Source organism: Microtus pennsylvanicus, chromosome 11 (assembly GCF_037038515.1).
Source record: "Microtus pennsylvanicus isolate mMicPen1 chromosome 11, mMicPen1.hap1, whole genome shotgun sequence".
NCBI lineage: Eukaryota > Metazoa > Chordata > Mammalia > Rodentia > Cricetidae > Microtus > Microtus pennsylvanicus.
Genome location: NC_134589.1, coordinates 10,417,818 through 10,556,083, shown reverse-complemented (window position 1 = coordinate 10,556,083; position 138,266 = coordinate 10,417,818). Strand labels below are relative to the sequence as shown.

General features: G+C 52.0%; 5 protein-coding genes and 1 long non-coding RNA gene across 18 annotated transcripts in view; 4 read left to right on the top strand and 2 right to left on the bottom strand.

Annotated features, from left to right (window-relative positions):
- Cygb (cytoglobin) overlaps nt 1-2,412 on the top strand; it is a 9,871-nt gene extending 7,459 nt beyond the window's left edge. Inside the window, exon 4 of the mRNA XM_075990178.1 lies at nt 1,032-2,412. Within this exon, the coding sequence (XP_075846293.1) occupies nt 1,032-1,065 (34 nt within the window). The 3' untranslated portion in view covers nt 1,066-2,412. The remainder of the gene's footprint in view (nt 1-1,031) is intronic.
- Nucleotides 2,413-22,832: 20,420 nt separating this feature from the next.
- Rhbdf2 (rhomboid 5 homolog 2) lies at nt 22,833-50,309 on the top strand. Of its 3 annotated transcripts, XM_075990176.1 has the most exons (20): nt 22,862-22,934; nt 27,113-27,175; nt 37,567-37,708; nt 41,568-41,723; nt 42,651-42,775; nt 43,275-43,470; nt 43,550-43,753; nt 44,291-44,419; nt 44,763-44,881; nt 44,991-45,188; nt 46,423-46,534; nt 46,676-46,750; nt 46,897-47,058; nt 47,254-47,360; nt 47,461-47,524; nt 47,617-47,711; nt 47,898-47,973; nt 48,102-48,202; nt 48,372-48,525; nt 49,031-50,309. In XM_075990176.1, the coding sequence occupies exons 4-20, from the start codon at nt 41,580-41,582 to the stop codon at nt 49,448-49,450; spliced, it is 2,481 nt and encodes an 826-aa protein (XP_075846291.1). In that variant the 5' UTR covers nt 22,862-22,934; nt 27,113-27,175; nt 37,567-37,708; nt 41,568-41,579; the 3' UTR covers nt 49,451-50,309. The 3 variants fall into 3 exon arrangements, with proteins under 3 accessions (XP_075846290.1, XP_075846291.1, XP_075846292.1); XM_075990175.1 differs by lacking the exon at nt 27,113-27,175 and having other exon boundaries at nt 22,833-22,934; XM_075990177.1 differs by lacking the exons at nt 22,862-22,934; nt 27,113-27,175; nt 37,567-37,708; ... (1 more) ...; nt 42,651-42,775; nt 43,275-43,470 and having other exon boundaries at nt 43,638-43,753; nt 44,291-44,414; nt 49,031-49,588.
- Nucleotides 50,310-50,699: 390 nt separating this feature from the next.
- Aanat (aralkylamine N-acetyltransferase) lies at nt 50,700-54,657 on the bottom strand. Its single transcript, XM_075942148.1, has 4 exons — nt 54,534-54,657; nt 52,736-52,953; nt 52,372-52,526; nt 50,700-51,886 (listed from the first exon to the last, which is right to left on the bottom strand). The coding sequence occupies exons 2-4, from the start codon at nt 52,896-52,898 to the stop codon at nt 51,581-51,583; spliced, it is 624 nt and encodes a 207-aa protein (XP_075798263.1). The 5' UTR covers nt 52,899-52,953; nt 54,534-54,657; the 3' UTR covers nt 50,700-51,580.
- A 13,399-nt stretch (nt 54,658-68,056) lies between these two features.
- Ube2o (ubiquitin conjugating enzyme E2 O) lies at nt 68,057-110,522 on the top strand. Of its 2 annotated transcripts, none has more exons than XM_075990161.1 (18): nt 68,057-68,538; nt 98,119-98,178; nt 98,310-98,420; nt 100,642-100,739; nt 101,071-101,134; nt 102,061-102,204; nt 102,496-102,605; nt 102,737-102,812; nt 103,115-103,587; nt 103,895-104,049; nt 104,234-104,346; nt 104,440-104,568; nt 105,102-105,191; nt 105,880-106,576; nt 106,797-106,933; nt 108,152-108,355; nt 108,441-108,498; nt 108,584-110,522. In XM_075990161.1, the coding sequence occupies exons 1-18, from the start codon at nt 68,128-68,130 to the stop codon at nt 109,249-109,251; spliced, it is 3,798 nt and encodes a 1,265-aa protein (XP_075846276.1). In that variant the 5' UTR covers nt 68,057-68,127; the 3' UTR covers nt 109,252-110,522. The 2 variants fall into 2 exon arrangements, with proteins under 2 accessions (XP_075846276.1, XP_075846275.1); XM_075990160.1 differs by having other exon boundaries at nt 102,737-102,887.
- Nucleotides 110,523-111,627: 1,105 nt separating this feature from the next.
- On the bottom strand, nt 111,628-116,812 carry Sphk1 (sphingosine kinase 1). Of its 10 annotated transcripts, XM_075990163.1 has the most exons (7): nt 116,706-116,812; nt 116,367-116,517; nt 114,346-114,549; nt 113,265-113,417; nt 113,092-113,186; nt 112,902-113,017; nt 111,628-112,690 (listed from the first exon to the last, which is right to left on the bottom strand). In XM_075990163.1, the coding sequence occupies exons 2-7, from the start codon at nt 116,491-116,493 to the stop codon at nt 111,910-111,912; spliced, it is 1,476 nt and encodes a 491-aa protein (XP_075846278.1). In that variant the 5' UTR covers nt 116,494-116,517; nt 116,706-116,812; the 3' UTR covers nt 111,628-111,909. The 10 variants fall into 10 exon arrangements, with proteins under 10 accessions (XP_075846278.1, XP_075846277.1, XP_075846280.1 ...); XM_075990162.1 differs by lacking the exon at nt 116,706-116,812 and having other exon boundaries at nt 116,367-116,625; XM_075990165.1 differs by lacking the exon at nt 116,706-116,812 and having other exon boundaries at nt 114,346-116,066; nt 116,480-116,583.
- A 799-nt stretch (nt 116,813-117,611) lies between these two features.
- Nucleotides 117,612-124,335, top strand: LOC142859794 (uncharacterized). Its single transcript, XR_012912246.1, has 3 exons — nt 117,612-118,044; nt 118,349-118,440; nt 123,385-124,335. It is a non-coding gene; the product is annotated as an uncharacterized LOC142859794 (long non-coding RNA).
- Nucleotides 124,336-138,266: the final 13,931 nt, after the last annotated feature.

Genomic DNA, 138,266 nt, shown 5'->3' with positions numbered 1-138,266 from the left:
GGGGTTTGCTCTCCCCCCCAACTCTCCTCCCCAGGCAGGCTCTGCCGCCCATGATGAGTTTGTTTACAGCCATGACACAAGACTTCCTGCTTTTGGAGAAAAGAGCTTTTTACAGGGCCTAGAGGGACGGTAGGGAGAACTGGCCAGCGGGCCCCAGTGAATCAGAAACACATGGCTTGAGTCTTCCTGCTCCTGCCCCAGATGGACCCCAGGGACTCAGCACTGGCCAAACCTCAAACATCATCTCGCCCCTCTTTGGTCCTAGTGGGCTGTGTGGTAGTGGGTGATGCAGGGGCCAGACGGCCCACAGGCTAGCTACCTCACCTTGGCCTGAGCACCCATACAGGGCTTCCCCAGCTGTCACAATGTGGAATTGCCCCCTCGTGTCCCTTGACAGCCTCTGTCCCCATCTCTGGTCTCCTGGGGTCTTAGGCATGGGCCAGGGCCTGCAGGTCCCAACCCATTCCAGGACCTCCCCTTGCCTCACAGGGTGGAGTGGAGTTTTAGGGCTGACTTGTAGAAGTCCAGCTTCTCTTATCAGGGAAACACACTGAGTCAGACACCACTGTTTATTGAACTGTCTCTGCCTCCGGGTGTGTAGCTCTGTGTGGGTGGAGGGGCGCTGGGGCAGGGGGATGTGAGGGCCAGGGAGCTAAAAGGAGTTTCACGGGCAGAGACACTACGCGGAAGCCAGGGAGCCTCTGCTAAGACAAGCAGCACACATCTTATTTCCAAAGGAAGAGAAACAAGTTCCCATCTGCGTGGTGTTTGGTAATCAACAGGTCAGACGCTGGCCACACCCCCTGCACCCCCTGACAGGTCCAGGTCTCTCCTCTCCTGGGCTACCAGACTAGCTTGAGGTGGCACCATAGGATGGAGATAATGGGGGATTGTGCAACCGTGTTGGGTCTCTCAGCCAAAAGTGTCCCATCTCATGATTCCCGGTCCCCCCTTCTAGTGCCCCAGGTGTCCCCTTTGGCCTTTCCCCACTGACCCCTATAACCTGTCCCCTTCATCTGTCTCATCCACAGCCCACCGACCACGCTGCCCTCTTCGGGGCCATAGGACCCCTCCCAGCCCCCCTCTCCCTGGCAGCACTTTGGGCAGAAGGCTGAATTCTGAAGACACTCCTTGACCTTCCATTTCTGGGCGCAAAGGAAGCTGGAGGAATCCCGACTCAACTTCCCGAAAGGAGGCCTTCCTCATGGCCCTGGTCCCCTCAGGCTGCTGGGAGGTGGGGCTAGCTACCTTGATGCTGAACCTAGCAGCGGGGGACCCTCTTGCCTCCCCAGCAGGGGGTGCACCGTCTTAGCTTTTCTACTTCCTGTTAGAGAGGGACCTAGCAAGCAGCCGGTGGGAAGCCAGGACAAGCCCGTGAGTCACTTCAGAAAGGCACTAGCCCCACTGCGTTCTGCCCACCAGCATGTAGGCTCACCTCAGCATCTAGAGTATCACGCACACATGTCTACCACATATACAGATATATTCTATATACGATCTCTATATAAATATATATAAATACATATCTATCATGTGTAGCTGCAGGCCCAGAAGCCTCAGTCTTGCCCAGCTATGGGAGGCCAGGGGGGATCCCCAGCATGTGCCTGGGTAACGCTCCAGGGAGCATGGAGAAACAGCGCAAGAGGGTGGGGCCAGGAAGTGGAGTTGGGGTGCCTCAGCTTGCCCCCATAGCTCAGTGTTCTACATTCCTGCCCATCTACAAAAAAAGAAAGAAAGAAAAGATCTAGTTTGCCCAGTGTAGTGGCACACACCTGTAACCCCAGCAGGAGCCTGGGAGGCCAAGAGCATCGTTGCAATTGCAAGTTCGAGGTCAGGTGGTCTCTACCCGGTCTCCATGGTGATGAGCAGGCTAGCCAGGGCTACACAAGCAGACCCTGTCTCAAACAAAATAAAAAAATAAGATCTGGCTCCCCTCACCTTCCCAAGGGTTTGGCTGACTGGCTTGCCCTAGGAAGGGCAGGGAACAGTGCGCACCAAGAGCTCAGAAGATCCCACTGGGGCGGCAGCCAGTATTTGTATCCTGTGTACGTGTGTGTGGAGGGGTAAGGGACAGCCTCAGTAAGGAGCCTCACCTGCTCACTTCAGACAGCAACCAGGCCACAGGACCAGGGACTCCGTCCTCAGTGGAGACCCAGGGCCTTTCCTGCCCTCCTCCAGGCCACCAGGCCATCCTGTCCACCTAGTTTCCTTAACGTTGCTGGGGACCCCGTGTGTACTCCCTGGTCCATGTGTTCTGTCCTGGAGGATGTCTTGCTGCTGTGGTTGCCGTGCCTGCATCCCCTCCTGTCCCATCCTCACGCAGCCTCCCTGTAACCGCCTGTCTTTTTGTAGTTTCTGATGTTTGTAACCAGCTGTGCCATTAAACAGGCCCGTTCTTCCGTTCTTCCTGAATCTGGCCTCTGTTTTTTCCCACCCCGGAGACCTGCCTTCACCTCGCTCTTCCCCGTCAGCGTTTCTAGATAAGAACATTTTCATCGGAAACAGCGCCCCTGTGCTGGCCTAGCTGCTCCGGGGGCGCTCTGGGTTTCGGGACTGCAGATCACTAAGCAGGAAGTCAGAAAATGAAGGAGGAGATGGGTCTGTCTTATTAAAAAAGTCAGAGAAGCTGGACCTACCTGGTGGTTTACAGCTGTTCCGCCGCAGCTGCTCAGAAGGTTGAAGCACAGGGGTGGGGATCACAAGTTTAAAGCCAGCATAGGTAACTAACTCCTTACTAAGACCTTGTCTCAAAATAAAAAATAAAGAAGGCTAGGGACACGCAGTTCAGTGAAAGAGAACAGCCTGGCATTCATCCACCAGGCTCTAGGCTTAATCTCCAGCACCTCCACTGGGGGATAAAAAAGTCGGTGCCTTTTGGGTTTTGTCCTGGAAATCTAGCAAGGGCAGGGTCAGTGTGGAATGAAGGGTACAATTTCAGAGGTGGGCTTGGTGACACACTCCGGTCACCTCCGGCACTCAGCAGGCTTACATGGGATGATGACAAATTGGAGGACAGCCTGGGGACGAGGGGGAGGGGAGAGGATGGGGGATCGTGTCTAGATGTCCATGCAGAAGAGCCTTATCTGTATGCACAGGTCAGTCACATCACCAAAGATTAAACCTTGACCTTCTTCTAGGCCTACACACAGGACATTCCATACTCGATACTGAATGCCGGTCCTGAGGCTCCGGGGGTCAGGGGTCAGCCCTTGGGTACCACCAAAAGGGAGCCTGCTGGAATCCGCCTTGAGCTCTCAGCCTAGAGTCTCTTTCCAAGCGCTGCTGGGCCAGGCCTGTCCATCCCCCCATGGCCATGGTCACCACAGCAGCATCAAGTCCCTGAGGAGGGATCAAGGAGGTCACAGCATGGAGGGGAACAGGAGAACAGGAAACAGCTTCTGCCCCTTGGGAAGGCTTCTTGCTGTCTGGAAGGACTCAGCTGACAGGGGCAAAAGTCTTGTCTCACAGCCCATGCACTTGAATGTGAGCCGTGCCTCCCTTTATCTTCTGGGCCCTGGCACAGCAGAAAACATGCTGGAAATCCAAAGAATAAATAAATAGCAGTCTTAGAAAGCAGGACAAGCACACGGGCCAAGAGTAAACTGTGAACTGCAGGAAGATGCTGGGTGCCGGGAGGGCAGCGCCGGCCAGACCTTTCCAGGGAAGGAGTGTGCCAGACTGGTGGCCTTCCGGCTCACATTCGGTCTTGGCGCTGCTGTGTGAGACTGGGCAAGACGCTGAGAGCCTCGATTTTAAAACAGGAGGCCTGGTGTGGGGGTGCTCCCAGCTCTCGGGAGGTTAAGGAAGGATGATGGAGAGTTCGAGACCAGCCTGGACTAAGCAGCAAGACACCATCTCAAAAATAGAAATAGTAACTTCGTTAAGCAAAAATCTGACTTGCAAGGCAGAGAGGAGGCGCAGGCCGGAAAACAAGAGGGGCGTTGAGAACAGCGCCGGCTGGCTGGACGCTGAGAACCAGGACACGGGAGGAATGCTGAGCCGCTGAGCAGAATCCTGCAAGAGAAGTTGCAATGAGAGGGCTGATCCCTGGGGAACCGGACCCAGCCAGAACCAGTTGGTGGGGTATGGGAGCGTCAGCCCTCAGAAGACCTCTGCACAGTGGTCTTGAGAATGTTAGAGAGGGGAAACTGGAGCCATCCTGGAACAGGCCATTGCGAAGGACCCTCTCCGTTTCCTACCTTCGAGAGAGGACGCGGACCATCACCCCCCACCCGCTGGGGATGAGGGTGGAACGGGGCAGGATTCTGACGACTGGGTTTTAAGCCTGAGGCAGAGGCACTGTCTGGGCTTTGAACGTCTGGAGCACAGAACAAACAGTGCTCCGCAGGCAGCCAGCCTTCTTATTGAAAAGCCGAGCAACTGGGTCAGCTCCCCTGGTGAGCTCAAGCTGAGAGCCACCGGGACGTGGGCAACGAAGGGGAGGGGAGGCGTTGCGAGGAGACGGCGGCCTCTTCTCGAACAAAGATACCAGCAGTACAGACTCACAGTGGCCCCTGCTGGCTGCAGCGGGAACTTCACCCAAGAAAGCAACCATCTCTGGCTCGCCAGCTTCCGGGCTCGGGGGTTGGGGGGGTGGGCATAGGGTCGGGGGTGGGGAGCAGAGCATTGGCTCCACCTTACTCCAAAAGGGATGCAACCTTACTGAAACCTGAGACAAAAACAGAAGTGTACACGCCTAAACTACAGGAAATAAATATCTTCCTGCAGTTGCCAAGTGGAAAAAGTTAATAAATGAAGGCATTGGTACCAGATAACAAGTGTGTATAATCCCAGCATTTGGTGAACTAAGAAAGGAGGATCCTACGTTCGAAGCCAACCTTGGCCACTACGTTGTGAGTTCCAGGCCAGCCAGAGTTATACGGGGGCACCCTTCTCTAAATAAACAAATGGGGGGAGACTGCTCAGCCACTTAGTGCTTGCCTGGCACAAGACTCAATCCGATACCAAGGACACAGGTAAAAAGATGGGTGTGGTGCCACGTGCTTAGCATCCCAGGAGGATGCTGGGGTTTGCTGGTCAGCCTCCCCTAATTGGTTAACTCCAGGTCCCAGGAGAAGACCCTGTCTCAAAACACAAGTGAATCTCTCCTGAGACATAAATCCCAGCACTCAGGAGGCTGAGAAGGGAGAACAGCTTTAAATGCTAAGAGGCTGCAGGGTGAGACCCTGTTCAGAGAACGGGAGGGGGGGTAGTTAGTTTCTGTTCTGTTTTTGTCAACTCGACACAAGCTAGGGTCATCTGGGAAGCAGGAACCTCAGGTGCCTCCACAAGGCTCCTGTGGCAAGCCTGAAAGGGCATTTTCTTCCTTCCCTCCTTCCTTCCTTCCTTCCTTCCTTCCTTCCTTCCTTCCTTCCTTCCTTTCCATCTTCTGGGGGCGATGTTTCCAAACAGGGTTTCTCTGTATAACAGCTGTCCTGGAACTCTCTCTGTAGACCAGGCTGGCCTCAAACTCATAGATATCTGCCTGCCTCTGCCTCTGCCTCCCAAGTGCTGGGATCAGAAGTACGTCACCACCACCCAGCTGGCATTTTCTTGATTAATGATTGATGTGGGCGGGCCCAGTCCTCTGTGAGCAGTGCCACCTCTGGGCACTGAGTTCTGTAAGAAAGAAGCAGGCTGAGTGAGCAAGCCATGAAGCCTCTGCAGCAGCTCCTGCCTCCAGGTCCTATCTAGTCTCAGCCCTGACTTACAATTTTTTATTGCTTTATTGTTTTTAGCCCTAGTTGTCCTGGAACTCACTTTGTAGACCAGGCTGGCCTCGAACTCACAGAGATTCCCCTGCCCCTGCCTCCTGAGTGCTGGGGTTAAAGGCATGCGCCACCACGGTCCAGCCTGGCTTCCCTTTATGATTAATTAAAATAAACCCTCTCCTCCCCAGGCTGCTTTTGGTCCTGGTGTTCATCACGGGACAGACAATGAACCAGAGAAGATGCCCTCCCCTTAGGAGATGGCCAACCCACCGCCATTTGTGCTCCATTGGTGCTTTCCCTGGGTCTGCTGTGTCCCGAGCTTGCCCCTGAGAATGACAGGCCCAGGGTGGGGAGAGCGAGGGTTCTCCTGCTGTGGCCTTGACTAAGGGGCCCAGTTTGACACAAACAAGTTGGATGGGCAATGGCAAGCTCCAGACCTACCCACCCGGCTTCGGCCTCACACCCTTCAAGCCGGCTGTGAAGGAGCCCTGGGCCTGTTTTCTCAACACCTTCGAGCAGGGCCGGAAGTGAAGCCTGTGGTTAAGCAGGTGCTGATCAGGCAACACCATAGCCAACACTCTCAGACTTGCCAAGAATGGAGGGTAGTGTCCAACAACCTTGGCCCACACTGGCCTCTGCCAGGGTTTCCGTATAGCTCCCCGTCAGAGCCCATGTTTGTCTGTCTATCCTCAGAGAAAGACCAGTTCAACACCCCACTCCCCCTCCATACCCCAGCCTCAGAGCATCTACGCTGTCCCATGTCTAGATACATCAGTACAATACAATAAATGCATTTCAGAAAGAGTAGAGGGGAAAAAAAGAGGGAGAATGCCTGGCCTAAGTGCTCGCTCTCCCAGTGGGAAGGCAACAGCCATGCAAAGTCACCAATACCAATAACAAAACACCCCGCTCTGTTGTCCAGTCCCCATTGTCCCATGTGCCCAAGGAGTTCAAAAGAGGGCATCAGGTCTCCTGGAAACGGAGCTACAGACCCTTGTGAGCTACTGTGTGGGTGCTGGGAACCAAATCTTGGTTCTTTGTAAGAATAGCAAGAACTCTTAGCTACTGAACCATTTCTCCAGTCCCAAGCCAGGGGCTTCTGTAGACTGGAAGCCAGGCCCACAGTCTCCTCAGTCATGGGGACCCCTACCTGAACAGTACCCGGAGTCACCATCCATCACAGCTGGACTGTCTCCAGCCTCGGCTCTCTCTCCACCACGGGGCAACAATCCCTGACCTCTCCAATGGAAATGGTGCTGTTTCTCTCAGGCTGCTCTGGTCTCCTTTCCTGAAGCTCCCTTGACAGCCTTTCCATGAAAGGTACCTTCTTTGGGTGCTGCCAGATCAAGCCCAAGTGAATATTGTGGTAGCCATACCTTGGGAAGTTTGAGAGAAGAAGCCCATCTCTCAAGACAGGGGTGCAGCTGTGGAGATGGCAGAGACAGAGACAGCACATCCAAGAGTGATTTTTTTTCTGTCTTTGTTGTTGTTGTTGTTGGCCGTTTCTCACTGTGTAGCCCAGGCTGGCCTTGAATTTACGACCCCGAAATGACAGCATCACACAAACCCACCGTGACACTCAGCTTTGAGATTGCAGTTTGAAGCCGATTCAACGATTGCCTGATGAGATGTGTGTGTGCGTGTGCGTGTGCGTGTGCGTGTGTGTGTGTGTGTGTGTGTGGCAGGGTGGAGGCGGGGTGACAGAGGGCAGCAGAGGTGACTCCAGGATCACCCTTTCCCAAGAGGAATAGACAATAAGATCAGTCTGCACACGAGTTCTGTTGCATGCACGGAGGTGGTGGGGAGCAGAAGGAGGAGGACCAGGGACAGGGCAGAAGCCATGAAGCTGCAGGAAGCGGCCAGCTGTGTCAGAGTTCCAGTCCATGGCTTTGAGGACAGATGGCAAGGCGGGGCCTGGGGATCTGAGCGGCTGCTCTGGAGGAGAAGGAAGCCTGCTTGGGAGGGTTTGGAGAGTGAGGGCAAACAGAGGAGAGCCCTAGAACACATAGACCGGCTGCAGCAACAAGAAAGGATCCAGACAGGAGCAGAGGAATCAGTGCGGCAGATGGCGAAGGGGAGGTCCACAAATAAACAACAGAGGGTACCCTGCCCATCTGGGCATGAGTACATTTTACCAAGTACTGGAACTGGTAAGCCACAAGAGACTGGGAAGATCGGAGCCCACCTTGGGGGGTTCAGTGAGGGCACACATTCCAGTTCACAGATGTTTCTTCCCTGTGTGATCCTGGGATGGAAGTGAGAGGGGTCTGACTGGATCTTTTTCGTTTGGTTTCTTTCTTTCTTTCTTTCTTTCTTTCTTTCTTTCTTTCTTTCTTTCTTCCTTCCTTCCTTCCTTCCTTCCTTTCTTTCTTTTTGCTTTTGGAATTTTTTTTGTTTGTTTGTTTGCTGTTTTGTTTTTGGGAGGGAGGCATTGAGACAGGATTTCTCCGTAGCTTTGGAGCCTGTCCTGGAACTCGCTCTGTAGACCAGGCTGGCCTCAAACTTACAGGGATACGCCAGCCTCTGCCTCCCGAGTGCCCGGTGTTTGCTTGGTTTTTGAGGCAAAATTCTGGGCTAGCTTTGACCTCTTTATGTAGCCTAGGATGGACTTGAACTCCTGATTCTCCTGATTCCACTTCCAAAGTTCTTAGATTGCAGGTATGCACCACCTTGCCTGCTTCATGGTCTCTTTTATAGGGCCCCAATCTACCCAGCATGATGGTTCACGCCCATAATCTCTAACCATGGGAGGCTTGGCTGAGAGGACTGCCACAGGTTCAAGGCCAGCCTGGGCTACATATTGAGTACCAGGCCAGCCCGAGCTATATAGCAATAACCTTATCTTTTAAAAAAATGTTAAATGCGCATGACTGTTTTGTTTGCATGTGTTTGTGTGCTGTGTGTGTTCCTGGTACCCTCGGAGATCAGAAGGAAGTGTCGGACTTGAGTGCTGGGAACCGGACCCAGGTCCTCTATGAGAGCAGCCAGTGCTCCTAACTGCTGAGCCATCTCTCCAGCCCCATAATCTTTTACAGTTTTATGTGCAGCTTTAGCAGGCTTTTCAGACTTTTCAAAGGTGTGATAAGATTGTTACGGGAAGTCCAGGGAAAAAGAAACCACACAAGGATCCTGTCCAAGAAGCAGGCAAACAGCAGCCTGAAGGTCTGGAATTGTCAAGACCTGGACAACAGAAGTCATGCATGAAACTCTGCCCTGGAGGTGACAGGTGTCTGATCCCTCCCTCTTTTCCCTGGCCCTCTGCACGTTCCCAGAATTACACTATACGGACACATTGCACCTACTGGCTTTACTAAGGCTCTCGAGGGAAGACATCTCCCAGGGTTGCGCAGTGAAGAGGTTTACAGCATCAATAATATAATATAGATAAGATGATAACAGCATCGAGGGGCTGGGGAAATGCTTCCGTCGGGAGCCACACAAGCATGAGGGCCTGAGTTTGAGCGCAGCAGCAGCACACACCTGTAATCCCAGGATTGGAGCAGCAGGGACAGAAATGTCAGTGAGGCTTGCTGGCTAGCCAGTCTAGTGGAATTGGCAAGCTCCAAGTTCAGTGAGAGCCCTTGTCTCAAAATAAGATAGACAGTGTCTTAGGGTTTCTATTGCTATGAAGAGACACCATGACCACAGCAACTCTTACAAAGGGAAACATTTAATGGGGGCTGGCTTACAGTTTCAGAGATTTAGTTCAGTGTCATCATGGCGGGAAGCATGGTGGCACGCATACAGATGTGGTGTTGAAGTGTTGAAGAAGGAGCTGAGAGTTCTACATCTTGATCCAAAGGCAACAGGAAGTGAACTGAGACACTGGGCGTAGCCTGAGCATATTTAAGACCTCAAAGCCCACCCCAACAGTGACACACTTTCTCCAACAAGGCCACACCTCAAAATAGTGCCACTCGCTATAGACCAAGCATTCACAGACAAGAGTTCATGGGATCCATACCCATTCAGACCACCACAGACAGTGATCAGGAAGATATCGGATATTGAGCTCCAGCTCCAACATGTGCTCCTTCTCAGGCGGTTTGAGTAAGAAAGTCCCCATAAGTTCATACACTGGAACATCCGGTCCCCAGTTGGTGGTGCTGTTTGGGGAGATTCAGGAGCTGCAGCCTTGTTGGAGGAAGTGTCATCGGAGGCGGGTTTTGGGAGTCAAAAGACTCCACCGTTCATCATCTCAGGACTCTCTCTGCTCCGTGTTTCCCAGAAGTCCTGAGTTTGATCCCCAGCAACCACATGGTGGCTCACAACCATCTGTAGTGGGTCCTGATACCCTCTTCTGTCATAAAACCAAACATGAAGAGAGAGCACTCATATACATAAAATGAGTGAAATGTTTAAGAAAATACAGATCTATACATACAGGCATACACAAGAAACCCACAAAGCAAACACAGTGTGACTCCGTAGCAGCACAGAGGTGGTGGCGGGGTTACCAAAACTGGCCTGGGCTGAAACAAATTCCAGGCCAGCCAGGGATTTGAAGTGAGATCCTACTTAAAGAAGGAAAGGTAGCCATGGTGATGCACACCTTTAACCCCAGCACTCGGGAGGGCAGAGACAGACAGATCTCTATGAGTTCAAGGTCAGCCTGGTTTACAGAGTGAGTGCCAGGTCTGTGCAGAGAGACCCTGTCTTTAAAGAGAGGGAGAAGCTTTTCTTCCTGTCCATGTAGCAGCTCATGCGGGTCTCAAACTCACTGTGTAGTAAGGGTCAGCATGAATTTCTAAGCCTCCATTTGGTATCTCCTGAACGCTGGAACTGCTTGCATGGGCCGCAGTTACTCCTCACACAGTGGAGATGGAAGAATTGAACCCAATTTCATACGTACTAGGCAGGCATTCCACCAGCTGAGCCATAAACCTGGACCCTAATTTAGATTAAAAATAAAAAACAAAACGTAGGCTGGCGAGATGGCTCAGTGAGTACAGGGGCTTGCCACTACGCGCAGTGGCTTATGGTCCATCTCAGGAACCTACGCGGTAGGAGAGTTGGCCCCTGAAAGCTGTCTCTGGTCTCCTTGACGTCCATGTGTTCACCATGGCCCCTGCCAAGTAAATAAGTAAATAAAAATTAAAAAATAGAAAAATATGCAATCAATAGTGTAAAACACAATGTTCGTCTTTATTTCTTTCCATAATTTTAGTTTTGTTTTTTTCAGACAACTGTGTAGCCCTGGCTGTCCTGGATCTCACTCTGCAGACCAGGTTGACCTTTAACTCACAGAGATCCACCTGCCTCTGCCTCCCAAGTGCTAGGATTAAAGGTGTGTGCCACCACTGCCCGGCTTTGAAAGAATTTTTTTGACGAAGGTTGGAGGACAGTTTCCAGGAGCTGGTGCTTTTTCCAGCCTGTAGTCCCAGGGTCCTGATGCTCGGGTCATCCGGCTTAGTTGCAAGCAACAGGGTGCGGGCAAACGGGAGAGCTCCTATGGGAATTATTGCAGTTACACAGCGTGTACTTGGACCTCGGCCTGTACTGTTCTCACCAGAGCAGCCAAAACCTGCAGAAAACCAGCTCAACCGGTTTATTCAGCACCCCAGGAAAGCCAGTGGCTGCCCTGAACCTCTATAGGACAGTCTATTAAATACGGCTAGCCCGCTGTGGTGGTTTGAATGAGAAATGTCCCCATCATCTCAGTATCTGAATACTTGGTCCTTCTTACTTGGTGGCGCTGTTTTGATAGATTTAAGAGGGTGGCCTTACTGAAGGAGATATGTCACTTGGTGTACTTTGAGATTTGAAAGCCTGGTACAGTTCCAGGCTAGCTCTCTCTGCTTCCAAATTGTGGTTTAAGATATGAGCTCTTTTTTTCCCCCAAGGAAAGGAATGTCTTTACTAAGCCAGAAAACTTTGGCAAATCAATACAGTACCCATTAATACAATAAAATACCGTCTACTGGAGTCGTATATTACCTTAGCGCTAATTTTCACTCCAAAAATGCCATTTAAGTACCATAGCCAAACACTGGTTTCCAGCAGGACAGGCTGTTTTATACAAATTAATGTCATTTCAAATTATAGGACTTCTCTTTTTAAAAGTGAGTTCCTCACGCAGGCGGTTCTGTGTTCTCACACAGCAGTGGGCGACTGTGTGATGTGAAGGCCACTGGACTGTGTTCTGGCCGGTCCACAGCCAGGTAGGGTTCCCACACCTGAAGAGCGCTAAGACTCTACCTAAGGGGACGAGATCAACATCAGTGTCTTCTAAGTACTTAAATAACAACAAACAAACCCGTTAACTGTTCCCCTGAACACAGGCCTCCAGTCAGTTCTGAGCCCTTCCACCTCAGACGATTGCTTATTTTAGAAGTTTTCCTGATGAAACCAGAGGTTTCTCTCCTGCCCACCAGCTCCTGAATAACCCCTCGGAGGCTGAATATTACTAACAAACTGTTGGGCCTGTAGCTCAGGCTTATTAACTAGCTCTTGCAACTTCAATTAACCCGTTTCTATTATTCTATGTTTTACCACGAGGCTCATGGCTTGCTACCTCACATGGCTTGTCTGCAGCTTCTCCTGTCTCTCCTGACTCCACCTTCTTCCTTCCTCTATCCTCTGCTTGGATTTTCCACCTAGCTATATTCTGCCCTGTCGTAGACCAAAGCAGCTTCTTTATTAACCAATGGTAATGAAACATATTCACAGCATACAGAGGGGCATCCCACAACACTCTCCGTCTTCTGACTGTCAAAAGTAACATTCTTACCCCAGCTCATTAAAAATAAATAAATAAATAAAATCTACCTAAAATGGTTGTACCTTTTAAATAACAAATAAATATGATGTCCTGGTGTCCCTGTAGCTGAACACCGATTTCCGTTGTCATTTTTCCACCAACACAGTTGCAGGCACCACTGGTGTCCTTGGGCTTCGTCGGTCCGTGTTCAGTTTCTGTATCACCCATCTACCACTCCTCAGCCTGTGTTAGCACTGGAAGATGTGGTCTTGCCATGAGATCTTTGAGGTAGCTGCTGAGACGACTCTGCTCACTGTGATGATGGTTTCCTGGGTCAGGAGTTTTCCCCGGTCCTGGAGGCGTGGCTTGTACGTGAGCCTCTGAGATCTTATTTGTGAATGAGATGTTAGCGGACTTGAGCTCCAGTGTCTTTACCGGGTCAACTACAGAACGCTCTTGCTTGTATGTTTTTGTTCTCGCTGCACCAGTAAGGGACTTCACAGTGGAAGGCAGTACCCGCTCTGCGCTCAGGAGTCTGCGTCTGCGCAGCTTTCCAGAGGGACTGGCGTGTCTGCGCAGCACATCAACGTCAACCACACTTGGGTTCATGGGGTTTGGGTATTTCTGCATTGCAGCCGTGGTAACCATTTCCCAAGTCCAGATCTTCACAGTGCCAGCAGGGACCATGAGGCACAGAAGTTTACCGCACTGCCCCATCCGAGCAGGCTGGCCTCATGGCGCTTGAACTGGGCGCTGTGGTGCACGCCTTTAATCCCAGCACTCAGGAGGCAGAGGCAGGCGGATCTCTGAGTTTGAGGCCAGCTTGGTCTACAGAGTGAGTTCCAGGACAGCCAAGGCTGTTACATAGAGAAACTCTGTCTTTAAAAAACAACAACCAAAAAAGAGATTCAGTATTCTATGAAGCTCCCTGTATTAGTCAGGAGACTCTGGAGTCACAGAACTTATACAAGGAACCTCCCCACTCCTCCTTCGTGTGTGTGTGTGTGTGTGTGTGTGTGTGTGTGTGTGTGCATGTATGTATGTGTGTATATATGCGTGTGTTTGTATATATATGTGTGTGTATGTGTGTATATATGTATATATATGTGTGTGTGTTTGTATATATGTGTGTGTGATATATGTATGTGTATATATATATGGGAATTTATTGGAATTATTGGATTGGTTTACAGACTGCTGTCTGACAATGGCTAGCCATGAATGGAAAATCCAAGAATCCAGATTTGCTCAGTCCCATGAGGTTGGGTGTCCCAGCTGGTCTTCTGTATATGCTGAAATCCCAAAGGAGTGGGCTCCAATGCCAATGAAGGAACAAACCCTTCCTTCTTCCGTTGGCCTTATAATCCAGCAGAAGTAAAGGTGGCCCAGATTAAAGGTGTGCCTTCCCACCTCAAAGTCTGAATTAAAGGTGTGTGTCATCCCGCCTCAAGATCCGGATCACAAGGATCTTGTGATCTCTGGATTGTGATTTATTCCTGATATCGTCAAGTTGACAACCAAGTATAGCCATCCCATCCCCCACCTCAGGAAATGCTCGTATACATGCCTGTGTGCCCAACCCTGTGCCAGGCACTCCTAACACGCAACTCTATCACACCCTTCCATTCACGCAGATCATATGAGTTAGCCGGACATCGGATTGTGAGGCTAAGCTCCTTCCAGGGTGGTGACGCAGCCACCACTGTGTTGATTAGGCTGGAGCGTTAGGAGTTTAAGGCCAGTCTGGGCTACACACAAGGGACCTGAGGCCAACCTTAGCCACATAAAGCCTTGTCCATGAATGAATGAAAGTGTTTCAGCAGTTAAGAGCACTTGCATCTCTTCTAGAGTCCAGTGTCCAGTTCTCTGCACCCAAAGCAGGCTGCTTATAATAATCAACCTCCTCTAAGTCCAGATCAGGGGGTCTGGCGACCTCTTCTGGCCCCTGCATTCGTAGGCCCATACCAACACACAAATGCATAGCAAAAAATAAAAGATATATATATATATGTTGCTGGACAGATGGCTTAGTGGTTAAGAGCATGTACTGCTCTTGCAAATGACTGGGATTGCCTTCCCAGCTCCCTCAAGTGGCTCAGTACCACTGGGGCAGCAGGGAGATCTGATGCCCTCTCATGTCCTCTATGGGTACTGCACACACACACACATACACACACACACACACACACACAATTAGAATTAAATAAAACAGTTTAAAACATTTTAGTGGGAAAGCCGGGATGTAGCTCAGTGGCAGAGTGCTTGCCCAGAATGTGAGAGGCATACCGCCAGGATCAGCAAATTTAAAACGTCTCAGGCTATAAGGATGATCTAGGGCAGTGGTTCTCAGTCTTCCTAATGCTGTGACCCTTTAATACAGTTCCTCATGCTGTGGTGACCCTAACCATAAAATTAATTTTGTTGCTACTTTATAACTGTAATTTTTAATGATTTATTTATTCATTGTGTATAGCGTTCTCCTTTCATATATGCCTGCATGCCAGAAGAGGGGGCCAGGACTCATTACAGAGGGTTGTGAGCCACCATGTGGTTGCTGGGAACTGAACTCAGGACCTCTGCAGAGCAGCCAGAGCTCTTTAACCTCTGCGCCATCTCTCCAGCCCTATGACTGTAATTTTGCTACTGCTATGAGCTGTAATGTAATCGTGCTCATAATATAACGTCTCGACCCACAGGTTGAGAACCATTGCTCTAGAGGGTAAGCATAATTGCTTCCAAGTCTGAAGACCTAAGTTCAATTCCTGGGGCCCTCACAGTGGAAGAAAAGAAAGAATGTTCATAAATTTTCCTTTGACCACCACGTGTGTGCTGTGGGACACACACACATAATAAGTACAATTTAAAAGAATATTTTTTAAGTCTCAGAATATCTGTTTCTCTCTCAGTTGAGTTTCTTGGGCGTGCGTACATGGCATTCTATGACTGTAATGTATCTTAGTCAGCTGTGGTCATTTTTCTCCTATAGACAAGAATCTCATCTGGCCGTCATCTCTTCAGGGAGCCCCGGTTCCTCCTGCAGCACCCACTATTCCCACAAACACAGACACTGTGGTCCCCATTGTTCTGAATTTCATTTTTCTAATGACCAGTGAGGCTGAGCATCTTCTTAGATAACCAAACAGTCACTGTGACAATTAACGTTGTCAACTTGACCGATTCTAGCGTACCAGGTAGACAAGCCTCTGGGCACTCCTGTGAGCAGACCGAGACTCACTTCTGGGGTTGGGAAGATCCACCCTGAATGGCGGCGACATCCCACTAGCTGGGGCCCCCACCGCAGGAAAACGGAAAGCCAGCTGAGCTCCAGCGTTTGTCTCTGCTTCCTGACTGAGGATGCCTTGTGACCAGCCTGCCTCCCTTTCCTGCTGCCTTCCCTGTCATGATGCCCCAAACTGAGAGCCCAAACAAGCCTTGACGTTGCTTCTTGGTGGGGGTTTTTGTCACGATCACAAACAAAGGAACCAATGCCGCCACCAGCCACTTTCATTCTCCCTTCAATTGTCTGTCCTCCTCCCCAGCTTCCTACCCCAGCACTTGATAGTTTTTTTTTTTTTTTTTTTTTTTTTTTTTTTTTTTTTTTGGTTTTTCGAGACAGGGTTTCTCTGTGGTTTTGGAGCCTGTCCTGGAACTAGCTCTTGTAGACCAGGCTGGTCTCGAACTCACAGAGATCCGCCTGCCTCTGCCTCCCGAGTGCTGGGATTAAAGGCGTGCGCCACCACCGCCCGGCACTTGATAGTTTTTTTAAGAGGCTTGTGGGACCCTTGTTTAGCTTTGGATGTTGATCCTTTATTAGTTACATTCATTGGAAATAATTTCTCCTTACGGGCCTTTTATTTCGTTCGCAGTGCTCGTGTGGAATACATGTTTTTGTTTATTTTTGAGACGGTGTCCCTGTGTAGACCATCCGTCTGCTTCTGCCTCCTGAGCGCTGGAATTGTAGGGATGTCTCTCAACTCTTGTATGCTGTTGAGTCTGAAGGGCCTTTAGCTGACGGCTTCTAGGTAAAGTGTCTTTTTAGGGAGGCTCAGCACCCCAAGGCCAGGTCATTTGCCTAACAGCACAAACTAGCAGTGGAGAGATGGGTATACCTGAGCCTTTGTGTTCCCAAAACTGTCCTCCAGGCCAGGATGGGGACTGCTGCATCCCAGGAGGTGGGAGGAGGGGCTCTAAGGAGTGTGTTGTCTGGGAGACTCTGACAACGACAACGTAAGCCTGGAAATTGTAGGTGAGAAGCCCGTTCATTCCCAAAGGCCATCTAGACTGACAGCATCTTGGCTCAGAGGCCGCTGGCTCTGATAAGAGGCGGGACGACCTTGGCAAGGAGCAGGCTTCTGGGAGGGAAGCAAGGACAGGACCCAAAGTCACCCTCACGAAGGGAGGCACCAAGAAGACAGAAATGAATGCTCAGAATCCCAAGACTCTGGCTACGTCAGCTTTCTGCCTCCTTCCCCGCAGTGCTGGTGCCCTAGTGACAATGCAGGTCTGGACATGGACGCTGGTGCCCTTCCCAGGCACAGTGTTCTTTAAAGAAAACTTTCAGAGATTTGCCTACGGTCTGACATCCCACTAAACTCTGATGAGCTTCTCAGGAGTTAGCTTGTGCCCTCTTTACACCTTTAACCTTGAGGTGGTATTGTGACGTTTTCAGTCGAGGGGGACGTGAGGATTCCTCCATGCAGTACTGGATATGAACACTAGATGGAGACTATGCGCCATTAATATAAGCTACTGTTGCTGCCCAATGATCTTGGTCCCTTCCTTCCTCTGGAATTTAACTTTCCCTGAGGCCCCTACTCCCGGATTTCGCTCCTTGTGTGAGGGAAGGTCGACCCAGAGTATACTCAGGGCCCGTGTCAGTAATTCTCTGAGGAGAAGGGACATCGCTATCATCTTTCCTGTATCCTCCTGTCCTGGGGTCCTTTCTTACTCCCTCTTCTCCCAGACTCTGGTCCTCCGTGGTTCTTCACCTTCACAGAAACCAGCTTGTCCCTAGCACTGCCGGCATGACCTTCTGAAGCAGAAAAATTGTTCACGGCGATGACTGGAAAGAACACGGCCCCCAGTCCAGTTCTTCATTCGCTTCAGCCCTGGACCCAGCCCCCTGAATCTCTTCAAACCTGAACAGGGAACCACATTTATAAATGAGTGAATGAATGAATGAACGAACGAACGAACGAACAAACAAACAAACAAATAAATAAATAATAAAGTAAGTCAGGCTGTGGTGGTACACATCTTTAATTCCAGTACTCGGGAGGGGAGGCAGAGGCAGTAGATCTCTGTGAATTCAAGGACACCTGAGCTACAGATTGAGTTCCAGGACAGTCAGGGGCTACACAGAGAAACCTGTCTTAAAAACAAAACAAAACGGGCTGGAGAGATGGCTCAGAGGTTAAGAGCACTGGCTGCTCTTCCAGAGGTCCTGAGTTCAATTCCCAGCAACCACATGGTGGCTCACAACCATCTTTAATGAGATTTGGTGCCCTCTTCCTGACTGTAGGCATCCAAGCAGACAGAATACTTTATACATAATAAATAAATCTTTAAAAAAACAACAACAAAACAAAACAAACAAAAATTTAAAAAGCCGGTCATGGTGCTATGCCTTTGTAACCCCAGCAGTGGGAAATGAAGACAGGCGAGTCTCTGTGCTCGCTCGTCAGCTAGCCTAGCCTAAACTGGCGAGTTTCAGCTAGTGAGAGATGCTGTCTCAAAGTAAGGCATACAAAGCCTGAGAAACAACACCCGAGATTGTCCTCCAGCTCACACACACAGGCATACACCTATGCACACAGCTCTGCACGCACGCACACACGCACGCACACCTATGCACACACATACACACAAAATCTCAGCTTACAGAAATGAGAGTATAAAAGTTAATGGTCACTGCCAAATTGATTTCAAGATCCTCTTAACCAAATATTTTCAGAGTTGTAAGGCAAGTCTTGAGGGCGACCTCAAGGTGTGCAGGGCTCAGGTCCCTAGCTGGGAGCATGCACCTGCCTTGATTACAGAGGGCCAGAGATCTTATTTTAAAACTGAGAACACTTGGTTTGTGGTGCATGCCTATAATCTTAGCACTCAAGACATGGAGGCAGGGAAATTGCTAAATTTGGAGCCAGCCTGGGATGCAAAGGACCAGCCTGGACCCTGTCTAAAAACACCAAACAAAGCAGATCCCAACAATAAACAAAAGTTAGCCAGATCTACATAGGAAGGAGAAAAAGACAAGATCTCCTGGAGAGACGGCTCAGCAGGTAAAAATACTGGCTGTTCTTGCAGAAGACCTGGGTTCGGTTCCCAGCACCTACATGACAGTGGGCAATTCTCTGTAGCTCCAATTTCATGGGATCCAGTGTCCTCTTCTAGACTCTGCAGGCACCAGGCATGCAAGCAGTGCATGGACTTACATGTGGGTAAAAAAAAATCCATAAATATAAAACAAAAATAACAAATTAAAAAAAGAAACAAAAAGAAATTGGAGGCCAGCGGGGCATGATATGATGACTCTTACTTTAGTCCCAGCTCACAGGAAGCAGAGGCAGCAGAATCTCTGTAAGTTTGAGGCTAACCTGGACTACATAGCAAGTTCCAAGCCAGCCAGGAATGTATAATAAAACTTTGTTTCAAGACAAAATACGGAAAAAAACCAAAATTCAAAGCTATTCTGCTCTACAGAACAAGGTGTTGTCTCCAAAAGTTTGTTTTGTTTTATTTTTTGAAACAGAATTTCTCTGTGTAACCCTGGCTGTCCTGGAACTTGCTCTGTAGACCAGGCTGGCCTCGAACTCACAGAGATTCATCTGCCTCTGCCTCCTAAATGCTGAGATTAAAGGTGTGTGACACCATGTCCAGTGCAGTTTTTGTTGTTGTGTTTTAGAATTTCTTATTTATTTATGTCTTTTAAATATGAGTGCTCAATTTGCATGTTTGCCTGCAGGCCAGAAGAGGGCATCAGACTCCATTTTAGATGGCTGTGAGCTGTGAGTGGTGGTGGTGAGGGGGATTAAATTCACGACCTCTGGAAGAACAGCCAGTTCTCTTAACAGCTGAGCCGGTCCAAGTTGGTTTTTTGGTTTTGTTTTGCTTACGTTATAAAACGTAATGTATGCATCTTGCTCTTTGTTTCCCCCCTCAGTATTTCTTGGAGATGATTCTGTATCAACACGGAGTTGCCTCATTGCCTTTAACAGCTGCGATATGACATTGCCACATTTTACACCCAACCCGTTTCTCACTCTCCCATGCCCGTCAGGACAGGGCTGGGGCCGCACGGCACAATTCTCTGATGCCGCGGAAGCATCACTATGCATATTCTTGTCCTTGGCCATCCAGGGGTGAGGACTCTGCCCAGATGCTAACGCAGCACCTGTAAGACGGAGGGTCAGATTGTGCCTGGATGCAGTCCCGGTCGCCCCACCAGCGGTCCCTCTGCCTGAATGGTACTCACATCATGGAACTCACATGCATTCCCGGCAAGCTCAGCCACCGACCTGTGCCCCTACCCCAAGGGGTGGCTCTTTTGCTGCCATCTGCATGGATACACAGGATGTGTTGAGAGCCCATAAAGGCCTCCTGCATTTGCTTTGATGAAACCCCCAGGTTTGGGGTTCTTATCTGCCTTTACTCCAGCCGTGGCTTTCCATGGCAGGGGACTGGGAGGAGAGACTTGTCACCCCAGATAACACGAACTAACTCAGCCTCCAAGGGCTCTTGCACCCTCCTCCAAGCATGTAGTACGCATAAACTCAAATGAGCGTGCACACATACGTGCACATTTTATTTTATTATTTTTAAATGTATTTATTTGAACGTGTATGACTGTTTTGCCTGCAGGTACGCATGCATCACGTGCATGTTTGTGGAGGTGAGATGGAAATGTTAGATCTCCCAGCATGAGAGTTACAGTGTCTGCAAGCCCCCATGTGGATGCTGGAGACTGGGCCTGGATCTCTGCAAGAGGAGCGAGTGCTTCCAACCACTGAACCATTTCTCCTGCCCCAAATTTTAAAAACTGAGTAAATGGATTAAAAACAAGATGGGCTGTCCCGAGTGGTCTGGTCACAGGAGAGGGCACAACTGCCTTCCCTCCTGCTTCTTAAACTCTCCAGGTGAGAGAGGACCCAGCCAGGAGGAAACTGGGGAAGTGAGACCGGCCATGAATGACATCCGGGGACCTGGGCTGCTCCCAAAGCAGCTTGGAGTAAATCTGGGCACAGGGCACTATGTGCCATGTGGGTCAGGACCATCAGGACAGCACAGAGCAACCAAAGATAGCGGTCAGTGGAGCTCAAGGAAATATCCCCCCTCCCTCCCTCCCTTCCTTTTTTTCTTTCTTTCCTTTCTTCACCCCCCCCCCATAACAGGGTTTCTCTGTGTAACCCTAATTGCCCTGGAATTCGCTCTGTAGACCAGGCTGGTCTCAAACTCAGAAATCCATCTCTGCCTCCCGAGTGTTCCACCACCACAGAGAGAAAATGCTTTTCTTTTCTTTTCTTTTCTTTTCTTTTCTTTCCTTCTTCCTTTTTTGTTCTTTTTTTCATTTTGGTTTTGGTTGGTTTTTATTTTAGGGGGCTTTTGTTTTGTTCTTGTCTGGTTGTTTGGTTTCTTTGTATTTTAGTTTGACGGGTTTTGAGACCAGGTCTCTTTGTGTAGACTAGGCTGGCCTTGAACTCCCAGAGAACGGTCTGCCTTTCCCTCCCTAGTGCTGGGATTAGAGGTGTGCACTGCTGCCACCATGATTTCCTCTCTGTTTCTTCACTCGCTACCCAACCTAAGTTTGTGGCAAAGGCCAGGGTGGTAGACCGGGAGGCAGGGGTTGTCAGGAACACTGTAAGGAGCCAGAGTTTTGACTCAGCTCTGAGACCAGCACAGCACAGACCTCCCTGGCGGGAGTCTCCCCAAAGACTGAGGCCATCGGCACTGGGGCTGAGGATGGGGACTCCAGACCTGGGGGTGCAGGTGAAGGTTCTTCCCTGTGCCATTCCCTTCCTGCCGCAAGTTTCCACTACCAAGTGGGAGGCTAAGCCAGGCCCTTGGAACCTAAAGAAGGGACACCCCCTGCACTTCAACTTCCTGCAGCTGGCCTGGACCAATCCTGTGTGAGCTGCTAGGCGGGAGCATAGAAGGGTTGGACAGGGTGTCATAAATTTTGTCCTCAGCCCAGGTCCAGGGCCATGAAAATGAAAAGTGGTACCCTACCTGGGAGTGGGTAAGATGGCCACAAGGGGCCACCTCTCATGATGCAGAAGAGCTAAGGGAGGGCTTCTGGATCCAGGAGGGAGATAAGGAAGAGCAGCTCGCTCCTCTGGACCCGTTGTGGCTAGAGATGGAGGCTGTGGGTGAACTGAGGGAGGTCCTGCCCTCAGTACTGCTAATAATAGCAACCACAACAGCAGCTGCTAGCTGGAGTCACAGGCCTACAGGGGCTTCCTGCTGCTACCCCTCTCACTCAGAGAGAGGGATGCTGAGGCCCAGGAGGCTTGGGGAGCTCTTCGAGGCCTCAGAGGTAGTCAGTGACAGGTCAGGATTTGAACCCCCCAGCTCCTGAGGATAGCCTGTCAGCTTGGATTATTTATAGTTATTTCTTGTTACAGCCAATAAAGGAAGCCAGAAGGCCTAGCAGGTGCTGCTTCTTGCTCAGTTAAGACTAGGGTAGAGTGCCAAAGGCCTGGACCTGGGCCGCCCACTGTCCAGGAGGCTGGCCACTACTCCAAGATGTGGTGGCCTTCCTCTGTCTGCCACAGGCTCCCAGGTGAACCAACTTTCAACCTCAGCAGGAAGCCTTTGTCCTTCGCTGCAAACAGCGACTTTGCCCTAAGGAAGATTCCTGAGAACTAACTGCCAGTCTGGGGCACCAAGACCAAGGTTCTGCACACCTCAGTTCCCTTCCAACTGCTCTGTGTTTAGTGCTGGGGTGGTTAAAGGGACAAGACCCAACTTCCAGCAAGACTTGGTCTGGCCTAGAAGGCACAAGAAGAGGTCATTCTAGTGGAGAGAGGAGCACCAGCAGGTAGAGAAGACCAAAGGCTCCCTGGAGGAGGGAGTTGCAGCGATTGGGGCAGCTGGAAAGGATGCAAGCAGAGACTCCTGGCGTCAAGGGAGCCAGAAGGAGAAAGGGAGACAGGGTGTTTTTGTTTGTTTGGGTTTTTTTTTTTTGCGGGGTTGCGTGCGTGCGTGAGTGTTGCTGAAAATCGAACCGAAAATCTGTATGCTAGGCAAAAGCTTATTTGTGGTCTTCAGTGGAGCAGAGACCAACATAGCCCAGGTGGCCCTCCAAGGCAGAAGCCGCGGGCCGACCACGCCCCTCTGAAACACCGCCCACACACCAAGAAGCCCCGCCCCAACCAGATCCCGCCCACTCCCAGGCCCCGCCCCTGCGCCCCCGCGCAGGTAGGGAAGAGGCGGAGCGCCAGCGCCCAGCCTTGGTAGAGTCACCGCCTCGCCGTGCTGCCCGCTCAGCTTGCTGCAGCTTCCCGGGTCGTGGGGACTCTTGAGAGGTGAGCGCGGGGCAATGGGCGCTGCGGAGCTCGGGTCCACTAGGTCGCGGGTGTCTGGGGAGTCCCGGGACTGCCCGGCACGGCCGCGGGGAGGGTCGGGGGCTGCGCTCCCTGCGGAGCGCCCCAGAGGCCGAGGCTGGACTCACTGTGCCCGCTGGGCCGCTGGATTCCACCCGCAGATCCTTGGCCTCACCGGAACCAGGACCCTATGGGGTTTCCCGGGGCACGGTCACCAGATGTCCCGGCGCGTGGTTTGCGCACAAGTTTAAAAGCCCAGGGAGGAAGAGGGCACTGCCTAGTGTTGGAACGTGCGGCCCCGCCTTCCACCCAGAAATCCCTGTTAGACCCTCTTAAGACTATTCCCCTTTCTCCCGCGTGAACTCCCAGAGCCCGCGGGTGAAGTTTGTGCGTGGAGCCTAGCTGAGGTGGAAACAGGTGCGGGGGTGGGGCGAGGCTCACACCGTCAGAGTTGTAGTCAGGAATAGCCTGGTTTATGGACCAAAGCATTTGGGGAGTTGGGCCCCCAACTGATGTGTCTGCATTGGGTTAAAGGTTGGGGAGCTGTAGGATCTGTAGAACCCAGGCCTCTACCTCCACCCCAGGGCAGAGAGGGAGCCCAGGTCCATGCTTTGACCCAGCTCCAGGAAATACTGAGCGGGGCGTCTGTAGGGTTGGCACTCACAGCGCGAAGGTGATGTGTATCTGGGGAACTGCCCCACAAGTGGAGTGGCAGCTGTTCCTCAACCAGCTAGGTCGGGGTTCCAGTGTGTGTGTCATCTGCTGAGGGAATGGAGCCCCCCGCTATTGTGACTCTTTAGGTGGGGGCGGGGGAAGAAAACGAAACTTGGTGTTGAGCACTGGTTCTCATAGGGCGCTTTTGTCCGCTGAGGACATTTGGCAATGTCTGGAGACATGTTGGCTGTCACTGTTCAGGAAGGAAGCATGTATTGTTGCTAGCGTGTTGTGGGTGTGATCAGGGGTTCCCCCCACAATGCACAGGTCAGACCCACAGCAAAGAGCTGGGCCCTCCAAAAGCCAATATTGAGAAACCGTTGGTCACCAGGCCCATCACGGTACCGCTTGTAAATTCCTCTTCCTGCCTCAGTTTCTCCAGGGACTGTGGGATGAATTTAAGTGAGATGAGAGAGAGAGTAAGGAGGTGTGAGGGCGATTTTTGCCCTGGCAAGTGTCCTGCCATGGTGCTACAAGGCTGTCTTTTGCCTGCTGGCTCCTGGCCCTGTGGAGGAGGAGCTGGGAACAGGGGCCTTCTGGCAGCACAGGCCTGGAGTGCTTCACCCAGGATAAGCCCATGGTGAGCCTAGTAACCCTTGAGCTCACATATTCCTGGAGATGGAGGAAGGGCAGGACCAAGTTCTGTTCCCATAGAGTTTCCCAAAGCTGGACAAGCAGAGGCCTCATGGATGGGGGATGCCATGTGACCCACTGGAATTTTCCTTCTGAACACAGAACTAACTCCTCTGGATATTTACACCAGGAAAATAACACCCAGGGAATAACGGATCTACTAATTCCCCGCGGCTCCCCGCTCTGTTCTTCTAACAGGGTCGGTTGCCTCTGTGGTGGTGTATTGGGTGGGCTCAGGCCCCAGGGATTAAAAGCTGTTAAAGCCACCCTACAGAGCCCCCAAGGGGTGTTGGGCTCCTGCGCTCCTAGCTTTCTGGGAACGGAGGTGGAGGGTGTTACAGGTTAGGTAGGGGAGGGCCAGAAGAGGCGGTCAGATTCTGTCTCCCCAGAAACTAACATCTCCCTCTCCCCTTGAGCTGTGTGTTTTTAGAATTCTTGCTTGGGAGCCCTGGTGGGTGAGAAAGGAGGTGAGGGGGTCTTGATTGATTGGTTGATTTTTGGTGTTTTTACCCTAAAAGCCTGATGTGCCGCCAGATCTGGTGATGGGCTCTGAAATCCTAGCATTGGCAGGAGAAGCAGGAGCTTGTCATTCTTAGCCACAGAGTGAGTTTGAGGCCATTCTGGGCTGTATCAAAAAAATTAGCCAAAGACCTTTTCATCTGGGTATAACTGTAGGAGTTACCCCACTGTTTGTGCCTCTGAAGGTATAAAGCTAAACACTCAGACTTCCTCAAAGCCACCTACCCCAAACCTGTGACTCACTTGCTCATTCTGGTCAGTGACCCCCCCCACCTCCTCCCACACCTTGTATACACGCCACTGCCTGGGGAGGCAGCTTCTGAAAGAGCAGGGACAAATCATAGCAGGCAAGCTCTGGCGGGCCACTGGGGTCTCAATCCTGCTCTGGGCTCACTGATAGTTTTCTTGCTGCCTGAACTATAGACAGTGCCTCTGTGTGTGTGTGTGTGTGTGTGTGTGTGTGTGTGTGTGTGTGTTGCCTGCATGCAGGACTTCGCACATGTGTGTGCTTGATGCTTGCTGAAGCCAAAAGAAGGTATTGGATCCCCTGTAACTGGAGTTACAGATGGCTGTGAGCTGCCCTGTAGGTGCTAGGAACTGAATCCAGGACCTCTGGAAGAGCTGCCAGTGCTCTTAACTGCTGAGCCATCTCCCCAGCTCCATTTCTTGTATAAACTGTGTCCTAGACAGGCACCAGATGACAGCAGGAAGAAGCCAAAGGGCACAAGTGTGCAGGCTCTTCAAGCAACCCCCCCCCCCAACTCAGCACAGCCCTTGGGACTCGTGGGATCCTGCCTAGGTATTGCCCCATTGCCTGAGGGGATTTCCAAAGTGACCTCACCATCTGCCTCGTTGGGAGCAGCTCCTAGTTTCCTATCCAGATCGGAAGGGCTGGGGGGAGGAGCGATCAGACTCAGCACTCTTGAGTGCTGGCTGACCTCAGCGGCCACATGGCCCTGAGGCAGGGCCACTGCCAGGGCGGGCAGCTCTTGGCACACAGGCAGCCTCACAAGAGGAGCCAGTCTCGCCTGGCCTGCTGTTGGGAAGAATGAGGGTTTTTCCAGGACTGCCCCCAAGTATCCTTGGCTTCCCTGGGCTGCAGACCCGCCTAAGGGAAACCCTTTTTCTCATCTTCAGGGAGAATTGCTGGGTGTCACCTCCCTTGACCAGATTTCGTCAGGGGCCCAGATACAAGCATTTGGGGTTCAGAAGCTGCTGGAAGGCAGTTTCTGTATGTCCAGGTCTGTCGTGTACTCCCCCTCCCCTACATAGTGGTTTGAGCCAAGCGAGTGCTGGCAGGGCATGGGATAGACACTGTGGTTATCCAGAAGGGCAGGTGATCCTAAGCTCAAAGACCAGGAGGTAAGATACTGGGGCCAGCAGACTCCGGTGTGTGTGAGTGCTCCGTAGGACGGGAGTCTCTTAGGTAGTCTCTGCCTCGGTTTCTCCAGATGTACAGTACAGGATTATGAGGTGACCTGTGAACCTCTTCAGCCTGGTTATGGCTGTGGTGGGGACACTGTGAAGTGAAGTGAGCCAGCACCACATTCCTGAGATGTGCTTGGGGATAGGTTGTGGTGCACGGCACAGATTTGATTATTGGAGAGACCCTGTTTTGTAGGCTACTGGGGTGTCAGATGAGAAAGCACGTCCATATCATCTGAACCCTAAAAGGAGCAGTGTCTGGGGCAGAGAACCCCTTGGGCCTGGGGGTGTGTTGGGAAGCCCAGCTCCTCTGTCTCAATTGGTGGCCACTAAACCCGTGTCCACAGTATCACAGCTGGTGTGGGGAGCTGTTGCTCCTCATTCCTGGCACAGGGTGCGTTTTCCCTCTCCAGGTGTGTCTCGGAAGGGTGGGATTCCGGGTAGAAGCAGAACTGAAAACTGAGGGCTCAGCGGAGCCCTAAGGGACTTTATCAGTCAGGCTGCATGGTGACAGCTGCCTCCGCCCAGTCTTAGTGAATGAGATAATGTTTGTGAAAGCTCCTTGATAAGCCGAGAAGTGCTTCTCAAGCAGTTGGTGTTCCCACTCACGGGCACCTCTCCTGGCTGGTGGAGGAGGGAGGGGTTCATGAGCCAAAGGTCTTTGCGCCCGATCTACTTAGACTGAGCCGCCACTCCAGACAAGTCCTTCCACCGCTTGGCTTTTCATGATGCCGAGAGAACCGGCAGGGTGAAGGACCGGCGGAGAGGCGGCTCAGCGGTTAAAAGAGTCTGCTGTTCTCACAGAAGGCTTGGATTCAACTCCCAGCATCCACATGCTGGTTTGCCACCGTCTGTAATTCTATTTTCAGGGAACCCGAACCCAACACCCTCCACAGGCAACGTGGGTATGTGCTGAACAGACATCTATGCAGGTAAAACATCCATAAACACCCAGAAAAATATAATAAAAGTAAATCTTTTTTTTTCCTTGTTTTGTTTCTCGAGACAGGGTTTCTCTGTGTATCTCTGGCTGTATCTCTGGCTGTCCTGGAACTCTGTAGACCAGGCTAGCCTTGAACTCACAGAGATCCACCTACCTCTGCCTCCCTGGTGCTGGGATTAAAGGCGTGTGCCTCCATCGCCTGGCCCATAAAAGTAAATCTTTAAAAAAACAAAATAAAACTTGCCAGGTGGTAGCGGTACCTTTAATCCTGGCAGAGGCAGGTAGATCTCTCCGAGTTTGAGACCAGCCTGGCCTAGAGAGTGAATTCCAGGACAGTCAGGACTACACAGAAAAACCCTTCTTGACTATGGGATCTGGATCAGTGATTTAATGTTGCTGACCCTTGATTCCCCCCCACACACACACAAACACACACAACCTGTCAAGTAGAATCCTGACATGTGGCTCTTGGCTCGTACATAGGCCACATGGGTCATGATGGTGAAGCTCGGCTAAGGGGGACAGAAGGCCATCAGTTAGCTCCTGGTTGTGCGTCAGGCCTTACATGTACAGGATCTACCATCCACATAGGGAAGGTCACCCCGTGTCATAGCACAGGAAACTGACAGGGTAGCCAGGCCTCATTCTTCCCCATGAACGTCCTACACCACCCCAGAGTGAGATGGAGAGTGGTGGGCAGGTGAAGGTTCACCTGCTGTGGGCACAGCTTCCATGGTCCCATGTCTAAGTGCCCTAAATCCCTAGTACCCATTGTGTCTGGGGCTAGCGTCTTCCTGGGGAAGTAGGGTGCCCCAGGGCAGAGTTCTGGGAAATCAAGTTTATTAGCCTATTAATGAGAACGTACAAGCTGAAAAGCGTCTGGCTGGCATATTCCCTTGGGGGGGGGGGGGAGCTCCTAGCCTGCAGAAGCAAATCTTGGCAGGATGCCCAGCAGGGTGTCTTGAGAATACTGAGGATAAACAACATGGGGCGGCTGGCAATCCTTCCTGGCTTTCGGGTGCTCACACCTGGCCTGGTCACCTTCTGACTCCTACCGAATATAGGAGGACGCTGTAGGGTAGGGTGAGACTTTGTCTCTCAGTGGAGCATGCTGCATGATAGGTGAGCCCTGGTTACTGGTGACAGAGACACCAGGTCTCAGACTTCACTGGGCTACATGAACAACAGATTCAGCTCAGAGATGTTAAGTGACATATTCAAGATCACAAGAGCTGGGCCCATGACGAGGCATGATGCGACGTGGCATGCATGCATGATGTGATGCTGCCTCCCCAGTCAGGCAGTTGCTTTATCTGCAGCTGCACTCCCAAGATGGCAGGTGGAAATTGGGTGGGTGATTGGTTTGCAAGTATCAGACAAAAGCCCAGCTGTGTGCATGCATGTGGTGGTCACACCTTGGTGTCAAGGCACCCTAGAGAAGTAAAGTGCACCATTTTACTCAACCCTTCCTCCCAGGCTCCACCGCATCCTGCCCCAACCACTGGGTATGTCTCTTATGGCTTTGAAGACCAATGAAAACCCAATTCCCAGCAGCCAAGGTTGCTTTGACAGGCAGATCATCCATACCGAAGAAAGCTCACGTTGATGTGGTATCCAGTTGAGTGCTGTCTCTGCAGGGGGTGTTCTGACATCTGGGACTTCTGCCGCCCCTCCCAGGGGGAAATTACAATCTTAGGAGACCAGACAGCTAGACAAACATCCTGGACCCCAGCCACCCATTTGCTGTCTTTGAACTGTCCCCTGTCCCTTAAGGCTGTGGCCAGCATCCTAGCCTGTGACCTGCTGCCACTTGCCTGGGTGGGATAGGGCTCTGTCCTAGGTTCTGCCCAAGACACCTGCATCTTTACTCTGTTGCTAGAGGGGGCCTGCCTCCCCCAGCAGCTTCTATAGTCACAATTTCCAGAGAAGCTTTGAGCTGGGACTTCTGGCTACATACCCATTTCCAGTATGTTAGTGTGTGTGTTAGCAGCATGTGTGTTAGTGTGTATGTGTGTTAGCAGGATGTGTGTGTATTAGCAATGTGTACATTAGCATGTGTGTATGTTGCTGTGGTGTGTTAACAGTATGTGTGTTAGCAGCGTGTGTATGTGTTGGTTAGCTCTGTGTGTGTGTTAGCAGTGTGTGTGTGTTGGTTAGCTCTGTGTGTGTGTGTTAGTTAGCTCTGTGTGTGTGTTAGCAGTATGTGTGTTAGCAGTGTGTGTGTGTGTTGGTTAGCTCTGTGTGTGTGTGTGTTAGCAGTGTGTGTATGTTGGTTAGCTCTGTGTGTGTGTTAGCAGTATGTGTGTTAGCAGTGTGTGTGTGTGTTAGTTAGCTCTGTGTGTGTGTGTTAGCGGTGTGCGTATGTTGGTTAGCTCTGTGTATGTGTGTTAGTTAGCTCTGTGTGTGTGTTAGCAGTGTGTGTGTGTTGGTTAGCTCTGCGTATGTGTGTTAGTTAGCTCTGTGTGTGTGTTAGCAGTATGTGTGTTAGCAGTGTGTGTGTGTGTTAGTTAGCTCTGTGTGTGTGTGTTAGCGGTGTGCGTATGTTGGTTAGCTCTGTGTATGTGTGTTAGTTAGCTCTGTGTGTGTGTTAGCAGTGTGTGTGTGTTGGTTAGCTCTGTGTATGTGTGTTAGTTAGCTCTGTGTGTGTGTTAGCAGTATGTGTGTTAGCAGTGTGTGTGTGTGTTAGTTAGCTCTGTGTGTGTGTGTTAGCGGTGTGCATATGTTGGTTAGCTCTGTGTATGTGTGTTAGTTAGCTCTGTGTGTGTGTTAGCAGTGTGTATGTGTGTTGGTTAGCTCTGTGTGTGTGTTAGCAGTGTGCGTATGTTGGTTAGCTCTGTGTGTGTGTGTTAGTTAGCTCTGTGTGTGTGTTAGCAGTGTGTGTGTGTTGCTGTGATGGAATTCAGGGCCTTGTGTATGCCAGGCAAACTGTCCCGCTGAGCTACACTCATGCCCAGGTGCTGCTGCGTCCTGAGCCTTAGGGATACAGAACTTAACCCCTCCTCCACCTGAGCCTGCTGCTAGACTAGAGTCCCCAGCAGAGGAGGGAGGCAGTCACATTTCTGCCTGGCTGGCTTGCGGTCCAGAGAAAGCCCGGATAGATGGAGGCAGAGGGGAAGATAAGAGGAGGGCACCACACCTACACACAGGCATCCTCACACTTACTTTTGCCGTTGGCAGCTCCCTGGAGCCTAGTAGCCTCTTCCCGTGTCTGTGGTGGGCTGTGACGCCCAGGTTGCTCTAATTGGGTCAGAGGGAGCCCAGAGCTTAGGGTCTAATGGGGAAAAGCTCAAAGAAGTCAGCAGGTTGCCAAGTCCTTGGACCTGCTCCTGCAGGTCTGGTCTTGTGAAATGAGGTTGGCACAAGCCCTGGGAAGTGAAGGAGAGAAAGAAGTGGGGGCTCTGTCAGCGGGGGAGGGCCTGGGGGGCCTGCTGATTGTGAGATCTGTTCAGGGCGTAAACCCACAAACCATTTTTTTTTGTGGGTGGCCACCAGGCGCAGGCCAGTGGGGTGTGCTGGCTTTGTGTTACCACCTGCTGCTCCATATCTGGGGTTGGGAGGGCACTGGGAAAGGAAGGAGTCCTTTCCCCTCCTTCTCTGTGGTCCTGGCAGCCTCCTGCCAGACCATAGATCCTGCTGCCCCCCGCCCAAGTCTTATGACCTTATGACTCTTCCAAGGTCCTGTCCCGGGACCTCATGTCAGCTTTTCACGTTGCTGCCTTGGCTCCATCAATCCCAGCCTCTTACCAGGGCCAGGAGCCGCTCAGCAGTGAGTCACTGGCTGTGTGGGACCGATTTGGGGACTTCTTAGATGACAGCTCTGTTTTACATGGGCTGTCCTCCTCCAGGACCATCAGGGATGGAGAGCTTGGAGAGGTCAGCAATGGTAGCTTTTTTTTCTTCTTTTTTTATAACGGGGTTGCAGCAGTTGAGTGTTCCACTTCCTCTTTGTCAAGCTTTCTAAAAACTCAGAGGTTCCCAGCAGGGCCCTGGGAGGGAAGGTGCAGTTTTGGTTTTTGTGGCAGGGAAGCCGGGGAGAGAAGTTGCTTCCTTGCCCCCAGCCCATGCCGTCATCACCCTGTGACTCAGCAGGGACCTGACAGTAGTCTGTCTGCCACCGCCCCCTTCTCTGCCCACTCTCTGCATGCTCCAGGACTTGCCTACAGCCCAGAGCTGGCTGTGGCTTCTGGGCCAGGTGTGGTTTGCTTAAGTCCCCTGTTTAGGTGACTTGTAACCCTCTCCTTTAGTCATATTCCGTGGTGAATAATGGTCTTTCTTCCCCTTTCCCTAGAGGGGAGAGGGCCAGCCTTGGCCATCAGCCCTCCCCTCTGCCGCCATTTCTGGCCATATGTGGCCTTGGGTCTTACATCAGGCTCCCACTCCTTTGGGGAATATAGCTGTCAAGCCACCTTGATGCCCTGACTGCCCGAGTCTACAGAGCTTAAGGGAGTAGGAACTTATTAATAAAAATTAATAAGAACTTATTAATAAGAATGCTGGGGCTCCAGAATCCCGCTGGGGAGCGCGCATTGATGGCGAGCAGGTACAGATTAGGGAAAGGGACTCAGGTCAGACCTGTGTACAGGTGGATCCTCTCCTGCAGCAGATTAGGAGGGCAGTGGCACTAATGTCACCTGCCTGGTAAGGGAGGGGCACCCTGCCTGGTGTGGTTGGGGGAGCACTCCCCAGGGGTGACCTTGCCTACCATGCCTGGGTTGGACCTGCCTTGTTTGGGAGTGGCTGGGCCCCACCCTTTGTGGGGAAACCGGATTCTCTGGGCATTCAGGGCAGTTTCTGAGTCTATGTGTCTGTGTGCCCAATCGAGGCCACTGCTGGCTGGCTGCATGGTGCTATCTAAAGGGAGAGCGTGCTGACCCTAGTACAGGCCGCGGAAGCCATCTGTCAAGGGCACATGTGACATTTCAGTGTTGCTGTGCTGTCCTCTCTGTCTGCCCTGCCCCCATCCCTGCTGGATACCACACTCTAAGGGGAAGAGGAAACACCGACCCACCCTCCGCCCTGGTATTTAATCCAAGACCATCTCTGGGGCTCTGACTAGAGACTCTTGTGGGGAAGGCTTCTCCTTAGAAGTTAGACCAGAATCCCACTTGGGCAGGTGGCAGAGGCCATAACCCTTGCCTTGGCCCCTTCCACCCCCACCCATGGGCAGCAGCAAGCCTGGGGTCTTGGAGACCTCAGCGGATATGACTGTGGGCAAGAGGAAGCCTGCTCCCAGGATGTCACAATTTCCTCTGTAGTGAGCAAGCACTTCTGGGGGCGGGAGATAAGTGGCTGCTAGGGCGGCTCCTGCAATTGTCCCTGTAGCCTGCCCTGGACGTCGGGAACCTAGAGTGAATCTGCTCAGCCCCACTCCTGTGCCAGGCAGCTGCCAGCACACGCGGGATCACCTCTACACAAGCTGGGGCAGAGGGGTCAGGAGAAGATCTGGGAGAGAGTGGTGGAGAAAACCTTCATTATCTGGGCTGTCTGTGGTTGGATACGAGCTGTTGCCTTGCTTAACTGGCAGTGGACAGAAAGGGAAGCTGAGGCACAGGGACTCAGCTACTTATAGATTCACGGCTTTGGTGCAGGTGATGGCGAGACCTTCCTGGGCGTGGGACTCACCAGCAGCCCTATCCCTGCTATCAGACTTTCTCTGCGACCTAAGATTGTCCCAGAGGTTGTGAACTTCCCCTGTCCTGTGGTCATAGTCTTGTCTGCCTTTTTCATCTGGAGATTGGCCCTGATAGCAGCACAGGGGGATAGGGAAGGGAGGGCTCCTGCATGTATGGGGGGGGGGTAATCTCCAGCTTGAGTGGCTTGGCCTCTGAATGCAGCTCCTCAGAAGGGAATACAGTGTGTATGGCTAACCAGGGAACCACGCCACTGGGTTCCATTCTCAGTCAGCACCCAGTAACCTCCGTCCAAGCTCTGCGGTGGGACAGGGCAAGGCGAGTGACCCCCAGAGCCTGCCCAGCGTCCATGAAGACTGACGACCTCTCCCCATCTGCAGACTCCCACTCTCCCCAGAGGACTCCATGGGGACAGACTGGGTGTGAGAATAGCACAGGAGACTCCTGACATCAGACAGAGCTGTGGGATGCTGTGAGAGCAGCGTGGTGGCCAGGCAGGCTTCCTGGAGGTGACGCTTGAGGGGGAAACACGACACTTGTGCCCAGAGTCCTGGCTGGGTTGCCAGCGCTGAGGGCAGGGTCTTGTACAGCAGGCTGGAGGTCACGCAGGTCCTGACACCTGGGACATGCCGCCCAACCACACCATCGCCCTGACTCTGAGCAACAAGAACGGTTCGTTTTCTGGGTTAGGTCTCCTCAGAAGTCTTCCATGGGAGCAGTGGTGGCACATGACTTTAATTCCAGCATTTGGGAGGTAGAGGCAGGTGGATCTCCATGAATTTGAGGATAGCCTGGTTTACAGAGTGAGTTCCAGGACAGCCAGGACTGTTACACAGAGAAACCCTGTCTCGAAAAACCCAACAAATTTCCATGGTCTGTGCTGCTGCTGCTGGAGGCTGTGTCGGTGTCTGTGATCCATGTTGTCACCGGAAACCACACTGATGTGATCCTCGAGCCACCATGTGGAAGTCCGTGATCCATGCTGCCACCGGTTGCTATGGGCACAAGGGCTTCTGCAGTGGTTTCAATGCCTGCTGACTCATAACTGAGAATGACAGACGTTGATGGTGTCTATGACAGCCTCTCCCCACAACCCCCACAAAGCAGTCCAGACATGAGGCTACCGAAGAGAGTCTTTAATAACCCAAATAAACTTAAATTTCGCTAGGCAGAGGTGGTGCACACCTTTAATCCTAGCACTCAGGAGGCAGAGGCAGGTGGATCTCTCTCTGAGTTTGAGGTCAGCCTGGTTTACAGAGCAAGTTCCAGGACAGCCAGTCTGGTTACATAGAAGAACCTTGTCTCAAAATACAAAAAAAAAGAAAACAAAATTGAATGAACATGCTGAAGTGTGTAATATTCACAGTTGATGGCTTCTGCTGGGAGGTGGGGAAGGATTCAGTTTTTATGAAGGGGCTGGCCACGGGCAGTTTCACCATGCTGCAGCCAATACATGGGCAACACAAATTAGACTAGGTGGGGTTTTTTTTTTTTTGAAGGGGGAGGAAGGGAGGTTAACCTGGAAGGAAGGAGAAGTAAGTGTGGTTGGGGTGCATTGTATGATGTATTGTATGGGGGGAAGCAGTAGGGGCTGGCCAGGTGGACGAGGTGGAGGCATGTGGCTGCAAGGCCTCAGATACAGGAGGTGGGAGCTTGGAGGAGGTGCAGGGGGATAAAGCTGTGTCTCAGAACTGTTGCTGTGAAGAGACACCATGACCCAGGCAGTGTATAGAAGAAAGCATTTAATTGGGGTCAACTTACAGTTTCAGAGGATTGGTCGAAGGCCATCATGGCAGAGAGCTTGGCAGAAGGCAGAGTGAGAGAAACTGAGCCTGGTGCGGGCTTTTGAAACCAGCAACACACCCCCTTAAACAGGGTTACACCCCCTAGTCCTCCCCAGACAGTTCAGCTGGGCCCTAAGCATTCAGACATGAGCCTGTTCCATGGCCAGACTGGCGGAATAGGGTTGAACCTGCAGTGCTGACTCCCGGGAGGTACCTTCAGCCCCTCATTCCAGAAGGGTCTAGCTGTTAGCTAGAGAGAGTCACGGGTAATGTTCTCAGGGTACAGCCTCCGAGTTTGACGCTTCTCTGCCACCTCTCTCATTCTTGCTGCCTGCCCCTCCCCGTCTGTGCCAGTTCCCCAGGGTAATGCCCGCCTGATGCCCTCTCCCTGCATTCCGGTCCCAGATGATTGCCAAGTCGAGGAGCCTCTGTGTAGAGGCCCCAGGTGAGGCTGTTGTCCTGGAGTTATCTGCGAGCAGTGTTCTCCTGTGACTGCTGGTGTTCCTCAGAGTCTGCCAGTCCAATCCCAGCGTCTTCCATCAGTGATCTCAGAGGGTGGTGGGACAGCCCTTGGGGTGATTGACACCTCGGGGTGATGGAGCCAAAGCTGAGGTCGTCGGTCCCAGGTAAAGAAGCAGCAATGTCCTGGGCCAACTCTGCCTCAGTTCTTCGAAGCCCATCCCCCACCCAGTGCCCTGTGTCTGTGATGTGGAGAGTTTGGCAGGCCTCAGTGCAGAATACAAAGCACAGAAGACCCTGCAGGTGGGAGCAGAGAGGGGCCTTGACCAGCACCTGCTTCCAGCTCACCCACCGTGAGCTGTGCTTTGGGCAGCACAGACCTCTGCCGGTCATGAATCCCAGCACTCGGGAGACAGAGGCAGGCAGATCTCAAGGCCAGCCTGGTCTACCTACAGAGTGAGTTCCAGGACAGCCAAGACTGTTACATAGAGAAACCCTGTCTTGAAAAAACAAAATAAAATCGCTAGGATGCTAGCCCATGCCTCCGTCTGTGGACGACTCCCTGGCCCCATGATGAGGTGCTTCCAGCCCCAAGTGTACCCTGGAAAAGAGGTTGCCAGGTTCTGAAGGCAGCCTCTCTCAGCTCCTGTCTGAGGACTTGGATCTGAGCTGCACCCCTTCCCTGCTGTGTGAGCTTGAGTAAGTTAATAACCCCTCGGAGCCTCCGCTGCCCACCTACAAATCAGAAGGCGTTTGAGGGGCACCTGTGGCGCTCACCTTGCCCAGACACTCACCCAGACAGCTCCTGGGGCTTACTCCAGGGGGGATCTGCTGTGCTCCTCTGCCTTGTTTATGATACATGCCTGAACAGGGCTTCCCGAAACACAGATGCCGCGGCTCCCTCTTTCAAATAGTTCATGTTACGTTGTGTGGATTTTACTTCAGTCAATGAGTTAAAAAACAAACACGGCAGAACAGGTCCCCATCACTTGAGCACTGGCCTAGCATCAGGCTGACTGATGGAAAATAAATCTGTTTTATTTGCGGTGCTGGAGGGGACCAAGACCTCCTGCCTATGTGGCAGGCACCAGCCTAAGCTCCAGCCTTGGTCCCTTTCCTTTCTGTGTGTGTGTGCGTGACTGTCGGTGGTGGTGGTGAGTGTGTTTATGAGGGTGTGTCTGCCTTAGCACATGTGTGGAGGTCAGGAAACAGCCTGGGATGTCAGTCAATCCTCACCATCTGCCTTGTTTGAGACAGGGTCTCTTTGTTGTCTTCTGAGTGTCCACCAGGCTAGCTGGGCCTCTGGCTTCTGAGGATCCTCTGCCTCCACCTCCTGTCTCGCTGGAGGCGTGCTGGGATTACAGGCGCTGCTGTTGTTGGCTCTTCCTGGGTTCTTCACACCTGCGCGCCAAGCACTGTATCTATTAAGTGATCCCTAGCCGCGGACCTAGCCCAGTGTTGTGTGTGTGAGTGTGCGTGTGTGTGTGTGTGTGTGAGCCTGTGCCTGCGATGTACACCAGCCTTGGACATCGTTCCTCGGGACCATATACCTTTTTCGTTTTTAGATAAGGTCTCTCACTTCCTTGGAGCATGGCCAAGTAGGCGAGGCTAGCTGGCCAGCAAGCCCCATGCATCTCTTCCTGCTCCCATTGACCCAGGGCTGGGAGGACACATCCATGCTACCATGCCCAGCTCAAGTCTTCACGCTCATATGGAAAGCACTTCAGGACTGAACCCATCTCCCCACCCCAGAGAGTCAATCTTAGTCAGAAGACACGGTAAGGTAGATTCCACTGGCGCTGGAGACATGGCTCAGAGGTTCCATTCCCAGTACCCACATGGCGACTCACAGCCATCTGTAACAGTTCCCAGGGATCCAAAGCCCTCTTCTGGCCTGTGCGGTGACCAGGTGTGCATGTGGTGCATGGCATACATGCAGGCAAAACACCCACATGTTTTTCAAAAGTGCTTGCTATACAAGCCCGATGTCCTGAGTTTGATCCCTGACCAACAATGGAAGAAGAGATTAAATTAATTTTTTTTTAAAGACACCAACTCCTGGACTTGTGAATTGAATGTTTCTATTAAAGTCCTAGTGAGCTGGGAGCAGTGGCACACATCTATGATCCCAGCACTCAGAGGCAGAGAACAACAGAAAGATCAGGAGTTCAAGGTCATCCTCAGCCACACAGCAAGTTCAAGGCCAATCTAGACTGCCTGAGACCTGGTCTAAAGGATAAAAGACCTTTTAAAAGTAATATTAAAACAAAATATGGGCAGACCTTCATGCCTGGCTCCAGTGAAGCCCTGGACCAGACCTTGTGCGTGAGTGGTAGTAGATTAATACCCCAAGTTCAATGGCCACATGGAGCTGGGCTGGACCAGCACTGTGAAGGGTCCTCATTCTGTCTCCTCCTGCCCCTCCTGTGGGAGATGGGTGAGGTCAGGAAAATGGGGTGATTTGGAGGTTGGCCTCCCTTCTCTAACCAGCCCCTCTGTTCTCACAGGTTGACTGCTAAGGCTTACGGCCATCTGTCATTCCATCTGTCCACGGCGACCCAGGAGCATCTGTAGAGCGAGGGAAGGAGGGGAACATGGTGTAAGACACCCTCCAACAGCATAGGAAGTGCGGCTCACACTTGTCTGCAGGTAGGAAGCTGGTGGCCAGGTGGTGGCTGGGTGGTGGCCTCAGAGACGTGGCTGGGGACTGCTCAGCAGGCAGGGAGAGCCCCTCTGAGGAAGTGGCATCTAGGCTAAACCAAGAGGTCCTCTCTGTCGTGGCCCTGTAATAGTCATAGACCAGAGTGACCTGTGCAGGCAGAGGCTCAGCATCCGCAGAACTCAGGACCTTGTAGGTACAAGTCTGATATACTTGACTGTATCTCTAGCTCTGTTTGGTTTTCTTTTCCTGTTGTTTATTTTGAAAGAGGACTTTGCTATGTAGCCCTGGCTAGCCTTGATTTCAAAGCAGCCCTCTTGTCTCAGTCTCCCAAATGTTGGAATTACATTTTTTTTTAAATGTTATTGATGTGTATGTGTGTATTCTGTGTGTGCGGGTGCCTGTGGAAGTCAGAAGGCATCTGGTCGCCTGGAACTGGAGATGCAGGCTATTGTGAGCCACTTGATGGTGCTGGGAACTGAGCTCAGGTCTTCTGGAAGAGCAGCCTGTGTTAACCACTGAGCCATCTGTCTGGTCTCTATCTCTCTCTTTTCTTCTCTTTTTCTTCCAGTGCAATCTCATGTATCAAATCCCTTGAATCCTTTGTGTGGCCCAGACTGTGCCTCCCACTCTCAAATTTTCCACAATGATTTGTTTATTTTGTGTGTATTTAGATTTATGTGGTACAGATACCACAGTGTACCATGGAAGTCAAAGGGCAACTTATACAAGAGACCATTCTCTCCTTCTACAGTATTGGGTTCTAGAGGTCAGAGTCATGTTGTCAGGTTTGATGGCAAGCGCCTTTACCTCTGAGCCTTCTCAGCAGCCTTGGCGCTAACTCAGAATCCTCCTGCCTCTGCCTCCTGAGTGCTGGGATGGCAGACACGAGGCTTTTGTGAGTGGCATCTTAGATGATGCTCTCAAGGTCACAGCCTAGCTTAGCACCTAGGTCCTACTTGTCTTGAGCTGGTGTTAGGATGAGGATGTTGTTCTGCATCTGCACCATTCTGTCTGCCCGGTCCTCCACTGATGGGCATTTGGTGGTTGTCACCTTTTAGCTCTGGTGAATTCACTACTGGGGATGTTCTTGCATGGTATCTGGGGATAGTGCTTGAGGGATGTTTTGGGGGTCCAAACAGGGAGAATGTGTTGTTCTTTTTCTTATGCAAATGTAAGCCCCGGTGGCAGTGGTTCAGTGCTCTCATTGGGGCAAGTCAAGCTGGGGGCACCCAGCTGAGGGGCCAGAGTGGCACAGTCAGAACAAAGCTTGTGGGGAGGGGGGAGCAAAGGAGGCCTGGAGGCTCCATGGAGGAGCTTGATCTTGAAGAATGGGATCTTGGAACCAAACAGATAGGCATGAGTTTGTCATTGAGATAGGTCCATTGGGAGGGTGGGGAGATTGGTGGGCTCTTTCAGGTGAGAGCAGGCTGTGGAGAAGGGTAAAGATGGCTCGAGCTAGGGGTCCGGAGAGATGGCTCAGCAGTTAAGAGCACTTGTTCTTGCAGAGGACCCGGTGTGATTCCCAGCGCCCATGTTGTGGCTTGTAACTATCCGTGACTCTAGTTTCAGGGGATCCATTGCCTTCTTCTGGCCTCCGTAGGCACCAGGTGTATGTAATGGACACTAACGTACAAAACACTCATACACAGAAGATAAATAAGAAATGAAAATAAAAGCTAGTAAGAGCTGGACATGGGCCCATGCGGTGGCTACCGAGCACTACCCTCTGCCCATTGCTGCCTCCTACTGAGCGTCCCAGCGCCGCAGGGGCAGAAGCAGACAGCGGGTGCCTCATCTGAGTGCCATCAAAGGGGAATGGGGTTCAGTAGCCCAGCCCAGGCAGTGAAAAGTTCCCTAACAGAGTGAACGAGCACCTCCTCTTTACGGGACCTCTTTACGGGACCACCTATCCAGATCCACTGCAATCCTCAACACCTTTGTTCTTCCTGCTAGCCTCCTGCATGTAGCGCTTGGTCTTCCATACTCCAACATACCCACACATGATCAACACTAAATGTCCTGCGTAACCATCCGTCAGGAATTGTGTCATTTAGTGAGGGCTTTTCTGTCCTCAAAGAAGGCAAAGATGGAAATCTGTGTGTTCCCAAGGGAAAGGGATCCACACCAGACCCGAGAGCCTCGGCTGCTTTAAGAACCTGTGCTGTTTGCTGGAACATAGAGGCCGCCCTGAGGGATGGCCCCAACCTTATTTTCTGCTTTGCTGTGCTCAGTCTTTTTGTTCAGCGAGCATGACTCACCTTTATTGTTAAAATGTTCCGTGGCTGTGAAAAAAAGAAATACCAGGGCTGGGATGTGGCTCTTTTGGGAGAGCGCTTGCCTGGCACACATGGAGCCTGCGCTCGATCCCTGGCACCATATACACCAGACACAGCGGCCCATGCCTGTAATCCCAGCACATGGCAGGGAGAGGCAGGAGATTTAGGAGTTCGCAATCACCCTTAGAAACACAGCAAGTTCAAGGCTAGCCTGCAATGAATCCCTCTCTTAAAGGGAAAAAAATATGAGAAATACCAGGATAGTAGCAGTTTCAATTATCTTTCTCTTTTCTTCTTTTCTTTTTTCTAACAGGTATAGCCCAGGCTGACCTAGTCCAGGCCATTCTCAAATTCACAATATTCTCTCCTCAGTCTTCCAAGCACCGGGATTACGGGCTTGTACTAACTACACAGAGGCTCGTTATGTTGCTGAATCTGGCCTTTAACTCCTGGGCCCAAATGCTATTCCTCCCTCTGCTTCCCAAGCATCTGAGATTATATGTGCCCACCACCATTTAAGTGGCTTTCACTTAACTCTGAGGAGAAACTAGGCAGCCTTGGGGACAGGGACCCCCTGCGCTGCGTAATTGACCCCTGGTGGCAGCAGCTGGTGCCGGCCCAGCAGCGCTGAGGGCACCAGTTGGCAGCTTGGCGTGCTTGGTTGTCTGGAGCGGTCCTGTCTGTAGAATGTCCCCCCAGAGACCAAGGAAGGACCCTTTGTCCATGCCCACCCTAAGACCCCTGACCTGCTCTGACCACACCCACTCCTTATCTTTCTGCTCCTGGAGCAGAGAGGTCAGAAAGGGACTGAGGCTGGGCCAAGGTTCTCCCCACCCCTGCTGGTCAGAAATGCAAATGAAAGCCAGAAATAGACCCCAAGTTCCTCCACCAGGCCCAGGTGCGGCCTAGCCACATCTCTCTGGTGCTTGGTCTGAGGCCATGTGGGACCGGTTGGTCTGGTCCTGAGCTGCCTTCCCTGGTTCTAAGATCCCCAAGTGTGGTGATATTTTGTTTGTGCTTTAACAAATAAAGCTTGCCTGAAGATCAGAGGGCGGAGCTAGCCACACTAGTTAGCATAGAGGCCAGGCAATGGTGGCACATACCTCTAATCCCAGCTCTCAGGAAAAAGAGGCAGATGGATCTCTGTGAGTTCAAGACCACCCTGGGCTATACGAGTTTGAATCAGTCTAAAAGAGAAATAGAGCCAAGGAGTGGTGGCTCACAACATCAATCCCAGCATTAGGGAGGTGGAGACAGGAGTGATATGCCTGGGTGGTGAGAGGAATAGAAGGCCCGAGGAGACAGGAGCTCAGGATTCAGGCTGAGGTTTCATAGAGATGGCATTCAGTCTGAGGACTTGTAGAAACAGGATACTCCATTTGATCTGAGGAGTCGGTAGTAGTAAGAACTAGTAGCTGGCTTCTCTGCTTCTCCGATCTTTCAGCGTTAACCCCTATATCTGACTCCGGGTTTTTATTCTAGAACCAATTAGAATTCACCCTGCACCCACACCCCACGCTAGTCCTGCCAGCTCTGTGCGCCTGTGCTGATCTCCTTGTTTCCCTGCTAGATCGGGTCCACCATGGCCTCCGCCGACAAGGATGGCAGCCACCTCTCTTCTGTGTCTGGTAGCCGCCTGCAGAGCCGGAAGCCACCCAATCTCTCCATCACTATCCCGCCGCCTGAGGCCCAGGCCCCCAGCGAGCGGGATAGCATGCTTCCTGAGGTGAGAGGCTGGAGGCACAGCCGTAGGCAGCAGATGTGCCCACCCACGCAGCACCCGTCCATCACAGTCCACTGGCAGCCCTGCAGCCTCGACGCGGAGCTGCAATACTCTGAAACGTTGTGCGCCGTATTGCCTGGTGGCCAAGAGACAGGGAGCAGTGTCCAAAGGCTCTGGCTGTTTATATTCCCCCTCTCTGGCCCTGACTGGCCTCTTCTGAGGGGGTGTGGGCTGTCCAGTGACCTGAGTGGGCGCAGGGTCCCACAGTGCCAGCAACCCACCCCTGTAGCGCCTGACTCTTGGGGGGATGGGTCAGTGTTTCTGTCCATCTGGACTCCTGTCCTATAAAGAGCCCATTGAGAACAGGCCCCAGATAGCGTGGGCTTTGCACACAGCCTGAGACATAAAGAGGAGCAATGTTGGGGCTGCCCGCTCACCACGTCAAAAGAGGCGAGCCCGTCCCACATCATGGGCAGATCATGTATAGGGAGCATTTGCTGGGGTTCACTGGAAAACATTGTGTTTTTATTGTTTTGAGAGAGTGTCTCATGTAGCCCAGGTTAGCCTGGAGCTTGCTGTGTAGTCAACAGTGACCTTGAACTCTGACCTTTCTTCCTCTACTTCCTGGGTGCCAGTGTTGCATGTGTTCACCACTACACCTGGTGTGTGCAGTGCTGGGACTCGAACCCAGGGCTTTATGTATGCTGGGCAGGCATTCTACCAACTTGAGCTAGATCCCCAGACCTTGCTAGAAAACACTAGAAAATGTTGATCTTAAGTTCAGAATGAAACCCTTGCAGAGGGAGGGGGTGCAGGTCAGTGGTCTCGTGTTAAAAGTGACCTGGCGTGTTGAAGGGTCTGGGTTCTGTCCCCAACACAAGAAGGGAACGGGCTATGCACTCAGCGCAAGCCCTCCTCGCTCCCCCACAGAGACCTAAGAACCCAGCCTACCTGAAGAGTGTCAGCCTCCAGGAACCCCGAGGACGATGGCAGGATGGCACCGAGAAACGCCCCGGCTTCCGCCGTCAGGCCTCCCTGTCCCAGAGCATCCGCAAGTAAGCGCCTGGGCCCCACCTGGACACCCCAGCAGCCTGCACATTCTGGGCACCTGATCTTGCCCAGGGCCTGAGCCCTGAGTCCCCTTTCCAGAAGGCGTAGACAGGGTCAGTAAGAGGCAGCTTCCTGCGGAGAATATGATGCGATGTGGTGGCGTGGATGGGGAGCCTGGGCCCCACGTGGACTCCTGACAGGAACTTTCACGGCATGTGGCAGCGGGGCTCTAGGGCCTTCCCAGGTCCACCTACCTCATGATGTGGCCTTCGCTCTAAGCCTGGACACTGGGCTGTGGCTGGGGACTCAGTGGGCTGTGTACACACACCCACACCACACGGTCACCTTCCCAGCACACGCATGTTGTCATCCCCTTTAAACGTGCACACGTGTACAGTCATCACCCCCACCTCCCCTGCACATACATGTATACCAGGACCCCTCACACGTACCCCCCCGGAAGTGCATGCACGACTTTCCACCCACGCTGTGTCTCTTTTACAGGGGCACGGCCCAGTGGTTCGGGGTCAGTGGCGACTGGGAAGGCAAGCGACAAAACTGGCAGCGTCGCAGCCTGCACCACTGCAGCGTGCACTATGGCCGGCTCAAGGCGTCGTGCCAGAGAGAACTGGAGCTGCCCAGCCAGGAGGTGCCTTCCTTCCAGGGCACTGAGTCTCCCAAACCCTGCAAGATGCCCAAGGTGGACGTCCTGGAAATGAGGGGCAGTGAGCGGCTCTCCCAGGGTCTGGCCAGCTTCTCTTACCCACTGTCTCTTGCAGATTGTGGATCCCCTGGCCCGGGGTCGGGCCTTCCGCCACCCAGATGAGGTGGACCGGCCCCACGCTCCCCATCCACCTCTGACTCCAGGGGTCCTGTCCCTCACATCCTTCACCAGCGTCCGCTCTGGCTACTCCCACCTGCCCCGCCGCAAAAGGATATCCGTTGCCCACATGAGCTTTCAGGCAGCCGCTGCCCTCCTCAAGGTGAGGCCCATGCTGAAGGATGTAAGTCCTCATCTGAGACAGCCACTAAAGCTCGTATACATACCCTGAAGACCAGAGATACCTGTGTCCTTCAGGCCCCAGCTCCCTACGAGACCCTCACCGCCCCTCTGTCTTAGGAAGAATGACAGGAGATAAAGATCAGACGAGTGGGTGAGGGCCTGGTGTGCTGGGCCAAGAGGCAGCAGGGAGGGGACATAGCCCCAGACCAGAGCATGACGGTGTAGAATATGAATGTGAATATATGGTATAGAATATGAATGTGAATATGAACTCCTTGAGTGTTGGAGTGCCAGCCGCTCATGTCAGCAGGCAGGAGGTCGCGAGGGAAAAGCTGTCCTAAAACCTTGGAAAGAGAGGCTGTGAGGGGCCAGCAGCAGCTGGAGCCCCATCCTGGCCATTGGCTCTGACCAGTTCCTTCAGCCCACCCCCTTAACATGCCTTTGTCAACCTGCACGCTGCCCCTTTGGCCCTGGGTTCTGGGTCTTGATACTGATGATGCTCCTGTCCCACACCCAGGGGCGCTCGGTACTGGACGCCACAGGGCAGCGGTGCCGGAACGTCAAGCGCAGCTTTGCCTACCCCAGCTTCCTGGAGGAGGATGCTGTTGATGGAGCAGACACCTTCGACTCCTCCTTTTTTAGTAAGGCAAGCATGGGGTGTGGACTCTGGGCAGGCAGGGGCTGGGGAGGTCCGGGATCTGGAGAAGTAACCTTGGCCTTGACTGTGCCCTACTGGGAGCCCTGAAATGTCCAGAGGCAGGATGGGGTGTGTCCTTTGTGAGCCATTGGTGTGGGCTCCTGTAGAGGGGGCTGCAGAGTGGGAGGTGAACCCACTGGGAAATCAGTTCAGGGCTGACAAGCATGTGGCTTCCCCTTCCATCCTGAAGAGACTACTTAGCGCTGTCTTGCCCTTGAGTGGCGTGCTAGGGGATAGTACTCGGGACACTGATTCCTTACTTACCCTGTCTTTGGTGCCCTCCCTACTCCAGGAAGAAATGAGTTCCATGCACGATGATGTATTTGAGTCTCCTCCACTCTCTGCTAGTAACTTCCGAGGGGTCCCACACTCCGCTTCCCCAATCTCCCCTGATGGAGTGCAAATCCCTCTGTGAGTACAGGATGAGGACTCTCCAATGCCCTGCCCTGCCCTCTGCCCGGATCTGACCCCTGTTAAGCCCTGGGAGGCTTCTCAGGCTGAAAGCCTTTGTTCCCACCAGGAAAGAGTACAGCAGCCGAACCCCGGTTCCTGGCACCCAGCGCGGCAAGCGCATTGCCTCCAAAGTAAAGCACTTTGCATTTGACCGGAAGAAGCGGCACTACGGCCTGGGTGTCGTGGGAAACTGGCTGAACCGCAGCTACCGCCGCAGTATCAGCAGCACCGTGCAGAGGCAGCTGGAGAGCTTTGACAGCCACCGGTGAGTCCCGTCCTGTACCCCCGTGTCCCCCACCCTACCCCAGGAGCTAGCCTGAGCCCGGCTCTGTTTCCAGAGCTTCCAAACCTCTCAGGGTCCTCGCTCCTAACACGGCCTCTTCCGGTTTAGTAAACGTTTCAAGAGCGCCTCCTGCAGGTCTGCCGCGTAATGACAAGCTACCTGGCACATGCGCGGGCTCCCAAGTTCTGGCTCCCACTCGCGGGTGCTGCCTTATTTACAGCGTGGCTCCCAGACTGCAGCCAGTCAGAAGGACAGGTCGAAGTTGGAGCCTGGGGCTGGCAAGATGGCTTAGTGAGACTGGTGATCTGAGTTTGACCCCTGGGATCCATATAAAGGTGGAAAGAGAGAACTAGTTACACATTCACGTTGTGTCGTCTGCACTCCCAATACACGCACGTGCGTGCACACACACACTAATAACAAATAAATAAATAATTTCACGTTTGATGCCAGTATTCAGGAGGCAGTATTCACACAGAGCTCTGTGAGTTCAAAGCCAGCCTGGTCTATATATTGAGTTCTACCTAATGCTCCATAGAGCTACTTTGTCTCAAAACAAGAAGTTAAAACAGAACAAAAGAAGTTGGAGCCTGGAGCAAGGGGTTCTGGGGGAAGTTGGGCACAGAAACGTTAAGGGAACCTGGAGGTTAAAGAACGAGATGGTGGGGCTGGAGAGATAACTCAGTGGTTAGGAGCATTGCCTGCTCTTCCAAAGGTCCTGAGTTCAATTCCCAGCAACCACATGGTGGCTCACAACCATCTGTAATGAGGTCTGGTGCCCTCTTCTGGCCTGCAGACATACACACAGACAGAATATTGTATATATAATAAATAAATAAATATTTTTAAAAAAACCGAGATGGTCACAGAGTGATTGTGATGTCAGACATTGGACTCCGAATTATACAAAAGTCAGAAATGACAGCTGTGGCGGGTGAGTGCTGGGGGCTGGGGGGGGTAGATCTCCAGGTGATGTAAAGTGTGCACAAAGGCCCTGGGCCTTCAGGGTCACTTGGCTGATCCAGGAAGTGCAAGAGGAGGAGCAAGGAAGAGATGAGCACAGCCAGGCTTGCCAGTCAACAGCAGGGGTGATGCACCTTCAGCTTCTGTGAGAAGGATGAACTGGGGTGAACAAAAGAGCCCAGGGACATCCGCCGGGGTCCAGGGGGAGGGCGGGGCGTGAGCTTGCCAGGCTGATGGAGGCCTCTGCCTACAGGCCTTACTTCACCTACTGGCTGACCTTTGTCCACGTCATCATCACGTTGCTGGTGATCTGCACCTACGGCATTGCGCCTGTGGGCTTTGCCCAGCATGTCACCACCCAGCTGGTGAGTGGGGCTCTGCCAAGGGGCTGCGGCACAGTGGGCACCAGTATCTGCCACCACGGCGACCTGGCCCAAGCTGGAGGTGCCAGCCCTCCGCGCTCCCCTCACACTCAGGGCTCTGGCTCCTCTTGTCCTCCCTGATAGGTGCTGAAGAACAGAGGTGTGTACGAGAGCGTGAAATACATCCAGCAGGAGAACTTCTGGATTGGCCCCAGCTCGGTGAGGCCCAAGCTAGGGATGCCTGGGAGCCCTACCCTGTCCACTCCCCACCAGGCAGATGGGCAGCTGGGAGAGGTTCCAAAGTGGATACAGGGGGCCCTGCCCCTTCTGGAGAGCTGGCTCACCAGCCCCTCTCCCGGTTCCAGATTGACCTGATCCACTTAGGAGCAAAGTTCTCACCCTGTATCCGGAAAGACCAGCAAATTGAGCAGCTGGTGCGGAGGGAGCGTGAGGTTGAGCGAGCCTCGGGCTGCTGTGTCCAGAATGACCGCTCGGGTTGTATCCAGACCCAGAAGAAAGACTGCTCGGTGAGTCCGGCCCCCTGACCCTGCCAGCCCCACCACAGCCCTACCAGATTGCCAGCCTGGCCGGCAAGCCCACAGTCAGGCTGGAAAACTTGGACTGCTCCTGGGACGTACCTGAGCCCTGGGAAAGTGGGAATAGCCCTGGTCCTGGAGGGTGACATTGCCCTGGCATGACCTGACCTCCTCTCCACCGTCTAGGAGACCTTGGCCACTTTCATGAAGTGGCAGAATGACACTGAGCCCTCAGATACGTCTGATCAGGGCCAGAAGCAGCCATCAGCGGTTGTATGCCACCAAGACCCCAGGTACAGCCTAGAGCCACCCAGCTATCTGAGCTGCCTTCTGGGACGCTGGCGGGTGGGTGTCCCAGTTCTTCCTTTTGCCCCATCCGACCACTGCTTTCAGGACCTGTGAAGAGCCAGCCTCCAGTGGGGCCCACATCTGGCCTGATGATATTACCAAGTGGCCGGTGAGTGACTCATCCAGAAGCTGTCGGATGAGGGTGGGGATGCTTGGCTTTCTGGCACTGAAGCCCACCGCCATCGGTACCCTCTCTCTTAGATCTGCACAGAGCAGGCCCAGAGCAACCACACGGGGTTTTTGCACATAGACTGTAAGATCAAAGGCCGCCCCTGCTGCATCGGCACCAAGGGCAGGTGAGCTAGACACCAGCCCCACAGGCTGATGAACCTCTGTAACTGTCCTCCAGTCTCTGCTCTTGGTAGGGAGGCGGGTGGAGGGGGCCGTGAGACAGGTAGAAAGAGAGCTTGCTCCATCCTGCCTGCCACGGCCAGGTGCTTGGCTCTAGCCTAAGCGATGCCCTGTCTGCTTCCTGTCCACAGCTGTGAGATCACCACCCGGGAGTACTGTGAATTCATGCATGGCTATTTCCATGAGGAGGCAACACTCTGTTCCCAGGTGGGCAAGGCTGTCTGGGGAACAGAAGCCGTAGGGGTCCTAGGACTCATTGGATCCTTCCCATTTGGAAGCCTCATGCCTGGTCTGCTTCCTCGGGCAGCATCAACAACCCTGTGTCCCCCACCCAGGTGCACTGTTTGGACAAGGTGTGCGGGCTGCTGCCATTCCTCAACCCTGAGGTTCCTGACCAGTTCTACCGGATCTGGCTGTCTCTATTCCTGCACGCGGGGTAAGAGGTGCCTCGCTGCCCCTTGCCCTGTGCCTTCCCACTCGCATGCTGGAGAAAGGGCTTCTGGACCCTGGCTCACCCTGCCAGTGCCGACTGCCCCTGTGGTGTGCCCAGCTGCTGGCCGTGAGCACACAAGGAAGGCTGATGATGCTCATGTCTCTACCCCCAGCATAGTGCACTGCCTTGTGTCTGTGGTCTTCCAAATGACCATCCTGAGGGACCTGGAGAAGCTGGCCGGTTGGCACCGCATCTCCATCATCTTCATCCTTAGTGGCATCACCGGCAACCTGGCCAGCGCCATCTTCCTCCCCTATCGGGCAGAGGTACTAACTTGGGAGACGAGGGCGAAGAGGGTGGAATGCACCCTTCCTTTTGGGCCTGAAGTATGGCATATGGGGAGGACCAGCCCCGCTGCTTCCTGCTCTAGCCCCACCCCAGGATCTGCAGCAAGGGCACAGAGCCCCACTGTATCCGCCTTAACTACAGGTGGACAGCTAAGCTGGGACTTGCTGATTGGTCTCTTAATTCTTGGCGGGAGGGAACAGGGGTGGTCTTGCGTCACCAGGGGTCCCCACTCCTTGTTCAGGGAATCCCTACATTTGGCTGCTCTCCACCCTTAGGAGGAGAAGTCTGTTGCTCCCTCTGGCCTGTGCTCTGTCCACTGCCTGTGGTCTCCGGCGCAGGCTGGCTTATGCTAAGCAAGTGGGTCCCACACCCAGGTTTTCCGCAAGGATGGGCAGAGCAAGTGCAGCAACCCCTGCCTCATCCTCTGAGTGCGAGATGCACCTCGGGTACCCAGAGTCAGCGCGCCACCTCTCTCCTCCTCAGGTGGGCCCAGCTGGGTCACAGTTTGGCCTCCTTGCCTGCCTCTTTGTGGAGCTCTTCCAGAGCTGGCAGCTGCTGGAGCGACCGTGGAAGGCCTTCTTCAACCTGTCGGCCATTGTGCTTTTCCTCTTCATCTGTGGCCTCCTGCCCTGGATAGACAACATTGCGCACATCTTTGGCTTCCTCAGTGGTATGCTGCTGGCCTTTGCCTTCCTCCCGTACATCACCTTCGGCACCAGTGACAAGTACCGCAAGCGGGTACTCATCCTGGTGTCTCTGGTCGTCTTCGCCGGGCTCTTCGCCTCCCTGGTGCTCTGGCTCTACATCTACCCCATCAACTGGCCCTGGATCGAGTACCTCACTTGCTTCCCCTTCACCAGTCGCTTCTGTGAGAAGTATGAGCTGGACCAGGTGCTACACTAACTCTGCAGAAACTGTGTCTGCCCCGGGCCATGTGCCTGCAGAGACTTGCTGACCGCAGGGCCCCGAGCCCAGGGGCTCGCTCTGTAGGCAAGGCTGACTCCATATGAAACAGGTGGTAAAGACGGGGTTCCCCAGGGAGATGAGTCTCCCTTTCTCAGGCCTGAATGTACCTGACTCAAGTTTGGGGGACATCAGGACACCTGTTTCTTCACGGCTCAGGTCCTAGGCCCTGCCTGCCTCTCTTCCCCTGTAGAGACAATAACTTTCCTTCCCAGGGCTCTGGCCTGTGCAGGTGCCGTCTTCCCGTTATCACTGTGACTGTGACCTCCCCAGACACACAGCTGCTCCCTCAGTTGTCCCCAGGGTTGAGGTCCCCACCATGCTGCTATGACCCTTTTCCTGTTTCTCCTCTCCTCCCTGTTCTACAAGCCCTTCCTGCATTTGTCTATGGAGTCACGAGCCTGCTCCTAAGGCTCCCGGACACAGCATTGTAGGATAGACTTTGGCCGTTGTCTGGGGCGGTGATAAGCAAGGAGAGATGGCTCTACAGGGATGCTAAGGGCTATTGTTAAGCAAAGAAGCCAGATCTCTAAGTCACCAGCTCAGCCCTAGCTCCAGCATCTGTATCTGGCCTCACAGGTGGGCTCTGATGCGCGGATTGTCCCCACCACCTCTGCCTCACTCCTCCCTGTGTGGCCAGGGGCTGAGCCACTCTGAGGGCTGACTCCAAGGGATGCTTGCGGCTGTCGGGCCTGGTGTTTTGTTTGTTTTTCCAATTTATATTATGGTCCTAATTTTTTAAAGTAACGCTAACTTTGTATGGATGATGTCTCGAGTTTATTAAATGGCATTCTCTATGAAAATACTGCTTTTAGTCTCAGGCCGCTGAGAGAATGAAAACGAGAGCTGGAGAGGTGGCGGGCTCACTTTCTGTCCTTGAGGAGGACCTGGGTTCGGATCACAGCTACTGCAACTTCAGCTCCAGAGGACCCAATCCTCTCTTGGGGCCTCCATGACCTCCCTCTCACACAGACACACAGACACATATTTAAAATGAACACTTAAGCCGGGCGGTGGTGGTGCACGCCTTTAATCCCAGCACTCGGGAGGCAGGCGGATCTCTATGAGTTCGAGGCCAGCCTGATCTACAAAATGAGTTCTAGGCCAGCCTGAGCTACATAGTAAGACCCTTCCCCAAAAATATTTTTTTAATTTAAGAAATAAAAACTTGGGAATGAAGGCAGCAGTCATGAGGCTGAGGCAGACTGGGGATTTCTCTGGCATTTTAGTTGAGCCAAAAACCAGATTGAGGTTACCACGGAGACACTGAGGACTCTGAGAGATTGGGTTGCACCCTGAGATCTCAACCCCAGCTTCTCTGCCTCTGCTCCAGGGCAGGAACAGGGCTGACCATGTGCAGGAATGGCCTGTTGAGGCAGAGGTGCTCTTAGCCGAAGGCCAGGTGGTATTTGATCCTCCATCAGCTCACTCAGAAGCCCCTGCACACACCCATGAGCCACAGCCATGGCAGACATAGCTGCTTCATCAGCAGGGCTGGGGGGGGGAGAAGCATGATGGGAAAGAAGCCTGAGCAGGGAGAGGGGGCGGCAGGCACACTGGTGCCCAAGCACAGTGGGGTGTGGCCCTGCAGCACCCTGCTACCCCAAGGTTGCCACCATTCACAGGTCCTAGCCCCAGGCCCTTCTTAAATTCTTCTCTTGGCTGTCCCTCATTCCCAGTTAGGAGCCAGGAAGGGGTGTCAGTCTGGGGATAGCAAGGACCCCAAGAATCAGGGTCCTGCACTGGGATGCAGAAACAGGGCAGGTAGAGGAGGAGGCGTGGGGGACAGACCTCCACTACTCTGGCTTCCCATCCTGGTCCTGGCTTCGGCACAGTTCAGAATACAAGAGCTCCTCTGGGGACAGACGGCAGCTTGTGCTGAGGTAAAGCCACCTCCTGTCCTCTTTCCTGACCATTACCGCTCTACTCCAGTTGGCAACGGCTGTCTCCCTTCTTTCTAGCCAGCTCTATCTGGGTGGGTTCTAGGTGGAGGAGGGTGTGGTGCGGGAGTTAGACAGGAGTCCCCAGCCTGCTGCTCCCACCTCTTCATGGCAAAGAGGGCCGCTTGGGTCAGCAGCCGCTGTTTCTGCGCAGAAAGGCGTGGCACCGTAAGGAACACTGCAGCTCCGTGAAGGTGAGAGAGCCCACAGTGACGGCGCACGGGCCCACAACCTGGAAGCCAAATTTCTCATAGAAGGCCACCAGTGGGTGCTCGCACATGAGCACGGCCCTACGGACAGAGGGCTGGCTCCCCAGGTGGTGCAGGTAGCGCCACAGCAGGACGGAGCCCTTGCCCTGCTTCCGGAAGGTACGGTGCACTGCCAGTACGTGCAGGTGCGCTGTGCGGCCTCCAGGCCTGTGTAGTGTCAGCGACTCCTGGGGGTGGGCAAAGGACAGATATCCTGGTTACTTACGCTAATACCTGCTCCTCCAGACCGAATCCTAACCAGAAAGGTGTCCCAGGTACCAGAGTAGCCAGGGCTCCCTTCTTATCTAGACAGGGCCCACCCGACTGGGAGCCACAGTCCCACAGACAAAACTTCAGAGGTCTTTTGAGACTCTAAAGCCACGTTTTTCAGTTTGTGAATTGCAACCCCTCTGGGGGTCTAACGACCCTTTGCCAGTGGTCACCTAAGACCATTGGAAAACAGGCATTTATGTTACAATTTATAGAAGTCGCAACAAAAATCTCACCGCCCTGCCACCCGAGGAACCATACTGAAGGGCCTCAGCGTCTGTTGGGAAGGTTGAGAAGGCTGCTCTAGAGGGTCAGGCAGAGGGCCCTCAGGGGCCTGCTGCTTGGGTTTACTCTGCTCAGAAGGAGGGGACGTCCATCTCTGAGGAGCTCACCCTGCCCTCACCTGAGTAAGTCTCTCCTCGTCCCAGAGTGAGCCGATGATGAAGGCCACAAGGCGACCCTCCTCGAACCAGCCCAAGGACAGCTCTGGACACAGGGTTAGGAAGTGTCGGATCTCATCCAAGTAGAGGGGACAGGTACCAGAGACGGAGATAAAGGCTGTGGCAGAAGGCAAGGATCCTCTATGCCACTTGCCCATTGTGTGGGTACACAAGCACAAGTTCCCTCCCTCCCTCCCTCCCTCCCTCTCTCTCTCTCTCTCTTTCTCTCTGCCCGTGCGCACTTCTCAAATTTAACTCCCAAAGGCAGGCCTCGGGAGAAGACAACAGCCAGCTTAGAGTGCCCCGCCCCCCCGAAGGGCCACTCACCTTCACGTTCAATCTCAAACACGCTGATGGCATCCTCCGGAGTGAGGCAGCGGAACTCACTAGCAGGGAGTGTGTGGCGCCGCTGGCAGCCTAGGAACTCCGAGGTCCCAGGTGGCATGTGCAGGGCCACAGGTTTCAGGGAGTGGGTGCTCAGCATGAGCATCTGGCTGCTGAACCCTCCCCCGGGTTCTCCAGCTTCAGAAGTGGTCCCTTAGCACCTGTCAGAGAGGAGAGGGAGCCTGGCCTTCATCTTGAAGAACACAAGTCAGGCATCTCTGGGGACAGAGCCAGGACAATCCTGGGCAAATTCCAGGAACTTGGAATGTTAGTGTATCTCCTCACTTTCACTCAAGAGCTAGAGGCTGACCTGGAGAGATGGCTCAGCAGTTAAGAGCACTGGCTGCTCTTCCAGAGGACCTGGGTTCAATTCCCAGCACCCATATGGCAGCTCACAACAGTCTGTAACTCCAAGATCTGACACCCTCACACAGACACACATGCAAGCAAAACACCAATGCACATAAAATAAAAATAAACTATTAAAACAACAACGGAGGAGCCAGAGGTCCCTTAGAGCAGTTGTCCAGAGCTCCAGACAGATTCCAATGCCCTCCAGGTAGATGAGCCTTGATAGATGTGGACACCTCGGCACTGTTGCCCAAGGGGACAGCAGAACAAGTTGAACCTCCAACCTCCTCTACTGAATCTTTGGGGTGGGCAGGCACCCAGGCCTCTGATACAGCCAGTCATGTGGCTTGTCTCATCCACATGGAGATTTCTAGTCTTCTGTGCGAGATAGTATGGCCAGATTTTTTATTTAGTTTTTGTCTTTTAACGGAAGTGTGTCTGTGTGTGAATATGGGCACAAGTGTGCATGAGCCCACAGAGCCCGGAGCTGGAGCTACAGGTGCTTGTGAGCTGCCCAGTGTGGATGCTCAACCTGAACTCAAGTCTGCAGGGAGAGAGATAGGAGCTCTTAATCTCCGAGCCATCTTCCCTCCCTCCCCAGACTAGGGGCTTTTTAGGTTGCCTCAGACTTTAGTCCAGAAGAAAAAGCTCTTTACTTAATGGGAGCCTGAGCGCCACATTTTCCTGGATGACGTCAGACTAGGTCATGTTCAGGAGATGGGGGATAAGACAGTTAAAGAGTCTGAGACTGCTGAGTTCCAGGTGGGGAGGGTCAGGTATGGAGGGCACTCAGGGGAACCGTCTGTCAGCTTAGGCTCACAGGACATGCCCAGGGACTATCGTCTTTCCTGTGACCCCTGACAACGCGGTGGTCCTTAGAGGGTGCCTTCCATACCTCTGCCTTCAAAGGGGCTAGGAAGTTAAGGTGCGATCGCTCAGCAGGAAAAGGGACTTGCCACCATGCCTAAGAACCTGAGTTTGCTGCCGGGACTCACATGATAGGAGAGAACCGATTCCCACAAGACTCCTCTGTCTTGAACACATACACACACACAATAAATAAAATGGAATAAAAATGTCCTTTTTTAGATGGGCATTGGGGATAACTCAAACAGGACTTAAGCACAATCCCCAAAACGCAAGAAAAACCCAGGTGCAATGCCCATAGCCCAGTATCTGCAAACCTAGCACTGGGTGAGTCAGGGACGGGCAAACCTGGGGTTCACTAGCTCCCTTAGCCAGCCCAGCCTACTTGGTAGAAAGCGTCAGAACAGTGAGAGATCCCATCCCAAAAGATGAAGTAGACGGTTCCTGAGGAATGACAGCAAACCTCTGGCCCCCGTTACACACGCACATGCATACATACAGAGAGAGAAGGGGGCCCACTTACCAGAACTGTAAGGAGTCCAAGTGTCCCCCACACAGAGGTAGTCACCTTGAGGGCTGTCACCAGTTGCAAGAGCTAGGAGAACCAGAGATTCCTGTCTGCAAGACAGCTGTAGCACGTATCCCCCTGGCAGCGTGTGGTGAGCTTGGAGGTTTCTAATCCCCCTGGCCCTGCCTCCCACGTTACTCCATGTGGTACAATGCCAGCATGATTAGGCAGTCAGGGCTGGCCCCATCCTGCTGAGGACAGGCGTCAGCAATGCCATAGAGGACGCAAAAGGAATTACTAGTAGCTGTATCAGGCCCTGGGAAGAGCACAGGCTAAGCTTGGGGGTGTGACTTTAATCCCTGCCCTCTCCCCAGCTGGCTGGGCACCAGCAATAATGTCTTTCAGAGGTCAGCGTGCCCATACTCGTGAGGGTCCTTCCTGGTCAGGTAGCCTGCTACTGCTTAGACCATGTACCTGGGGAGGCAGTTTCTACAATCCACAGGACATCTTACCAGGGGAGTGAAGCATTAATCTAATGAATCTTATCAATAAAAACCCAGAGTCAGATATCAGGGTAAAAGCTGAAAGATCAGAGAAGCAGCCACCAGAGACTTCTTACCTCTCTGAATTCTCTGACCAAAAAAGGCAAAGATCCTGTCTCCGCCCCCCATCACTTTCTTGCTCCGCCCAGCCTTTTCTGTCTCCTGTCTATTCAGACTTCCAGACCTCCAGACCTCCATGGCTAACTAGTGGCTAGCTCTACCCTCTGATCTCCAGGCAAGCTTTATTTGTCAGAACACAAACAAAATATCACACAACATTTCTCCCTTTTTGTCTAAATAAAAAGTGAAGGTTGTAACTAACATAGAAAAACTATATGCAATAAGTACAATAACTATATATAATATATACAGTCAAGGATTATGTTAACAATGTCCAGTCCATTTGTATTTGACAAATGCAGAGAAAATACTCCATTATCTTTTATATCCCTGTGAGTCTGGAGTATTGTATCTAATCCACTTTCTATCCTAACTTGTATTACCAACCCAAAACCATCCTTTTTTGTCTCTCAACCTTATATACTTTACCTTTCTTTTGTGAGTTTCTTTTCTGAATTTGTTAACAAGGAAAACTATAAATATCTAGTCTTAAACTCCATCAGAGGCCCAAGAAGGAAATATTACCTGAGTAAAGAGGAAGTACAAGCAAGCAACTTCCAAAAAATGTGGGAAAGGACAGAAACAGCTGGCTGCCTGGACAGTCACCCAAGGTTATTCTGTAACACTGGGGCATCCATTTTCAGCCTATAGGCCAAGAATATCTGACAGACTTTTCTGTGAAGCAGGATATTCTGAAGGGCTGTTCTACCTTGCCTTGGCAAAGTTTGACAGTTACTTTCTTTTGTGTCCTGCTTGTCCAATTTGGACAGCGTTCTGACAGCAGTAAAGGAGCCCGGGTGCCTGTGGAGTTTGCTGCAGAGAGACTGTAACAAAAAAATCCCAGACTCGCTCAGAGGGCTGGCGGGGGGAGAGAAACCTAGCAGGCTGGGCGAGGACTCCGGTGGGAGCCCCCACATACAGCTCAGGCGTGTCACAGGCAAGCAGCTTTTTCATGAATTCGTGCCCCAAAAGTTGGACACCAGATGAAGCGTTAATCTAATTAATCTTATCAATAAAAACGCAGAGTCAGATATGAGGTAAAAGCTGAAAGATCAGAGAAGCAGAGCAGCAGCCACCAGAGATTCTTACCTCTCTGAATTCTCTGACCAAGAAAGGTCAAGATCCTGTCTCCACCCCTTCATTATCGGTTCTTCTCTCTGCCCAGCCTTATCACTTCCTGTCTCCTGTCCGTACAGACCTCCGTGGCTAACTAGTGGCTAGCTCCACCCTCTGATCTCCAGGCAAGCTTTGTCAGAACACAAATAACTGTCCCCATTTTACAGAGGAGGAAACTGAGGCTCTGTTCAATAATTTCATGGACCCAGTCAGGTGCCAAAGGAGTCGGAAAGTCCCCAGAAACAGTATTCATGGTCTTCAGAGTAGAAACGCTATGGGTCTATATAAAATGTCACTCTGAGCCTCCACCATGCAGCACCCTGGAGGACAGCAACAGAAGGGTGACAGAAGCCAGAGAAACACACGGTGGTTTCCAGGTGGTGATCCAGGTGTTGGGAACGGGCTGGTGGCAGCCCAGGGACTGCCCTTAGGAATACTGGAGAGGTAACTGTCCCATTGAACAATGCTGATTCACACAACTCTCCATATATGTGCTACATTTAACGTTTCCTTAAACTCCAAATATCTCCGGACACCATTCGTCTCAGCTCCAGTCACCCACCTCGAGGACCTTCGGTGCCCGCGATCTCACTGTCCCTGGCGCAGGCAGCCCTCCTCCCCTTCCTTCCCACTCACACCGCACTCTGCCTCCCTTAGCTCAGCTCTGCCCAGCACCTGCTCTGTCCTCTGACCAGGTGCTGCCTGTTGGTACCAGGCCCCTCCTCTGCTCAAGGTGTGGAGCCAGGAGGTGCATTTCCTGGAGCTACCATCAGAGGGTGCACTTAATCCATGATCCTTGAAGCTCCAACCTTGATCCTTGGGGAGACCAGGGCCAGTACAGACACCGCCACCACCACACACACACACACACACACACACACACACACTTTGCGATCTGTGGGATCCTCTTTCCTGAGACCCCTCTCTGCTATTTGTTGCCCTAGGGGCTCCTGTCATTGCCTCAACTGCTTGTTCCCAGGCTACTTCCACTTTTCCCCTGTAGGAGACCCTCAGCAGACTTTCCATGGTTGATCAGAAAGACCTCCTTAGGGTTAGCCCTTGGGCCTGATGGGGAACACAGTCAGCGCCCCAGCTAAGTGCCCATACTGCCAACACAGTTCCCTGTGAGTCCACGTCCTTCCTCATTGGCCATCCTCATGGCTAGGCACCATCTGGAAAACACCTCTCCACATGGTGACCCTCTGAGACCAGGGAAGGGCAATGTATTAGACATGGCTAAACTAGGGAATCCCATGCTGCACCAGCCAAGAGAGGGATGTGAAAGGGGAGGGAAGGTGGCGACTTGGTTCTCTGCTGGCCAATAGGAAGACAGCATGCGCTGAGCTGGGGATGTGGCTCAGCTGGTAGAATGCCTACCTAGCCTAGCCTATCGCTGTATATACCCGGTGTGGTGGTATAGGCCTGTGATCCCAGCGTGTGGGACCGGGAGGCAGGATCAGGAGTTCGAGGTCATCCCCAGCTACACAGTGAGTTTAAGGTTAATCTTAGTTACAACAGAGCCAGTTCTAACCACTGATCCATCTCTAGCCCCCTAGTTATTTTTATTTTATGTGTATGGGTGTTTTGCCTGCATGTATGGTCTGTGTGCCACATGCATGTCTGGTGCCCACAGAGGCCAGAGGAGGGTAATAGATTCCCTTGAACCGGAGTTATAGATGGGTGTGAAATACAAGTGCACGCAGGAAATTGAACCCAGTTTTTCTGGAAGAGAAGTCAATGCTGTTAAAGGCTGAGCCATCTCTCCAGCATCGCCAAGCCCCCGGATCCCAGGTGATTCCAATCTGCAGGCAAGAATGAGGACCACTGGTTGGAGTGGGGGTGTTTGCTTGGAGCCAACACAACTTATACACCAAGTCGGTGTAGATGACAAGAATGTATTTTAATCAAGCCAGGCGGTAATGGCGCACACCTTTTATCCCAGCACTCTGGAGGCAAAGGCAGGCAGATCTCTGTGAGTTCGAGGCCAGCCTGGTCTATAGAACCAGTTCCAGGACAGCCAGAGCTGTTACCCAGAGAAACCTTGTCCCCAAAACCCAAACAAACAAACAAAAGCTGAGGTCAGGTTAATTTAATCATGGTCTCTGGAGAACAAGAGTCCCTGAGGTGGGAGGGGGCTTGGGCATCTGAAGGGCCTTGGTGAGGTCCACATGGCTGAAGCTAGAAAGGGAAACCCACCCTCTCGATATTGAGGGCTTTGATGTATCCGTTCAGGGCATCCTATCTTTGATCATTGTTCCTATCAATCTGGGATGCTTTACCCTCTCCCACTTTCCTTCTCTCTCTCTCTCCCGCCTCCCGGTCTTGTGCACTGGGATCACAGGCCTGTGCCACCACACCAGGTATATACAGCGATAGGCTAGGCTAGGTAGGCATTCTACCAGCTGAGCCACATCCCCAGCTCAGCAGCATGCTGTCTTCCTATTGGCCAGCAGAGAACCAAGCCGTCACCTTCCTCCCCTTTCACGTCCCTCTCTTGGCTGGTGCAGCATGGGATTCCCTGGTTTAGCCATGTGTAATACATTGTCCTTCCCTGGTCTCAGAGGGTCACCATGTGGAGAGGTGTTTTCCAGATGGTGCCTAGCCATAAGGATGGCCAATGAGGAAGGACGTGGACTCACAGGGAACTGTGGGCATCCACCGGTGGTTGCGATTGGACGCCAGGGGGTGCAATGGAGCCAGCAACTAAGAAGGGCACAAGCCTTGGGAAACCCTGACTGTTTTTTCTTCCTCATGGAGAGTCAGTGCCTCAGCCCCCACTGGCCAGAAGGCCTGCTAAGAGTCGAGGAGGGGGAAATGAGGACCCCCAAAGAGAATCCCTGGAGAGAAACAGATGGCACAGAAACGAAGCCCTCTCACAGCAAGCACCCTGTCCCCTGATTTCCCCTGGGGTACCATCCCTCCCTGGAAATGGCATTTGCTTCTGTCCGCTCTGCCTGCCTGTGGCTGATTAGAACAGAGTATGCCGACCATCGGCCCAGGCTCAGGGGATGGAGGGAAAAACACCGTCCATGTAAGAGGGTTCAATATGCACGCGATCCCCGAGGTCTTTGTTCTTGGTGCCTCCTCCATCCTCCAGCTGCAACCTGTGATCAGGTGACTTGGATGTGTCTGGAGTGGGTCCCTCAGGGGTACATGTGATGAGAGGTTGCTCTTCAGTGTGTCAGTGTTGCGAGGAGGGGTGTGGACCCTTTAAGGGGTGGGTCCCTGCGGGAAGTAATTGAGCATCCTGCTTTCAAAAAGCACTGACGTAATTCTCAGAGGACCCCGGTTATTTCTGTCAAGAGGGTTGTTGCCTGGTACTCTCTCTCTGACTTGCTATCTTGACATACGATATCTCTTCACACACATGCTCCCACTATAATGTGACGTCATGTCGTCACGGGGCCTTTCCACAAACTGAGTGCACGGGGCTCTGAAGAGTTCTGGGACGTCCATCCTCCAAAACTGTACTGTTGGGGGAAGAGCCATTAGAGGAAGAACGGTGAGGTCATAGGCTGGGGACAATCAGGACATGTTCCAGAATCCAAAGGAGACGACAGACAGCACCATCAAATACCAACAAGAATGAGGAACAGACCTCAGAGTCTGCTAACAAGGGCGCTCCTGAGGTCCCCGCCCCACCGCCCCACGTGTGTGTGTGTGTGTGTGTGTGTGTGTGTGAAGCAGAGTCTCAGACCGGCCTAGAGTCTAGTCTCACACTGTAGCCCAGGCTAGGTTCAAATTTACTGTGGCCATCCTGCTTCAGCCTCCTGGGTGCTGGGCTTACAGGATAAGAACCACAGTAAACTAAGCTCTGATGACTGGGGGAGGGGAGGATGACGGGACTCCCTGGTTAAAAGTGCTTGCTACACGAGCCCGGACTCTCAAGTTCATCCCCTGAACTCAGGTGAACATTGGCGGTCTACCCGTAATTCTGACCGTAGAAGGCAGAGACCAGGGATCTCTGGAGCAAGCTGTCTAACAAAACGAGCTGAACCAGCAAGCTCTGGGTTTGATTGAGGAGACTGGTTCAATGAATCATGTAGGCGAGTGATAGAGAATGCGTCTTTGCATCAACCTTGGGCGCATGCGCAGACACACATGCAAACACAATTGCACTCTCTCTGAAAACTAAGAGTCCTTTCTGGAGGGCGGGATAGTGCCAGGTACAGAGGAGTAGCAGGCAGAGGTGGTGGGGGTGGCCGTTGGCTGAAGGCATTCTGACTGACTAAGGCCTGCAACCATTGGAGAGCCCAGTGCTGCAACAGCGGGGAGTATCTGCCTAGGCCTGCGGCAGGACGCAGGTCTCTGGGCCAAGGAAGCGGCCAATTGTTCTCGCTTGAAGTCGGCCTTGAAGATCATTTTGAGTTATTTTCTTCACCTTTGTGCCGCCCGCTGCTTCCTAGAGGAATGGAAGAGTCCTGAGCAGGGAAGCAGGGGCTGCTCGGGTAGCCAGCACTCTCCTGGGAGCGCCCCCTGTTGAACATCAGAGGAAGTGCATCTGGGCAGTGAAGACTTGCGGGGTCTCCTGGGGGAGGAGACACGACTGGGGAGGACTGACGACAGGACACGCAGGACTCTGGGGCTAGAAGCGCCGGCAACTCAAAGCCAGGCCACCCTGGGTGAAGTGGATTTCTTCAGTCAAGGGAACAGCTGGGAGCTGGGAGCAGGCGGTCAGATGGGTAGGGAACGTACTCCAGTACCCACACACCGTCCTTACCCAGCACAGCATCCTTCGGGCTCCGTCTCCTGGTCTGTAGACATGGAGCTCCCAGAGTTGTCCCTTTCTTGCCTTGGAATTTTTTGTTTGTTTGTTTGTTTTTCGACACAAAGTTTCTCCGTAGCTTTGGTGGCTCACGCCTTTAATCCCAGCACTGAAGAGGCAGAGGCAGGCGGATCTCTGTGAGTCCGAGGCCAGCCTGATCTACAAGAGCTAGTTCCGGGACAGGAACCAAAAGCTACGGAGAAACCCTGTCTCAAAAATCAAAAATAAGCCGGGCGATGGTGGCGCACGCCTTTAATCCCAGCACTCGGGAGGCAGAGGCAGGTGGATCTCTGTGAGTTCGAGACCAGCCTGGTCTACAGAGCTAGTTCCAGGACAGGCACCAAAGCCACAAAGAAACCCTGTCTCGAAAAACCAAAAAAAAAAAAAAAATCAAAAATAAATAAATAAATAAAAATTAAAGGGAGAGCGATGGGGCAGAATCTAGGTGCTGGGGGAGGGGAGCACACATTTGCTCAGGCAAGGAGTGGGGCTGGGGCTGTTGGTGGAAGGCTGTTAGTTTGTTCCCAGCTGCTGAGCCCTGAAATAATCATACAGAAACTATATTATTTGCAATATATACTGTTTGGCCAATAGCTTAAGTGTGTTTCTAGCTAATCACTAGGATTGTGGCCTACCGGAGAGGTTCCACCAGGCAGCTGGCATCTTTCCCCTCTGGCAGCTCCATGGCATCTCTCTGATTCCACCTACTCTCTGTATACACCTTTTCCAGCCTGACTATATTCTGCTAAGCCATTGGCCGAAAGCAGCTTCTTTATTCATTAATCAATAAAAGCAGCACATATACAGAGGGAATCCCACATCAGGGGGCAGACTGTTGTAAATCCAAAAGGCTCCAGAAGCTGGGTATAGTGACATAAACCTTTAATTCCAGCACTCAGAAGACAGAGGGAGGCCTCTGGGAGTTCAAGGTCAGCCTGGGAGTGCTTGCGCAGCCAGGGCTACATAGTGAGACCCTGTCTTGAAAACAAAATAAAACAACAAAAGGGGTCAAGAAGTTGGCACTTAAAGATTTTGTGGCCATGCAAGGGTGTACATGTGCGTAGCATTGAAGCTGATGCCAGGAATCATTCCCCGCTTTTTTTATCCAAGCCAAGTGTTTTTGTTTTTTGTCATTGTTGGTTTTTTTTGTTTTGTTTTTGTTTTTCAAGGCAGGGTTTCTCTGTAGTTTTGGAGCCTGTCCTGGAACTTGCTCTGTAGACCAGGCTGGCCTCGAACCCACAGAGACTCACCTTTCTCTGACTCCTGAGTGCTGGGATTAAAGGCGTGCACTACAACCACCTGGCTAAACAGGTTTTCTTGTTTACTGATTCTAGCTAGTTATTCATACCCGCCAGTTTGCCCAGGTGGCCTTTGTATTTGTCTCCAACTAGCGGTAACAGGCTGCCACCAAGCCTGCCTAGGTTGGAAGTACTTCAGGATTTTCTTGAGTGCAGCAAGCCATATATCCCTGCATGACATGGAGTTCCACTTTTCCTAGCCAGGATCCTCCAGTTGGCAAGTAAAACTTTATAAAGACAGGACCTCTCTATATAGTCCTGTCCTGAGACTCACTCTGTAGACCAGCTAGCCTTAAACTCACAGAGATCCTCCTGCCTCTGCCTTTCTAGTGCAAGGATAAAAGGCACACCTGACAATTAAGCTAGATCCTGATCTTCAGTTCAATCTGCCCCCATCTTCAGATCAATTTCTTTAAGGAGACTCTCTTACTTTTCTAGTTTGCTTCCTTTTTTTTTAATGATTTGTGGGGTTTTTTGTTTGTTTGTTTTTTGAGACAGGGATTCTCTGTAGCTTTGGAGCCTGTCCTGGCACTCTCTCTCTGTAGGCCAGGCTGGCCTTGAACTCACAGAGATCCGCCCGTCTCTGCCTCCCGAGTGCTGGGATTAAAAGAGTGCGCCACCACCGCCCAGCTATTTATTTTTACATACATTGGTAATTTTTCTGCTTGCATGCATGACTATACTAGGGTGTAGGATCCCCTAAAACTGGAGTTGACAGTTATGAGCTGCTACGTGGGTGCTGGGAATTGAACTCAGGACCTGTGGAAGAGCAGCCAGTGCTCTTAACCACTGAGCCATTTCTCCAGCTCCTCTGCTTTGCTTTCAATTATCAATTAACTCAGCACTCACAGCCTTTCTGTCTCTGATGCTTCCACTGTCTCCAACAGCAGCTGTCCCTTCTGCAGTACAGGTTACTGTGTCCCCCTTACCCTTCCAATACCTGAGATATTCAGTACTCATTGCTGCATTTCCCTCCATTGGTATTCCATCCCCCCCTTCCACCCCTTTTTTATTTATTTATTTTTTATTTTTTGTTTTTTTCGGGACAGGGTTTCTCTGTAGCTTTGGAGCCTGTCCTGGAACTCCCTTTGTAGACCAGGCTGGCCTCGAACTCACAGAGATCCACCTGCCTCTGCCTCCCGAGTGCTGGGATTAAAGGATTGCGCCACCACCGCCCGGCTGCCACCCCTTTTTTAAAAGATGTATTTTCATTTTATATGTATAGATGTTTTGCCTGAATCTGTGTAGCAGATGGGTGCAGTGCCTGCAGAGGCCAGAAGAGGGCATCAGACCCTGGCGCTAGAGTTACCAAAGGCAGTGAGCCACAGCATAGCTGCAGTTCAGGGTCACACCCCAAGGCTTGGGAGCATCTGGGGTCTGGTGAAATCCCTGAAAGACACCAAAAGGTGGGAAGGAACTTTTAGAGGCTCAGTCTCCACAGTGGCTCCGATAGAGCTCAAACTGGGGAGGAAGGGGGGAGATGAGAGGTTTGGAGCATCAGCAGCCTGAAGACCTCTGCCCATTCCTGGCTTCAATGTGTGAATTGCATGTGGGGCATAGGAAACTCACCAAAGCTGGAGGTTCTGAAATGTCAGGTCTTTTTGTATCTACCCATGTGACACATTACAAACTCCAAGGCTCTGGCCAGGTGCTACACTGGGCACCAGGATTAAACACACAGCGAGGACACGAGACACACAGTTCAGTTTATCTAGGGGTGGTGAGATGGGCATTTAACATCAGCTGTTCTCACCTCCACCTTGGCAGGTTCTGAATGATCTTTGCAAAGCACTGGGTGTAGAACTGGGCATGAAGTCACACCTCAGTGAGTGGAGCTATTATTAGCCATGATTACCAGAAGCTGTGGAAGAAATGGGCCATTTCTTCCTGTTCTACTCAATGATTAGGAAGGGAAGAAGCTGGGCGGTGGTGGCGCAAACCTTTAACCCCAGCACTCAGGAGGCAGAGGCAGGCGGATCTCTGTGAGTTTGAGGCCAGCCTGCTCTATAAGCCAGGACAGGCTCCAAAACTAGAGAAACCCTGTCTCGAAAAACAAAGAAACAAACAGGGTTCTTTATGTAACAGCCCTGGCTTTCCTGGAACTCACTAGCAGGCTGGTCTTGAACTCACAAAGATCCATCTGCCTCTGCCTCCCTAGCCTAGCAAAATCTTTACAAAAAAAAGTTATTTTTGTTTTGTTTTTTGAGACAGGGTTTCTTTCTTTTTTTTTTTTAAATTTACTCATTATGTATACAACATTTTGCCTCCATGTATGCCTGCAGGCCAGAAGAGGGCACCAGATCTCATTACAGATGGTTGTGAGCCACTATGTGGTTGCTGGGAATTGAACTCAGGACCTCTGGAAGAGCAGCCACTGCTCTTAACCACTGAGCCATCTCTCCAGCCCGAGACAGGGTTTCTCTGTGTAGCCCTGCTGTCCTGGAACTATCTCCATAGACCAGGCTGACCTCGAACTCACAGAAATCTGCCTGCCTCTGCCTCCCAAGTGCTGGAATTAAAGGTTTGCACCACCACCGCCCAGCATAAATTTATTTATTTTCTTTCTTTCTTTTTTTTTTTTGAGATAGGATCTGGAATTTGATTTGTAGACCAGGCTGCCTTCAAACTCACAGAGATCTGCCTTGGTTCAGCCTCCTGAGGACTAAGATTAAAGGTGTTTTCCAAGCCGGGCGATGATGGCGCACGCCTTTAATCCCAGCACTTGGGAGGCAGAGACAGGTGGATCTCAGTGAGTTCGAGACCAGCCTGGTCTACAGAGCTAGTTCCAGGACAGGCTCCAAAGCCACAGAGAAACCCTGTCTCGAAAAACCAAAAAAAAAAAAAAAAAAAGGGTGTTTTCCACCATGCCATGTGTAAATTTTAATTATATTTTATGTGTATGGGTGTTTTGCCTGTGAGAATGGCTGTGTACTACATGTATGCAGTGCTGGAGGAGGCCAGAAGACAGCATCAGGTCCCTGGAACTAGAGTTGTGAGCCTCCACTTGGGTGCTGGAAATTGAGCCTGGGTCCTCTGAAGAGACACCAGTGCTCATAACTGCTGAGCCACCTCTCCAGCCCCAGTGCACGTCCATCCTTCCCCAGTGTCATATCCCCAGTAAGTGGAAGACTACCCAAAGTTCAGTCTTCTGCCCTTTTTCCCTTTTGAAGAGCCTACATACTGAAATCACAAACCGCCTGACCAATTGTCATTGACTGTCTTGAAGGGAAATGTGTGATAAACACTTTTTATTGAGAAAGGTTGGGGTAGATCTCGAGTAGTCTTGATTTCTTTTAAACAGTCCATTAGAAATCCTCCTGAGCATGTGTCTAAATCTTTAGGGCCTTACTAAGGTGGCACACCAAATTAGTAGAATTACTATTTATATTCTACAGTGGTAATAAGGAGTCAGCCACAGGGTGGCTGCATAACAGCTCTGCCAGTCTGTAGTGTAGTCTAAGCAGGGGTTGGAGTATTACAGTAATGACTAAATGTTATTGAGAGAGCTGTGCGCCAGGCACTGTTCTACATTGTGTAATGGCAGCCCCACAGTGATGCAGGCAGTGCTAGCATCAACCCTATTTTACACACAAGAAGACTGAGGAGAAGCAAACCTGAACTGGTTCACTCCTTCAAGTTCTCCTCTGACTTCTACAGGAGGCTGGGGCATGCCTAGACCCACTCTTAAACAAATCACACAACACACACACACACATGAACAGATATAATAAAAAATTTAAAAAGGCTGGCAAGAAGGCTCAGAGGGTAAAGGCATTTGCTATCAAGCCTGACGACCTGAGTTCAAACCCCAGGACCCATGTGATGGAAGGAGAGGACAGTTCCTGCAAGTTGTTGTTCGACTTCCAGCGTATACCACGGCTCCTTCTCCCTAAAATAACAGCTTCAGAAGGAAGAAAGAAACTTAGTTGCTTGGGTTTTTGTTTTTGTTTTGATTGCTTTGCTTTGTTTTGTTTTGTTTTTCGAGACAGGGTTTCTCTGTAGCTTTGGTGCCTTCCTGGAACTCGCTCTATAGACCAGGCTAGCCTCGAACCCACAGAGATCCGCCTGCTTCTGCCTCCCAAGTGCTGGGATGAAAGGTGTGCGCCACCACTGCCCGGCTCAATTGCTCATTTTTTATAGATCAGCCATAGACAGCCAAGATTTAGAATCACAGTTCCTTCTTTTTGTTTTGTTTTGTTTTTTGTTTTTTTTTTGTGGCTGCTTTGTTTTTTCAAGATGGGGTCTTACTACGTAGCTCTCTGGCTGTCCTAGAACACACTGTGTAGACCAGGCTGGCCTAGAACTCAGAAATCCGCCTGGTTATTACTTTTAATCACTCCCGGTTCCCCTCTTGCTGTGTGCACTGAATTCCCTCACTGTACTCTCCGTCCACTAAGAGGGGTTTAAATACAAAACACTGGTACTTTGGAACTCACGGAGAACCGCCTGTCTCTGCCTCCCCAGTGCTGGGATTAAAGGCGTGCACCACCACTGCCCAGCTGCTAATTTTCCTTATCCATCTCTGGGCTCCTGTCACAACCTTTAGACCCTAAGGGGTCATGACCTTCCAAGCTCTGCTAGGGACTCTACATACTCTATACCTATCTATTACAGCCTTGCTTACAAGCTACCTTGGAGTTGCTTCAGATATGTAATGAGTATTTGTTTTATGTGTCCAACTAGACTGTTCTCTAAGCACATGTTAAAGGTATGCACCGCCACACATAGCTGACAACTTTTTACAAAAATTATTAATTATATGTGTGTGTATGACAGGTATGGGCACAAGTGTGCCACGGCGACATGTGGGCACCTAGAGGACAAAGATAATGTCACTCTGCAGGGCTACGGCTAGGCTGGAACGCCAAGGGAGCTTAGAACGTGTTGACTCACTAGAGTGGTAGCACACACCTTTAATCCCAGTGCTCATCTGGGAGGCAGAGCCAGGCAGATCTCTGCGTTTGAGCCCAGTCCGATTTACATAGTGAATTCCAGGCTAGCCAGGGTTGCTTGGTAAGACCCTGTCTCAATAAATAAATTATTATAGGAAAAAAAAGTTGGGGGATTGATGAGATGGTTCAGTAGGCAAAGCATTTGCCACACAAGCCTAATGGCCTGAGTTCAATCCCCAGAACCCCACATAAAGGTGAAAAGAGGGAACCAACTGCACTAAGTTGGACTCTGGCCTCTGTTTTGTCACTTGTGCAACGCCCATCATATGCACACATATTATAATAATCAATAATTTTAAATTTTAATTTAATTTTTTTTGTGTGACAGGGTTTCTCTGTGTACCCCTGACTGTCCTGTCCTGGAAATCACTCTGTAGACCAGGCTGGCCTCGAACTCAGGAGCTCCGTCTACCTCTGCTTCCAAGTGCTGGGATTAAAGGCGTGTGCATCCACCCAGCGGCTTAATTTTTTCAAAAAAGTTGCTGTCAGCCAGGTGTGCAGTCTCCGCCCCTCTCCTCCTCTGCGACCACTGCCCTTCCTTCCACCCCAGATCCAGCCTCTTCATTGCCGGCTGCCCTGCCACGCCTCGCGGCAGTCCTTCCGCCCCCCCCACCCAAGCATCTTCAGCGTCCCCTAGCGACCGGGAGGCGGCTCCTAGCAACAGCATCCCAGCGCCCTAACGACGGCGGCACGCAGGGCCACGTCAGCGCGCTTGGCCCCGCCCCCGCGCCTCCGGCCCCGCCTCCCCGCGCTTAGGCTGCTGCCGCCGCCGCTGCCGCCACCGCCGCCGCCGCCCGAGACTCGCGCAGAGCAGTTATGGCGGATCCCGCAGCGTCTGCGCCCGCGCCCGCGCCCGCCCAGGCCCCGGCAGCCGCCGCCCCGACCCCGGCCGCAGCCCCCGCCGCCGCCCCGTCGCCCGCGCCCGCCACGGACTCGGCCTCAGGGCCGTCCTCCGAATCCGGCCCCGAAGCGGGCTCGCAGCGCCTGCTGTTCTCTCACGACCTGGTGTCGGGCCGTTACCGCGGCTCGGTGCACTTCGGGCTGGTGCGCCTTATCCACGGCGAGGACTCGGACTCGGAGGGCGAGGAGGACGGCCGCGGCAGCTCGGGCTGCTCCGAGGCCGGGGGCGCGGGCCACGAGGAGGGCCGGGCCAGCCCGCTGCGGCGCGGCTACGTGCGCGTCCAGTGGTACCCGGAGGGCGTCAAGCAGCACGTAAAGGAGACCAAGGTGAGGCGGGCCGGGGCGGCCGGGAGGGCAGGTGGGGGAGCGCCGTCTCAGCACTCGGTGCACCGTCATCGCACCGGCCTGGGCGCGCACGCCGGCAGGGTTCCCGGCTCGGGGCGCGGGGAGGGGCCTGGCGAGCGATGCTCGGCTGTGGTGTGGGCCTCGGGGTGATGGACGTACACGGATGCCGGTGGGGACCGCCTCAGGCTCCGAGACGCTCTCGGCATTGCACTAGTGCGGCGTTTTGCTGACACCCTCCCTCTTCCCCCACCAAAACCCCCCTCAGCTTCATGCTGCATTGTGCTTCCAGAAGGGAAGGCCGTGCCGGGGAAGGTTTGGCTGTGGGCATTCCAAAACAAAGATCGAGGTGAAAACCCAAGAAGTTGAGCAGATGCTGCCGGAATGCATGGTGGGGAAGCGGCCGGTGTCTTTTTTTTTTTTTTTTTAACCCCGCTACCTCCTTTGAATCGCTGCTAAGAACTTTGAGGGAAGCGATGAACAGTCCAGAGCCATGATATTCACAGTGCTGGGGGAGATGGTGGCAGCTGCAACTTGGTGTCTTTGGACTCCTTGGGGTTGGGTGTCCTTCCTATGCAGCCGTGGGTAGAGGAGAGGAACCACCCTGGAGCTGGTAGGCACATATCACACTCTTCCACAGTGTGGCAAACGGGAGAGGTCTGTCATCATTAAACCTTAAACCAAGGTTGGCCGGAGGGGAGGCCTGTTTTCCTGAGAGTAATTTTCTTCAGGGAGTCTCTCTCAAACACTTATCCCTCAGCTCTCCCTGCCACATGAGGACACCTTTCTAAGCATGAATCAGGCTTGCCTCATTTTAGGTCCCCCGGAAGGTGAGAAGTCTGATTTTGGGGGGTGCTGTTAAATCACTCATTAATTTTTGCAGTGCTAAGGAGTGGACCCAGAAACTTGACCCGTGCTTTTCTGCAGAGCTACACCCTCGACCCATTTTACTTTATTTTGAGAGTAAATAATGCCAAGTTGCCCAGGCTGGCCTGGAAAATTGTGGTTTTCCCACCTCAACCTGTCCAGTATGGAGGATTAAAGAAGCCACACCACCAAACCCATCATGGGAGGCTCTTTGGAAGTTCTAGGGCCAGGCGGTGGTGGCATGCCCTTAATCCCAGCATTTGGGAGGCCGAGGCAGGTGGATCTCTGAGTTCAACGCCACCCTGGTCTACAAGAGCTAGTTCCAGGACAGGCTCCAAAGCTACAAAAAAAGTAGTTAATCTAGGGATGGGTGTGGTGGCAGACACCTTTAATCCCCAGCATTCAGGAGGCCAAGGCAGAAGGATCTCTTGAGTTTGAGGCCAGCTTTAGACCGCCAGAGCTACATAATGAGACCCTGTCTCAAAAAACAAAAAGTAAAAAGAAAAATCTGGGATTTTCCTACTTGGAGAAAAAGGCAACAGAAGAGTATGATTCCATGCCAGGCTAAGAAGGGAGACACTGCGGAGACGTAGGACGGCAGGAGACCAGCGAGGACAAAGTCTGACTCCTGAGTTCTAGTTCTTGTACGGGAGTGATCGCTGATGCCAGCATCTCTTTTTCTTTAATGATTGTGCATCCCAAATCCACACACCTCAGCTTCTCCTCAGAAAAATGTAAATCAGGCCACAGCTCCTTGGTTCTTAAGAAAACAGAGTTCGTTTGCAAAAATATTTGGAAAATAGTCCGTTTTGAAGCAGAATGGCTATTAAAAACTATCAGTGTTGTGTCGGGGAAAAGGAGTTGCTGCTTCCCTCTGTGGTGTATTGCCAGTGCTTTCCTGGAAGTTTCAGAAATGCGTCCGTCTCCCAGCTTCTCCGGAGGTTTGTGACTCCAGCCCTAGCTCAGGGAGCTCGGCCTCGCTCTGCCCACCGGGCTCTGCCCACCAGGCCCTGCCCACCGGGCTCTGCCGTTGATGCCAGTCATTTCCGTTCATCATGGCTTTGGACCTGAGGAGCCTATTTTGGAGTTACATAGAAAAAACTTTCGGAGGGGGTGGGTTGAGACAGGGTTTTTCTACGTAACCCTAACCCTAACTGTCCTAGAACTAGCTCTGTAGACCAGGCTGGCCTTGAGCTCACAGAGATCCCCATGCCTCTGCCTGTGCCTGGGATTAAAGTGCTGGGATTAAAGGTGTGTGTGCAACCCCGCCTGGCAACCTCTGTTTTGGTAGGTTTTGAAGATTCCCTCTGTGACTTGGTTTGAGTGCATTGGAGCCCATCCTACAGCTCTGGTGGTATTTCCTCTACTGTTGCAAATTTTGTAGCTTCCAACAAAGGGAGTCCAAGGAATGGTGGTCTGTGAGTGTCCACTGCCGTGTAGGACTCCTTCTGTTGCTAAGGACTAGAGAACAGATGTTTTGGGGAGGGTAGCAGCTCTCTGTCCCCATAAGCTGCAGACACGGGTGACAGAAGTGGGTCCTGGGATCTTGCTGCACTTTGTAGGAACCTTGTCCTCCCCTCCCCCGTCTCATCCATTCTAACATCAGGATGACTGAAAAGAAAGGTTTCAGTGGTCAGTGTCTTGATTTCTGCTCGTCATGAATCTGGTTATGTTATTGGCAGAATAAGATGGCTGGATTTCTCTGGGTAGCCTTGGCTGTCCTGGAACTCACTATGTAGTCCAGGCTGGCCTCACATCAGATCTGCCTGACTCTGCCTCTCAAGTACTGGAATTAAAGATACACATATACTCAGTCTTTTGTTTTTGGGTTTTTCGATATCGGTTGGTTGGTTTTTCAGAGACAAATTCTCTATGTAGCTCTAGCTGTCCTGGAACTCTCTAGATCAGATTGGCCTAGAATTTACTATTTAAATCAGGCTGGGCTCAAGCTCACAGAGATCCACCTGCCTCTGCTTCCTGAACGCTGGGATTAAAAGCATGTGCCCCTGCTGCCCGGTTTTTTTTTTTTTAAGTTGATAGTTACTGGAGTAGTTTTAACTGTGTCTGTTTGGAGTATTCCTTATACCCTGGGCAGTATTTTTGTAGTTTACATGTTTAGTAGGATAATATGAATGAGACTTAATACTAATGTCCCTCCCCTGGGTCTCACCATCACCCAGGCTGCTAAGACATTTTATTATAGCCATGCTGGCCAGTAACTCACCCTTCTGTCTCAGCTTCCTAAATAGCTGGGATTTCAGTGTGTTCTGCCATGCCTGACTTAATACCTCCCTCTCTTAAAAAGGATTTGTTTTTATTTTTAATTATGTGTAGGTATATATGTCTTTGTAGCGTTACGTTAACTCCCTAACATGGGTACTGGGAACTGAACTTGGGTCCTGGAAGAGCAGCAAACACTCTTAATTGCTGAGCCATCTCTCCAGCCCTAATACTTTTCTCTAAATGTAAGTTTCTAATGAACGTATTTAGAAAGAAAGATGACGAGATAGGCAAGCCCTCCTCTTCCTGTGTCCTCCATGTAAATGAGCAGCGGCAATAAAGCTGCTTCCATGAAGCATGGAATTTGTGGTTGTGTTCCTGAAGTTCCTAGCAGCTTAGATTAAGCTTCTTTAGAACAGCCAGGTGGGTGGTGCACACCTTTAGTGCTAGCACACTCATCTGTGCACACCTTTAATCCTAGCCCTCTTCATCCAGTTCCAGGCCAGCTTGCTTTACATAGTGAACTCACAACAGCCTGAACGACATAGTTCCAAAAAAGCCGGGCAGTTGTATTTCCTTTCATCCCAGCACTTGGGAGGCAGAGACAGGCGGATCTCTGTGAGTTCAAGGCCAGCCTGGTCTACAGAAGTTCCAGGACAGGCTCCAAAGCTACGGAGAAACCCTGTTTTGAAAAACAAAAGAACACACACACACACACACACACACACACCTCCACCTCCCCACCACCTGGAAACAAACTTAAAGAAGACAGCTAGAGTCTTCTCCCCAGCTTCCTGGCCAGTGCAGAACTTCCCTCCTATTCTCTGTGGGGGTTTGCCCTTTCCCATCACACCAGTGAGCACCCTTCTGAAGTAAAGCCAACAGCTGCCAGCCCCTTCAGGTCCTCCTCGCTGTCACCTGTGTGCTGGGACGGAGCAGGCCTAGGAAGAAAGAGCCCAACTGCTGTCAGTCAGCTCAAGATTCCTTCAGCTTTTCCCTTTCTCTTCCCCGTTCTCCTCCCCTCCTTGCTGCTTTCCCTCCCTCAGTAGGGTCTCATGTCACCATGTTACCCTCAAACTCACCTTGTAGCAGAAACTTTGTACTTCTCACTCTTCTCACTCCTCTGCCTCCCAGGTGCTGGGTGCAGGCAGGTGTGTGCCACCACACCCATTGTTGCTTTCCCACCTCTTGTATATTGTCTTTTAAGTTGCCAAAACATTTAGTGTCTCTAAGATTTGAGACGTGGTGTCTCTAAGTTCAAGCTGCCTGCTATTACACTGCTTTTGTGAGGCTGTGTGTGGGGTGTGTACTCCCTGATGACAGGTCCCTCCGGAATTTGCTTTGCAGTTTATTTTTGGTTCCTACTCAGGCCAGCATTTCCATGGGGAAAGCTATTTAGGTGTAGCATCATAGCCCAAGAAGTTTGTCTCACTTGTCCAGGTACGGAGGCCCATTAAAAGACATTGTTCTTAGTGATGTAATAGGAAAGAGTTATGTAAGGTTAAAACAAAGGTGCAGGACTAAGTGCTTCTAAATTGCATTCTCTTCAGATAGGATCACAGCTTGGAGACTCTTAACAGCTGTCCTGTGAGTTTATTCTGTCCCTTGATTTTCCCTCTTCAAACTCCTTGGCCTTGAGGCCACAGTTGTGTCTCCCTGCTAATTGCCTGACTCAAGGGCACTTTGACAGAGAGGGATGTGTGTTTTTGTATTTCAGTTGGAAGACAAAACCCTTGGGTGTTCCTCTGGCTAGCACCTGCTCTGATTGACCTTGGCTAAGTCATTGCCTCATCTCTTTGGTGGAAAGTGAGATGATTCTCTAGCCTCTGAACTGAGCCTGCACTGGTGGAGTGCTCAGAAGCATAGCCTTGCTCTCCTGGGGCAGCCACTTGATCCTATTCTGATACGTGGGATGGCACCTCTCTGGGTCCCAGGGTAGTGCTAAAGAAGAGAGGCCCCTGGGAAGGCTTGTTTCAGTGGCATGGGATTCCTCATTCCTGTGTCATGAGTGACTGTGGTAAGTGACTTCAGGAGCCCTTTCCTTCAGTGCTCATGAAATCTCAACTTCGTGACTTTAGAAGAAATTTAGCTGGGCAGGTGGTGGCACATGCATTTAATCCCAGCCCTTGGGAGGCAGAAGCAGGCAGATTCTCTGAGTTTGAGGTCAATCTAGTCTGCAGAGCTAGTGCCAGGGATGCATAGAGAAGCCCTGTCGTGAAAAACCAAAGGGGGGTGGGGGAGAAATTTAGTAATGCAAGTAATGCTCGATTGAAGTGGTACCTGCCTACTTCCAGGAGCAGCCAGAACAGATCTGTGGGTATACAGCTGACTGAATGCTTCTCCAAATCTGGAGGACAGCGTCATCATCATTTTTGTCAACAGCAGAGTAGGATTTTTTGAGGCATAGTCTCACTATGTAGACTGGAATTCAGTGTGTAAGAATGTAGACCAGCCTGGGCTCCAACTTACTGTGATCCACTGACTCTGCCTCCCAAATGCTGTGGTTTAAAGGTGCGCTCCAACTCGACTGGAAGATCTCTTTGGAAGTTCCCAGAAGATAGGTGATAAGGATAAACCCCAGGGATTAGAAGGATCACAGCTCAGAACTGCCCTGTTGTGCACCAGGCGCTCAGTGCGTTACACAGTGCTCACAGCACGGGTCTAAATGAGATGCTGCTGCTGACTCAGGAGGGCTAAGTGCAGGGACCTGAAAACAGGCTGAAGGAAATGGCAGTGTGCTTACCTAAGACTATAAAGGTTTAGGATTCATCTACCCTGTGTACATACAGAAACCATAAACTGGGGTTGATACAGCCCTCCAGTTGCTGAATATGGAAAGCCTTAGTGGGATAGGGAGGGGCCCCAGGTGAACAAAGTAGGGGGTGCAACCCATATGCCACTGTGAGCACATGGCTCCTCTCATCTCTCAGTCATCCTCAGAACCACGAAAAATACTCTGTATTTCAGGGGAGCCCTTGAGTTCCCTAGAATGTTAAATGAATACAGCACTGGCCCGACTCAGTCCAGCACTCAGTACACCTAGAGCAAATGGGGGGGGGGGACCCTCAGTAGTTGGCACCTCCTTATCCCCTGAAAACCATCAACAGTGGGACTCCAACCTGACCTGCTGCCCCTCTGTTGCTGCCACCCTCATCCTACTTCTGGGAACGCTGACTCAGGAATCAGGGCAGGAAGGATCCCTTGGAGAGGCAGAGGTCCCTATCACTTCCTTGCCTTCCTTCTGTCCTGGGTTCTGCTTTAGAGCATGGCAGGTGTTTCAGTGTTCCCTGCCGGGAGTAAAGGCATGTGCCACCACTGCCTGGTACTAAACCCTGCTTTCATCTTTTTCATTTTCCTGTTTAATCAAGAACTCTGTCTTTTACTCTTTTACACAGTACTGGGCTTCATGGAATCCTCTAGAACCTCTTTGGGGCCCACATTTTTAAAAGGAATGCAGTTATCATGTTTAACTGAATGGCATGGGCACATGATCCCTGTCAGCTGTCCCTGCTGGTCCCCATAGTGGGAGTCAGGGCAATTGCTGTGGCTTCTCCCAGGACAGTAGGATCTGAACTCCTGTTTTGGTCCATGGAAACTTTGAGAGTCCCTGCCTGTGACTAGCCTGGCTTGGGGTGAGGTGGGACACTCTACGGTGGGAAAGCAGCACTTAGGAAGGGTTAGAGAGCCTTCCAGATGATGGGCTCTGTGCTTACTCACTAGGAGCTCCTCCCCCAGGCCCTGCCTCCAGCTGGGTTCAGGGACAAGATTTCAGCACTGCAGGCCTGGAGCCTCTTTAGGACCCCCTGTATCTGACATCTCAGCCTGCTCCATGGGTCTGTTAGGTTAGGAACCACCTGATGTTGGACTCTAAGACAGAGAAGAACCAAGGGCTTACTGGAATTTTTTTGTAGCTCAGAATAAAATTGATTTGCCTTAATTGCTGTCTGAGTTTGTCCATTCTAGGGTTTTGCCCTTCAGCTCAGAGGGACTGTGTTGAATGACCCCTTGGTCATGTGTGGCCAGGTTGCCCAGAGTCCTAGACAAATTGTGCTATATTCTTCCAGGGGAGTATAATTCAAAGCAAGTTTCTCTGATTTAGTAGACCTCCTCCTGCCTTTGGTCTTCCGTCTGACCTCTCACACACAGTAGGCAAATGTTATGTTCCTCACAAGGACCCAGTCAGCAGTAAATATGGAATGGCTACCATTTAGGGATTCAATCTGGTTGGTTATCTGTATGACTGGGGCATTTTCGGGTGTTTTTTCTTTTGCCTGTTTGGAAGGACTGCAGCAGTAGCGTTTGCTGTTCTGCAGCTGGGGCAAGGGACTGAGACACTTGCTGTGTCATTTTTGGTTCAACCTGATAACGTGGCCACATCTGGGAAAGTCTGACTATGGCAATTTAAAGGTTTAAAAAAAATGAAGATACTGAGTCATTCTTGGGGGTTGAGGGAGAGCCAGTCAGTCAGCGCTACCCAACACCCAGAAAGATGAAAACACAGCTAGCACCGACAGATTTCCTGCAGGCTCCCTCAAAGAGAGCGTCCTTCATTTGCATACTGCAGCAAGAGCCTGGCTTCTGGCAGACTTTGTGCCTGTCTCATCTCTGAGCCTTTTGTGAGAGCCACTGCTGCGGTGTGCAGGCTTGCTGAAGCAGCCTTGATGGCTTTCTCCCCTGGTTCGACTGTTGGCCCCTGAAGGCCAGGTGGGATGCTTACAGGCACACCTATGCATCTCTCCTAGAGGACCAGGCTTGGCATATGTGCTGCTGGAAGCATCTCATATATTTGTCTGCCTCTGCTTAATGACTTAAGGGACTTTAAGGGCACTGAAGGTTGATGACATCATCTTCTAGCCAGGGAGGAAAAGCTCTTCCTGCTTCTAGGGCATCCCAGTCCTTAATTTTTGCTGGTGGAATTGGTTGTCTCTCCCATCTCTCGAGACCTTCCATCTGGTTTATCACGCTGGATGTGATGGCTCCCCAGAGACCGTAGGTGACTAGGGAGTTCCTGGTCACATTTGCTGTCTTAGTCATTATCCTCCTTTAGGCCTGTGAACTGTCCACATACAGCCCCCGACCTTGCCCTTGGAGCCTTCTGTGCGCTCTCATTGTATATGACTTTTCTTCTTCCAAGGCCTTTGTTAACCTCTTTCTTCCTGGGTTTTGAATGCATCTGGTACCTGCCTCTGGATGAACGCCACATGGGCATCGCCTTCCTAGCTTCCTGCTGAAAAGCCCTGTCAAGCCATCTAGCACCTCAGACTTTGTATCGGGTGTGAAGTTTGTGATGTGACTGCCCTCTCCTCCCCCAAGTCTGAGGGATTAAAAACACCACCCCCAACTTTTTAATATGAAAACATTTCAGACATCCAGAAGAGCTGAAAGACTAGACCACTGATTACTAATCGCCAGCCACCGTGAGTCAGCAGCTGTTGTTACTCTGCCATCTGGCTTCATCTGTGTGTATGAAAATGTTTCCTTGGGAGCCACTCCTGAGTTAGGCACAGATATGGTGGTGGCAGTGCACTCTCAGTGCTGAGGCTCACAACTTTTGGCACTGAGAACATTGCCACCAATAAAGTCCCCCTCAATCCCAGTTCTTTCCCCTTTGCTGTCAGTGTCTCGTTGAGCTGTCCTTTGTTTTATTTGTTTGTGTTTCTTTTATTCCCTACTCCTTGTTTACTTGTAATTGAAGCCATAGCCTCGTGCACGCTAGGTGGGTCCTCTCGCTGTATCCTCTCGTGACTCTGATGCTGGCCTTGAACTGACTCTTGAATCTGCCCTAGTCCTTTGTCAGTTTCTGGAGCAGTTAATCCTACAGGCCTGCTCGCTCAGTTCTTCCCTACAGTTCCTTTCCTGGGCTAGAGCTACATCTCCGCTTCTCCCTGTCTCCAGGCTCTCCTCCAGCCCAGACACCTTCAGGGTGACCTGCAGGTGACTATGTACACTCCCAGACCAGCTTGTCCCTGTCTGATTTGCCTGTCCTGCCTTCCCAGTTGTCTACAGCCAGTCTGACAGCTTTTCCCCAGTTCACAAGTGCCTCTAATGCCCGGGGCTTACTGGCATTTCTTCTTGATGCAAGGATAGCAAAGGAGCTGTAGATGTGGATTCTGGGGAAACCCGAGGACTCTTCCAACTCATGAGAGAGTCTTCCAGTATTTGTCATTTATTTCTCTCTCTCTCTCTCTCTCTCTCTCTCTCTCTCTCTCTCTCTCTCTCTCTCTCTGTGGTGCTAGGACTTGAACCTGGTGCCTTGTACAAACTGGGCACTCTGTTGCTGAGCTGTCTCTGTAGATACCCCCCATCTTCAGATGTCTCATGTTTCTGGAGCTGTGGGCCCCTTACCTGCCCCTCATGCCAGCCCTTCTCTACTCTTGGTTGGCACATTGATCATGTCATTTGTTGCCCAAGCGGGGCTCCTTTGAAAGCACTGTGAAGAATTACTCCAGGACCAACCCACGTGAGTATCCTAATACTAGGAGCAGATTAGTCATAAGATGCCATATTGCAGTTTACTATTCTGGCTGCTTCCATCGCAAGGCTTGCAGGCAGAGTACACGTTTAGAGGGCTAGGACAGAGCTTTCCAGAACAGGCTGGGTGAGAACTGAAGAAGTCACATTGGGGAAAGCCACCTGTTTGTCACTGGTCCGAGTCACCTTCTGGGCCTCTCAGCAGCACTGTTCAGAATGACCTGCACACACCTGGAATTTCTGTGCCTGTAGTAACTAAGTGAGGTTTTAGTAACTTGTGTGTTTCCTCCCTGATCAGTGTGACTCCTTTGTGGACGGCTCCGGTCTTGTGTGCAGCCGCACACACTCTGGGGGAGGAGTTTAAGAGCACAGCCTGCAGTTGTAGTGATTATGGCAGGCCTGCTGCTTGGGAGAAGTTGGAAACTGTTAAATGGGTAGGACCACCACAGTTCTCAGGGTGGCGGAGGGCATGAGGGGAGCGTGCGTGAACATTGCCTAGGCTAGCTCTGCACAGATGTACCTGCCCACACAGGGGCCTCTCCTCTGTGCCAATTGCTCAGTCAGTCTAACCAGCTCCAGTGATGCTCCTGTTAGCTGGGCCTGCCCTGTGACTCACACTGGTGGCGTGTGGGTCCTTCAAAGCCCTGTGGGTTCTGAGGTTCACTTTTTGTTTTGTTTGTTTGTTTTGGTTTTTCAAGACAGGGTTTCTCTGTAGCTTTGGAGCCTGTCCTGAAACTCACTCTATAGACCAGGCTGGCCTTGAACTCAGAGATGCCCTGCCTCTGCCTCTGCCTCTGCCTCTGCCTCTGCCTCCTGAGTGCTGGGATTAAAGGATTAAAGGTGTGCGCCACCACCACCTGTTAGAAGTTTTGGTCTCCGACTTCCTAAAGGTATCTCACAGACACTGGGACTGTGTTTAGAGAACTGAGCTAGAGGTAGAATAGAAGGAGGGGGGCTGAAGAGATGGCTCAGAGGTTAAGAGAACTGACTGCTGTTCCCGAGGTCCTGAGTTCAATTCCCAGCAACCACATGATGGCTCACACCCATCTATAATGAGATCTGGTCTCCAGAACACTATATACATAATAAATAAATTTCAAAAGAAAAAGAATAGAAGGAGAGTGTGCTGCTAAGAGATGCTGGTTCTTTTAATTATTTCTTTATGTCTGTGTTTTGGTTGTATGCATGTCTGTGCACCACCTGTTTTCCTGGTACTCTGAGAGATTAGATCCTGGACCTGGAGATATGGACAGGAATCACACCAGGGCCCTCTTGAAAAGCAGAAGTTCTCTAAACCAAAGAGCCATCTCCAGCTCCTTGTTCACTTTCTGATTTTGTTTTTTTGAGACACTGTTTCTCTGTGAGACAGGGTCTATCTGTGTGGCTTTGGAGACTAGCTCTGTAGACCAGGCTGGCCTTGAACTCAGAGATCAGCCTGCCTCTGCCTCCTCGCTATTCTGTTCACTTCCTTAAGCCTTCTTTCCCGAGCCCAAATGAACCATTTACAAATGAGGACAAGTCTGAGTCAATGTCGTGAGTCTAACCTGGAAGAAGTCAGGTTAAATCTGGGCAGTGTCCCCAAGCTCCCCAGTAGCTGCCCCTTAGAAGACTTTGCAGCATGTTTGCTTTGTGGCATGCAGGTCTCTGGGTGACAGATCCAAGGCAGACAAGCAGTAGATGACCTGGCAGTGGAGAGTGTGCAGACAGGAAACTTCTGCAGTGCAGATGAGCTCTCTTAGGGCATTTCACGGGCATGACTTTGCATGCGCACCAGGAATGGAGTGTTGAATATGCTGGATTTTAGAACAAAATGAACCCAACTGTGAACTAGCACCTTTATCAGAATCCAGAGAAGAGAGCCCGTGTTGACTTAAAATAGACTGGAAAGGCTTTCCAAGGTCAGCTTAACTGATGCTCTTTAACCTTAGGCCTAACTCCCCAGTGAGAACCTCAGACAGTGTTAAGCTTCAAATGAGAGGGAGAGCCATTGGAAGGTCTGTCAGATGGCATCCATGAAAGGCATCTGGGGAGTAACAGGTACCTGCCTGGCACACAGCCGAGGCTGGTGTGCTGGGAGATGGGGAACAGCAGAACAGTGGTCATAGTTATGCCAGGGTTTCAGAAGATCCTGGGAGAGATGAGGTAACATTTTCTTCTGTTTTAATTATTGTAAAATATTGAAGTAACAATAGCATTGTGTGCCTTCCCAGAGTCACACAGATGGCACTGGCCATCTCAGCCTTACCACCATCCTGCCAGGACCTGGTCTCTATCAAACTCCCTAAACCTCTCAAAGGTTTTTTAACTTTTAGAGAAACCTTTTATAAAAAAAAGTAGGTTTTATCCTGTGACTCCAGCTCCAAGGGGATTTGATTCCCTCTTCTGGTCTCTGGTCAGGTTCACTGTGTGTTCACTGTAAACATACGGTTACCTACTGTGAGGTTCTGGAAGAGCAACAGGGAACAGGCTCTGCTGTGGATGTTCCTTCAGGAGAATAATGTGCACAGAAGACCAATGTGGGGAGATTCTGTTCTCTGTGTGTGCATGTGTGTGCTTGGGTGTGCTGCATGTATGGGGAAGCTAGAGGTCAACATTGGGTGTTTTTCTTTATTTCTTTTCCCCACCTTGTAGTTTTTGTTTTTGAGACAAGGTTTCTCTGTGTAGCCCGCTGGCTTGGAACTTTCTATGTAGTAGACCAGGCTGGCCTCAAACTCAAAGAAATCCCCCTGCCTCTGCCTCTCAAGCACTGTAATTAAAAGTGTGCACCACGATGCCAGCATAATTTTATATGTTTATATTTTCAGTTTTTAAAATATTTATTTTATGTTGATGAGTGTTTTGCTTGTATGTCTATATACCACGTGTGTGCCTGGTACCTGTAGATATCAGAAGACGACGTCAGATCCTGTGGGCTGGAGTTGTATAGAGGGCTGTGAGCTGCCATGTGCATGCTTGTCTGTGTACCATGAGTGTGTCTGGAGTGTGCAGATATCAGAAGAGGACATCAGATGCTCTGTCTGGGCTGGAGTTGTAGAAGGTTGTGAGCTTCTACATATTCATTCATGCTTGGAATTAAACCCATGGCCTCTGGAAGAGCAGCCACCTCTCCACTCCTAAATCCAAGCCTTTTTAGGATAATATTCGTGTTTCAGATTTTAGAGCATTTCAAACTTTTGGGTAAGGATGCCCAATCTGTACTCCCCCCAAAATCCAAGAACCCCCATAGACTGGGGTCTTCTATAATGTAGACACTTAGATAACTGCTGTTTTATATTTCAGTGAATGTTTATTTTAATCTTTTATAAGTATATACTTATTTCTGTTTAGAAAAATCTGTCATGCTAACTCCTAGCACTTAGCAAAGCTGTGCAAAGGGATAAGGTTCCAAAGGACCTATTAGCACGTGCTGAGAGGGGCCAAGTTTGCAGCACCTTATGCTTCTGTTCCAGCCTTGGAAACCTGGAAGTCACTTAACCTCCTCACTGTTGATGAATGTTCTAGAGAGTATGGCCCCTTGCACAGACGGTTTTGCTTTAGTGCAGTTTACCCCCACTGGATGGCGTCGCAGACTAGCGCTCAGCTTCTGAAGTCACCCTCTACCCCCGTCACAGGGATTCCCTTCATCTGTGCTCCTGCTGTCGGCCAGCATGTCGCTGTGTTCTGAAGTATCTTGGTTTCCTCCCTTGTTTCTTTAGTGGCATTTGTGGCATTCCTGCTCAAGTTCCCTTCTGGAGGGCTGTTGCAGTGTGCAGGACCTTTGCTCTAGTCGGGTGCAGTGGGTCCGTGTTTCTCAAGCGTGTAAACCCAGCACTTGGCACAGGTTAGATGAAGTGACTGTGCTCTTTTTCAGGAGCCCCTTTGGGTCTTTCTTTTTCCATAGTGCTCCTGAGATGGAGGTTCACAACAAAGGGTATGTGTGTCAGAAAGTCTTTCTGTTTCAAAAAAGTAATGTTTGTATGTGTGTATATGTGTGTGTGGTGTGTGCATGTATGTATGAGGTCAGGAGCATGTACATGTAGAATCGAAGGTCATCTTATGTCTTCAGATCATTTTCTGCCTTATGTTCCAGACAGGTTTCTGACTGATTGAACTAGGTTGATCTTGTGAGCGGTGGAATGTGAACTCCAGTTCCCATGCTTGTTTGGTAGGCACACTACTGATGGAGCCGCCCACCCAGTCCTAGAAAACCATCTTGATGGTTCTGCTGATGCATGCAGTGCCCCTAGAGAGGCGCAGACTCTCTGGTCTGTCTCCTCGGGCCTGTTCTGACGGTTTTACAGTTTAAAGAAGGGGGCGACTTTATTACGTTCTCACATTATACCTTTTCCTTAAAGATTTATTTATTTAGTGTACACTGGGGCTTTTGCCTGCATGTATGCTTATATGAGGGTGTCAGAGCTCCTGGCACTGGAGTTACAGACAGTTGTGAGCTGCCATGTGGGTACTGAGGATTGAACCCAGGTCCTTTGGAAGAGCAACCAGTGCTCTTAAACCACTGAGCCATCTCTCCAGCCCCAAATTATACTTTTTTTTTAACTTCTTTATCTTAATTTGCTTAGGATAAGTTCCCCCATTTAATTACTGGGTACATTTAAAAACCTTTGGTTCATTTTAGCTGTCTTCTCAGCAGGTAGTGTCTGTTTACAGTGCATCTCAAAATGCCTGTTGCCTAGCATGATGGTGAGGATTTGGGGTGACATGCCAGACTAAGAGGGCTGGGGTACAGTTGGCTAACTGTCTCCTGCACCCCGGTGCTGGGCTGCCCTTCTCTGGGATAAACTGGTCTGTAGAATCTTGAGCTTAGGGGACAGTCCAGCCCCCGTGCATATGACTAGACCAGGGGTGTAGCGAACCAGGAGGACATGTGCAGACTGTGATTGCCATGTCCGCAAATAAGTAAATAACCTGGGAATGAGGATTAGATAAGCTTACCTCTGAGGTGCTGAGCAGATAACCTGACCTTACGGAACAGCTAACTTTGCCTCTCCCTACTGTTGTTAGAAGCCACTTAATGCAATTGAAGTAGTTTGGGGGGGGCACTGCTGCTAGTTTGCCCCTTAAAACTCTACTCGCTGAGCTGGAGCTCAGTCCCAGAGCCATCACATGCTAGCCAAGTGCTCCACCACTAGCCACAGCTGAAATCTGATAGTTTTTCCCGGTGGAAACCATCGAACTCTCTCCTCCAGTCTTTTGAAATCGTCAGGCTAACTTGAAACCCGAATGTTTCTGTGTCTGAAAAGACACATGCAAATGGCAGTGTCCAAAAAGCCAGAAGAGCAAGCGTGTTTGCCATGTTCCTGTGTTTCCATTCACTAGAGATGAGCTCTGTGACCAGATATGTCCCATGGATATTCTAGAGTGTATGTCTGGATTATTTTTGTGTTTTCGTTGTTCTTGTTTTACGTGGTGGTTTTGTACACCTAGCTGAGCACAACCTTGAACTTCTGGTCCTTCCTCTACCTTCTGAGTGCTGAGATACTTGCGTACTGTGTCCTCATGTCCTGACCTAGTACCTGGTTTATGTAGTTCTGAGAACTCTACCCATGGAGCCACATTCTTAGCCCTAGCCCCCTCCTATATATTCTTTGTGCGTTTGTTTTGTTTAATGTCTTTATTCTTTTTAGGGTCTATATAGCTCTGGCAGTCCTGGAACTCTCTATGTAGACCATGCTGGGCTCAACCTCTGAGATCCCCCTGCCTAGGCCTCCTAAGTAGCTGGGATTCTGAGCCCACACCATTGCAGATCCCTTGCCCCTGCTCCATATGCATGACGTTTTTCATGTGACTGTGCTGCACTGTCGGGTTATGCTCTGGATCTGGATAACCCTGGGTCCAGCTCAGACAGTTCTTTTGAATGGTTCTTTGGTTCCCATCTGCTTTGTGGATTCTGTCCTTCAGGCCGTTCAGGCATGTTGCTTCCTTCCTTTCTTCTCTGTAATGTGGCCTTTTTGCCAGTCTGCTGGGATGGATCCAGTTTAGAGCTGGCTCTGCCGTTTAGGGAATCCTGGGATCCCTTTTGGGGTGGAGTTTTCTCAGTAGCCTGTGGTGTCACAGACGGGGTGGGGGAATCAGGACTGTTTGAATTAGAACAGTTTTATGTGTGTGTTCGTTTTTTTTGTTTTGTTTTGTTTTGTAACGCTTAAGGAGCCGGGCATTGGTGGCACATGCCTTTAATTCCAACACTCGGGAGGCAGAGGCAGGTGGATCGAGGCCAGCTTGGTATACAAGAGCTAGTTCTAGGACAGGCTCTAAAGCAACACAGAGAAACCTTGTCTTGAACCCCCCCAATAAAAAACTTAAGGGCCGCCGGGCGGTGGTGGCGCACGCCTTTAATCCCAGCACTCGGGAGGCAGAGGCAGGCGGATCTCTGTGAGTTCGAGGCCAGCCTGGTCTACAAGAGCTAGTTCCAGGACAGGAACCAAAAGCTACAGAGAAACCCTGTCTCGAAAAATCAAAAAAAAAAAACAAAAAAAACAAAAAAAACTTAAGGGCCCAAGTATTTCTATCAATATCCCTGAACTTTTTTCAGCCCTGCCTTTGGCATTTTGCCCATCAGACTTGTTCTGTTGGTTTTCTCTCTCTACCTTTACTTGGGTTCTGGGCATCAAGCTCAGGCTGCCAGGCTTGAACTGAAGAACTTTATCCACAGCCCACATCTGTGATAGACTGGCCATTGTGTGTCTTTGTTGGACATGTGACTGTTTAAGTTTTGTGCTTGTTTTTTGTTTTGTTTTTTGAGACAGAATTTCTTTGTGTAACCTTGGCTGTCCTGGAATTTACTCTGTAGATCAGGCTGGCCTCAAACTCACAAAGATCTGTCTGCCTCTGCCTCCTCAGTGCTGGGATTAAATGCATGTACCACTACCTCCAAACTGTTTTTGACTTTTTAAAAGATTACTTTATGTATGAGTATTTGCCTACATGTATGTCTTGTATATATGCTTTGAATCCCTTGGAACTGGTTACAGATGGTTGTGAGCCACTATATAGGTGCTGGGAACTGAACTTGAGACCTCAGTAAGATCAGCCTGTGTTCATAACCATTGAGCCATCTCTCCAGCTCCCTCTTCTGTTTGTTTTTGAAGTGGGTTATTTGTTGGCCAACTTGCTAGGCCTTGAACCTGGGATCCTATTCGTCCTTGGAGTTTGACTGCTTGTGTGCAGGTGTCTTCCATGGTTTTGGCAGGAACCCTGTTCCTACTTACATACACTGTTAAAGATTTGAGACCCTTAGCAGCTGAAAGCATTAAGTCCCAAATCTTCCTAGCAACAGCATTGTAGTTGTAAGTCTCGAGCTGCTCACCGTCCACGGCTCTTCTTGGACAATGTGCAAGCTTCCAGTGTCCTGTTGGTCCAGCTCTAGTGTACCAGGCCCAGTGCTGGCTTGAAAGGGAAGGATCATGGGCATGGTCTTGTGACCTCTGAGGTTTGGTAGGTGATCCTCTCTATGCAGCAGGATGGGCTGTTTGTTGCCTGATAGGCAGTAGCACTTGGGAAACTGCAGTGCTCTCTGGTCATTTGGCACTGGACGGTCGTGGAAGAGAGGATCCTGCCTATGTGCTTTGGGTGAGAGGCCGACTTTCCCCGGTGTGTCTTGGCTGCTAGCTGGCCTTTGTGGAGATGTGTCACTGGGCAGGCTCTGATATTTCAGAGGACTCTCCGTATTTCCAGGGTGTTTTTTCTCTTTGCCTCCTGCTTGTGGATCAGGATGTTAGCTCTCAGCTGCTCCTTCTGACAGGCCTTTGCTCTGCCCTCAGGGACTGTAACCCTCTGAAACTGGGGGCTGGATTAAACACTTTTAAAGTTGCCTTAGTCATAAGGTTTTGTCACGGCAGTGGAAAAGTAACTAATATAGAAGACAAACAATTTGACCAGGATATTGGCCAGAGGTGTTGTGCAAGTTCATGTGCCTGCTGTGGCCAGCCATTGTGGATTGCCTCCCACCCCAGCAGTGCTGGGCTACCTGAGAGGGAGCCGTATATCAAAAAGGTGGCTTTTAGGACCTGGTCTTTGCGGTTCTAGTGTAAAGCCACTGTGGCCTCTACGTGACAGCCGAGGTGCTGCTCTGGGCTTGGTCTTTCCCGGCCTGGGAATCCTGGCAACCACTGGCATGGATGTCAGCCTCCTCCTGTGCACGAGTTCTTTGTAGACATTGTGTAGACCACCTCCATGAGCTACCCTCATCCGTCCCAGCTTTTCTCTGTAACTTCCTTCCTGACCACTTTTTAAAAAAAGGATTATCTTATTCTTAATTATGTGTATACATGTGTTTTTCTCTGTGTGTGTGTCCAGAGAGACCTGAAGAGGGCGTTGGATCCTAAAGCTGGAATTACAGGCAATTGTGAGCCGCTCGGTGTGTGTTTTTGTATTGAACTCATGTCCTTTGTTTGTGCATTGTTTTAACCTTAACCAATGGGCCATCTCTCCAGGCCCACACCTTTCCTCTGCCTGCATTTTCTTGCCTACCTCCTTTTTCTCCTCTTCTTTGGCCCTAGTCCTCCAAGGAGCATGACCCCATCCCTCTTTCCTGGGTTCTCCAGTCCCACCAGTGAGGCTTCTGCACATATCACCCTGTGGGACCCTTGTGTTGTGTTGAATGTGAGTGTACCTTTCCGTGACACTGGGTCTCTCAGCAGCACTGGGAACTGTCCTGTCTCAGAGGGTTTCCCTTCAGTGTGGCACTAGCAGCCCATGGCTTTATCTTCCTGTGCTGGGAACTTGCTTGAGGATGCCATGGGGAATAGTGCCTATCCATATGGGATTCACACTTGGATGAACAGACAGACAGACACGGAATCAGGGGCTGTAAAGTGCTGTCAGGAAAAGAAAAGCCAGGGGCAGGGATCCCTGGAGAGTGCTTCCAGACAGGACTGTCAGAGAAGCCCTTCTAATGAGGTAGCATCTGAGGCGAAGATGAGTATTCCCCACCCTACACTAGTCCATTCTAGTCTCAGGTGATTTTTGTTTTGTTGGGTTTTTTGTTTGTTTTTTGTTTTTGCTTTTTCGAGACAGGGTTTCTCTGTAGATTTGGAATCTGTCCTGGAACTAGCTCTTGTAGACCAGACTGGCCTCAAGCTCACAGAAATCCGCCTGCCTCTGCCTCCTGAGTGCAGGAATTAAAGGCGTGTGCTGCCACCACCCGGCTAGTCTCAGATGTTCTGGGACAGGGCTTTTTGACCCCTTAGACAACCAGTAGTTGATTGAAGGAATGAGCAGTCTGTGAACGAGTGAGTAGTGTAGTAAAAGAAAGCCAGTCAGCAGGAGTCTAGACTTCCTTATTGAGTAGCTTAGGGGAGGAGATGTGAGCTTGGAGTTCAGGCTTGGAGACCGCCAGGGTAAAGTTAGATGCCTCCTGCACATACACTGTCCATGTGCCTTGTGTAAGTTGGGCTCTGCATATTACCTGCCTTCCTGCGAGTTCACACTGAGATGGCTTGGGTAGGGTGGGCGTGTGGGAAAGCAAGAGAGGGAATCTGGCTTGGGCTTAGCATTAGCAAACAGATCTGCAAGCAGGGCCACCACCCACCCTTAAAAGACAGACACAAGAGGCCCCTGAGATGCCCTCTCTTCTCTGCCTCTGTGCTGGGGATTTGTGGTCTTTGCGCACGGGGCTATTGCAGACATAGTCACTCTGGTGCTCCTCCTGGTCGCCTTCAGTTTCCAGACTTCAGTTTTCCGCACATGTACACCCCCATACACATGTTCCCAAACCCTAGAGCCAGCCTATGTAGGGGAGAAGGCAGCCAAGGTATTGACCGCTGTGAATTGTAATATAAATATTCTATATACAGTGGTGTGTCTTTCTTACTTTAGAGCTTGTTGCGATTGTCACAACCTGTTCTCTATATCTCGATTTTGGCTTTTTATACTTTCCCAAGTGCTTGCTTCCCTGTGGGAAAGAGGCCCAGCTGGCCGGCCTCGGGTGTGAACAGCAGCCCTGTTCCACAGCTGCTCTGGTAGGTCGAGTCCTGCCTGTTCTCTCTGGAGGAACAAAAGCAAGACCAGTCAGGAAGTGAGACTGTCGTAGGATGGTCAGCACCTCAAATCTTCAATGGAACCTGCCTCTTCCCCCACCCCCAAGCCCCGACAGCCTCAGTTTGAGTCTCTTATAGATTATTTTTACTGTCTCTTCCTACTATATTTGCATTTTTAAAAATAGCAGTGCTGAGTGAATCCTTTCTTGGGCAAGTCTGCCTGGCGAGGCAGGATAACGCACTTTGTAGGGGAGCTATTTATCGATTAGCTGTCTGTCGGCGTCTTTGAGCGCGGCCACAGGAAGCCACTGCCCTGACTGAGTGAGGTGAGACTCCGTTGCTCAGGAGAGATGGTGTCTTGACACTGCCTTAAGGTCACATTATACAGGTGGGAAACAAAGCAGGAGGGAACACCCCCAAGAAGATCCCAGGGCTGTCCCAGAGATTGGGGCTAGCAACTTCCCACCAGGGTACGCATGTGGCGATTTCGCCATAGCTTACTCATGACCAGGACTCTACCTCCAAAACTGCACTCTTGCAGGAAGCTGCTCTCTCACTGTCCTCTGCATGCTGGCAGACTCTGATCTTTGCTTCCATGGCAACAGTTGGCTGGGTCCAGTTCTTTCCTCCATCTCTGTCTTTTGCAGCATTTCCCATCCTTGGAGTCTGGCCCACCTGAACAGAGTCTCAAAGCTGGCACCACATCCTTTTGAGGACTTGGTGCCCGTGCTTCTGTCCCTAGGACTGAACCACGGAAAAGGCTGTCAGAGAATTCTGAGCAGTGACAGTGTTAATTATTTTAAGCCACCATGTTTTCACACCTTGATCTACAGGCCAGTCTATTAAAAACAAATGCCCAGTGGAATGTGACACGCTTACCTGTGATTCAGGAGCCTGAGGCAGGAATCTTGAGTTCAAGGTTAGCCTGGGCTGACACCTGAAAGAAAAAAGAAACAGAAGAAAAGGAATGGATTCCCAGTTTGTGTGGCACCTCTGAGGCCCTAGGTTCAGTTCCCAGGCCGGGGGGTGGGGGTGGGGCACAACAAAGCAATATTCATCCAGTGAAAGATTAGAATGCTATTCTTTTTAATTAATATTTTTAGTATTTTTCCTTCCTTCCTTCCTTCCTTCCTTCCTTTCTTTCTTTTCTTTTTTTTTTTTTTTTTTTGAGACAGTCTCACTGTGTACCTTAGCTGACTGGGAACTTTGTATATGTACTCTATCTAGCCTGACCTCACACTCTGTCTCTGCCTCCCAAGTGCTAGGATTAAAGGCACGTGCCACTATGCCTGCCTTTTTTTTTTTCTAATGTAGTGGATGGCTTGCCTGAATGTGTGTCTAGTATCTGGGCAGCCAGAAGAAGGTGTTGGATCAGTGGGACTGCAGTTATAGACTGCTGTCGGTAACCATGTGGGTGCTCGGAACTGAGCCCTGGTCCTCTGGAAGAGCAGCCAGTGCTCTTAACCACCGAGCCATCCTAGCCCCAGAGCTCTATTTTTAAAGCACTCTCTGGGGATCAGCAGCCACCCTAAGCAACCTCTTCCTCCTGAGAGCCCATTGACTGTTTTTACTGCTCCATGACCCTGCTGTTAATTGCACAACCCCCTAATTTTAAGGGGACCTTGTTGATTTCCTCCAGTTGCCCTTCAAAAGCTGCTCAGTAAAACATGGCCAGCCGTCTGCCATCTTGTGGTTGCTGAGTGTAAGATGCAGCATCTTAGCCCTCAGGACCTATGTCCTGTCAGGTTATGGTGAGCTCATTAGGCCAGAGAGTCCCCTAAAGGTTGTGCACTCGCAGGGAAGGAAGGAAGTTTTATGTGTGATTGTATAGGAAGCATCATCCTTGGCTTTGGTCTTGGTGTTCTTGTCTGTTCTTTACCTGTTCCTACCCTGACCCTGTAATCCTGGGTGCCAGGCTTCCTGCAGCATTCACTCAGCCCAGCCCTGCATCTCCTGTCTTGAGTAGGGTCAGACCTCTCCCCAAGACGCCCAGCTGTAAAGCCCAACTTGATCCTCTTCCCTCCAGTTAACCTCTGCTAGGCCTGAGATACCACCTGTCTCCTGTCCTGGGGCTTGAGTGTAGCCAAGAGCCCTTTGTAGCGTTGCTGAGGTGTGTTAGCAGTAACCTCTGAGGACGGGCTCACATCAGCTCTGGGTGTGTTCTGATGTGCTCTGATTTAGCCTCCAGCCATAACCCATCACTGGGCTGGGAGTGCCCCAGCTCATAGAAGGGGCGGGTAGAGATTACCATACACTAGGAGGTTATTAATACTACCTACCCAATTTATTATGGTGTTTCCTTAAGAGTCTCCCCTGATACCTAAATCCTTCCAATGCAATAATGCACTGAAGCTACGCTACAACTGCATTAATGTCTGCATCTCATTCCATCCTTTGTAATGTTACTTCACATGCATTTGGCTTCTCTGGCTGAGCTATTACCTCTTCAGAAGACTGCCTTGGTGCTCTAGTCTCAGGGCCATGCTTACGAGGCTTGTCCTTTCAGCCGGCTTGCTTTGGGTTCTGTAGATCACTCGTGCTAAGAGCAGAAGCATGGCCTACAGCAAGAGGTGCTCGGCAGGTGGCACTCGTGGACTGGAGCTGCAGCTGGAAGAGTGCATCTAGCTTGGTGCTGCCCTGTCCCCAGGGAGTCTTCTGGTTCCCAGGAGGTGCCTTGGCACCCACTTGGGAATGGCAGTGCTGTGCTTTCAGTAAAACCTGGTTCTTGTGTGCTCCCCCTGCTTAGAACCCCACTTTCCCCTTTGCATTTGGCCCCTTGTGACTAGCTGTGGTCTTGTCTCACTGTACTTGAGGCACGGATCTTGCTCCTCTGTGCTCTAAGTGCTTTCCGGTGGGTGCTTTTGCTCTGCTTCCTGTCCTGAGGTACTTGTTGCTGCCGTGGCCTGGAAGAAATGGAGGTGGAAAGATGGGTATCTGAAGTCTTTGGGCTTAGTGATTCACCCAGGCAGTGATGTCACCCCTCAGAAGCCATCTTAGTTAGTTCTGGTGTCTGCAGACCAGTTGCTGACTTTACGCCAACAGGTCCATGGTGATTTCTTTTCGTTTTCATGGAAATATCAAGTGTGGGTGTTTGTAAATCCAGTGATGTTGTGGATCCTGGGAAGTGGGTTCTTCTACTCAGAGTCTGCTCACTGGACTCAACCTGGCCCTTTACATAGCTAAAGTCCTTTTAGCTCTTTCTGTTAGCAATGCCCCCTCTTTATTTTCCATTTTTATTTTGATTTTAGACAGTCTCTCTATGTAGCAGCATACCCTTGCTCCCAACTTAATTTTTTTTCCCAACTTAATTTTTAAAAAAAGATTTATTGATTTATTGATTTATTGATTTATTTATTATGCATACAGGCAAGAACCTCAGATCTCATTACAGATGGCTGTGAGCCATCATGTGGTGGCTGGGAATTGAACTCAGGACCTCTGGAAGAGCAGCCAGAGCTCATAACCTCTGAGCCATCTCTCCAGACCCCATAAATTCTTTTCTTTCTTTTTTTTGGGGGGGGGGGTTCTCTGTAGCTGTGGAGCCTGTCCTGGAACTTGCTCTATAAACCAGGCTGGCCTCAGACTCACAGAAATCTGCCTGTGTCTGCCTCCCGAGTGCTGGGATTAAAGGCATATACTACCACACTTGTCCTGCCTTTCTTTTCTTTCCTTCTTCCACTCCCCCAAACCCTCTGGCCAAGCGTGTTTTGGAAGTTAAGTCTTCCATCCGGACATGAGGAGCTGGCTTATTGCTGAGTCCCTGCCAGCTGAGCCACATGGTGGTCAACTGCTCTGAGAAAGTCCTTACTCTGGCACAAGCAGAAATCCCTGACCAGTCAAACACCCATTCTAGTGTGGAGCTGGGAAGACACTGGAAGAGGGGCCTGGCTCCAGCCAACAGGAAGCCCTGTTCTGCTTGCATTTACCACTGTAGCTGATGGAGGAATGTTTCAAGGAACGTCAGAACTTTAAATTTCTGGTGGTGGGGGTGGGGTGTTAAGTTTGAACATCCTGGTGCTTGTGAGAGTTTTGTTGCTGGTGAGGGGGGATGTCTTTCCCTCTGGACAGAGACTTAGGTGGAATGAAGATTCTTAGAGTTCTTAAGTTTCCCAAACTTTTGACAGTGACTCCTAATAACCAGTATATTTTGTGATAAAGGGCATGTGTGTCTTCATTGCATACAACTGAAAAAGCTTTCTCAAGCGAGCACCTGCCCTTTCTGCATGTGTGTGATGCACCCAGATACTTTCTCTTTTTCCTATGCTGGCCATGACCTCCTACTGTTAATCCTACCTCCCACTAATGGTTAGAATCTGCTGTTCTGGGATTTTCAACACTTTGAAAATGTTCACAGAGAAAGAACCCTTCCGTCTGGCATGAGGAACTTTCCAGGCCATGTAGTTAGATGAGGGCTAGGCTGGACTAGCTCCTACAATGAGGCAGGACAGGGTACTGTGGAACGGGGCTACAGACAGGCAGAAACAGGAGGTCCTTCAGGGACAACAAAACCAGATGCACCTTCACCAGGGCCTACAGTCGTCAGAGCAAGGCCCCTCCACACCCTCCATTGACCACTGTCTTACTCCACTTCGGGGACAGATTGCTAGGAAGGGAGCATGCTGGCCAGGGACTCTACCTTTAGACTACATCCTGGTCCTGATTTCTCTTCATCTGTGTGTCTTGGACACGGACCCAGCTCAGGCTGTTTGGAGGGTGGGGGGTGGCCTACTCACCTCCTTGGCAAGTAGCAATGCTAGTCTGGTGTAGTGTTCCCTTCAGGGATCTGGTTGGAGTTTTGGCCAGGTGAATAACTTCAATCTCTGTGTGGCCTAGTTCATTCAGTGGTGGGGAACCTCTCTCTTTGAACACAAATCCAGAACAGGGTCTGCTGTAAACTGTCGCTGTCTCTCCACTTCCCAGGGATACTGTTTATCCTGTGTAAGACCTGACTGGTGCTGGGCCTTCCTGCCCCCAGAAAATGCTCCCTCATTGTGGCAGTGACTGTGGCAGTAGTGTGGCTGATGCCTCCTCTTCCTGAGACACATCGGGGCTGGAGAGATGGCTCTTGCAGAGGACCCAGGTTTGGTTCCCAGTGTTGATGTCAGATGGCTTAGGACTGCCTGTAGCTATAGCTCCAGGGCTCATGTGCACATGCTCACACACAGTACTTATACGCACATAATTAAAAATACAAGTTTTAAATAACCCTTCCTGTGGCCTTCTGACAGCTCCGCCTTGTTTGAGGATCCCCATTAGTTGAAGCTGTCTTTCTTTAGCTTTCTTCTGTTTTCAGCCGCTTACTCTTGGAGAATTTTAGTCTTGGTCGACCAAGGTCAGTTTTATGGATGAGCTTCTAGACTGGGAGCAGGACAGTTGGTGCTCAGAAGTGCAGCCCAGGGAGGCAGTTCGAGGAGTGGCCTCTACAGCAGATGTTAGCCCAGATTTGGGAGGACAGAGCTGCGCACTCTACAGCAGCCCCTTCTCCCTGGGACTGCTGGCCTCTGCTTTCCCTCACCGTTTGTGCCTTTGTGTGTGGGTGTGGGCTCACTCGTTCCTGTCTGTGCCTGTGGGGGCTGGAGGCAGTATCAGGTTCTCCTTTGTCATTCTCCGTCTTATTTGTTACTGTTTTTTATGGTTGCTTTGCCTGCATGCACACCACTTGTGTGTGGTGCCCTGCCAGGAAGCCAGGCTGTTGGAGTCCCTGAACTGAATTATATACAGCTGTGATCTGCCATGTGGTACTGGGGAGCCCTACAAATTTTTGTTTTTTAGGTAAAATGGGCTGCAGAGATGGCTCAGCCCTAAGAGTGATGGCTTCTCCCAAAGAAGCTGAGTTTGGTTTTTAGTGTCCATGTCAGGCAGCTCCAAACTGCCTGTAATTCCAGTTCCAAGTGTTTGAACATCCTCTTCTGGTCTCCATGGGCACACATGTATGCACAGAAACACAGATACATAGAAATTTTAAAATCTGGGTGATGGTGGTGCACGCCTTTAATCCCAGCACTCTGGAGGCAGAGGCAGTCAAATCTCTGTGAGTTCGAGGCCAGCCTGTTCTACAGAGTGAGTTCCAGAACAGGCTCCAAAGCTACAGAGAAACCATGTCTCAAAAAACCAATAACTAACTAAATAAATAAATAAAATTTTAAAATTTTCAATTATATTTAGTCTGTATAGGTGCTTGTATAGTGATGGATGTATGGAGCTCAGAGGACACCTGTGGGAGTCAGTTCTCGGCTACCATCTGACTTCCAATCAGGTTGTCAGACTTGGTGGCAAGTGCCATTATAATTGATTCTCTTCCTTATTTATTTGTGTTTGTTTAGCCATGTTTGTGTATTTGTGGGTAGGGAGCAAATGTACCATGGCACTTCTGTGACAGTCAGGGGACTCCTTTCAAGCACTGGGTCTCCTGTACCGTGTGGAATATGGGGGTGGTCTCCAGTTGTCAGGGTGACAAGTGCCCGAGCCCAAGCCAGCTCATCAGCGCCCCCGTGTGTTGTTTTGTTTTTAAGCACTCTCACTAAATCTGGAGCATTTGCTCTGTCTAGGACTGGCTAGAGAGTCTGAGGGTCCACTTCTCTCTGTCCTTGACCCCTCCCCAGGTTGGGTCACAGACACTGCTGCACCTGAGGATCTTTTTTGTGGGGACTGAGGATCTGAACACAGCAAGCACTTTACCCACTGAGCCATCTCCTCAGCCGAGTACAGTTGTGTTTTTTTTTTGTTTGTTTTTGTTTTTCAAGACAGGGTTTCTCTGTATAGCAGTCCTGGCACTTGCCCTTGTGGACCAGACTGGTCTTGAACTCAGAGATCTGCTCCCCTCTGCCTCCCAGAGGGATTAAAGGGATGTGCCACCACTGGCCAGATTATATAGTTTTTATGTCACTTTTTTTAAGGGGGTGGGGGTGGGTTTCCACATAGTGTTAATCCCAGCATGAAAAGCAGAGGCAGATAGGCTAGTTTGAGGTCAGTCTGGTCAATTCCAGGCTGTCCAAAGCTACTCAATGAGACACTGACTTCAAGGTGGGGTGGGAGGGGCTGGGGGGATGAGGTTGGGGTAATAGAGATGCTCTTTGCCCCACCTTGTTTCCTGGTATACTGAGCATCCTCAGGGTTTCTGCGCCTGGCCGATCATTCTTGTGGCAGGAGCTGTCCTTTGCATCGTAAGATGTACAGCAAGCCTTGGCCTTAACGCCTCTGCCATGTGTGACAGCCTGGAATATTACCAGCCATTTCCAAATGTTCCTGGGGTGAGAAGACAGAGTTTCTCCCAGTTGAAAACCACAGAACCAGTTCTTTCCCTTGCCAGCAGGCAGATGGTCCCAGTATGTTACCTTGGCTTAGGGCCCATAGGGACTTCTGCCTTGCTCAGGATGGACTTGCCTAGGGCCTGAGTAACCTCTTCCAGCCTCCAGACACTGCCCAACACCTATAAGACTGCTCTTATCTCTGGGAAACTCACTGTCTTACCCAGGTCTGTGGTCAGATGTCACCTCAGAGTGACCCTATAAACCCCCTTGTTGGATTTTGAATATGACCTGACCTGTGTCTGCTCTGCTTCCCTCACTGCCCTGGAGCTGATACCAGAGCAGAGGCTGGACGCAGATGCTTGGACAGCATCAGTGTTGTCTGGACAGTGGACGCCTTAGAGCCGGCCTGTCATCCTCCACAGCATGGCCCTGAGTCGTTTCCAGAGGAGGCAGTGAGACTGCTGCCCCTTGCCCTGCTCCATTACGTGTACCCAGAGTAACCCATGTTTATTTCACACCATCCCTGACTCCTCCCACTTCTCTTCTGCTGTTCCAAAATGTCTGTTAACCGACACTTTCCAGGAGCTGGCCAGTCTCTTGTTGCTGAGCATTTTAGAGGCTATGACAGTTAAAATCGATAGGTTCCCACTCTGCTCTGGTTCTGGTGATCCTGTTGTGATGGCAACAATCAGGGCACTCCTTGGAGGTGGCAGGAACTTTAGTTTTTATCTTACAGCTCTAGTTTTGTGGTAGAATATCCTTTTCAACTTACACAGGTGCCGTGCAGCACAGTGCAACCTGGTGTCAATCCTGGTGACGTCTGGCACCTGTGACTTCAGTACGTGGCCTTTCAGAACGGGAGGGGAAATCTCTGCTTGAGAATGGACTCACTGGAAATGCGTTGTACTCTGTTCTGTTTCTGCAGTTCTTGGAGGGCTAAGTGTTTTGTGTGGTGGAAAGAAAGGGCAGGAGCAGGACTGCTGGGTCCAGCTCCAGGATCCAGCTTCTGTGAGCTGTGACCTTGAACGAGTAGCTTTTCCCATCTGCTTAACTGTAAAAATGGTGGGGGGGGGGTGGTAATGTGTACTTCACGGAGTTGTGGGGCTCCTCGGGGGTGTCCAGAAACCAGCCTGGACCTATAGTGTAGAGCAGAGGAAGCTCTCAGAGCACAGCAGATCCTCACATAATGGGAACTTTGAGGGTTTTAAGAAACAGCCTATGCTGGGACAAGGAAGGAAAGGATGGGCATTGGGGTGGAACAGTGTGGTGCTGCAGAACACAGGCACGTTTCGGGAGAGACAAGGGAGCGAAGAGGGAAGTCACAAAGGGTGATGGAGAGCCTTTCCTGCCCCCTTTCAGGACTGGCAAGACCAAGAGAGTGGTACATGATAGATAACCCCATTCCTCCCTCACTTCCTCCCTCCATACTGCCCCGAGTGCCTGCAGGGTACTGGCTGGATCAGAAGAGCTGAGGACAGTTTCTAGGTGGAGAGCCACACTCTGAGCCAAGAGGCATGGGGGAGTCACTCTCCTATAGGATCCCTCCTGGTACAGGGTCTCCATTTCGTGTGCCCTGTATGACATCTTGCCAGTGAATGCCTGTACATGTGTAGGTCTCCCCTTCTCCCTGGCAGTGCCTGGACCTCAGAAAGGGCACTAGGAACATGACCTACAGATTCAGCTTGAAGCTCTTCTCAAGGACCCTCTGCCCCTTGAATTTCCCAGATGCAGCTTCTGGTTTTTATGACTTAGACCTCTAGTTGGTTTTATGACATTTAAGCTAAGAGGGGCAGTTGAGGTAGGGTGGGGCAGCACAAAGTATCTTTACAGTTAAAAAAGGGCACTGGTCTCTCCACATACCCTCACAGCCTTGAAGCAGAGCCTTTTGGTACCTCGGCCTGTGTCTCTGGGGGCCAGGGAGTCAGGCAGCAGCTGTGTGTACATGTGCCAGTGGTGCTTTCTTTGTGGCCTCCTAGATCCCGTCACAGGTACCCAGCGCTGGCTGCTGAGGGGCCGTGTGTGCGTGTAGACAGCGGCTGATGTTTCTGAGCACAGTCACAGGCTGTTGTTGTCTGGAGCTGTCCCGCTTCACGGTGAGGCTCACTGCTTCCACTGGGGTCACAGCTGCCCCGTCTGGAGTTTGCTTTAGTTGTCCTTGCTAAAAGTTCCGCAACCTTGTGCTAGAATCATCCTTTTCAGCATTCCTGACTTGCTCTTCTGGCAGTCACCTTTCACAGTTGAGAGAGGAGAGGCCTTTGCTGGGGGTCTGGGTTCCTAGTGTGTGGTTGCCATTTTTGAGTGGGGGATGCAGAGCTCTCCATCACTTAGAGGTTGCTGAAAGGTGGTAGAAGAGTGGTCGAGATTTAGAGACCCAAGAACAGAGGAGACAAACTAGCCTGGCAGAGAACCAGCTCTCTGCCTGGGCTCTTGGAGTCCATCTGGCAGCGTGGTACCAGTAGATGGCGTTGCTGGGAGTTCGCATGGATCCAGGGCAGACTCTGCAGGGCCACAGATAAGGAACGCACTGCAGCTGGGCAGGCAGGGCACACAGATTACAAGAGTGGTGTCCAGTGATAGCTGGTTTCAGGGTGCCAGTCACAGCCCAGTGTCATGCCAGTCCCCCACCTTGTCCTGAACACGGATCACCCAGGGTCAGAGGGCAGGCCCTGGGAGAAGAATTTAACTCATTGGGATGTTTGCTTTTGTAGAATGAGCTTAACCTTAGGTAGAGTGCACGCTGCCTGCAGATCTGCTGCTTTCATGACAGTCTCTCTTCTTTACAGCTGAAGCTAGAGGACCGCTCTGTGGTGCCCCGGGATGTGGTCCGACACATGCGTTCAACTGTGAGTCTTCAGCCTGTCTGCTCCCACTCCTGTTTGGAGGAGAGCTGCCTGGTTGTGGGGTGAGGGGCTCTGGGACTGTCTGGGTGGGGTGTGCCGTGGCAGTCTTGCAGGATATTTTCTCCCTCCCCTAGGACAGTCAGTGTGGCACGGTGATAGACGTCAACATTGACTGTGCTGTCAAGCTAATTGGCACCAACTGCATCATCTACCCTGTCAACAGCAAGGACCTCCAGCACATCTGGGTAAGTGGCCTCTTGTCTTGGCTGCTCCTGCCAAGCGTAGTCTTGCTGGGCAGTCAGTAGCTTGTTCGCTGCGGCCAGCCTGCTCATGGCATCCTCGGTGTTGCCCTTGCAAGTGAGCTGATAGACATGAGGTCAGGGTGTGCTCTTCTCAGCATTAGCATAAATCACTGACGAATGTGGTTATTTTGTTTCCTCACCTAACACTGACTTTTGTTTACTGTGTGAGGCTGTTTTGCCTGCATATGGTCTCTGTATCACTTATATGTCTGGTATCAGAAAACTGGTTTGGATCCCCTGGAACTGGAGTTACAGATGGTTGTGAGCTGCCATGTGGGTGCTGGGAATGAAACCCAGGTCCTCAGCAAAAGCAGTCACTGCTCTTAACTGCTGAGCCATCTCTCTAGCACTTATGACTCAGCAGATAAGAGAACTTGTCCGCGCTGAGGACCTGTGGTTTTAGTGAATTCAACTCTGTCCTGTGACCCCTGCGAGCACCAGGCACACATGATGGCGCACACATTCAGCAGATAAAGATTAAGTAACAACAAACAGGTTTCTTTTTTAAAAAAATATTTATTTATTATGTATACAATATTCTTTCTGCGTGTATGCCTGAAGGCTAGAAGAGGGCACCAGACCTCATTACAGATGGTTGTGAGCCACCATGTGGTTGCTGGGAATTGAATTCAGGACCTTTGGAAAAGCAGGCAATGCTCTTAACCTCTGAGCCATCTCTCCAGCCCCAAACAGGTTTCTTTTTTGGTTTTTCGAGACAGGGTTTCTCTGTGGTTTTGGAGCCTGTCCTGGAACTAGCTCTTGTAGACCAGGCTGGTCTCGAACTCACAGAGATCCACCTGCCTCTGCCTCCCAAGTGCTGGGATTAAAGGCATGCGCCACCACCGCCTGGCTAGGTTTCTTTTTAATAATATATTTTTAAATGATTTTAGATTTAGCCAAAAGTGCTAAGTTCATGTGCCCACTTCTCCAGCACCTGCAGCTTAGCCTCTGCCACTCAGTCCAGGCGTCTGCACAAGCCCTTCGCTTGCTCGCTTGCTCTAGCCATTTATCTCCCAAACCGTTAGAAAGAAGGCCACCCAGCACCCTGCTCACTGATTTGATGCTTTCCAGAGATCTGAGTGCAGCCACGAGAGAGGTGTCACCGGTGACCCCTTTCTGCCTAAGCCTCAGACTGCCCAGTCATCCCAGCAGTGTCCTTTCCGTGTGGGCCCTGAGCACATTCAGGGAGACACCTGGCGTTTGCTTGTCAGTTCTTTTGTCTTCGATCTGTCATCCTGGACTGTGACCCTCAACTTCAGCAGCCAGGAGAGCCTGCTGCCCTGTCCAGCTGTCCCGGGCTTTATGTCCAGCAGCTGTACCCTGCACTCGGGTCAAGTTGGTCTGCACAGCCCTCCCCTTCCCTTACCCTTAGTGAGTAGTTATATTCCCCAGGGTTCCACAGATAGTTAGCATCCCTGTCAGATAGGCATCTGCAAGCCTTATCCTTGGGCACGTTGCCACCTGAATGGGCCTAAATGTGTCTCTTGACGGTCACACATGGTGTGATCTGAGGTCATCATTCCTGCGTTTGTGTTGGTTGGAAGACCTGTGCCTACTGCCCGGTTTGTTCCCTTACATTTTTTTTATGGTTTATTTAACTTTATTTTATGTGCATTGGTGTGAAGGTGTCAGATCCCCTGCAACTGGATCTTCAGACAGTTGTGAGCTGCCATGTGGGTGCTGGGAATTGAACCCGGGTCCTCTGGAAGAGCAGTCAGTGCTCTTAACCACTGAGCCATTTCTCCAGCCCCCCTTACATTTTTATATTGTACATAGTACAATTCCCTCATCACATGTTTTGCTTTAACTGTCCCAAACTAGGAAGCTCCTTTGGTCTGTCTGGCTTCTGTTTGCTGAGCACTTTTTCAGCAGTGAGAATGCTAGCTTCAGTGTCCATGGTGAATTGACCTTTTTATTCAAGGCCTTACCTGTCCACAAAGCCCACGTCCCAACCACGCCAACCTCCCAGCTTTGCTTTATCTCCTTTGCCACTGTGGGACACCCCTACCTACTGGGCAGTCCACTCACTGCTGCCCACTCACTGGAAAGGGCCTTGGGATGCAGTGCAAATCAATTGTCTAGAACCTTCCTTCTACATTTTAGCACAGTAAAGAAAATCCCAGGCCTTGTGCCCTTGCTCACTGCCTGTATGCTTGGTCCGCAGCCCTTCATGTATGGAGACTACATCGCCTATGACTGCTGGCTGGGGAAGGTCTATGACTTGAAGAATCAGATCATCCTTAAGTTGTCTAATGGTGCCAGGTAGGTGTCAGCTGGGGATGCTTGTTTGCTCCAAGGGAGTTTCTCCAGGAGCTCTGAGGTCAGCTGTGGTCCGGACAGTATGGGTGCTGACATTCAGCACCTGTATCTATCCCAGGGCTAACTCTGGTCTCTCTCCTGCTACAGCTCAGGTTTTGGGCTATCTGAACTTGGTGAGATGTCTTCATCTCCGTGTCTGAGTGTCGCTGCTCATGTGTTAACAGTAGCAGGCACTGACGTGGGGCTGGGCTGAGCCGCATAGGTGAAGATAAGTGGTGGGTTGGTGCCTCCATACTGGCCCTGGTGGAAACCAAGCCTCTGTCCTCTGTTGCAGGTGCTCCATGAACACGGAAGATGGTGCCAAACTCTATGACGTCTGCCCACACGTCAGTGACTCGGTACATATCTCCTTCTCTGTTCTTCCCTGCTTAGGCATGAAAACTGTCCAAGCCCTAGGCAAGGGATTGTGAGGCACGGGGCCAGTGTGCCCTGGAGCACCTGGAGGCCTGAGCAGGGGCAGGAAATAGAGTTGTGTTAGTTTTATTTGGGTGGTTGGCTGGGTGAGGGGTGAAGTGGGGAGTGTTTTAAGATTTATTTTATGAGAGAATCAGAAAGAGAATGTGGTTGTACGTGAAGACAGAAGAGGCATCAGATCCCCTGGGATTTGAATTAGAGGTAATTGTGAGCCTTAAGTTTGGTATTGGGAACCGCAGCCAGTGCTCTTAACACTCCAGCCCCCGCCTCCCCACCCCCCTTTTGAGACAGGGTTTCTCTGTAGATTTGGTTCCTGTCCTGGAACTAGCTCTGTAGACCAGGCTGGCCTTGAACTCTCAGAGATCTGCCTGCCTCTGCCTCCCGAGTGCTGGGATTAAAGGCGTGTGCCACCACCGCCCGGCTACCAGCCCCTAATTTTGTTCTTTGAGACAGAGTCTATATTTCAGGTGTGCCACTGTGCTGTGGCCCTTCAGTACAGAGTCAGTCAGTAGTTAGTCAGAAGATGTGCTGGCAGAGGAGCACATGGAGGTAGTTTGAACTAGGGGTGTGTTTACACAGGTGTGAGTGCACACCGCTCCCTAGAGCTTTGATCCTGGCCCCAGCATCACAGTCTGTGAGAGTCTGTTAGGCCTAGAACAGTCTGCAGCTGCAGTTTGATATGATTCCCGGGCACCCAGTTTGTACCAGGCTTGTAAAATATATCCTTCGTAGACTGTGCTGCAGGGAGCCTGAAGGCCATGTCATGTGGGGTTCCTCCTGCAAGGCAAGCACAGCGCTCCTGGCCAAGGAGGCTTCTTCAGGTGCATTTTCCTCTGCCCCAACCCTTCAGGGTCTCTTCTTTGATGACTCCTATGGCTTCTACCCAGGCCAAGTGCTTATTGGCCCTGCTAAGATCTTCTCCAGTGTCCAGTGGCTCTCAGGGGTCAAGCCTGTACTCAGCACCAAGAGCAAGTTCCGCGTGGTGGTGGAGGAGGTAAGGGCATAACCGGTAGGGCGAGGGCCAAGTTGTAGGCCCTGGGGGTAAGCTATTTACCTGCTCCCAGGACCCAAACTCTGATGACCTGAAAGGGGTTTGGGCATGGGGCAGCCCAGGCTCTATTTGTAGGATAACTGATTGTCAGAACCCTCTTCCCTTGCTCTGCTCAGGGAGAGTGGAGGGATCATGACTCCTAATGCGTGGGTGGCCACAGTATTTGTGAATGTGGTGCTGCGGGCCTTGAAAGTCCACTCCTGACTACACCCCTGTCCCACTCAACTGCCCCAGGTTCAGGTTGTGGAATTGAAGGTCACATGGATCACCAAGAGTTTCTGCCCTGGGGGTACGGACAGCGTTAGCCCTCCACCTTCTGTCATCACTCAGGAAAACCTAGGCAGGTAAGCACGCCCCTACCCCCCAAATCCCAGGAACTCACCCGGGCATGTCTTGGGGCCATAAATGCATGAGAGAGCCAAGCCTCCCCCGACCTCTCAGAAGTCCATCCAAACTCCCTGTTTTTTCTCTTCAGGGTGAAGCGTCTCGGATGCTTTGACCATGCTCAGCGGCAGCTTGGGGAACGCTGTCTGTATGTCTTCCCAGCCAAGGTAGAGCCGGCCAAGATTGCCTGGGAATGTCCAGAAAAAAACTGCGCCCAGGGGGAGGGCTCTATGGCCAAGAAGGTATGTCCTTGAGGTGGGTGGGTGTGGGCACTCATGGAACTGGCCATGAGCCGTTTCCACAGCCAGCAAGGTGGGTCTGGGCTCTAGGCCTTGGGACAGCCATGAGGACCCTTGCTGGCCACTTAGGTGTTTATAGCTCTATCCCCCAAGACAGAAATACCTGGGGCCAGGGTGGGCCCCTGCCTGCCTTACTCCACAGCCCTCTCGCCTTGGCTTTGCTCTTGTAGGTGAAGCGCCTGTTGAAGAAGCAGGTCGTGAGGATCATGTCCTGCGCCCCAGATACCCAGTGCCCTAGGGACCACTCCATGGAGGACCCAGACAAGAAAGGGGAAGCCAGAACAAAGAGCGAAGTGGGGTCTCCTAGCCCCGAGGAGCAACCTGATGGATCCAGCAGCCCAGTAGAGATGCAGGACGAGGGGGGAGAAGAGCCTCAGGAGCCAAGCGAGCCGCTGCCCCCCTTCCTGTTGAAGGAGGGTGGAGACGATGGACTGCACTCCGCAGAGCAGGATGCAGACGATGAGGCTGCTGACGATACGGATGACACCAGCTCGGTGACCTCCTCCGCCAGCTCCACTACCTCCTCCCAGAGTGGCAGTGGCGCCAGTCGTAAGAAGAGTATCCCCTTGTCCATCAAAAACTTGAAGCGAAAACACAAGAGGAAGAAGAATAAGATTACCCGGGACTTCAAGCCTGGAGACAGGTAAATTCCAAGTGTTTGTCCCCTACAGGGCCCAGCCAGGGCCTGGGAAAGAGGAGCTCATGGTGCTCCCATCCCCAGGGCTGGTGCCTAGGGTAGGCCTTGGTAGACTGCAGAAGTGTAGTGTAGTGGCTTCCTGGAACCATATTTGCCTGAGTTCCCCAGAGAATGTGTCACGCTTGGGGCACAGGTAAGCTTTAGATACACTGGACACTCTCACCCTGCCTGCTTGAGACTCAGGTAGGCCTGGAAGTGATGGAAGGTCAGCTCCTCTCTCCAAGAAGCACATCTGTGGTGCCTGTATTGGCAGGGTGGCCGTGGAGGTTGTGACCACGATGACCTCAGCTGATGTGATGTGGCAGGATGGCTCTGTGGAGTGCAACATCCGCTCCAATGACCTCTTCCCGGTGCACCACCTGGACAACAATGAATTCTGCCCTGGAGACTTCGTGGTAGACAAGCGAGGTAGTGCTAAGCCTCAGGGTGGTCAGTGGGACACTCTGGACAAGGTCAGGGGTCAGTGGAGATGGGACTTGGGCTCGAGGAGTACTTTTTGAAGGTCTCTTTAGCGGGCCAGGGGAAGCCTGTGTGATTGCGGGCAGGCCCCCCAGGGCTTCTCAGGTAGTCACGTCCCTTCTGCTTTTCCTAGTTCAGAGCTGCCCAGACCCTGCTGTCTACGGTGTGGTGCAATCCGGGGACCATGTTGGCCGTACCTGCATGGTGAAATGGTTCAAACTGCGGCCTACTGGGGATGACGTGGAGGTGAGCTTGCTGACTTGCTTCTTTTCGGGGGGGGGGGGGGCTCCAGGTGAAGGGGTGAGGCCCCGGCTCATGCCAGCTTGGTTTGTGCTACAGCTCATTGGGGAAGAGGAGGATGTGAGTGTCTATGACATCGCTGACCACCCTGACTTCCGCTTCCGCACAACTGACATTGTCATCCGCATTGGTAACACTGACGATGGGGCTCTGCCCAAGGAGGATGAGGTAGGTGTGCCCTCCAAGTTCATGTGCTGTGCAGTGTCTACGCTTCCTGACACTGCCACCAGCTGTCTTCAGGAAGTCTTAGAGCTCAGTGTTTCAGGATGGCCGGCATGGCCTGCATTAGAGACAGGCAGCCCAGGCATCTGCTGGACTCGGGCCTCTTAGACCCTGCCAGTCGTTCCCTAGAGGGGTTACACTCTGTTGCAGCTGTGAGTAGCACAGTCAACTGCAGCAAAGTCCTCACAGGTTTGGAAATGGGACTTGAGACAGACCTTGAGCAAAGAGGGGGAGGGATATTGGGAGAGGGCAAGAAAGATTCTAGACAGAGGGGCAGAAACAAACCCTGAAGTCAGGATACCCATGCTGGGAATAGTGCCGAGCCAGGGAGGTAAGAGCAGTGCCTGTGGGGAGAGACTTGGTGCAGTCTCGGAAAGGCCACCTAGTATCTGCTGCCCGGCCAGAGAGTGGGTGCCATGGATGGGGAACCTGAGGCTTCACAGCTTACCACCCAGTTGACTGTCCCCTTTGCCCTTCAGCCATCAGTGGGCCAAGTGGCTCGCGTAGACGTCAGTAGCAAGGTGGAAGTGGTGTGGGCTGACAACTCAAAAACCATCATCCTGCCCCAGGTAAGACTGGCTAGAGTCTCCCCGGCTGCTCGCTGCCCCTGAAGGTGGCTCTCTAGTCTTCGCATTAGCTCCAAGGATTGGATCCCAGAGGTGTGAGGTTCCCAAACTTCTAGATTGCTCTAGAGTATCTACACTGTGTTGAGCCATGTGGGGTCTTTCCTGCCACTGTTTCTAGGATTGTTGACAGCAAGAAAAAGCTGACCTCAGTTCAGTTGTCCCGAGCTGGTCCCCTTTCCCTTGCCCATATTTAGCTGACCCCATAGGCCAACTCTCCTTTCCTGATGCACATAAGAGGGTGGGCCAAGGGTGGCAGAGAATGGCTTGTCCCTTACCTTGGCAGCCATTCTAGGGGAGAGCAGGGCACAGTGTGACCAACTCTAGCGCACCTGCTTCACCTGCCAGTCAGGTAACCCACTCGCTCCTGAGTCCTGGAGGTGGGCTGGCTTTGCTGAGGCTTCCCCTTGTGCCCCTCACTGCACAGAGCCTGAGAGACGGTGGCACATGCATTAACTGGACTGTGTGTAAAGCTTGGGCTGGAAGGTGGGCAAAGGGCAGAGAACTGGAATCTTGTAGCACGGACAGGGCTTCAGATGCAAAGTTGAGAACAGAGAAGGGGGAGGGGCCAACAAGGCCACAGGGAGTCATTAAAGGAGCGAAGGGGCCAGAGTTGGTTGTCTTCTGCCCCCAGCACTTATACAATATCGAGTCCGAGATCGAGGAGTCCGACTACGATTCGGTAGAAGGCAGCACCAGTGGAGCATCTTCGGATGAGTGGGAAGACGACAGCGACAGCTGGGAGACGGACAATGGGCTGGTAGATGATGAGCACCCCAAGATAGAAGACCTCGCCATCCTCCCCACAGAGCAGCCGGCAGCCCCTGAGGAGGACAAGGGGGTGGTGATCAGTGAAGAGGCAGCCACAGCTGCCATCCAGGGAGCTGTGGCCATGGCTGCCCCCGTGGCAGGGCTGATGGAGAAAGCTGGCAAGGACGGGCCTCCCAAGAGTTTCCGGGAGCTGAAAGAAGCCATCAAGATCCTGGAGAGCCTCAAGAACATGACCGTGGAGCAGCTGCTCACAGGGTCCCCCACCTCACCCACGGTGGAGCCGGAGAAGCCGACCCGGGAGAAGAAGTTTCTGGACGACATCAAGAAGCTACAGGAGAACCTTAAGAAGACCCTAGACAACGTGGCCATTGCTGAGGAGGAAAAGATGGAGGCGGTGCCCGACACAGAACGCAAGGAAGATAAAACAGAGGCACAGTCACCAGTGAAGGCCGAGTGGCCCAGTGAGACTCCTGTGCTCTGTCAACAGTGTGGTGGCAAACCTGGTGTCACCTTTACCAGTGCCAAGGGCGAAGTGTTTTCTGTGCTGGAGTTTGCACCCTGTGAGTTGGCGCAAATGGCTGTTGTCCTTCCTCATCCTCCCCAGTTTTCCTATTTCTGCACCCAGAGGCCCCACCCCTGCACTAAGGGATAGCACCTGGGTTCCGTCACCATCTAGAGTCTCCCAAGCAGCATCTGTCCAAGCCATACTCCAGGGCAGTGTGGGTTTGTCTGGAGCTGATGGGCTTCGGGTCAGGGCCTGACTGTTGTCTCTCCTTGTAGCAAACCACTCTTTCAAGAAGATTGAGTTCCAGCCTCCAGAGGCCAAGAAGTTCTTCAGCACAGTGCGAAAGGAGATGGCTCTGCTGGCCACCTCACTGCCCGATGGCATCATGGTCAAGACATTCGAGGACAGAATGGCAAGTGGGCTGCTGGGAACTTGGGGAGGCCAGATAGGTACCATTGGGCGCTAAAGTGTAACGTCACCTACCTTGCCATGTTTCCAGGGATGGTGGCTCAGTCACCTGAGGTCCCAAAATGGAGTCCTGCAGCCACATGGGCACATTTGAGGGGCCATCTGGTCCTTCCTCTAAAATGTAACCAAGTGATATTGGCACACACCTTTAACCAGTCGGGAGGCAGAGGCAGATGGACCTTTTGAGTACAGACCAGCCTGGTCTATAAAGCAAGTTCCAGGACTGCACAGAAACCCTGTCTTGAAAAACAAAACAAACATAAGTAGCTTTGAACCCTAAAGCGTAGGAGGAGCTTTCGTGTATCTTCCCTGATTCCCCCAAACCAGAGGCCTTTCCTCACTCTCGGCTCCTTCCAGGGAACTTGTCTGTCACAGCACTGCCCTCGGTGTCAGCGCAGCAAATGGTTCTTTTTGTGGTTGGTCATCCCAGCTACCCTGTAGGCTGATGCCAGGAGCTCACAGTGCTCCTGACTCTGCCTCTCAAGTGCTGGGATTGCAGGTGGAAGCTGGCACCCAACCCTACCTGAGCGTCCCAGGGACACCTGTTTTACCTGGGAGAGTTCTTTGAGAATTTCAGCTGGTGCAGCTCTGCTGAGGGAGCGTAGAGCACCGACTTTTGGTTTGGTTTGGATTTGGTTTTTTGAGACAGGGTTTCTCTGTAGCTTTGGAGCCTGTGCTGGAACTAGCTCTGTAGATCAGGCTGGCCTCGAACTCAAGAGATCACCTGCCTCTGCCTCCCGCATGCGCCACCACTGCCTGACTACTTTTGTTTTGTTGATGCTTTTTTCCCCCATGTCCTCAAAACATCTCAGGGTACCTCAAAACCCCACGGAAGAAAGGGTCCTTCTTTCTCTCCATTTTCCCAGCTACTCTCTGCTCTACTCTGGTGCCCTGGCAGGAGCGACCTCATTCATGTGCCTGTATCCTGATGTCACAGTTGTTCTGGCCTCTGCCAGTCCTTGCCATTGAGCTCGGACCCCCGGTACCTTCCTTCCAGCTGTGTGACTACACCTCTGCCCCCAGAAGTGAAAGCAGACATTTGGGTTAGCTGTCTCCATGGCTGTGACTCTGGAGTTCTGCTTCCTCCCTGCTCTGTGTGCACAGTGCTCTGGAAGGAAGCGAGGCCAGACTCCAGAAGCCAGCCCTTGTCTGTTCCCTCCAGGACCTCTTCTCAGCACTGATCAAGGGCCCCACTCGGACTCCTTACGAAGACGGCCTCTACCTGTTTGACATTCAGCTTCCCAACATCTACCCAGCGGTGCCCCCCCACTTTTGCTACCTCTCCCAGTGCAGTGGCCGCCTGAACCCCAACCTGTATGACAATGGGAAGGTGTGCGTCAGCCTCCTGGGTACCTGGATTGGAAAGGTAAGGATGGGCCCCAGTGGAGATGGTGGCACAGTGGGGCTGATGTCCACCTGGGATAGACCTGAAGGTTCCATTTGTGTTTCAGGGGACAGAGAGGTGGACGAGCAAATCCAGTCTTCTCCAGGTGCTCATCTCTATTCAAGGTATGACACGCTCACAGGCACACCGACGGGCTGTTCCCCAGCCTGCCCTCGTGTGTTTGCCTACTAACTGGACTCTTTCCGGCAGGTCTGATCCTGGTAAATGAACCATACTATAACGAAGCTGGCTTTGACAGTGACCGAGGTCTGCAGGAAGGCTATGAGAACAGTCGCTGCTACAATGAGATGGCCTTGATCCGCGTGGTGCAGTCCATGACCCAGTTGGTCCGACGGCCTCCTGAGGTCTTTGAGCAGGAGATTCGACAGCATTTCAGTGTGGGTGGCTGGCGTCTGGTGAACCGCATTGAGTCCTGGCTGGAAACCCACGCCATGCTGGAGAGGGCCCAGGCACTGCCCAATGGGGTCCCTAAAGACAACAGCTCTCTGGAGCCTCAGGCTGTAGCTGAACTCTCAGACTCCGGCCGTGAAGAGCCTGAGGATGTAGGGATGGCCCCTGGGGACGCCTCCCAGGGCTCAGACTCAGAGAGTGGTGCCCAGGGCCCGGCCTCAGCCAGCAGGGACCACACAGGGCAGACTGAGACAGCCCCTGATGCGTCAGCACCACCAAGCGTTAGACCAAAGAGGAGGAGGAAGAGCTACCGCAGCTTCCTGCCAGAGAAGAGTGGCTACCCTGACATCGGCTTCCCCCTCTTCCCGCTTTCCAAGGGCTTCATCAAGAGCATCCGGGGGGTCCTGACGCAGTTCCGCACCACCCTCCTCGAGGCAGGCATGCCCGAGAGCACAGAGGACAAGTAGCTCCCAGGCCTTGAAAAAGGAGTGTCACGGTGGGAGAGGCCAGCCGCTGCCTGCTCCCTCCCTTCCCGAGAACTTGACCCTCTCCCTGCCCCTTCTGTCCCCAGTTGGAGCCTTCCACTTCCCTCTTCCATGCGGCAAGTTTGATGAAGTGCAAGAAGTGTCCCTCAGCCACGTTCAAAGGCAGGTCCCTGGGGCACTGGGACCTCCATTGCCGGTCCTCTGGTTGCTCCAGCCGAATGTCCTGGCACTTGTTCCCTAGCCGTCCCTTCTCAGGTCAGAGGTGGGGTGTTGAGGAACCTACAGATGGCAGGAGGGTGGACGTGCCTTGCATGACGTGTGGCTGCTCCTGCAATGCTCCTGGTCCCTTTCCTCTTCAGCTTGACTGTAGCCTCCCCACACCCCAGGTCCTGCTGCCACACTGGGTCCTCTAGTCCCCCATGCCTCCATCTCTTGGAGCTGTGGCTGGCTTTGGCCTGTCAGTGCGTTACAGCCCTTAGGCCTGTTGAACTTCCTCTCTAAGAGAGGTTGAGACTGAGCTAAGGTTCAGAGTAACACCCAAGAGAGGTGGTAGCCCTCACATACAAATATGGAGTCAAGGAGAGGGTGCTGCTGGGAAGGAAACGGCTGTAGGTGCCTTGTGTGGGCAGTACTGACATCTCCATGCTGAGACCACAGGGCATCTGCACAAACCAGGCCAGCAACAAGGGCCTCCCAACGGCCCCACCCAACAGCTCCTGTCAGCCTTGCTTATAGACTCTGCAGGCACAGTCGGAGGGAGGAGGGAGGCTGGATGGCAGCAGGAGCTCCCCCCACCCCTACAGGCCCAGAGGTTTACAAGTTTCTAAGCTTTTGATAATGTGAAGCTCCAGGTAGAGGATGCTGGTGAGCAGACTGCAGCTGTTATTCCTGCTGTATGTGTGTAATATTTAAGGTTGGGAAAATAATCTCAGAAGCAAAGATACTAACTCTTACTAGAAAAAAGACAAATAAAAAGTAAAACAGACAAAAAAAAGCCAAAGCATGATGCGTCTTGTCAGCCTTAAGTGGGCTCCGTGCCTGTGCTGTGCCAGGACCGCCGGGCATCAGAGCCTTGGGAAGGACAGAGCCAGAAACTGGAACACTCAGCAGGAACCTGTTGGTACCTCGCGGACATGATGAGTGCCGGGTGGGGCTGTGCATCCCAGGGCATCGTTCATGTGGAGATGTGAATGCCCGCTGCTTATAATATCTGTATAAAGTGCTGTGTGATTAAACTTTTTTTACTTGCCTTTTTTGGGGGGCTGGCTCATTAACAAGACAAGGGGACACCATTAAAACTGCCTCTGCCATTTGTTCAGGCTCTGCTGCTTTCTCTGTGCCAGAGGCCACCCTTCCATGCCCTTTCCTCAAGGGAGCCTGGCAATGGGTCCTTCTCCAGTCATGGGGTCTGTGGGGTGGACAGCTAAGTGTCCTGATGGCAGTCAGCTCCACACTGGGTAGTGGACACCAGTGTGCTGAGTTCCAGATTCTGGGGGAACTTACATCACAAAATCTAGCGATGGGCAGATGTCACTGTTCCGGGCTGCAAGTTGGAATGGTTGTCCCAGTTAGGGGGAGGTGGCATCTACCGCTTTCTTGCTGCTTCCCCTATTCCTGTTAGAAGACAGGTGGGCCGAGAAGATGTCGTGGGTGTAACTACTGCCTGTAATTTTTCAGTTTGAAATGTGTTGTCAGAATCTCTTCACTGGAGAGAGATTAGCAAGTCTCCAGGTTCTGACAACAAAGTTCGGGTCCATTAGGAAGCCAGTGAGCTTTCTGGGCTCAGTTGCGGATCATGGGTGAGGGTTTAGTCGCAGGAGCAGAGGGAACTAGTCACTAGAAAGTCCACCCAGCACAGGTAATGGTTTCCCTGGAGCCACGTGGATGGGATGTCCCCACTCCCCTCCCACCCCAGCACTCCCAAGACCACTTGAAATTAGGGCAGAATTGTATAGAAATGGCCAGGAGATACCAGCGTCTCTTTGGCAGTGCCTAGTACGCAGGCCCAGGTGATCACCCACACTCAACAGGATCTGCCTCCTGTTTGCCAGTCTCCCCGAGGCTTCTAACGCAGTCCACTCAGGGTGCCAACTGGATCTGAAGGCAGAGCCTCAGTCTTCCCGTGTGGGGGTGGGGCAGCTGGCCAGGCTTTGCAGGCCTCCGCAGCTGAAGGGAGTCTGATTATCAGTCCCTAAGGAGTCTGTGTGCTCAGCACCAACATGACTGCGCCATGGGCACATAACAGTGATCCTGTGCTTGCATAGCATGCCAGAAACCCTGGGTTCAATCCCCAGTACAATTTCATACCCCTTGCTAGTATAAAACCCCATCCTCTTCCCAGTCCTAGGACAGGATCAGCAGATTGGAAGTCACTTTATTTGGATTTGATTCTCAGAAGGGCTCCAAGCACAATGGTAAGTGCCTTCTAGATGCAACTGCCCAGCCAGAGGGTGCCTGCCCAGATTCGCCTTCTAGCATTTAGGGGGCAGAGCCTTTCTTACAGCCCCGCCTTCCTACTTTCCCTACAGGGTCTCTACCACCTCCATGTGAGCTTTAGATAGCCTCCCATATGAGGGCATGGATGCAGGAGAGGGTCCCATCTCAGTGTAGACATAGACAAAGGCACGGAGAGCCAGGGAATCATAATGGCTTTTCTGGAGATGGCCTCGGCTGAGGCTCCCAGCTGGACGGGGCATCTCTGCTGCCACAAACCATCCAAAAATAGTTTGGATGCACTTGGCCCTGCACGGCTTCGCATGTCATCGACTCCCCATCCACGGAAAACATGCCCCTCTGGTTCTTGGGCTCCAGGCGGAAGGCAACCACAGGCACGTGCACCAAGTATGGGCAGTTATAGTCCATATGCTTGCCCTTCTGCATGGCCAGGAAGAGACGCAGCAGCGTGGCCCTTGACACCCCCGCACGCACGTAGAACAGATGCATAACGCCAGCCTCACAACGGCCCATGGGTGCCGCGAACATCTCGGTGCTCAGGTGGGTATGTAGCAGTACCAGCACCAGAACAAAATCCTGTTCCGGCACCACGGTCCAGTGAGAAGGCACCGGCTCCTCCAGGGGAACAAGGTATGTGTCCACAGGGCCCTTGTGCCCCTGTGCCGGAGAAGCAGGCATCTCCGAGGCAGCATTTCCTACAGGAAGGTAGGCCAGTTGGCCCTGGTAGATTCGCAGGGTTGCTAGGCGAAAGATGGTCCCCATTGTGAAACGGATTTCCCCCAAGCGCCTGTACTTCTCACTCTCCAGGTCCACATCAGCAACGAAGCCCCAGGACAGGCTGAGCACAGAATAGAGCTGTAGTCCGGAAGCCGTGTGTAGTGACAACAGATTCATGGGTGACAGGTGTCGGCGGCATAAGAGCAGCGTGCAGTTGGTCAGGAGGGCTTCGCTAGTTACCTGTTCGTACCTGCAAGGTTAAAGTTCAGGTGGAACGGGGCAGGAGCCCTCATGCATCCCCTTTTAGACCTTTTGGGGGAGACGGTGGACCTGGGGAGTTAGTGGACCCAGTGACCCAGTAAACTGAGGATGCAGCTCCAGAAGAGACCGTGGAGCTTCCCACAGGAACTTGGAAAACCTGGTGGTAGGGGACGTGGCCTGCTTGGACCCTCAGCTGTTACCCAGCATAGTAGTTCAAGGAAGCCGCCAGCGCGTTGCCGGACCCTCCGGGGAGGCTACACAGGGGCTTCCGGATGGCAATCTCCCAGTCAGGCCGTGACATCAGCCCATTCACCACCTGTGAAAGCAGAGTGGCCTCAGTCCAGGAAACTATCCCAAACCCTCTGGGCCATCCTCCAGCTCAGTTCTTACCTCGTGCATGAGACCATCACCGGACATGACCACCAGGGCATCCCAGTGGCTCAGTTCCTCTGCATACACCAGCTCCCTGGCATGGTTCGGCCGTTCTGGGGGAGGATTTGATGCTCTCAGTGCTGGCTTTCTGGCAGAAAATGCTCCCTTCACCCCCTGGGGACAGTACTCACCGGTGAGCGTAAGTTTGAAGGATACTTCAGCCTCCTCCAGGAGGGGTTGCACAAATCTCTGGAAGAGCTGCAGAGCCTTGCCCCTGCCGCTCCGGGGGTTCAGCAGTACCAGCACTCTGCAGGGCCGTGGGAGCAATCCCCTAGGGCAGCCTGCTATAAAAAAACAAACCAGGCGGGGCTGCAGAGAGGACTCAGGAATTTGAAGCACTGGCTGAGGATCCAGGTTCGGTTCCAGCACCTGGATGGTGGGTGATTCACAATGGCCCCAAACTTCAGTCCCAGGGGAATCCTACGCTCTTTTCTGACCTTCAAAGGCACCAAGCACACATTTGGGCGCACACACATACATACACACATGCCATCAAAACACTCATACACAAAAATCAAACCTTTAAATAAAAACAGCCTGGCGGTGGTGACGCACACCTTTAATCGCAGTACTTGGGAGGTAGAGGCAGGCCTGATCCTGATCTATAGAGTGAGTTCCAGGATGGCCAGTGCTACATAGAGAAACCTGTCTTGAAAAACCAGAGAGAGCCGGGCGATGGTGGCGCACGCCTTTAATCCCAGCACTGTGAGTTCGAGACCAGCCTGGTCTACAGAGCTAGTTCCAGGACAGGCTCCAAAGCCACAGAGAAACCCTGTCTCGAAAAACCAAAAAAAGAAAAAAAGAAAAACCAGAGAGAGAGAGAGGGAAGAAAGAAGAAAAAGAAGAGAGGGAGGGGGAAAAGAAAGAAAGAGGGAGAAAGAAAGAGGGAGAAAGAAAGAGAAAGAAAGAAAGAAAGGAGAGAAAGAAGGCAATGTCCCCAACTAGCCGCTAGAGGGCGGAAGAGCTACAGTGACATAACCGGAGGAGCCCACTACTTGGGTAACAGCCCTGCAAGAGGAAGCGGCCTCCCACAGGTTGTCCCGGAGTGGGACTCCGCGATACCTCTTTCTTTGGCTCAGGGCCAGACGACTTCTGGCCTTGTGGGATAAAATGCTTCTCTCGAGCGACCCTAGGCTTTCTATGGCCCATCGTTTATTTATTGGTCAAAGGGATCCATTCCTTTAGCTTTTCCCAGACAGGTACCCCACAAACCTGGTTCCATAGCCAGGTCCCGGGGCTCCCGCTGACAAGGGGCCACCAGCGCTGTCCCGGAGCTGCTAGGGGTGATGGCGACTCCAGTATTCAGCTCCTTATCGGTGTTGCCCAGGAGGGTGTCTGGCGACTGGCTGTGGGGCTCGCCCTCTCCACCTCCCTGGGCTGTGAGAGCGGCCCCGTCATTCCCCGAGGCGGCCAGATCTGGGGGACAGGAGGAGACAGTGTTGGTGGGGGTCGCTGCCTGGGCTCTATGCATGTGGGGCAGGGTGCCCAGCCAGAGCTCCTAGACCTCGCGGAGGGAGCTGCATGCTACGGAATCACAGAGCCCCATGCGTCCAGAATCAAGCTTTCCAAACGGATCTCCCACCCCACGAACGTTCCGTTCCAGGGGACTCTGGATTCCGGCCCGACGAATGAGTCAGTGACCCGTGGCTCCCTTCGTCAGGCCAGCTCTTCACCCCTTGGGGTTGGCGGAGAGTCCCGGTGCAAAAATTCCCAGAACTGGCATTGCGAGGCGCTCACTCTGGTCCAGTCGCCGCGTCCCCCGCCTGAACTCCGAAGCCGCTGGGTCTCCGAGTCTCCAAAAGGGGTGCTCGCTGCGCTCTTGAGAACAGTGCCCAGGTCCTGCAGAATCCAGCCCGTGCTGGATGGACCCACGGCTGCCTTCTGCGCTGCCCCAGCACAAGTGTGCACTGAAGGCACAGACGTGTGGCGGTCTCCCTGGCGGGCCCAAGAAGGCACCGCCAACTACGGGAGGGCGGGGGTGTGGAGGACGTCCCTACCCAGTCGGTCCCTCTAGCGGCCTGTAGCGGAAAGCAGCTCCTCTGGGCTCAACCTCGCGACTGAGGGACAACTGAAGCACAGGGTTGTCACCGATTCCCAGGGATCGTTCCTCTCCGGTCTCAAACTTTTCGCTCAACTTGGCTGCGGCGCGGGGAGGGCGCTGAGTCTCTGCGCCAGCCTGGCCACGCCCCACGTGCCTTGGGCTCTCCTGGGTGGAACCAGCGCAGCGCACCGCCCTGGTCCTCCACCCGCCCGGGACCATCACAGTGCCGCCCTCAACACGGTCGCCGCGGCCCACGGCTCGGCCACGTGCAGATGTTGGGGGTGGGGGACTGGATCCCTGGACTCGATTATGCACCCCTGTCGAGGACAAGCTGGAGGAACAGCTCAGGAAATCAGCGAGGCGTGGAGTTCCGCGCAGGGCTTTAAGTAGCGCGAAAGCGAGGGCGCAGCCCAGATTCCCGCGCCCAGCAACCGAGTGGGCCTCGGGTGCGCGTGGTTCCGCGCTCTCTCGGAGGACCCTGGGCTGCACCTCAACCGCTGCTCACAGTAGGGAGGCGGAGCCTCTTTGGCATCGCCTAGCTCCAGCCTGATCAGAGAATTACACACCCAGATCCTTCCTGCTGTCCTAACTCTGGGCCAGGTCGGGTCACCCGCCACCCGCAAGCTTCTCTTGCTCCCCTGTTCCTCCCTGGTGGATTTACTTTTAGCTTCCAGACGCAGCCGCTGGACCACTCAGCCGCCGAACCCGAAGCAGTTTGTCATGCCTTCCGGGAGAAAGCTGAACCGGTTTGGGGACTCCTAGCTGGAGCACGAAGTCCGGAGGAGGGAGCCTCCTCAGCAACCTCCAAAGTTGAAGCCTTTCCCCCAGGGAATACTGTCGAGGCCTGGGCAGCTGCCTGCAGCAGATGATCCGGATCCACGATCCTCACCAACTGGAGAAACCCAACAGGGTGGACAGGGGCACTGGGGGGCTCTCATCGGGATTGGAGGGGCAAGCATGGGGGCGTGGTCCCACCGCTCCCCACCCCCTGGGGCAAGTTCCTGGTGAAGATGCACGAGACCGGGAGTATGCGCTTCGGTGGAGATAAACAGGACGCATGGGTCGTTGTGTAAGTGATGTATTTCACGGCAAATGACCTAAGGGGGTCCATAACTAACCCGACTTAAATTTCTGGAAGATTATTCGCGGAGATTGGGAAAATGAATCTCCCAAGTCCAACTCTGTGACCTACCCAGGCAGGACCAAAACAGACACCAGACCCGCGGAGGAAGGAAGTTGCAATGGTCCGGCTCCAGATGCGGAGGGCTCGCACGCCCACACCGGCCCCCGCGCGACCCCACACACCTCTCTCTTTGCATCGCCTTCTTAAAGTCCAGAAGGTGCTAGTTCCGGAGGAGCAGGGGAGCAGATAACAAGGCGTTGCAGTGAACTGGGTCACGCCTTGAAGGTGGCTTCTCTCCCAGCGGACTCTTGAGTTCCCAACCGAGTTTCTCACTATTTTAGGGGTCCCCGGCTGGCCAGGGGACGCAGGCTGAACCTGCGGTTCCGCACGCGTCTCTGCAATATGTACCTTGGCTCTGCACCGCCCCGGGACAGCTTGACCCGAGTCTTCCGAGAAGGTGACTCAGCGACACACTCGCGGGTGGAGAAACTCCCGGAAACAAAAAACTAGAGGAGTTGGAGGAGGCACGGGCGTCATCATACACCCCCAGTGCCGCCGCGCGTGGCCACGGAGATCTGGTCCTGCACCCACCCCCATCTCCGGCTTCCCACCTCACACCCCAGGAATCCAGCGCTGACAGGGGATGGCGGCTCTGCAGCCGCAGTGCCGCGGTCACGCGCTGCGAGGACGCGAGCGAGCCGTGGTGGGAGGAGGGGGCTCGGTCAGATCTTACTGCTACTCGCTCCTCTTTCTGTCCTGTCCCACCCCTTTCCAGAGATGTGGGGTCCAGGTTGGCTTTGGCATCTAGCAAACTCAGGAAGCTATTGTCCCCGAGATTGCGAGCTTGGAGGGGGCTGGCTGCCCAGGCGCCTTCTCTCTCTCTCTCTCTCTCTCTCTCTCTCTCTCTCTCTCTCTCTCTCTCTCTCTCTCTCTCTCACACACACACACACACACACACACACACACACACACACATTTTTGGGGGAAGGGCTGTCTACCAAGCCTGAAAAGCTAGTTGTTAGCAACTGAAGAGGGGAAACTGAGGCATGGGAAAGGAAAGACCGGGCTGCGTGTAAATCCATGCTCTAAATGCTGACCTGGAGCAGGGTCGCGTTTTTCCTAGGGGCGTGGGGCTGGATCTTCTCAGACTGCAGGCCAGCTGGGGCGAGGTTGACAGAAGACTTTGAATTGGTGAGAGAAGCAGACCCAGCCTGCAAGGCTCTTTATCCCTGGGCCTCAGGGCCAGTTCCCTTCCTGACCCTGAAGATCCGGTGGGAGGGGGGTTCCAATCTGGCCCCAGTTCCAGTCTGCACAATGGCTCCTCTGTACTCCCAGCTGCCTCATCCCCTGGCCTCCTCACCTCTTTGGCCTTTGCCTCTCTTATCCTCCTTACCCTCCCCCATCCTGGGCAGCCTTTCTAGACACCATCCCTTTCTAAAGAACTTTATCCTAACTCCAGAAACCTCTGGCCCCGGATCCAGGACTAGACAGGAACAAGATGTTGGTTTGTGAGCCGGGCGGTGGTAGTGCACACCTTTAATCTCAGCACTCGGGAGGCAGAGGCAGGCGGATCTCTGAGTTCCAGGACAGGCTCCAAAGCTACAGAGAAACTCATCTCAAAAAGCAAAACAACAACAATAAAAAGATGTTGGTTTGTGTTTGTGAAACTTGAAGGAACTGAAACCCTGAGAGGTTAAGGATCTCAGTGGAGCTGTCAAACCAATTCCCAACACAGCTGAGAAGAAAGGTGAGCCCTTCCCCCAGTCTGTGAGGCCATGTCCCTCCAGAGGGGATCTGGGGATTTTCAACCTCAACAGCCTCTCCAGGTACCCAGCAGCCTGAGGGGCTCCAGGAGAAGGAAGCAGCACTTACCCCCAAGTACTTCCCTCCCCATGTGCGTGCACACACACACACACACACACCCCTTAACCAGCCTGTGTCCAGGAAGACCCACCTAGCCTTAGCCTCAGACCGGTCAGGAGTCCTCTATTTTTGGCCATACCTGTCTCACAGACAAAGGCTTTGTTTTCCTCCCTGCATGGCTTTCCCAGAAAGGAAATATCTCCCTACCTCAGGCCAGACAAGAGACAAGCAAGCAGTCACGAGACCTGGCCTCTGCACCCCAGGAACTCAAGGCTACCAGGTGACCAAACATGTAAATGTTTTTTGTTATTTACATGTTTGTATGTGTGTGTGTGTGCGCGCACGTGCGAGCATGCACGCATGCACTGGCATGCCATAATATGAGTATAAACGGCAATGGACTTTCTTGTTCTCTACATTGTGAGAATCCCCGGTGCTTGAACTCAGGGAGTCAGGCTTGGTGGCAGGCGCCTTTACCTGCAGAGTCATCACTGGCCCCGGTTGTTTTCCTTAGGTCGGGATGCCTGGCACCTCACCCACCGTGCCTGAAGCTACATTCCGTGGGTGATTTTTATTTTATTTTTACGGCATTCGACAGGGCTTTGTATCCCAGGCAGTCCCTGAACTTGCTATGTAAATGAGGATGGTAGCTTCCTGACCTTCCTGCCTCCACCTTCCTAGTGTTCGGATGGCAGCTTTATCCTACCACATCAAGCTCATGTAATGCTGCCAATCAAACTCAGGGCTTTGTGCGTATGGGGCCAGCACGAGACCAGCTGAGTCACTCTCCCTGTCCTTGGCAGTGGTTTTGTTTCGTAATTTTAAAAAAGCATCTGCAGGTCCACTTAGTTTTGTGCGTGGGTGTTTTGCCTGCATCTCTGCATGTACACCACACGTGTACATGTGTGTCTGTGCCTGTGGAGGTCAGGAGAGGCATTGGATCTCCTGGAACTGAAGTTATGTATGGTAGTGATTCTCCTTATGGGTACTGTGAACTAGCCCCGGGTCCAGCCTCAAACTCAAGGCAATCCTCCTGTCTCAGCCTCCTGAGTGCTGAGATCACAAGCTCAGCTTCCCTGGTGAGTTCAGCTCCTCAAGTGCAGGCCTTCTGGGCCTCAGATTCTTTCTCTTTTTACTGTCGCTGCCTGGGAGGTTGCAAGAGAAAGGAACCGTTCACCTCTGAAAACAGTAAGCTGTTCCCAGACTGTCGGCTGTGTGGCTTTCCGTTCTGATTGCTCCCTGATTGCTCCATGATGGCCGTGCCAGGCATTGCTTGGGGGTGCCGCGGGCCACACAGGGAGGTTTGGAGACCCAGAGAGGCTGTGCAGGATGCCTGGCTGTGTGTTGGAGTGTAGATTTCACCTGGGGTTCCTCTTCTGTGCGATGCTCTACCCCGGCTCTACCCTGCCCCAGCCCGGCTCTACCCAGGCTCTACCCCGGCTCTACCCCAGCTCTACCCCAGCTCTACCCCGGCTCTACCCTGCTCTACCCTGGCTCTACCCTGCCCCAGCCCGGCTCTACCCCGGCTCTACCCCGGCTCTACCCTGCTCTACCCCGGCTCTACCCCTGCTCTACCCCTGCTCTACCCTGCTCTACCCTGCCCCAGCCCGGCTCTACCCCGGCTCTACCCTGCTCTACCCCGGCTCTACCCTGCTCTACCCTGGCTCTACCCCGGCTCTACCCCGGCTCTACCCCGGCTCTGCCCTGCTCTACCCCGGCTCTACCCCGGCTCTACCCTGGCTCTACCCCGGCTCTACCCCGGCTCTACCCTGCTCTACCCCGGCTCTACCCTGCTCTACCCTGGCTCTACCCCGGCTCTGCCCTGCTCTACCCCGGCTCTACCCTGGCTCTACCCCGGCTCTACCCCGGCTCTACCCCGGCTCTACCCCGGCTCTACCCCGGCTCTACCTCTCTGATGGTTTGAATAGGAATGGCCCCCAGAGGCTCCTCTATTTGAGTGCTTAGGGAGTGGCATTAGGAACTGTGACCTTTGGGGTTTCAAAAGCCCCATCCAGTGCCAGTGCTCTCTCTTAGAGCTCTCAGCTCCTTCCCCAGCACCAGATCTGCCTGTGTGCCACCATGCTTCCCGCCACGCGGATAATGGACTAACCTCTGAAACATTAAGCTAGCCCTAGTTAAATGCTTTCCTTTAGAAGGGTTGCCATTGTAATGATCTCTCTCTCTCTCTCTCTCTCTCTCTCTCTCTCTCTCTCTCTCTCTCTCTCTCTCTCTTGTTTTTCGAGACAGGGTTTCTCTGTAGCTTTGGAGCCTGTCCTGGAACTAGCTCTTGTAGAGCAGGCTGGCCTCGAACTCACAGAGATCCGCCTGCCTCTGCCTCCCCAATGCTGGGATTAAAGGCATACGCCACCACTGCTCGGCTTGTTATGATGTCTCTTTACAGCAATAGAACATGGACTAAGGGGCTGGAGAGATGGCTCAGCGGTTAAGAGCACTGACTGCTCTTCTTGAGGTCCTGAGTTCTGTTCCCAGCAACCACATGGCGGGTCACAACTACCTATAGTGGAATCTAATGCCCTCTTCTGGCATGAAGGAGTACATGCAGACAGAAAGCTCATACACTTCTTTTTCTTCTTCTTTCTTTCTTTCTTTCTTTCTTTTTTTTTTTTTTGTTTTTGAAACAGAGTTTCTGTGTATCTTTGGAGCCTGTCCTGGAACTAGCTCTTGATCTCACAGAGATCCGCCTGCCTCTGCCATCTACCACCCAGTTTAAGCTCATACATTTCAAAACAAAACAAAACAACACCAATTAAGATGACCTCTTAGGAACTCTCCTTGTCCTCCTGGGCCACCTTGCTGCAGCTGGGACCTAGGCCCCCTGGGCCTTTGGACTCAGTTTCCCATATACCCTTCCCCCTCGGCCTTGTTGACCCTGGCTACAACACTCTGGAATCTGAACACCCACAGGTGTGCCATTTGGCTGATCCCAGCCACCTGCCTAAACATCCTGGCGGCTCAGAAAAGCATCTCCTTGTGTCAACAGGCCTGGTGCTCCTGAGGTTTGGGGGGAGGGTAAATCGGAGGATGCTCCTGATTTCTGCCTAGAGTCTTCGGGGTTCCTTGGGCTGTTGTGATCACCCTGGTCTCTTCCTCTTCATCTAGCTTCACCTCTGACTTCTTAGATTTGTTTATATATCCATACAGACAAACAATGTTTTCAAGGTTAGGCAAGCTCACCTGTACACGCACGCACACGGGCACATGTGAAAGGCAAAGATTCTAGGCCATCTCTGTTTGTTTTTGAGACAGTGTCTTACTGTAGATCAGGCTGGCCTTCAGCTTGGAGATCCTTCTTCCCCCGTGCTGGAGTTAAAGACACACAGTGCCACCATAACCAGTTGTTCCTCTTTTTTCTTTTTTTTTTTTTTTTGGTTTGGCTTTTGGTCTTTCAAGGCAAGGTTTCTCTGTGTAACAGCCCTTAGCTGTCCTAGAACTTGCTCTGTAGACCAGGCTGGCCTCAAACTCACAGAGATCCGCCTGCCTTTGCCTCCGAGTGCCGGGATTAAAGGTGTGAGCCGCCACCTCCCCACAGCTGGACTTATTTTTGAGACAGTTTATCTCTTTGAAACTAGAGCTAGTTTCAGCTAAACTGGTCGGCCAGCATGCCTCTGGAATCTACCTTTCAATCCCTATCCCAGCTCCAGAGCTGAGGTCTCAGGCATGTTCCCACACACCTGAGTTTTACACTTCTGCTGGAAATCTGAACTCAGGAATTCAGCTTGCACAGCTAGCATTTAACCCACTGAGCTCCAACCCCTGAAAATATTTTCTATAATAAAATGCCCCTATGTGGCACTAGAGATCAAATACTGGCCCTTGGGAACACTCTGCCTGAGCTACACTCCCAGCCCAAGATGTATGGGTTAGACAAAGATGCAGCCTTCATGACCTCGTCTAGAAACACTCCTCAAGCTTGAAGGAGTGGGCAGGGAACCTCATAAGCTCTTAGGACCATTATGAATCAAGGTTTTATGCCTTCAGTGGAAAGACATAACAACACTGGGCATCCTGAAAGGGGGAACTGATATGAATAGTGCCTGGGGGTTCAGGAGAAAGGGGAGGAGTGCCTGGAAGTTAAGCCTTACCGCCTTCTTCCCAAGCTTGGCCCAGGTGCGATTATTGCATATATCTGCAGGCAGCCAGGCTCCTGCACTATTTTGGCTACCTTGACCTTCAGATCCTGGCTTCTCCCTTGGCTTATGACAGCTCCAGCTTCCTGAGCAGATGGATTGTTCCCCAGTCCCTGGAGGAGCAAAGCCTTGCATTGGATGCTGCATGACTTGTCTTCACAGCAACTCAGGCTTACCACGAATTTATTCTAACCGTTCTGGACCTGTGGTCTGTGTAACCTAGCCTTTTCTTTAGGCTGCATTCCTTGGTAGAAGGACCCTTCATGACCAAAGCCAGTCATTGATACATCTTCAGAATGTATTTTCTTTCTTTTTATATTTATTTATTTTGCTTTTTCGAGACAAGGTTTCTCTGCAGCTTTAGGGCCTGTCCTGGAACTCGCTCTGTAGCCCAGACCAACCTCAAATTCAGAGCGATCTGCCTGCCTCTGCCCCTCAAGTGCTGGGATTAAAGACATGCACCACCACTGCCTGGCTTCAGATTTTATTTCAAAATTCCTTCCTTTCTTCCTTCTCCCTGTCTCTTGCAAGGTCCCTGGGATCATTGACCCCTGCCAGGTGCCCCCAGATAAATTTCTGTCTCCAGACTCCTCCTCATGTACCCCAAACTGGTCTCAAGGATAGCCTTGAATTCTTGTCCCTCGTGCATCCACTTCTCAAGTATTGGGATATAGGCCTGCGGGGGGCTGGAGAGATGGCTCAGAGGTTAAGAGCACTGCCTGCTCTTCCAAAGGTCCTGAGTTCAATTCCCAGCAACCACATGGTGGCTCACAACCATCTGTAATGATATCTGGTGCCCTCTTCTGGCCTGCAGGCATACACACAAACAGAATATTGTATACATAATAAATAAATAAATAAATATTTTCAAAAAAAAAAAAAGGAATATAGGCCTGCGAGATCACACCCAGTTTACATGGTACACGCGCCAGAACCCCAATCTTCCTTTATGCTTCGTAAGACTCTTCCAACTGGAGCCTAGCCCCACCCTCTCTCCACATCCAGATTATTTTTGTTGTTTGTTTTATTTATTTAATTTGAGACAGGGTCTCACTATGTATCTCTGTCTTTCCTAGGTCTTGCTATGTAGATCTTGCTTCCTCTACCCAAGTGCTGGGATTAAAGGTGTGTGCCACTACCCCCAGGCCACCTCCAGATCCCTAGTCACATCTGTAAAGTCCCTTCTGCATGGAACGTATCATGTTCAACCACGGGCTCCTGGGACTGTGATGGAGACATTTTTAGGGGCCAGGGTTTTGCTAACCACAGCTAGAAATGAAAATAATGTAGTAACCCTGTCCTGACTTGGCTCCAGAACCTTCTTTCCCAACTTCTCCCTCCTCTGGTTTTACCCAAACAAACACAAACCAAGGTCTTGCTTTTCCCCCAAAATAAGAATTTATGTTGAGTAAGGCTAGAACCAGTCTTGCTGGGACTGAGATCCAGTGCAGAGAAAAATTGGTTTCTATTTCTGAAAATTACCCAAGAGGGAGGAGCTGGCGTCTTTGCTAAACACAGTACTGACAGGCTCGCAGAACCCCAACTTTTCACCTGAGGAAGGGGCTGGAAACAGCCCAGCCATTCCATTCTCAGCCTGGCACAATTCCCCACTCTGCTTTGCAGGCTTACCCATGAGCACTGCCTGCACCTCCCTCCCACCCCGCCCCTAGGCACCAATGGAACTCCGCCGCTTTGCCGACACCTCTCCTGTGACTTGGAAGCCCAGCTGCTCTGTTCTTCTGTGACAAAAGTGGACCAGGCTGACCAGACTGCCAGCCAGACTCTGAGAAGAGTCCCTCAGTGGCAACCTTCCTTGGACTCCCTCTGACATCACCTTCCATTGGGGCTCGAAGTGGGCTGCCACCTGGCCTTTGCCCAGCCCCACATCCTGGATACAAGCAGGATGGATGTTTCCTGGATGTTGGCACAGGAATCCTAGTCTGCCGACCTTACCTCCTGAGGAAAGAAAAGCTATGGCATGGCAGGCCACCCGACTCAGGCAGATCCTAGAAGTGGGAGGCTGGAAGCAGAACCGGCTCCCCTGCAGTCAGGGTAGGAAAACAGGGCTGCTCCCACAACCCCGCAACCCATAGATAGAGCTCAGAGGCTGGGGGACGGGTGTATGCACCCATAGATAGAGCTCAGAGGCTGGAGGATGAGTGTGTGCACCCATAGATAGAGCTCAGAGGCTGGAGGATGGGTGTGCACCCATAGAGCTCAGAGGCTGGGGGACGGGTGTGTGCACCCATAGATAGAGCTCAGAGACTGGGGGACGGGTGTGTGCACCCATAGATAGAGCTCAGAGGCTGGGGGACGGGTGTGTGCACCCATAGATAGAGCTCAGAGGCTGAGGGATGGTGTGTGCACCCATAGATAGAGCTCAGAGGCTGGGGGATGGGTGTGTGCACCCATAGATAGAGCTCAGAGGCTGGGGGATGGGTGTGTGCACCCATAGATAGAGCTCAGAGGCTGGAGGATGGTGTGTACCCATAGATAGAGCTCAGAGGCTGGGGGATGGTGTGTGCACCCATAGATAGAGCTCAGAGGCTGGAGGATGAGTGTGTGCACCCATAGATAGAGCTCAGAGGCTGGGGGATGGTGTGTACCCATAGATAGAGCTCAGAGGCTGGGGGACGGGTGTGTGCACCCATAGATAGAGCTCAGAGGCTGAGGGATGGTGTGTACCCATAGATAGAGCTCAGAGGCTGGGGGACGGGTGTGTGCACCCATAGATAGAGCTCAGAGGCTGGGGGATGGGTGTGTGCACCCATAGATAGAGCTCAGAGGCTGAGGGGATGGTGTGTGCACCCATAGATAGAGCTCAGAGGCTGGGGGACGGGTGTGTGCACCCATAGATAGAGCTCAGAGGCTGGGGGACAGGTGTGTGCACCCATAGATAGAGCTCAGAGGCTGGGGGACGGGTGTGTGCACCCATAGATAGAGCTCAGAGGCTGGGGGACGGGTGTGTGCACCCATAGATAGAGCTCAGAGGCTGGGGGATGGTGTGTGCACCCATAGATAGAGCTCAGAGGCTGGGGGATGGTGTGTGCACCCATAGATAGAGCTCAGAGGCTGGGGGATGGTGTGTGCACCCATAGATAGAGCTCAGAGGCTGGGGGATGGTGTGTGCACCCATAGATAGAGCTCAGAGGCTGAGGGATGGTGTGTGCACCCATAGATAGAGCTCAGAGACTGGGGGACGGGTGTGTGCACCCATAGAGCTCAGAGGCTGGGGGACGGGTGTGTGCACCCATAGATAGAGCTCAGAGGCTGAGGGACAGGTGTGTGCACCCATAGATAGAGCTCAGAGGCTGGAGGATGAGTGTGTGCACCCATAGATAGAGCTCAGAGGCTGGAGGATGGGTGTGTGCACCCATAGATAGAGCTCAGAGGCTGGGGGACGGGTGTATGCACCCATAGATAGAGCTCAGAGGCTGGAGGATGAGTGTGTGCACCCATAGATAGAGCTCAGAGGCTGGAGGATGGGTGTGCACCCATAGAGCTCAGAGGCTGGGGGATGGGTGTGTGCACCCATAGATAGAGCTCAGAGGCTGGAGGATGGGTGTGTGCACCCATAGATAGAGCTCAGAGGCTGGGGGACGGGTGTGTGCACCCATAGATAGAGCTCAGAGGCTGGGGGACGGGTGTGTGCACCCATAGATAGAGCTCAGAGGCTGGAGGATGGTGTGTGCACCCATAGATAGAGCTCAGAGGCTGGAGGATGAGTGTGTGCACCCATAAATAGAGCTCAGAGGCTGGAGGATGGGTGTGTGCACCCATAGATAGAGCTCAGAGGCTGGGGGACGGGTGTGTGCACCCATAGATAGAGCTCAGAGGCTGGAGGATGGGTGTGCACCCATAGAGCTCAGAGGCTGGGGGATGGGTGTGTGCACCCATAGATAGAACTCAGAGGCTGGGGGACGGGTGTGTGCACCCATAGATAGAACTCAGAGGCTGGAGGATGGGTGTGTGCACCCATAGATAGAGCTCAGAGGCTGGGGGACAGGTGTGTGCACCCATAGATAGAGCTCAGAGGCTGAGGGATGGTGTGTGCACCCATAGATAGAGCTCAGAGGCTGGGGGACGGGTGTGTGCACCCATAGATAGAGCTCAGAGGCTGGGGGATGGGTGTGTGCACCCATAGATAGAGCTCAGAGGCTGGAGGATGGGTGTGCACCCATAGAGCTCAGAGGCTGGGGGATGGGTGTGTGCACCCATAGATAGAGCTCAGAGGCTGGGGGACGGGTGTGTGCACCCATAGATAGAGCTCAGAGGCTGAGGGATGGTGTGTGCACCCATAGATAGAGCTCAGAGGCTGGGGGATGGTGTGTGCACCCATAGATAGAGCTCAGAGGCTGGAGGATGGGTGTGCACCCATAGATAGAGCTCAGAGGCTGGGGGATGGTGTGTGCACCCATAGATAGAGCTCAGAGGCTGGGGGACGGGTGTGTGCACCCATAGATAGAGCTCAGAGGCTGGGGGATGGTGTGTGCACCCATAGATAGAGCTCAGAGGCTGGAGGATGGGTGTGTGCACCCATAGATAGAGCTCAGAGGCTGGGGGATGGTGTGTGCACCCATAGATAGAGCTCAGAGGCTGGAGGATGGTGTGTGCACCCATAGATAGAGCTCAGAGGCTGGGGGATGGTGTGTGCACCCATAGATAGAGCTCAGAGGCTGGGGGATGGTGTGTGCACCCATAGATAGAGCTCAGAGGCTGGAGGATGGTGTGTGCACCCATAGATAGAGCTCAGAGGCTGGGGGATGGTGTGTGCACCCATAGATAGAGCTCAGAGGCTGGGGGATGGTGTGTGCACCCATAGATAGAGCTCAGAGGCTGGGGGACGGGTGTGTGCACCCATAGATAGAGCTCAGAGGCTGGAGGATGGTGTGTACCCATAGATAGAGCTCAGAGGCTGGGGGATGGTGTGTGCACCCATAGATAGAGCTCAGAGGCTGGGGGACGGGTGTGTGCACCCATAGATAGAGCTCAGAGGCTGGGGGACGGGTGTGTGCACCCATAGATAGAGCTCAGAGGCTGGGGGATGGGTGTGCACCCATAGATAGAGCTCAGAGGCTGAGGGATGGTGTGTGCACCCATAGATAGAGCTCAGAGGCTGGGGGATGGGTGTGTGCACGGTTTTCCCCGTACTTTTTGTTTTGAAATGTTTTCTACTTCCACATCTCTCAAAATGTGTTCTTGGATGTTTCCCAAAGCAAACAGACAGACAGGGGGTTGGCCTTGATCCCCGGGAGACAGTGACTTTATACTAATTGTCTGGGGTTGCGTCCACCTACCTAAGGGTGGACAGACACACACAGGATACTCTGGGGTGCTGCCCTAGGGGTGTGCCCCTCTTGGCTTCCCCTGGGTAGCCAAATCATTGAGGAGTAGGGCCGAAAGAGGGGGAGGGAGGCAGATCCCCTGATTCGCCAAGCTGGAGAAGACACGAAGCCAGGAGCGAGGCTTGCCTACTCCTCATGCTCGTTATCCACATCCCGAAAATAGAACAGCCCTTCCCTGGAGGCTCAGTTCCTGAAGGTCAAAGCCTCAAATTCTTTGCAAACGCAAGCCTAGTAATTTAGGTAAAGACTGTGCAGGGTGAGCCGGACAACAGGGCACTAGACAAGGGAACGGACGCCTTCGGCGCACCCCACGCAGGCTGGCGGAGGCGGCTTCATGCACGGGAGCACAGCATGACCCTGCACGGCTGCAAGCGACAGGAGGGCCAGTCTCCAAAGATGCAGTTCCTTGTTCCCTGAAGTCCGCAGGGACGTGACTGGCATCTGAGCATGAGTTGAGATGTCACTGTTCCTTCACGGCACTGTCTGTCAGATGATCCCAGCGGCTTCCTCTGGCCCGGTTTCAGAGCTGAGTGTGGTCAGCAAGAGATCACCCGCCTAGGTGCTGAGTTCAGCGTTCTCTTCCTGCTTTTTTCTTCTTCCTTCCTCCTTCTTTTCTCTTTCCTTAGTTTCTCTCCCTATAAAAACTTTATTACTTTTTACTTTGATCTTTTTTTTTTTTTAGATAAGGTCCTATGTAGTCCAGGATGACCTTGAATTCCTGAACCTTCTTTCTTTCGCTCCTTTACTAGGCTCACAAGCAGCTCCCCCACCGTGGCTGGTCCTTGTTTTACCGCCTCTGTGGTAGGCATGGCTTGTAGACAGGTAGATGTGCTCAGAGAGGCAATGTGTGTGGAGGTCAGGGGTTAACGCTTTGTTTTTTGAAACAGGGTTCCCCACTGAACCTCGAGTTCACTGTTTTGGCTAGACAGGTGGGACAGTGAGCCCTCGGAATTGGCCTGCCTCCATCCTCCCAGCACTGGGGTCACAGGCCACCGCACCCCAGCTTTTTTTATGGAATATAAACTCAGATGCTCGTGTGTGCAAATCACTTTATCCCCTGAATCATCTCTGTAACCCCTTTGTTTTGAGGCTGGGTATAATGTAGCCCAGGCTGGCCTCAGACTCACTGTAGCCAAGGATAGCTTAGAATCTCTTACCTTCCTACTGTCGCCTCCCAGATGCTAGGGTCGGGCATGCACCACCACAACCAACTGGAATTTTTATTTTTATTTTATTTTATTTTGCATTGAGAAAGGGTCCCACTAAGTAGCCTTGTCTGGCCTGTAACTCACTATGTAGACCACACTGGCTCCAAACTCTTTAAAAGTCTGCCTGCCTCTGTCTCCAGAGTGTTGAGATTAAAAACATGTGACACCATGCCTGGCTCGGATTTTGATCTTTACTGTCTCTTGTTTCAAGGCTTGTAGATTGATTGGTTAGTAATATGTCTTTAAAATTAAAAAAAGAGATTTTTTTTTTGCATGATGGGATTGATTTTAGAGTTTGGTGGGTGCTAGGCAAGCACTCAACTACTGAGCTAAAAATATGTATATTTTAAATATACAAAAAAAAAGGTCGAGAGTTCTCTAAAAAGCGGAGGAGCTTAGAGACAGTGTCGTCTGTCAGCCAACACGATTGTATTACCAGAGAGATGGGCTTCTGAACAAGCCTGGGAGGGTGATTGGGAGAACCTTAAAGTGGGAAGACCTGTCCACCGTGGGTGGCACTATTCCCTGTTGCAGTCCTGGAGCTGAGGGGCAGACGTTCACCCGTGGCTCGTCGATCCTTCCCTGCCGCCAGCTCCTGCTCTGGACGAAGGACTGGAGCCTTGAACTGGGAGCTCTGGGCTCTTTCTTCCTTCAGCCGCTCTTGGCACAGGATTTCATCCCAGCGACAGGAGTGGAGCGCGAGACTGGAAGCGCTTACCTTCCATTTGTCTCCGTAAACTCCTCAGCAAGGTTCTTCAAACTGCACAGCGAGACTGGCCTCTCCTGTTCGTGCCGCTCTGGCAGACGCAGCAGAGCCCCCCAGGGGAAAGGGTGCTTCTGGATACAGAGCCCCCTACCGAGATGTCGGCATTCTGGAGGGACGCCTTCCCACCCCACGTCTCCCCGGCTTCACAGGCTGAGAGTCCCAGAGGGGCAGAGTTCAAAGGACCAATCAGTCTTCCTGACTTAGCGTGGCTAGAAAAACGTCCCCGCATCAGAGCTGGGCATTTGCAAATAAGCACAAAGCTTTTTAGGTCGAGTTGCTATTGCTCTGGGATCCCAGACCAAGAACTAGGCTCTAAATCGGGCATGGTGCCGCATCCTTCAATCGCAGGACTAGGGAGACAGAGGCAGACATATCCAGGGCTGCACAGGGAAACCCTGTCTTGAAACATGCGCATGCGCGCTCGCACGCGCGTATACACACACACACACACACACACACGGCCGTGTGCTGGGGAGAGTTAGACTCTAGAGCGAGGAGAAAACACATCTTAACTGCCAAGGATGGTGAGCACAGGGTCAGCTCAGCCTCCTTTGGGCTCTTGGCAGGCGTCAGCGTATTCTTATGGGAGGACATGCTGAGCCCTCGCAAGTAAATCTGCCATCTGTCCCCCTTTGAAGCTCGCAGAGGCACGGGACTTGGGAAAGAAGGAGCAGAAGTCAGGAGCCACAGTGACCCAGGGATGCTGAGGAGTGCGCTGGCCTCCCTTTTAGGAACCTCGAATGTGTGCCCCCACCCCCCAGACTATGAAGAGTAGGCGTCTAAGTTCCTGTCCACACCGGGTCAGAGGAAACCGCTCCACTGAGGTAAGAGCCCACGTGGTGCAAGCATGAGGGTCTGAGTTTGAATCCTGCTCCCCACATAGAGATGTCAATAAAGCTGTGTGAGCCTGTAACCCCAGTGTTGGGGTGCAGACAAGGGCAGGGCTGCAGCGGCCAGCACAGCCCAGCAAGACTGAGTGTTCTAGGTTCAGCTAGAGACCCTGTTCCAAGGGGATGAGGTGGAGAGCAACAGATCAGGAGCCCGATGTCTCCCTTGGCCCCTGTGGATCTTCACCTCTGTGGACATACATGCCAGCAATAAAGGAAACCGTGAGCGTGGGGGCTACCAACCACTCGAGGAAAATATCTTTTTCCCTGTTTCATTTTGCTCTCCCCCACCGCCCCCCCCTAACCCCAGCAGCCTACCATTATGTTAAATCTCCAACCCCTCGCCTTGTTTTTAAGACAGAATCTTGCCCAGACTGGTCTGGAATCTTCCCTCAGCCTCCTGAGAGCCAGGACTACAAACATTCATGTCCAGGTTTTAAAATGAGGGAATCTGTCTTCTGTGAGTTGAAGGCTATAGAACAAGTTCCAGCACCAGCCAGGGCTCCACAATGAGACCTTATCTCAAAAGAAAAAAATCAATATGTACATACATGTCTGTGTACATGATCAGAGGTGCCGTTAAAGTCCGACAGAGGCCGGAGAATGCCTGACTGGTGACAGCTACCTAGCATGCCAAACTGATGGATGGTAAACCCCAAAACCGTGCTCAGCTGCACGTGCTCAGAGATTTGGCCGGACTGGGGCAGTGAGGGAAGAAATGACAAACGCATTGGCACGGGAAAGCTGTGGAAAGGGCTCGGTGTTTGGGAACACACGGTGCGGCTCTGGTTGGGGCGGGAACACACAGTCCGCTGGCTTCTCCAGCTGCTTTCTGTCTTCCTAATTACAGGAGGCCAGCGGCTCTTCCTGCAGCTCTCAGCAGAGCCTCATCCCTTCCCTGTCAGCAGAGGGAGGTGGCAACCAGCCCAGAAGCAGGCACTGTTTGGAGGGACCTTCTTGGTCCAGAAAGTGGTGTCATATAGCCCAGACTGACCTCAAACTCGCTATGTAGCTGAAGATAACCTTGAACTTCTGGCCCTGCTGTGCCCGTGTCCCAAGTGCTGGGCTTACACGAGTGTGCCACCATGCTTGGTTTGCGCACTAGTGGAGATGGAACCCAGGGTCCTGTGCATGCTGGGTAAGCACACTGACGGTGAGCAACATCCTCACTCCCCAGTCATAAACTTTATGAATTTGTTCTACTGATTTATGTTTGGTTTTATGAGACAAAAGTTCACACTACAGCCCAGGCTGGCCTCATGCTGATGCAATTCTCCTGACCCAATCTCTCAATCTGGGATTGAGGGCATGAGGCGCTACATCTGCCTTTTTGTTTTATTTTATTTTATTTAATATATTAACAGGGCTGGAGAGATGGCTCAGCAGTCAAGAGCACTGGCTGCTCTTCCAGAGGTCCAGGGTTTGATTTCCATTGTCTACTCGGCAGACTACAACCATATATAAATCCAGTTCTAGGTAACCCAGCTCTGGGGTCACCCAACACCCTCTTATGGTCTCTGTGGGCACAACCCCACCCCCCCAACACACACACAATTAAAAAAAATAAAGCTGGCAGTGGTGGTGCAAGCCTTTAATCCCAGCACTCAGAGGCAGAGGCAGGTGGATCCTTGTGAGTTCAAGGCCAGCCTGGTCTACAGAGAGAAACCCTATCTTGAAAAAAAAATGAGAAAAATAAATAAATCTTTTAAAAATATGGAAACTTTAGAACCCAGCTTGGACTGGGCTGTGTAACTCGGTGGTGGAGCACATGCCTGGAATACCTAGTGCTGGCTTCTGCCTCCTTTATTCTGTTCTTTTATTCTTCCTAATAATAATGGCGGGAGGGAAAGGGAAGGTGTGGGGGAGGGGCTTCTTCACTTGAGGACCCTCACCCAAAGGCTCAGTCATTCCAGTGCTAAGAAAACCACAGGGGTATTTGGCCTGTACCATTCCCTACAGGGAAGCTGTTCCCTGGAGAGGAGGTGGCAGGCTGCATCCACCCAGATGGCAGCTGAGGTCATTGCACCTGACGTCTAAAGTAGGCAGCACATTGAAACCACCTGCGCTGGGCTCTGCCTTCTGAAATTGTGACTTACCTGCCCCAAATTGTTTTCAGAGGTCACCAGTGACCAGAGAAAAACAAACAAACAACAAAAAACAGAGATGTCCTAAATTTAATGAAGAACACCACGCAGCCGTGCCTTCCCCTAGTGTGCCGTGATTTCAAACTGCCACAAGCCTCTGGCGTCAATGCTCCCGGCACAGGGTCCACAGCTCTGTCTCCTCAGGGTCTCTCCTGCCCCAAAGCATTCTTCACTTGGCCTAACCTGCTCTTCAGGCCAGCGCAGGCGCGTGGAGACAACGTCGGCTTCCTTCTCCCCAGTCGGTATAAAAGTTTCCTTCACTCTCGGTCCAGCAGGCCGTGTCCCAACTTCTAGCGAGCCCAATGCTGTGGGTTGGAAAGACTTGTCTGAAGCTTGATGCTTTTTCTGGCTAGCATTTTTAATTAGCTTATATTAGTTATACACAATAATGGATTTCATTTTAATATTTTCATGCATGTATGTGAAGTATTTGGGACAGAGTCACCCCCATTACCCTTTCTTGTCCCCTGTTTCCCATGGTCCCCTTCCTCATCTCAACTGGTTCCCTTAATTCTCTTTCTGTCCAACCCCCCCTGTGTGCAGTGTGTGTGGGGTGTGTGTGTGTGTGTGTGTGTGTGGTGTGTATGTATGTGTGATGTGTGTGTGGTGTGGTGTTTGTGTGTTGTGTGGTGTCTGTGTGGTATGTGTGTGGTGTGTGGTGGGTTGTGTGGTGTTTGTGTGGTGGGTTGTGTGGTGTTTGTGTGGTGGGTTGTGTGGTGTTTGTGTGGTGGTGTGTGGTATATGTGTGTGTGGTGTGTGTGGTGTGGTGGGTGTGTGTATAGGGTATTTGTCTGTGGTGTGTGTGTGCGGTGTGTGTGTATGGTGTGTACGGTTTGTGTGTGTATAGAATATGTGTCTGTGTGGTGTGTGTGTGTAGTGTGTTTGTGTGTTTATAGGGTGCGTGTGTGGTGTGTGTGTGTGTGTGTGTGGTGTGTATGTGTGTTTGGGTGCATCCCATAGAGAGTTTCTTGCAAAGGTCAGAGGGAGTTTCCAGGGAGTCAGTTCTGTCCAACCACGTGAGTCCTGAGGATTGAACTCTGGTTTCCAGTCAGGCAGCAAGCACCTTCACCCACTAAGCCGTATTACTGAACCCTGGCTAACTTTAAAACAAAAACAAACTGTATGTTCATTTTTTTAAATTTACTTTTTACTTTATTTTATGTATATGGGTTTTTTTTCCCCCAAGACAGGGTTTCTCTGTAGCTCTGGAGCCTGTCCTGGAGCTAGCTCTTGTAGACCAGCTGTCCTCGAACTTACAGAAATCTGCCTGCCTCTGCCTCCCGAGTGCTGGAATTAAAGGTGTGCGCTGCCACCACAACCAGCTATATGGATGTTTTCTCTGAGTGTATTTTTGCACCATATTCATGCTTAGTGCTCAAGGAGACCAGAGAGGGAATCGAATCCCCTGGAACTGGAGTTACAGATGGCTGTGAGCCAACATGTGGGTGCTGGGAATTGAACCTGAGTCCTCTGGAAAAGCAGCCATTGCTCTTAACCACTGAGCCATCTCTCTAGCCCTGGCTAGCATTTTGTCTTATTTGTTTTATTTTAATTTTTTTTTTGAGAGAGAGAGTTTCTTTGCGTAGCTGTGGCTGTCCTGAAACTCGCTCTTTAGACCAGGCTAACCTCAAACTCAGAGATCCCTGCCTCTGCAAATGCTTGGATTAAAGGCATCTGCCACCTCCACTGGGCTCTGGCTAGCATTTTCAACAGCCCAATAAGCCATTTTTATTTCAGTGGCCCTTTAGTTGCAAGAGTATTGTTTTAACATTAGATTCTACCATGAAGACAGAACACCAGTGTGCTACCAAAGGACAAACTGAAGTCGATTGTGGAGCAAAGCAGGGACACCAGACCAGGACTCAGCCGCTTCTCTGACCGCCACTCAGAACCCTCCGATGATGCAGAATGCGGCAGTGGGTTCCCCATTACTCCAAAGTGATGTAACCTGCATTGTTAGCTGTAACCAGCCCCGGAAACAACCCAGGCATAGTTCAGGGATGACACATGCTATCGCAATCTCTCCCACTTCCTCCCAGACACTAGCATGAAACACAGGCATGGTGACAAAGCTGGCTGCCACCCACACTACTACACGAAAAGGGGGGTGCCCTGCCCCACTCTAAGAAAGTGGGGTGGGGCTGCCACCCAGCTCCAAGTAAAGGGGCAGAGTGGTCCTGATTCTGTAGTCCTTAACATTATCAGCCCGAGAGCTCTCATCAATTAACAAAGCTAAATTATCCCATTTCCCTGTTGAACAGTGCTATGATTTGGAACTGGCTTTTTCTTAATGTCTAATTGGTATTTAATTACTAGGGGATCCTGCTTGCCACCGTGCGGGGAACAAAATCGTACGTTCCTACCATGAGGCCCTTACTCTGCTGGCTGGTAAACTGTCAACTGAGAATTGTCCTGATTTTTTTGTGTTGGTTGGTTGGTTTGGTTTTCCGTGTCAGCACACTGTGTTTGTGACATGGTCAGATTTCTTTGTGTGGCCATATGTGGGTGCAGGTGTGTGGGTGCAGGTGTGTGGGTGCGTGGCATGCATAGATAGGTTCTCCGGTGCCCTACAGATTTTTGGGACAGATTAAAGGTGTGCGCCACCACCGCCCGGCTAGCCTGGAATTTTAAGTACCAAGCTGTGTGCTTCCAAGGAGCGGCATGTCCCCACCTCCCCTCCCCTCTCACCGGGAGGTGTGGCAGGTGTGTGCCACTGCACACAGCCTTTGACTTGAGTTCTGGTCCTTGCTCTTGTGACACACACACTTTCCCAGGGTCTCACGTAGCCCAGCTGCCCTTGAACTCACTGCTTAGCTGAGGACGATCTTGAATTTCTTGTTCTGACCCTCCTGCCTCCAGATCCCGGGTTCTGGAGCCGCTGGCCCGCTAGGCAAGCACCCTAACCCCTGAGTGTGTCACCTCTGTCAGAGCTTGAAGAGCCTGGCTGCATTTCCATGGTGGCTGTGATAGCAGGGAGGGGTCACAGGAAGAGGAGGACAGGAAGGAGCGAGCAAAGGGAGGTGGGAAGTGGAGGGAGGCTCACAGGGCTCTTATGTGAGCTGAAATATGAGTCAGTGCTGTGCTCACGTTAGAACTTGAACCTAAGCTGGGTGGCAGTGGCGCACGCCTTTAATCCCAGCCTTGGGAGGCAGAGGCAGGCAGATCTCTGAGTTTGAGGCCAGCCTGGTCTAGTGAGACCCTGTCTCAAAAGTCACAACATTAAACACCTTGAACCTGTGTTGTTTAACCTGTACATGTTCCTTAAGTGTACTGACCTAAGACAATGTTACTCTCCTCTCTCCGTGGGCTGTGGGTAGACAGGGCACAGCCGAGTGCTCTTACTTGGGAGTGTCCTGTTGTTGCAAAGTTCCTGGGCCTGAGCAATGGTGTTGCTCTCTGACACATTCAGAGTAGATTCTGACTGCTGCTAACAGGGACTTCAGGCAGGGTGGTCCTTCCATGTGAAGCTACGGCTGGGTTCCTAGACAGAATGCCAAGAGACAAGTCAGAAATCACGGGACATCTCCCACCCCAGCCTCGTGTCTCAGAAGATCACTTTCAGCTGCACTGTGTTTGTCAATCAAGGGACTGAAGTCGTCAGCCCAGATTCCAGGGATAGAAAATGGGTTCTTCTACCTGTGAGGAGCAGAGCGGGTGGGGAGGGGGCAGGGAAAGAAGGATTGATGGTGATATCTTAGGAGATGTCCATTTTAGTGGGTAAGAACGGGGCGACTGTACCTGTATGTTACAAACACATTCCTTCCAGCACATTCCAATGCCCGTCTCACAGTGTGATGACCGGTGTCCAGCCTTGGTCTTGGTGCTACAGCTGCGATCTGTCTCACGGGACAATATTTATCTGTAACCCCGTCTCACCCCTGGAGGCGGCTGATTTTCCATTTAGCTGTTTTGTTTGAGACAGCTCACCATGCAGCTGGTTCATTTTTCTGTCAACTTGATTCAAGCTAGGGTTATCTGGGAAGAGGGAACCTCAATTGAGAAAATCAGATTGGCCTGGGACTCTGTGGGAGGGTCTGGCCCACCGTGAATGGTGCCACCCCTGAGCAGGTGGTCCACGGTGGTATGAGAGAGGCAGCTGACCATGAGCCGGACAGCGAGCCACGAGGCAGCCTTCCTCTGTGGCTCCTGTCTGGATCCTGCTCTGCCATTCCCTCCGTGGTGGACTGTGTGGTGGAAGTGTAAGCCAAATAAGCCCTCTCCTCCCCATGTTGCATTTGGGCATGAAACAAGAAGCAAATCAGAACACCCTGCATACACTTCCCTCTGTGTGTGTGTGTGTGTGTGTGTGCGCTCACATCAGTCACCTTCTTCAGTTGCTCTCCACCTTCGTTTTGCGGCAGAGTCTCTCACTGAATCTGGAACGTGCGGTTTGGACTGATGTGGGAACACTGGCTGAGCAAGTTCCCAGGATCCTCCCCTCTGCCTCACCGGCACTGGATTTATAGACACACAGCTCTGTGCTGGCATTCTCTGTCAAGGATCAAGTTCAGGCCCTCATGCTTACTTTCCTTGTAAGCACTGTAGTGACCGGGAGTCTCCCCAGCCCCCTTCTCTCTCGATATTAATAAAGGCATTTTTGGAGCTCTGGTTTGACTCTGTGGCTTAGCAACACACACAAACACACACACACTCTCACACACGTACACACTCACTCACACACACAGTATCTGGATGGATAGTGTCTTGAGTACACATGGCGAAGGCTTTCTGTGCTTAGCCACACTCACACACACACACACACTCACACACACACACACACTCACAATCACACACACACACACACTCACACACACAGTAACTGGATGGATAGTGTCTTGAGTACACATGGCGAAGGCTTTCTGTGCTTAGCCACACTCACACACACACACACACTCACACACACACACACACTCACAATCACACACACACACACAGTATCTGGATGGATAGTGTCTTGGAGTACACACGGTGAAGGCTTTCTTTCTTTCCAGTAACTTCCACCGGATGTGGCTGCTCAAAACTCCCCTTTCCCAGCAGGCCTCCTCTGAGTCTACACTGTAGGGTTTAAGCCTGTTTCAAATTTCAGACTTGTCTCTTATGCCCCCATCTTTCCCCAGCATTGCTAGACCCAAAGGGGAAGGGGGTGGGAAAGAGTCCGGCAGCTGGCCCAACACTCCCACCCCCACCCTGTTTCGTGCTTTCCTTATATGGGGTGGAAGGAGGATAGAAAGAAATGGAAAACACATGTTTGGTTGATGGTGGCGACATTGCTGCTCCCTCTGTGGGGTTGGGCGAGGGTTTTTTCTGCTGATCTAGCTCTTTCCCTGGCCGGCACTTAGTTTGCGGTGAGAACCTGACCCGGAGAGTATTCAGCAACATCCTTGGCCTCGACAACTATCCACTACTGGGAGCTGTCACCCTAAGTGTGACAATCAAAACCGTCTCCAGATAGTTTCCAGTGTCCTCACTGAGAATGACCGCTCTATACATGTCAGGAACAAGTGTGGGTCTCCCAGATCGCCTAAGCAATTCCTGGACTCCATAGTCTTCCGAACACTTGGAGGTGTTGCTGTGAGGGGGATCCCAGTCCCCAATCCTGGAAGCTACA

Excerpts from the sequence above, each read along its gene's own strand:
- Rhbdf2 (XM_075990175.1), top strand. The coding sequence starts at position 41,580 with ATGGCCTCCGCCGACAAGGATGGCAGCCACCTCTCTTCTGTGTCTGGT. Across the intron at positions 42,776-43,274 it reads CTGTCCCAGAGCATCCGCAA|GGGCACGGCCCAGTGGTTCG; the intron begins GTAAGCGCCTGG and ends TCTCTTTTACAG. Across the intron at positions 43,471-43,549 it reads AACCCTGCAAGATGCCCAAG|ATTGTGGATCCCCTGGCCCG; the intron begins GTGGACGTCCTG and ends TGTCTCTTGCAG.
- Aanat (XM_075942148.1), bottom strand. The coding sequence starts at position 52,898 with ATGCTCATGCTGAGCACCCACTCCCTGAAACCTGTGGCCCTGCACATG. Across the intron at positions 52,527-52,735 it reads GTTTGAGATTGAACGTGAAG|CCTTTATCTCCGTCTCTGGT; the intron begins GTGAGTGGCCCT and ends CTTCTGCCACAG. Across the intron at positions 51,887-52,371 it reads ACGAGGAGAGACTTACTCAG|GAGTCGCTGACACTACACAG; the intron begins GTGAGGGCAGGG and ends GCCCACCCCCAG.
- Ube2o (XM_075990160.1), top strand. The coding sequence starts at position 68,128 with ATGGCGGATCCCGCAGCGTCTGCGCCCGCGCCCGCGCCCGCCCAGGCC. Across the intron at positions 104,050-104,233 it reads CTTCGTGGTAGACAAGCGAG|TTCAGAGCTGCCCAGACCCT; the intron begins GTAGTGCTAAGC and ends TGCTTTTCCTAG. Across the intron at positions 104,347-104,439 it reads CTACTGGGGATGACGTGGAG|CTCATTGGGGAAGAGGAGGA; the intron begins GTGAGCTTGCTG and ends TTTGTGCTACAG.
- Sphk1 (XM_075990163.1), bottom strand. The coding sequence starts at position 116,493 with ATGCAAAGAGAGAGGTGTGTGGGGTCGCGCGGGGGCCGGTGTGGGCGT. Across the intron at positions 113,418-114,345 it reads GGACCTGGCTATGGAACCAG|CAGGCTGCCCTAGGGGATTG; the intron begins GTTTGTGGGGTA and ends GTTTTTTTATAG. Across the intron at positions 113,187-113,264 it reads CTTCAAACTTACGCTCACCG|AACGGCCGAACCATGCCAGG; the intron begins GTGAGTACTGTC and ends ATCCTCCCCCAG.